Genomic DNA, 144,179 nt, shown 5'->3' on the forward strand with positions numbered 1-144,179 from the left:
TTGATGCAAAGCATTCACATCTGTGCCAGATTAAGAAGATTATTGCCTTACACAATATGGTATGACAACGGGAACATGTCACACGTAGCGTAGAGAATGGTGAAGCTGCATCACAACTTCTAAAAGTACTACAGACTATTGACAGTGCATGGCAGTAAATGAGGTGTGTATGTATGAGTCTCTTCCCTGTTTGCAAACAAGGTGGGGGTACTTACTCCTATGACTTTCTTGGCCCCAGCTTTAGCTGCGAACATGCAGAGGATGCCAGTTCCACTGCCCACGTCCAACACCACCTTGTCCTTGAACAGGTGCTTGTTGTGGAACATTGAGTTCCGGTAGGTCAGGGTGCGCACTTCATCTTTCAGCATCTCCTACAGAGCAGGACACGAGGGGGAGCATTTGACAATGTACCACTCAGACTCTATTATTAGCCCCATTGTATTTTGGCACAGATGTGCTGACCAAAATTCGGTTTATATCAGTGTGGCATGGGGTCTTTACACATTTTGGTTGTGGTATAAATTTTTTCGCCAAATAAACATTTAAATGTATGACAAATCAATCCCCTTTTTCCCCAAAGATACCTACCTCGTGGATACCGAAGTGGGCGTACGAGTCAAAGTAATAGTCCTTAGAAGTCATGTCTTCTGCTGCAGGCTTGGCAGAGTTCTCCCCCTGAGAAATCTCACCAAAAGAGATACCAGTCACAATCAGCCCCAGACTGGCAACAATGACCATTTGACATGTATGAAAGTTCTCTATCCAAATCAGTTGCAGCCAGGCAGAACGTGCTGATAAAAAAATAATCTTGAATAGATGTGAATAGTGTGTTAAGTAATTACTTTAAGTTGTTCAAAAACGTATAAACTGTTATGTTCATAGGACAATACTCCAACGACTTATTTACATTTCTGAGTACGGGTGTGTGGTGTTAAGTTCACGTAGTTGTAGCTAAACACAAGTTCAGTGTAGTGCATGAAGCCTTCTTTTCTCCGAGCACAAAGGGTGAGAGAGAAAGCACATGGTGATTTAGGCCTTCACTTACTTACATGTAACGTTGAGACAGCAAATAAACGTAGATACCATTATTTACTCGAATGGCGCGCAATGAACATAACGTTACTAGCGAGCTCCCCTAATTAAATGAGCCATGCTTTATTCAAGCAATTGGCTGGCCATAAACTACCTAAGTTGTGTAGTTAAGAAAGTGGTGAATAGCTCCTGCCGGGCTGCCGAATGGGTAACGTTAGCAGCACAGATTATAGCTAACACCAATGGCTAACAATTATTAATTGTATTTAGTTATCGGAACGAATTTGATGGATTAAAAACGGACCTTGGGCTACTTAAATAAAATGCTGGCAAAGTGTGCCAGATGTGCCTTGTGAAATGCTAGTTAGCATTGCTAACCTAGCACCCATGCGGTCTCTCCCCGAAGCGCGAGCTAGCGATGGCTTTCATAAAGATTATATCACACCACATATACTTGCCATTACTAATCAATTTCCCAAATCCATTCATAATTCAGTAACTACAATTACATGACAACCGCATATACACAGTAATAGTTTGCTGTGCTAGCAAACACGTGACGACAAATGAATGAGCCTTACAGTGTACGTTAGATGGTGCCTGGCTAAAATGGATGCTTTACTAGTAAAGTGCGTGTGTTCTCTGAACTAGCCAACTAGCAGGCTCTGCGGCCTACAATGATATTGGAAATATAGTTAATTTAGCTTAGTGAAAATACTTACATTTTAAGCTACAGAAACAAATTATATTTCGTTTAAATGTCTTAAACCACGACTCGACCACACCACTGCGCTTACCTCCATTCTGTCCGTAGCCTCCGCCATTTCAATTCCGTGTGGGCATGGACGCAGACGCACAGTGGTATTAAAACGCACACATTTGAGCCCCCACCCTTTGACGCAAAATACGCTTCGTGATTGGATCCGTGTTGCAGGCACCTCCCAAACGACAGCTCCCAGTTTTGCATAAAGATTCCCCATTTTTATTGATTTTTTACATTTACATCATTTAGCAGACGCTCTTTATTTAACCTTTATTTAACCAGGTAAGCCAGTTGAGAACAAGTTCTCATTTACAACTGCGACCTGGCCAAGATAAAGCAAAGCAGTGCGATAAAAACTACAACACAGAGTTACATATGGGGTAAAACAAAACATAAAGTCAAAAATACAACAGAAAATATATATACAGTGTGTTCAAATGTAGCAAGTTATGGAGGTAAGGCAATAAATAGGCCATAGTGCAAAATAATTACAATTAGTATTAACACTGGAATGATAGATGTGCAAGAGATGATGTGCAAATAGAGATACTAGGGTGCAAATGAGCAAAATAAATAACAATATGGGGATGAGGTAGTTGGGTGGGCTAATTTCAGATGGGCTGTGTACAGGTGCAGTGATCGGTAAGGTGCTCTGACAACTGATGCTTAAAGTTAGTGAGGGAGATAAGAGTCTCCAGCTTCAGATATTTTTGCAATTCGTTCCAGTCATTGGCAGCAGAGAACTGGAATGAATGGCGGCCAAAGGAGGTGTTGGCTTTGGGGATGACCGGTGAGATATACCTGTTTGAGCGCATACTACGGGTGGGTGTTGCTATGGTGACCAATGAGCTAAGATAAGGCAGGGATTTGCCTAGCAGTGATTTATAGATGGCCTGGAGCCAGCGGGTTTGGCGACGAATATGTAGTGAGGACCAGCCAACAAGAGCGTACAGGTCACAGTGGTGGGTAGTATATGGGGCTTTGGTGACAAAACGGATGGCACTGTGATAGACTACATCCAATTTGCTGAGTAGAGTGTTGGAGGCTATTTTGTAAATGACATCGCCGAAGTCAAGGATCGGTAGGATAGTCAGTTCAGTGAAGGAGGCTTTGTTGCGAAATAGGAAGCCGATTCTAGATTTAACTTTGGATTGGAGATGCTTAATGTGAGTCTGGAAGGAGAGTTTGCAGTCTAACCAGACACCTAGGTATTTGTAGTTGTCCACATACTCTAGGTCAGACCCGCCGAGAGTAGTGATTCTAGTCGGGTGGGCGGGTGCCAGCAGCGTACGATTGAAGAGCATGCATTTAGTTCTACTAGTGTTTAAGAGCAGTTGGAGGCTACTGAAGGAGTGTTGTATGGCATTGAAGCTCGTTTGGAGGTTTGTTAACACAGTGTCCAATGAAGGGCCAGATGTATACAAAATGGTGTCGTCTGCGTAGAGGTGGATCTGAGAGTCACCAGCAGCAAGAGCGACATCATTGATATACACAGAGAAAAGAGTCGGCCCAAGAATTGAACCCTGTGGTACCCCCATAGAGACTGCCATAGGTCCAGACAACATTTGAGAAATCAAGGCTATTTAGTCTGCCAATAAGAATGCGGTGGTTGACAGAGTCGAAAGCCTTGGCCAGGTCGATGAAGACGGCTGCACAGTACTGTCTATTATCGATCGCGGTTATAATATCGTTTAGGACCTTGAGCGTGGCTGAGGTGCACCCATGACCAGCTCGGAAACCGGATTGCATAGCGGAGAAGGTACAGTGGGATTCGAAATGGTCGGTGAGCTGTTTGTTAACTTGGCTTTCAAAAAAATTTGAAAGGCAGGGCAGGATGGATATAGGTCTGTAACAGTTTGGATCTAGAGTGTCACCCCCTTTGAAGAGGGGGATGACCGCGGCAGCTTTCCAATCTCTGGGGATCTCAGACGTTACGAAAGAGAGGTTGAACAGGCTAGTAATAGGGGTTGCGACAATTTCCGCGGCTAGTTTTAGAAAGAAAGGGTCCAGTTTGTCTAGCCCGATGATTTGTAGGGGTCCAGATTTTGCAGCTCTTTCAGAACATCAGCTGTCTGAATTTGTGTGAAGGAGAAGCGGGAGGGCATGGGAAAGTTGCAGCGGAGGGTGCAGAGCTGGTGGCCGGGGTAGTGGTAGCCAGGTGGAAAGCATGGCCAGCCGTAGCAAAATGCTTGTTGAAATTCTCGATTATTGTAGATTTATCGGTGGTGATAGTGTTTCCTAGCCTCAGTGCAGTGGGCAGCTGGGAGGAGGTGCTCTTATTCTCCATGGACTTTACAGTGTCCCAAACCTTTTTGGAGTTAGTGCTACAGGATGCACATTTCTGTTTGAAAGAGCTAGCCTTTACTTTCCTAACTGCTTGTGTAGTTAGGAAAGCTAACATTGGTTCATACTTACACCTAAAATCCAGCTATGATTGTGGTTGGCTAAAACTTCTGCACTTCTGACTAAAGAAAGGTTATTGGATTAAGATCTTTGCTCTATCTATCAAACAAACAACATTTAAGTAGTGCTCATCTATATCTAAGTATTTGACCAATTGTCATTGTAATATTCACTGCTGGGATAAAGCCGACAGCGTTGGTATATCCCACAAGCTCTTGCTGTTTTTGATTTCCAATTGTGTTTTTCTACACAGTACAAAATATTTATTACAATTTGCAGGCTATATCTTAAACATTTGGGCCCATGTCAGTCCTGTTTTTCAGTGAGTTTCCTGTCCTGCAGAAGGAAAAGCTAAATACAAAGGTTGTAGCATGACAGTCCTGCAATTAGAGAACATGCAATTGCAGATGTTCTTATGCACATTTATTTGAACAGGGAAGCGTTGCGGTGGAGCCAACAAGCTAGGGACACTGAAGCAAATATGGTATCAGGGGTGTCAAGGGCTTTTAAGTCCAGCAATGCTCTGGAAAACTGTCCCTAAAAGAGTCAGAACAGAACTTCAGTTGGAGGTCTCATCTGAAAGACCACCTTTCCCAGAGGACGATACCACTCACAAAAAGAGATAATTAACCTAACCATGATGCATCATCAAATCAATGTCTTTCACCTTACAATTGGTCATAAATAAGTTTTAGAAAACAGGGTTTCCTTGGTATGCTCAATATTAGGCTTTAGTTTCAATTTGGTTAAGCGCTTCATTTGTTTAGTATTTGCAGAAAGTGCAGAGCAGACATTATTGATGAGGCTTGGCAGTAGTACTAGCTAGTAACATTGAGCTTACTGCTATGACTAGAGAAAAGGTGAAAGGCAAAGGATGGCCACATTTGTTTGGAGGGAGGGGGGTGGCAAGAAACCAACTTACTTGAGTTACAAAGCCAGACTCCTTTTATAAAACAATTGTATTATCTCTCTCAAATCTTTGTAATAAAAATAATATGCCATGTAATAAATGCACTTCAACTGATTTAAATACGGCAGATTTTGTGCACCCAGCGTCCAACTTTGAGACGAGCAAATACTCAACATTTCACCAGTTATTGTATTTTGAGCTGAGGCCGAGATGTGTGTGTCGTGAACAACATTCCTGTGAGAAACAATAGTGAAATCGGCGGTTCGCATCAAAATAAAAGTCCCCCATTGAAACTGATTCAAACGGATAAAAATATTATAATCATGGCACAATTGGACTAGATAATGCAAAAAAAAAGGTTGAAATGTTGTTATATAAATAATATAAATAATTGCAATTCAGAATTGCATTGGGGGCATACTTATATACACTGTACAGCCTAACCTATGGATTGTGCACCTATGAAATGGGGTTTGAGCCTACTCAGTGACACTCACAGAACACAACTATGTAGAGTTTACACAAATATTAGCATCTTAGTTCTTATTGCAGGATTTTGATTGTGGAAAATCATATTTCCAGTCAGTCTATTGTGTGTATTGGACATTCATATTGAACTGTACAGCCAAACCTATGGATTGTGCACCCATTAAATGGGGTGTCAGCTTACTCAGTGACACTTACAGAACACAACTGTGAAAAGTTTACACAAATATTAGCGTCTTAGCTTTTATTGCAGGACTCTGAAACCACTAAAATTAGCAACATAAGCTCACCAGTCAACCTATGTCTATTGAACATTCATATTGCACTATACAGCCTAACCTATGGATTGCGCACCCATGAAATGGGGTATCAGTCTACTCGGTGACACCCATAGAACACAACTATGTAGAGTTTACACAAATATTGGCGTCTTAGATGACCGTTTAAAGCCATTTTTCCCAGTTGTCTTGATCGCTCGGAAGTCAGATATTTCCGAGTTCCCAGTTGTTTTGAACACGGCTGGTAACTAGGAACTGGGAAATATCAGACTTCCGAGTGTTCAAGACAACTGGGGAACTCGGGAAAAAATTATCTCCGATCATCATTCAACTCGGAATTCCAAGTCGGGAACTCTGGCCTTTTTCTAGAGCTCCGATTTTCCGACCTGAAGATCACTGACATCATGAATCGACCTTGTTTGTTTCCGAGTTCCCAGTTGAACCATAAATCTCAGCGGAGGGAGAGAGACATGGTCCCTGCTCTTTCCTTCCTTTCCTCATATGAGACTGACCAGAGAGAGGGGACACCGTTTTTCACCTGATGGCGAAACTCGAGTCGCTCTGGCTCTGCATCTGCCTCATGCATAAATTCATGTTGTTCCTACAACCAAAAAAAGTGAAATATTCTTCAATATTAAAATGGACATGACGAGCTGCTAATGATAATACAAATGCAGGGCTATCGATACACTTGGCTACTCATTCAATGCAGCTCCAGTGTGAGTGGAAGTAGGGAGATGCACGTTTTATGTTTTGTAATAGTGTTGAATAAAAACTTAAACATGAACTCACTCATAAAAACAGCAGCTCTTTGCTGTATTCTTTGACAGTCTACCTCTGGTCATTGTTATAAAAGGTATGAAATCTCATGTAGGCTAGTATCAAACTTTGCTGTGGCCGTGGGGTCGTGGAAGCTGTAGGCACTGTGATTAGCCACAGATCTCCCGGTCCTCCAGGCAGGCCGAGTTTGTCTTTTCAGACAAATGACATGGTTAAATAATGGGAACACTTAGCCTGCGCAGGGCTTCTGAATCACGATCGACCGGTTGGTGACCACTGGGTTAGGCTGTACAGTGCAATATGAATATCCAATACACACAATAGACTGACTGGAAAGGTGACTTCCCACATTCAAAGTCCTGCAATAAGAGCTAAGATGCTAATATTTGTATGAACTCTACACAGTTGTGTTCTGTGAGTGTCACTGAATAGGCTGATAGATTAGATTACATGAGTTTATTAGTCAGATGCACAGGGTCGCAGAGCTAGGAAGTCTGGGGGGCAGGAGGGGGAAAGGGGGAGCAGGTAGCTGCCTAGGGGTGACTATTCAGCAGCCTGATGGTCTGGGGGTAGAAGTTATTGGCCAGTCTCACAGTTTTTGCCATGATGCTCCTATACTGCCCACGTCTGAGTGATGGATCAGGCCGTGGCTCGGGTGTCTGAGGTCTTTGATGATCTTCTTTGCCTTCCTGCGACACCTGGTGTTGTAGGTGTCTTGGAGGGCAGGCAATGTGCACCCAATGGTGCATTCGGCTGAGCGTACCACACTCTGTACAGCCTTGCGGTCAGCAGCGGTGGAGTTGCCGTACCAGGCTGTGATGCAGCCCGACAATATGCTCTAGATGGTGCTCCTGTAGAACAGGGCCCTCTGGGACAGGCCGAACTTCTTCAGCCTCTTGAGGTTGAAGAGTCGCTGTCGCGCCTTCTTAACCATGGTGTCCGTTTGGTTTGACCATTTCAGCTCCTCTGAGATTTGTACGTCGAGGAACTTGACATTCTTTATCATCTCCAGGCGGCCTCATCGATGAGGATGGAGGTGTGCCCAGCCTGGTTCCTTCTGAAGACCACAATCAGCTCCTTTGTTTTGGTGACGTTGAGGGAGAGGTTGTTTGCCTGGCACCACGCCGTCAGAGCGCCTACCTCCTCTCTGTAGGCCACCTTGTTGCTGGTAGTATTCAGGCCTACTACTGTCGTGTCATCAGCGAACTTAATGATGGAGTTGGAACTGTGTGAGGCTACGCAGTCGTGGGTATACAGGGAGGACTGGAGGGGACTGAGGACGCACCCTTGTGGGGTCCCCGTGTTAAGGATCAGTGTGGTGGAGGTAATGTTGCCTACCTTCACCACCTGGGGACAGCCCGTCAGGAGGTCCAGGACCCAGTTGCATTGGGAGGAGTTCAGTCCCAGGGCCGTGAGCTTTGTGGTGAGCTTAGAGGGCACTATGGTGATACCCCATTTCATGGGTGTACAATCCATAGGTTAGGCTGCACATTTTACATTTACATTTTAGTCATTTAGCAGACGCTCTTATCCAGAGCGACTTACAGTTAGTGCATACATTATTTTTTATTTTTTTCATACCCCTGTGCACAGAGCAATATTAATTTTCAATATACAGGCTGATTGGTGAGCTTTATGTTGCTCATTTCAGTGGTTTCAGTCCCGCAATATGAGCTAAGACTCTCATAAATTATTTGTGTAAACATTTTTGGGTCAAATTAACTAATAATTGTCTTTTGTTTCATTTATATAACAACACTCCAACCTTGTTTAGCATTATCTAGTTCAATTGTGGCATGATTTCACAATTTGTATCTGTTTGCGTCAGTTTCAATGGTGGACTTTTACTTTGAAGGCGAACCGCTGATTCCACTATTGTTGCTCACGCTAATGTTGTTCACAACACACTGGTGAAGACGAGGCTTGGGGAAAAAGAAGCGCCAGAGTCTGCGCAAAACGAACGCGTCTAGTGGTCGCGCTGCTTGTGCTGTCACGAGCCTTGTCCAAGGCTACTGAGTAGCGAATTTACATAAATTATTGATGACATCGAATTGTCTTCGTTTAGCCATCGGACATACATTATTAGATAAGATACATTGTGGAAATACGATTGTATGCTAACAACTGGTGATGTTTCCAAACATTTGAAATAGCTAGCTAGCCAGCTAGCTGTTTAGCTAGCTTGCCGTGCGTGACTCACTGACAGAGTCAGATATCAGACCGAGTGGCTATTTTTTTGGCATTCTGCTTTTTCTCTGATATCTGGATATATAATATATTTATCGGGTAGATATAGTTAGTTACAACTGCGTGTACTTTCACCGTCATTTGGTCGTGGGCGAAGGGAAGGTTTGAATGAATTTGCTAGCCAGCGGAAACGTCGGCTAGTTAACGTGGATACACTTTAGGAACCATACCGCTAGCTTGCTGAATTGATCCACGGCACGGCCATCCAAACTAGCTAATGTGCTAGCAAGCTATTATAAACGTACTATTTTTGGTAAAACGCCAAGGAACAGAAACTGTTAAAGGTTCGCTAATTAGCTAGGAAACAAGCTAACACAACCTGTACTGTAACACCTAAACGCCAGCTGACGTTTGATAGCTGACCGTCGACGATTCATTTTTTACGGGAAAGGCCGGAGTGAGGAAAGAAACCAGCAAAAATGCCGGCTGTGTCGAAGGGAGATGGGATGCGGGGATTAGCGGTGTTCATTTCGGACATACGGAATTGTGAGTGTCTTTTTCCATCATTGATTAGCTTTTCAACGTGCCATGTTATTATAAACATTTGCATGGTGGACGATATTTGAGCAACAGACATTTGTTTGCAAGTGTGCCCTGAAATGTAGTGGTGTAAAGTGAAACAGATAGCTAACTAGCTAGATGTCAGATGGTAAGGAGAGAGTAGGGGGGTTATAGCTATGGAGAGGTAATCGCGGGCACAGTTGCTGTTGCACCGCATCCCTTTTCCATTTGCGCAGCCTACTGTGCTTGTGATGATACCCGGTCGACCGTGATGATGTGTTGTGTGACAGACTCGTAGTATACTACTAGGCCGCAACCCATTAGATGTTGTCACTGCTGTTCACGTCACCTGCACCAGAACAGAAGCAGGGAAGCTGACGGTTGATATCGCGACGGGCCACCAGGGTCAATTTTGCTCTGTTTTTTTGTGATAATACATTTATCAGGTAGTCGCCTAGGGCGAAATTAAGCAGGGCTGGATAGACAGTTACGTTGTATCGCTGTTCAAATAAACAGTAGCTAAACCAGCCAGTTGAAGGACTGGGTCGATTGGAATTGGTCACCACTAGCAGCATAGTAGTCGATCATGTGTTTGCCTACCTAGTTTAGTGACATTTAATGTATTGTTAATAGTTGGAATAATATACAAATGTTGCTAATCCAGTTTTTCTATTTATAGTCCTGGCCTATAGTGCATTGTCTGTCGTAAGGCACACATACACACACACGATCCATACATTATACAGATATTGTTGTTAGTCTATAAGAGTATCCAAATGCATGACACTGCCATTTTTCATAACCACTGTCATGACAGAGCAGAAGACTCTTTCTCACTCACTCAAAATACACAAACACAGCACACACACACCTTGTGCACATAAACCCTTACGAAAAAATATTGCAGTCAGAGTGCAGTACACTGCAGTATAACTGTAGTTAGTGCAGTATAACTGCAGTTATTCTGCAATTACAGCGTTAAAAATACCACAGTCAAGTGCAGTTACTGAACTTTTACTGCAGTTTGAAAACTGCAATCTTTTTTTTGTAAGGGAAAATGCATGTGTTTAGAATACTAGAGTGTCTCGCTTTCAGCCTCCAACTGTTTCATGTAAAGCTGGCCATTACAAAAAAAGTGCAGGAACAGCAGTCGACTGTGGTATTGTGGACGCAGAATAATTGCAGTGTACAGCAGTTATACAGCACTCTCACTGCAGTTACACTGCAAAATTATTGCAGTAATAAAAATGGTTATTTTGAATGCAGCATACTGCACTCTAACTGCAGTTATACTGTATTGTACTTCAGTTATACTGTGCTCTGACTGCAATCTTTTTTCGTAAGGAGGCACCGCATGGCATTTAGGGTACCATGCCCCTCCTCTTTCAAACATTTATCTATTCTTCATAAATACATAGCCTAATTCTCCCTCATTCACCCTATCTAAGCACTTTACACAGGCTAGGCCCTACCTCTTTCAAGTTTCCCCATTATGCTACTCTTTCACCCCTTCTCTCTTTCCCCCACATGGCCCTATTCCCACTACGAAAATATTTCTACTTTTCAATTCACATTCCTTCCTTGCCTTACCTTTCGTTGTGGCTGGCAACGTGACATTCTTGGTCCGCAGCTCAAATTGACCGTAAATATCACAGTAAGCCAGTAAAGCACTAACTATTCAACAATGACAAACTTTTCTTTTACATTTTTACATTTTAGTCATTTAGCAGACGCTCTTATCCAGAGCGTTAAGTGCCTTGCTCAAGGGCACATCGACAGATTTTTCACCTAGTTGGCTCGGGGATTAGAACCATTGACCTTTCGGTTACGGGCACAACGCTCTTAACCACTAAGCTACCTGCCGCCCCATATTACACTATTGAATAATGCAACCAAACCATATTACACTCTTGAATAATGCAACAATTCACAAGCATGTGCAGACAATTAAAATGTTTATTTTATCACCTGTAGTCTACTCACTACATTTTAGCTTCAAGACAAAAGCACAGTTGCTAACAGCATGTCTTCATCAAGTAAAGTTAGCCTTTAAAAAATTAACAATTAACCCTCTCATACGAATATAAAAGTACTGTAGGCCTACCTAACAACATTACAACAAACCTGGCATAATTTTTTATCAATAGCATGCAAATCATTACATGTGGTAAAAGCAAATTGTAACTGAAAACAGGGGTATAAGTGAATTCATTGTGGAGTTGCGATGAGCTGTTTTATATGGATGCCCATACCCGCCATCCCCAAAAATAAATTCTTAATGATTTGTGAAGATGCAAAATTAGTCTGTGCTTCATTCTGATAAACTGTAGCCTACTGATGACAACCACAGCTACATGTAGCCTAGAGAAGCCTATGCGCTCTGATCCCATCTGGGCCTGGCCAGGGGAAACGTAACATCATATTTTTATAGTCAAAGCTATGTATTTATAGCCTAAAATAGGCCCATTTTATTTGTGTTCTTAGACAATGTGATTGTGATCAAATTTGGTTTATATTCAAACTTCGGGTGGCTAGGCTACTTGGGCCTTTTGAATAAAAAATGGACTGGAATTAATCTACACAATAGTGATGACATACTGTATGAGTATCTTTTTAATTACAGATGCAAAGGCCTACACGATGCAACCCTGCATAAAGCTAGCTCGGCCCTGTTAGTTTTATTGTCCAATCGCAGTTGTTGTCTGTGTAAAGGGTTTTAATGTTTTCATCCTCCTAGGGCCAGGAGTTTGTCTAGTTTTAATTTTTCTATAAACCATATGACCTAATTAGAACAAATCTGGTGCCATCATAGCTCATACAAAACCACTTTTTACAGCTGATTTATTACTATGACATACGCTACAACTAGTGTCCGGAGTTGGTTAGGTTAGCCTACTACCACATCCGTAAAAACTGGGCCCCAGGAAAACAAATTCCCCCCAGCACTCTGGGACTAGTGGTACCACCTCTGAAATCATCACACTATGTTACACATGAAAAAACACATCCTATTTGTATGTTTTTGGTGGTGGGGATTGGCTTCCATAGTTTTATGTGGCTCAATGCAGCTGTCGGCTGCTGCAACTATTTCAAAATGTAACAGGCTGTTACTGCAATTTCAGGTAAAACTCAATAAAACATGTCTCATATTAGGAAAATGTCTATACATTTCAGCTGTTTCAAAAATATTGCTCTCCATTTATACTGTTTACAGTGCCCTGCTTCAAGGGGGCAACTGTCGGGTCGAGTGTTGTGCGCTACCTCTGGAGGTAGCGGTTGAGACGTAGCAAGAATGCAAGTTTACATTTGAGTAATATGTGTAGCCGATGGTATTTTCACAAACATTGTAGTCAGATTGAAGAGGCTCCAAGAGCCCCCCCCCCCCCCCCCACACTCCTCACTCTTGAAAACCGTCTCCTCTTGACCACACCCTTCACACAACTTTTCTCTTGTTATAACCATTCCTTAAATGTATGTCTCAAATTATGAAAAGTGTCATTTCCTCAAAACCTCATGGGTCATGCATCGAACCTGCATACTTGTGTCCGCTTGCTTATGTTCTATGCAGCATATTATTATTTCCAGACATTTTGTGCAAACTGAACAGATTATCTGAAATAAGTAAGTGTAAAGCTATTCTATTGAGGGCAGGTTTCAGACTCAGATTAGACCAATCCAGACAGTAGGCTTTTTTTTCTCTCCAGTTTTAGTCAAAGAATGTAGGCTAAACCTTTAGATTAACCTTGGATTATATAGGCCTACTTCTTAAACTGCAGATTCTGTGACTTGGATCTGTTAGCCAAAATGTAGCCACAGTTCAGTAGAATATTCAAATGCATCCATGAAACCATAGGGTAAATCCATTTGAATTCAATAATTTTTTGACAGCATCGCTTGTGATTTAAACAAAACTTTCCATACAAAACTTTCCATACACTTTCCAATTTTATTCCCATTTTAGTACATTTATCAGCCAAAACATGACACTCACCCTGTATTCAAGAGCATGTTGTCTCAACCGATGGCGGTCACAACACAATAACCTTAGATTATAGGGCTGCACGATTAATCAAATTCAGATTGTAATTGCGATATTGACGTGCAACAACCATATCGCAAGAGTCTGCGATTTTCTCTTTTATTTGTCACGCAGTTAATACAACAAAAACTAGACTACAGTACCTCCTCCAATGAGATCCGCTAGACTCCGTTCATTCACACTCTACATGCACAGAGGATGCTGACCAATCACAAGCGGACTCTCTGCATGGCATGCACATGCTGGCCAATCACAAGCGTCCCCACTTAAAGCACATGCTGGTGAGGAGAGAAAGGGCTTTACCAAAAAAGGGTGCATCTTCAGTGGTATGGCAGTATTTCGGCTACAGCAAAAAGTGCCTCAGAGTTGTGATGACAACAAGACGCGAAAACAAGAGGCAACACAACAAATGTATTAAATCATTTGAAGAATAACCATCCCCTACTTTACGACGATTGCATGGTAAGAAAACTCGCCCGACAGCAGCAAAGCCCTTCAGCCACAACCAGCCAGCTACGTTAAAGGGCAATTCCGCCACTTTTCAACCTCATATTCATCACCTCCAGCACCAAACAAGTGTCTACATACTGTATGTGAATACGTTTCTATGATCTGGGGTTAAAAATATAAGTAGAAAGGCCCTAAAAAAATGCTTCTGAGACATCACAGGGTAGGATTTTCAAAACTTGCAATGAGTTTCTAGACCAAGGGGGTATTTTCCTGCTCCCCAAGTCACCGCGTCTCATAATTTTTGAAAATCACTGTTTTTAAAATGTTGTAATGTTATTTTTATGTTTGATTTTTTTATCCTTTATTTATTTTAGTCATTTTTTTTTATTACCCCCTTTTTCTCCTTAATTTTGTAGTATCCAATTGGTAGTAGTTACAGTCTTGTCCCATCGCTGCAACTCCCGTACAGACTCTGGAGAGGCAAAGGTCGAGAGCCTCTCCCGAGTCCTCCGAAACACAACCCAGCCGAGCCGCGCTGCTTCTTGACATAATGCCCGCTTAACACAGAAGCACCAATGTGTCGGAGGAAACACCGTACACCTGGTGACTGTGTCAGCGTGCACTGCGCCCGGCCCGCCACAGGAGTCGCTAGTGCGCGATGGGACAAGAATACCCCTGCCGGCCAAACCCTCACCTAACCTGGACGACGCTAGGCCAATTGTGCGCCGCCCCATGGGTCTCCCGGTCGCGGCCGGCTGCGACAGAGCCTGGACTCGAACCAGGATACTAGACCACTGCGCCACTCGGGAGTACCTGTTTTAACTTTTGATGATGTCATCGGGTAGAACTTTTAAACTTTATATATACATATTTTTCTACAAAACTTAGAAATGCACCATTTTCACATATGTTGGCACTGGTATTGTGCTGGAGATACTGAAAATGAGGTTGAAAAGTGGTTGAGTTGCCCTTTTCTTGAACAGGCATTGATTGCTCGTGCGTTTTCAAGTGTAACGCCCTACGAAAAACATCCTGCAGACACATGGAAATCACAGAGGCTATCACATGGTTCCTATTTACACAGTCGGCAAAGACTGCTTCAAGAAGATGATAAACAAGCTGGCCAGGAGATACAAGATTCCATCTCGCACATATTTCTCCCAAGTCGCCATCCCAACGCTATAACAAAATTAAGGGAGAAGGTGAATCATGTTGCGTTGGATGACTGGACCAGACTCCAATGTTTTGAACAGGCTGCACCTTGCAATCGATAGGCTACGTGTCACATGATTTTAAGTTACTTTGACTTATAATTTCAATTATAATAATGATTGAGCCTACTTATAATTGCACAATCATAAGCTTCCCATTCCATCTTCAGCCAATGGCTGCCTGAATAAATAATTAACTTAGGTTATTTAAGAACTCATAATGGTAAAATAGGAAGTTGTGTAATTCATTAATTCATTAATAAGTGCTGTGCTTATAGCGCACTATATTTTGATGATCATGTTAAAAATGTATGTTTGTTAGTATGTAGGTGTAATAATCCTATCTATTGTCATATGTAGCCTATAAAAATGTTGGAAAATATTTATTTAATTTGGTTTTGTATTCAGTTAGCACAGTATGTATTCATTCATATGATCTCATTTTAGAAGTGATGTCTACCCTGACAGTTGTTTTAACCATGTCTGATGGAATTCACATTTCGTTATCACAATTAGATATTTTGTCCAAATCGTGCAGCCCTATTAGATTATGTAAAATAGGGTATAAAATACAACATATGCAAATGAATTTTTAGATCATTTACGTTAAAGGTTAAACACAGAAATTATAAAATAGTTGTAAGCTTTTAAATTATATCAGTCTCAACCCTTTATCTTTTTCCAATGATGAAGACATGGATGTCTCATCGTATGGTGTGGAATGCAAAATGGGTCAGCTTTGAGCACCTTTATCTCTTGAATGTTTTGGCATTCCGGTCCAAAAAGTCACTTTCTTAGCACTTCTACAATGGGCAAATATATATGGAAGGTTTTGTTCAAATCAAAAGGGGGGATGCCAAAAAGTGAATCAATTCAAATGGATTTACTCCATTATTATCTAGAGAGTAGGCTAGCCTGATCTAGACCTTTTTGAAAATACCACAATATAGATTGTATATTGAGTAGTCTAGATGTTACCACGCAGGACCATATTTATATTGCAGATGATGAACTTTCCTAACATATGTAATGTCTTGATTGTATGTAAAAGCTATGCAAATTAATGTATTCAGGGCTCGACATACAGGGCTGCCTGCTGGCCCGGGGATGTTTTGGAAACCCACCGGGCCAGTCGATCATCTCCGTCAGTGACCCGCTTGGGCCAGTGAAAAAAATATTGTAATAATGCTATTTTTAATCTAGGCTATATAATTGATTGTATTATATATGTTGATTTATTTATCACACGCGCTGCACACATACAGTACCTTCGGAAAGTATTCAGACCCATTTACCTTTTCCACATTTTGTTAAGTTACAGCCTTATTCTAAAATAGATTAAATAAATAAAAATCCTTAGCAATCTACACACAATACCCCAAAATGACAAAGTGAAAACAGGTTTTTAGAAATTTTTGCAAATTTATTAAAAATTAAAAACACAAATACCTTATTTACATAAGTATTCAGACCCTTTGCTATGAGACTCGAAATTGAGCTCTGGTGCATCCTGTTTCCATTGATCATCCTTGAGATGTTTCTACAACTTGATTGGAGTCCACCTGTGGTAAATTCAATTGATTGGACATGATTTGGAAAGGCACACACCTGTCTATATAAGGTCCCACAGTTGACAGTGCATGTCAGAGCAAAAAAAAACAAGCAACGAGGTCGAAGAATTTGTCTGTAGAGCTCCGAGACAGGATTGTGTCGAGGCACAGATCTGGGGAAGGGTACCAAAACATTTCTGCAGCATTGAAGGTCCACAAGAACACAGTGGCCTCCATCATTCTTAAATGGAAGAAGTTTGGAACCACCAAGACTCTTCCTAGAACTGGCCGCCCGGCCAAACTGAGCAATCGGGGGAGAAGGGCCTTGGTCAGGGAGGTGACCAAGAATCCGATAGTCACTCTGAAAGAGCTCCAGAGTTCCTCTGTGGAGATGGGAGAACCTTCCAGAAGGACAGCCTTTATGGTAGAGTGGACAGATGGAAGCCACTCCTCAGTAAAAGGCACATGGCAGCCTGCTTGGAGTTTGCCAAAAGGCACCTAAAGGACCCTCAAACCATGAGAAACAAGATTCTCTGGTCTGATGAAACCAAGATTGAACTCTTTGGCCTGAATGCCAAGCGTCACGTCTGGAGGAAACCTGGCACCATCCCTACGGTGAAGCATGGTGGTGGCAGCATTATGCTGTGGGGATGTTTTTCAGCGGCAGGGACTGTGAGACTAGTCAGGATCGAGGCAAAGATGAACGGAGCAAAGTACAGAGAGATCCTTGATGAAAACCTGCTCCAGAGCGCTCAGGATTTCAGACTGGGGCGAAGGTTCACCTTCCAACAGGACAACGACCCTAAGCACACAGCCAAAACAACGCAGGAGTGGCTTGGGGAAAAGTCTCTGAATGTTCTTGAGTGGCCCAGCCAGAGCCTGGAATTGAACCCGATCAAACATCTCTGGAGAGACCTGAAAATAGCTGTGCAGCGACGCTCCCCATCCAACCTGACAGAACTTGAGAGGATCTGCAGAGAAGAATGGGAGAAACTCCCCAAATACAGGTGTGCCAAGTTTACAGCGTCATACCCAAGAAGACTCGAGGCTGTAATCACTTCCAAAGGTGCTTCGGCAAAGTACTGAGTAAAGGGTCTGAATACTTATGTAAATGTGATATTTCAGTTCTTTATTTTTAACAAAGTAGCACACATTTCTAAAAACCAGTTTTTGCTTTGTCATTATTGGGTATTGTGTTTAGATTGATGAGGAATAAAAAAAAGTAATACAAAAAATTAGAATAAGGCTGTAACGTAACAAAATGTGGAAAAAGTCAAGGGGTCTGAATACTTTCCAAAGGCACGTGTAACTTTTTGTCAATTTTTTTAATGAGCTGCATTAAATATAATTCCTTACAACAGGGCTGCCCAACACTCTTCCTGGAGATCTACCGTCCTGTGGGTTTTCAGTCCAACCCTAATTTAACACACCTGATTCTACTTATTAGCTGCTCAACAAGACCTTAACTAGCTGAATCAGATATGCTAAATTAGGGTTGGACTGAAAACCTACAGGACAGTAAATCTCCAGGAAGAGGGTTGGGCAGCCCTGCTTTACAACTTTGGTTGGTATGGCAATAAAGTATTAAAACTTGAATCCAAACTAAAATGGCTGCCCCACTTCCTCCCCAGGTAAGAGCAAGGAGGCGGAGATCAAGCGGATCAATAAGGAGCTGGCCAACATCCGCTCCAAGTTCAAGGGGGACAAGGCCCTGGATGGCTATAGTAAGAAGAAGTATGTCTGCAAGCTGCTGTTCATCTTCCTGCTGGGACATGACATCGACTTTGGACACATGGAGGCTGTCAACCTGCTCAGCTCCAACAAGTACACAGAGAAACAGATCGTAAGTGAAATGTGCGCGTGTTTGCGTGTGTGAGAGCACCCAACTTGTATGAATGGGTGTGTGCTGTGTCCTTGCGGCTATGTTTGTCTGTCTGTGTGGGTTGTCTGTATATTTTCAGTTTGTGGCAATCCATTTCTCATTGTCTATGTCTGTCTGGATCTTGATATCCCAGTCTCTGTTTTGTCAGTTGGTTGTACTTGTTGCCTGTATTTTTTGTATTTTTTGGGTATTTATTAGGGATCCCAATTAGCTGTTTCCAAGGCAGCAGCTACTCTTCCTGGGGTCCAAACATATTAAAGCACTTACATTACATATAAAACAAAAGATAAAACAGTACATCATATAACATTACACCACTACATATCTACAATACAAAATGTTTAATACCACCATACAACAATATCACAATGTGTGCGTATGCATGTGTTTGTACCTTTGTGTGTGTATCTTCACAGTCCCCGTTGTTCCATAAGGTGTATTTTTATCTGTTTTTTAAATCTGATTCTAATGCTTGCATGATAATGCTTGCTTGTTACCTGATGTGGAATAGAGTTCCATGTAGTCATGGCTCTATGTAGTACTGTGCACCTCCCATGGTCTGTTCTGGACTTGGGGACTGTGAAGAGACCTCTGGTGGCATGTCTTGTGGTGTATGCATGGGTGTCCAAGCTGTGTGCTAGTATTTTAAACAGACAGCTCGGTACATTCAGCTTGTCAACACCTCTTACAAAAACAATGAGTGATGAATTCAATCTGTGGTCCTCTGTAGCTCAGCTGGTAGAGCACGGCGCTTGTAACGCCAAGGTAGTGGGTTCGATCCCCGGGACCACCCATACACAAAAAATGTATGCACGCATGACTGTAAGTCGCTTTGGATAAAAGCGTCTGCTAAATGGCATATTATTATATTATTAATCTCTCTTCCACTTTGAGCCATGAGAGATTGACATGCATGTCATTAATGTTAGCTCTCCGTGTACTTTTAAGGGACAGCCGTGCTGCCCTGTTCTGAGCCAACTGCAATATTCCCAAGTCCCTCTTTGTGGCACCTGACCACACTACTGAACTGTAGTCTAGGTGCGACAAAACTAGGGCCTGTAGGACCTGCCTTGTTCATAGTGTTGTTAAGAAGGCAGAGCAGCGCTTTATTATGGACAGACTTCTCCCCATTTTAGCGACTGTTGTATCAATATGTTTTGACCATGAGTTTACAATCCAGGGTTACTCCAAGCAGTTTAGTCACCTCAACTTGCTCAATTTCCACATTATTCATTACGAGATGTAGTTGAGGTTTAGGGTTTAGTGAATGATTTGTCCCAAATACAATGCTTTTAGTTTTGGAAATATTTAGGACTAACTTATTCCTTGCTACCCATTCCGAAACTATCTGCAACTCTTTAAGTGTTGCAGTTATTTCAGTTGCTGTAGTAGTTGACATGTATAGTGTTGAGTCATCCGCATACATAGACACACTAGCTTTACTCAAAGCCAGTGGCATGTTGTTAGTAAAGATGGAAAGAAAAGTAAGGGGCCTAAACAGTTACCCTGGGGAATTCCTGATTCTACCTGGATTATGTTTGAGAGGCTTTCATTAAAGAACACCCTCTGTGTTCTGTTAGACAAGTAACTCTTTATCCACATTATAGCAGGGGGTGTAAAGCCATAACACATACGTTTATCCAGCAGCAGGCTAAGATCGATAATGTCAAAAGCTGCACTAAAGTCTAACAAGACAACCCCCACAATCATTTTATCATCAATTTCTCTGTCAATCATCAGTCATTTGTGTAAGTTCTGTGCCTGTTGAGTGTCCTTCCCTAAAAGTGTGCTGAAAGTCTGTTATCAGTTTGTTTACTGTGAAATACAGTGGGGAGAACAAGTATTTGATACACTGCCGATTTTACAGGTTTTCCTACTTACAAAGCATGTAGAGGTCTGTAATTGTTATCATAGGTACACTTCAACTGTGAGAGACGGAATCTAAAACAAAAATCCAGAAAATCACATTGTATGATTTTTAAGTAATTAATTTGCATTTTTATTGCATGACATAAGTATTTGATCACCTACCAACCAGTAAGAATTCCGGCTCTCACAGACCTGTTAGTTTTTCTTTAAGAAGCCCTCCTATTCTCTACTCATTACGTGTATTAACTGCACCTGTTTGAACTCGTTACATGTATAAAAGACACCTGTCCACACACTGAATCAAACAGACTCCAACCTCTCCACAATGGCCAAGACCAGAGAGCTGTGTAAGGACATCAAGGATAAAATTGTAGACCTACACAAGGCTGGGATGGGCTACAGGACAATAGGCAAGCAGCTTGGTGAGAAGGCAACAACTGTTGGCGCAATTATTAGAAAATGGAAGAAGTTCAAGATGATGGTCAATCACCCTCGGTCTGGGGCTCCATGCAAGATCTCACCTCGTGGGGCATCAATGATCATGAGGAAGGTGAGGGATCAGCCCAGAACTACACGGCAGGACCTGGTCAATGACCTGAAGAGAGCTGGGACCACAGTCTCAGTAGCTCAGCTGGTAGAGCATGGCGCTTGTAACGCCAAGGTAGTGGGTTCGATCCCCGGGACCACCCATACACAAAAATGTATGCACGCACGACTGTAAGTCGCTTTGGATAAAAGCGTCTGCTAAATGGCTTATTATTATTATTATTATTATTAAAACAATTAGTAACACACTACGCCGTCATGGATTAAAATCCTGCAGCGCACGCAAGATCCCCGTGCTCAAGCCAGCGCATGTCCAGGCCCGTCTGAAGTTTGCCAATGACCATCTGGATGATCCAGAGGAGGAATGGGAGAAGGTCATGTGGTCTGATGAGACAAAAATAGAGATTTTTGGTCTAAACTCCACTCGCCGTGTTTGGAGGAAGAAGAAGGATGAGTACAATCCCAAGAACACCATCCCAACCGTGAAGCATGGAGGTGGAAACATCATTCTTTGGGGATGCTTTTCTGCAAAGGGGACAGGACGACTGCACCGTATTGAGGGGAGGATGGATGGGGCCATGTATCGCGAGATCTTGGCCAACAACCTCCTTCCCTCAGTAAGAGCATTGAAGATGGGTCATGGCTGGGTCTTCCAGCATGACAACGACCCGAAACACACAGCCAGGGAAACTAAGGAGTGGCTCAGTAAGAAGCATCTCAAGGTCCTGGAGTGGCCTAGCCAGTCTCCAGACTTGAAATAAAAGAAAATCTTTGGATGGAGCTGGAAGTCCATATTGCCCAGCGACAGCCCCGAAACCTGAAGGATCTGGAGAAGGTCTGTATGGAGGAGTGGGCCAAAATCCCTGCTGCAGTGTGTGCAAACCTGGTCAAGACCTACAGGAAACGTATGATCTCTGTAATTGCAAACAAAGGTTTCTGTACCAAATATTAAGTTCTGCTTTTCTGATGTATCAAATACTTATGTCATGCAATAAAATGCAAATTAATTACTTAAAAATCATACAATGTGATTTTCTGGATTTTTGTTTTAGATTCCGTCTCTCACAGTTGAAGTGTACCTATGATACAAATTACAGACCTCTACATGCTTTGTAAGTAGGAAAACCTGCAAAATCGGCAGTGTATCAAATACTTGTTCTCCCCACTGTAGCATTGTATCTGGTCAAACACCATTTTTCCCAGAAGTTTACCAAGGGTTGGTAACAGGCTGATTGGTCGTCTATTTGAGCCAGCAAAGGGGGCTTTACTATTCTTGGGTAGCGGAATGACTTTAGCTTCCCTCCAGGCCTGAGGGCACACACTTTCTAGTAGGCTTAAATTGAAGATGTGGCAAATAGGAGTGGCAATATCGTCCGCTATTATCCTCAGTAATTTTCCATGCAGATTGTCAGACCCCGGTGGCTTGTCATTGTTGATAGACAACAATAATTTTATCACATCTTCCAAACGGTCTTTACGGAATTCAATTTGGTCAGATATACTTGGATGTGTAGCGTCAGCATTTGTTGCTGGCATGTCATACCTACATTTGCTTATCTTGCCAATGAAGAAGTCATTAAAGTAGTTGGCAATATCAGTGGGTTTTGTGATGAATGAGCCATCTGATTCAATGAATGATGGAGCCGAGTTTGCTTTTTTTCCCAAAAGGTCATTTAAGGTGCTCCAAAGCTTTTTACTATCATTCTTTATATCATTTATTTTTGTTTCATAGTGTAGTTTATTTTGATTTAGTTTAGTCACATGATTTCTTAATTTGCTGTACGTTTGCCAATCAGTTGGGCTGCCAGACAATTTCCTCATCAATCCCAGGGGATTTAACAGTCTTTACAGTCATTTTCGTAATGGGTGCATGCTTATTAGTAACTGGAATAAGCAATTTCATAAATGTGTCAAGTGCAGCGTCTGGTTGCTCCTCATTACACACCACAGACCAGCAAATATTCTTTACATCATCAACATATGAATCACAACAAAACGTATTGTATGACCTCTGATACACTGTATTAGGCCCAGCCTTTGGAACTTTGGTTTTCCTAGATATGGCTACTGTATTGTGATCACTACATCTGATGGATTTGGATACTGCTTTAAAGCAAATTTCTGCAGCATTAGTAAAGATGTGATCAATACATGTTGATGATTTAATTCCTGTGCTGTTTGTAAATACCCTCTGCCACTGTATTTCTTTTTCTCTTAAACTGTTCTTTCAATACACTGGTATATTTACTTAACCCATTCTGGGGTCCTAGTCTTGTCTGTCTATATTTGCAGTACAACAGATCATTGAACTTAGTGTCATTCATTCAAATGTCAAGCTCTGCTTTGGTGTTCAGATATTCTGACCGGAACATTCAATTGCCAGAGCAAAGACTTTAAAACTTTTATAAGTAGTCTTATATATGTCACGGTATGTGTGACTGTATGACTATTGGGTTATACGATGTGTATATACAAATATTTAGGTCGAAGGTTGACCTGACAGGGCGTGTTTCAGTACAAATTCTTTCACAATGGTCGTTTTATTGCTTCTTTAATCAGCACAACAGTTTTCAGCTGTGCTAACATAATTGCAAAAGGGTTTTCTAATGATCAGTTAGCCTTTTAAAATGATAAACTTGGATTAGCAAACACAACGTAGCATTGAAACACAGGACTGATGGTTGCTGATAATGGGCCTCTGTACGCCTATGTAGATATTCCATTAAAAATCAGCCATTTACAACATTAACAATGTCTACACTGTATTTCTGATCAATTTGATGTTATTTTAATTGACCAAAAAATTGCTTTTCTTTCGAAAACAAGGACATTTCTAAGTGACCCCAAACTTTTGAACGGTAGTGTTTATCACCAGTAGTAGCCTACATTTACTGTTAATTCCTATGATTTCTAATCTACAATGTTTGTTTGGTTACAGTCATTTCTGTTAATGCATTCAATGTATTATTATTCCAGTCTTTTACTGTTCTCATTGTCAGAGTGGACACGTTGTTTGCAGAGCACCCAACCTATGCTACACTTGTGAGAAACAACTTCTGGTTCATTTCATTCCATTTACGAGTTTTGTCAATTTAATCATAATCTTTTGTTTGGAGCGCTACTGTCAATGTTAAGTAAGGACGTGCATTGATTATGCATAGATGTAGGCCTATAGGACCTGGATATTTCCTACCTGCAGGCTGCAATGTTTTTATTTGTTGGCTTTATTTAAGCTATTTCTACATAGTTGGCAATGACAATAGAAGTTGCTTTTTAGTTTTGTATCATTTAAATTTATATTTGGATAGAATTTTGATTAACCACATGACAATGATTATGAGATACGAAGACGTTATTATAAATTAAATTAAAATGTTCCACGATATGAAACCATAACTGGCACGCAGATCGGTAGAAATTGTAAGATAAGTTGGCATTCCACATGAGAAAGGTTGCCGACTTCTCGTGTAGCCTATTACCGGCAACTTCAGGAGAGTAATGGCCGAATCTGTAAAAGCCAGCAGGAGGAGGATGGTCAGGTTAAGGTTGTTCTCTTCTTGATCTCTGGCTCCCTCTTGAGTCATTTGTGTCTTATTTGATCAAACAGTGTGCTAAAGCATCAGACAAGCTCAATTCATATGTAATTGATTTTATTAAAACACATATATGGAAAACACTATATGTTACAAATTTAGACCAATCGATTGGTCGAAAGAACAGACAACTTTCAGTCGAGCAAGATTTTTTTTAGTCGGGGACAGCCCTAGGACGTTTACATGTTAAAACGTTTAAACAAAATGTAGATCCTGAATATTAAGAAAAATCCCTAACCGAAAAACAATGTTTTTTTCTTTCTTTAAAATCACAGTGCAGTTATCACAAAACTACCACTAACAGGTTCCGATCATCATCATTAAGGGAAAAATAAACAAATACCTAATGCAACAATGCTGTAACGTTAGTAGGAGGGAAAAAATGATATTTTATTAACCAGAGCTGTAATGCATGAGGGAGAGCAAGAGACTCAAAGCAGAGCAGCAGCTCAAATGTGCGTGACGAGGGGAGCAGGGAGGGGGAGAGCGACAGCAACCAAGTTGACTGGTACTGGTAAACTAACTTATTGCTAGTTTTTTAAAATCAATTTTACATTTGTTATTTAGCAGACGCTCTTATCCAGAGCGACTTACAGTAGTGCAGGGGGTTCTCAAACTTTTTTGGCCCACGACTCCATTTTGATATCTGAAAAATTTCAAAGCACTTCATGGCTACCGACGTGAGTGCTACGGGGCGGTAGTCATTTAGGCAGGTTACCTTCGCATTCTTGGGCACAGGGACTATGGTGGTCTGCTTGAAACGTGGGTATTACAGACTCGGTCAGGGAGAGGTTGAAAATGTCAGTGAAGATACTTGCCAGTTGGTCCGGGCATGCTCTGAGTAGGTCCGCGCATGCTCTGAGTACACGCCCTGGTAATCCGCCTGGCCCTGCGCCCTTGTGAATATTGATCTGTTTAAAGGTCTTGCTCACATTGGCAACGGAGAGCGTGATCACACAGTCGTCCGGAACAGCTGGTGCTCTGATGCATGCTTCAGTGTTGCTTGCCTCGAAGCGAGCATAAAAGGCATTTAGCTTGTCTGGTAGGCTCGCGTCACTGGGCAGCTCCCGGCTGGGTTTCCGTTTGTAGTCCGTAATAGTTTGCAAGCCCTGCCACATCCGCAGAGCGTCAGAGCCGGTGTAGTAGGATTCAATCTTAGTCCTGTATTGACGCTTTGCTTGTTTGATGGTTCGTCTGAGGGCATAGCGGGATTTCTTAAGCGTCCGGATTAGTTTCCCGCTCCCTGAAAGCGGCAGCTCTTTAGCTCGGTGCTGATGTTGCCTGTAATCCATGGCTTCTGGTTGGGATATGTACGTATGGTCACTGTGGGGACTACGTCGTCAATGCACTTATTGATGAAGCCCGTGACTGAGGTGGTATACTCCTCAATGCCATTGGATGAATCACAGAATCCCCGGCCACTAGGAGTGCCGCTTCTGGATGAGTATTTTCTTGTTTGCTTATGGCCTTTTACAGCTCGTTAAGTACGGTCTTAGTGCCAACATCGGTTTGTGGTGGTAAATAGATGGCTACGAATAATATAGATGAGAACTCTTGGTAGATGGTGTGGTTTACAGCTTATGAGGTACTCTACCTCAGGCGAGCAATACCTCAAGACTTCTTTAATATTAGACATCGCGCAGCAGCAGTTATTGACAAATAGACACACACCACCGCCCCTCGTCTTACCAGACGTAGCTACTCTGTCCTGCAGATGCACAGAAAACCCAGCCAGCTCTATATTATCCATGTCGTCGTTCAGCCACGACTCAGTGAAATATAAGATATTACAGTTTTTAATGTCCCGTTGGTAGGATAGTCTCGATCGTAGATCATCAAGTTTGTTTTCCAGTGATTGCACATTAGCCAATAGGACCGATGTTAATGGCGATTTACTCACTTGCCTTCGAACCCTAACAAGGCACCCCGACCTTCTCCCTCTGTATCTTCGCCTTTTCTTCACGCGAATGACGGGGATTTTGGCCTGTTCTCCTGAAAGCAGTATATCCTTCGTCGGACTCATTAAATAAAAAATCTTTGTCCAGTTCGAGATGAGTAATCGCTTTTCTGATGTCCAGAAGCTCTTTTCGGTCATAAGAGACGGTAGCAGCAACTTTATGTACAAAATAAGTGACCAACAAAAAACAAACAAAATAGCACTGTTGGTTAGGAGCCCGTAAAACGGCAGCCATTCCCTCCGGCGCCATTATTAACAATCTAAGTGAATAGCCTTGATAATGACGATTTGTGGTTGCAGACTCATAAAGCATATCTTATGAGGCATAATGAAGCATTGTAATGCCTTCAGATGCATCACATGTTGGGTCTATATCAATCCAGTGACGATATACGTAGGCCCCTAACACACTGTCATTCCAATGACCGTATTATGTAAGCCTGTGATGGCAATCACTACAAATAAAGTGTTATTGATCTTTCTCTCCCTCATCACAGTAGAACATACATTAAGTGGCAGCCAGTGGGAGGCTACTAGCCGACAGAGCCATGGAGAGTTCTGCCTACTTTAATAACGGACGCCATGTTTGCGCCTTTGAACATTTAAATGGATCAATTCATGACAAGTATTTCGGATTCTAATTCTCTAACTGTGTAAATATATGGCTCTGCTAGCCGTTATGGCGCTGGGATCGCCCAGCTTGACATCATTAGAAACATGAGCTAAGTCCCAATTCTCTTTCTCACATGGATTTGACAACGGTGGAAACTCCCTCCAGCCATTACTTACACCAATTCCATGCTTTTAAATCAATGACGGGGAGTGTGCAAGTGCACATTTCTGGAAAAGAGTGGAGAATCGGGACGTAGCCATAGTGACACAGGAGCGTTAGGCCGCTAACAGCATAGCAATGCACTCAGTCAGGACCATATTTAGCATTAGAGTACATTAGCCCATAGTCACAATACACTCAAACATTCTGGGTCCCGTCTTTCTATGCTGCTGCTCAACCAAATGAAACGCCTCTCCTCTCCTCGTCTCTGCTCTCATCTCTGCAGCTTATTCTGCAGTGTAATGGCTGAGAGTGTTTTCTGTCTGAGGAGAGGGTGTCTGGCTAATGAAGGGAGGGATGGGTGAATGGATAGATGGGTTAATAGATAGGTAGAAATACTTGATTCTATTACTAGTAACACATTTGGGAACAAATGATCTTTTATAAAACTGGTTAGTTTAAGTTTAAGGCTGTTTCCCTTGCCTTCGGAAAGTATTCAGACCCCTTGACTTTTTCCACATTTTGTTACGTTACAGCTTTATTCTAAAATGTATTACATTGTTTTTTCCCCTCATCAATCTACACACAATACCACATAATGTCAAAGCAAAAGACAGGTTTTTAGAAATTCTTGCTAATTTATAAAAAATAAACTGATATATAACATTTACATAAATATTCAGACCCTTTACTCAGTACTTTGTTGAAGCGCCTTTGGCAGCGATTACAGCATCGAGTCTTCTTGGGTATGACGCTACAAGCTTGGCACACCTGTATTTGGGGAGTGTCTCCCATTCTTCTCTGCAGATCCTCTCAAGCTCTGTCAGGTTGGATAGGGAGCGTCACTGCACAGCTATTTTCAGCTCTCTCTAGAGATGTTTGATCCGGTTCATGCCGGGCTCTGGCTGGGCCACTCGAGGACATTCAGAGACTTGTCCCGAAGCCACTCCTGCGTTGTCTTGGCTGTGTGATTAGGGTTGTTGTCCTGTTGGAAGGTGAACCTTTGCCCCAGTCTGAGGTCCTGAGTGCTCTGGAGCAGGTTTTCATCTTTCCCTCGATCCTGACTAGTCTCCCTGCAGCTGAAAAACATCCCCACAGCATGATGCTGCCACCACCATGCTTCACCTTAGGGATGGTGCCAGGTTCCTCTCCCATTCAGGCTAAAGAGTTCAATCTGCCTTTTACTGAGTGGCTTCCGTCTGGCCACTCTACCATAAAGGCCTGATTGGTGGAGTGCTGCAGAGATGGTTGTGCTTTTGGAAGGTTCTCCCATCTCCACAGAGGAACTCTAGAGCTCTGTCAGAGTGACCATCGGGTTCTTGGTCACCACCCTGACCAAGGCCCTTCTTCCCCGATTGCTCAGCCATTTCTAGGAAGAGTCTTGGTGGTTCAAAACTTCTTCCATTTAAGAATTAATGGAGGCCACTGTGTTCTTGGGGACTTTCAATGCTACAGACAGTTTGTGGTACCCTTACCCAGATCTGTGCCTCGAAACAATCCTGTCTCGGAGTTCTACGGACCATTCCTTTGACCTCATGGCTTGGGTTTTGCTCTGACATGCACTGTCAACCTTATATAGACAGGTGTGTGCCTTTCCAAATCATGTCCAATCAATTGAATTGATCACAGGTGTACTCCAATCAAGTTGTAGAAACATCTCAAGGATGATCAATGGAAACAGGATGCACCTGAGCTCAATTTCGAGTCTCATAGCAAAGGGTCTGAATACTTATGCAAATATGGTATTTCTGTTTTTCATGTTTAATACATTTGCCAAAATGTATAAAAACTTGTTTTTGCTTTGTCATTATGGTGTATTGTGTGTAGATTGCTGGAAAAAAAAGAGGCTGTAACAAAATGTGGAAAAAGTCAAGGGATCTGAATACTTTCCAACGGCACTGTATAAGGGAATGTGTTATGGAAGGAATATGATGTGAGGGTTAGTGGAAGGCAGCCACGGTTCAGGCTCTGGAGGTGATGATGGCCCACTCTGTCTCTCTGAGTCTCAGCCACATGAAAGTGTGTCTCAAATGCGTCCCTATATAGTGTACTACTTTTGACCAGGGCCCATAGGGTGCCATTTGGGAAGCAGACGAGGAAGCAACAGCAGGGAGGGATGAACCCTCCATAAGGCGTCTTGCCATCACTCCCTACAGCTCACTTTCTCTCTTCTTCTTTTTCTCCACCCTTCCCCTCCTTCCCTTCTTTCAGTCTCTGCTTCGCTCTTTCACTCCTCCGCCCGCCCCCCACTTTTCATCATATTTACCTCTCTTCCGATGACGCAACTCCCTCCTCTCCCTCCATCCTGCATCCTCTGTCCCCTACACTCCCTCCCTCCAATGTATCGCCTCACCCCCTCTCTCCCCCCTCCCTCCCCCCATCTGAGGCTGGTTCCTCTCAAGGTTTCTTCCTTTTAGGAATTAACAAATGTTTCCTTGCCACTGTGCTGCTGCTTGTCGGGTTACTGTGAACCACTTTGTGTCAAATGTTGTAAAAAGGGCTATACAAATAAAAAATGATTGACTGATCTCTCCCTCCCTCTTCCCTCCCTCCCTCTCTCCCCTCCCAGGGCTACCTGTTCATCTCGGTGCTGGTGAACAGCAACAGCGAGCTGATCCGCCTCATCAACAACGCCATCAAGAACGACCTGTCTAGCCGCAACCCCACCTTCATGTGCCTGTCTCTGCACTGCATCGCCAACGTAGGCAGCCGCGAGATGGCCGAGGCCTTCGCTGGAGAGATCCCACGCATTCTGGTGGCCGGGTAAGAATGGAGGGGATGGAGAGAGCAGGAGGAGAGGGAGGAGTAATGAGGGAGAGTCGGGGTAGAGGGAGAGAGCAGTCAGTCAGTCAAATTGTATTCTTAAATGCCTTTTTACAACAACATTTGTCAGAGGGAGGGGTTGGGAAGAGAGGGATGGAGGAAGGGAAGGGAGGGTGAGGAGACCGGAGAGGCAAATGGAGGAAGGGGGGAGGGGGACTGAGGACACGGAGAGGACTTGATTTTCTTTGTATTAATATGCTATAACAGCATGGTTAGACAAAATCTGCGGTCTTGTTGGAGACTGGTAGTCCTTTATAGCATTGTATTTGGGACAAATCATTCACTAAACCTTAACTAAATCTTGTAATAAATAATGTGGAAATTGAGCAAGTTGAGGTGACTAAACTGCTTGGAGTAACCCTGGATTGTAAACTGTCATGGTCAAAACATTGATACAACAGTAGCTAAGACGGGGAGAAGTCTGTCCATAATAAAGCGCTGCTCTTGGCTCAGAACAGGGCAGTACGGCTGGCCGTTGGATGTACACAGAGAGCAAACATTAATAATATGCATGTCAATCTCTCCTGGCTCAAAGTAGAGGAGAGATTGACTTAATCACCACTTTGTGAGAGGTATTGACATGTTGAAAGCACCGAGCTGTCTATTTTAAAACTACTAGCACACAGCTCAGACACCCATGCATACCCCACAAGACATGCAACCAGAGGTCTCTTCACAGTCCCCAAGTCCAGAACAGACTATGGGAGGCGCACAGTACTACATAGAGCCATGACTACATGGAACTCTATTCCTCATCAGGTAACCGATGCAAGCATTAGAATCAGATTTAAAAAACTGATAAAAATACTGTGAAGCAACACAACCATATGCACAGACACATGCATACACACACATCATAACATACGCACTATACACACACGTACACATGGATTTTGTGTTGTAGGTATGTGGTAGTGGAGTATGGGCCTGAGGGCACACACTTAGTGTGTTGTGAATTCTGTAAGGAATGTGTTGTAATGTTTTTAAAATGGTATAACTGCCTTGGCAGCAGCTAATGGGGATCCATAATAAATATAAATACAAATAGTGAGCATTGTGTTGTTTGTGATGTGATTGCCAGGGACACCATGGACAGTGTGAAGCAGTCTGCTGCCCTGTGTCTTCTGCGTCTGTACAAGGCCTCCCCAGACCTGGTTCTGATGGGGGAGTGGACCTCCCGGGTGGTGCACCTCCTCAACGACCAGCACATGGTGAGAGACAGGCCATACATTTCTGCTCCAGCCCAACACTAGCACACCTGGGGTTTATTCACTAGGAATCAAACAGTAAAACCGGGGAGTGACTAAACTGAATTTGTCTAATTAAAAACATTTGCTTTCGTTGCAAAACATTTTCCATTGCAAAGCGGTTTGCTACACTAAGGAATACGCCCCTGATTTAACAGGTTGAATCACGTGTGCTAGTGCATTTATCTTCCAGGCCAATAGGTGGCGCTAGCTGGCTCTGTTACAATGTCTACACTAGTCTAGAATGCTACTCTTAGGCTGTGTTTACACAGGCAGCCCAATTCAGATGTTTTCCCCCACTAATTAGTATTTTTACCAATCACATCAGATCTTTTTCAGAGCTGATCTGATTGGTCAAAAGACCAATTAGTGAAAAAAATGACAGAATTGAGCTGCCACTCTAAACGCAGCCAGAGTAACCTAACGTAGCAGACATAAAATAAATGCCTTTAAATAGATGCCTCAGATACTGGCAAAAAACTGTCATGGGAGGTTATCTTCTGCACTGTTCTAACAATGCAGTAAATGTGGAGGAGGAGTTAAGATGGAGTGTCGCCTTGTTAATGTCCAAAAGCGTAAGTCGCGTCACAGGCTCTCTCTTCCATTTCCACTGAAAATCGTATGCATCCGGTTGCTTACAACCCCGCCGAGGGTGGTATCTTAGTATGAAGCAATGCATTGGATACAGTGGCTTGCGAAAGTATTCACCCCCCTTGGCATTTTTCCTATTTTGTTGCCTTACAACCTGGAATTAAAATGGTTTGTATCCTTTGATTTACACAACATGCCTACCACTTTGAAGATGCAAAATATGTTTTATTGTGAAATAAATAAGAAATAAACTTGAGCGTGCATAACTATTTGCCCCCCAAAGTCAATACTTTGTAGAGCCACCTTTTGCAGCAATTACAACTGCAAGTCTCTTGGGGTATGTCTCTATAAGCTTGGCACATCTAGCCACTGGGATTGTTGCCCATTCTTAAAGTCAAAACTGCTCCAGCTCCTTCAAGTTGGATGGGTTCCGCCGGTGTACAGCAATCTTTAAGTCAGACCACAGATTCTCAATTGAATTGAGGTCTGGGCTTTGACTAGGCCATTCCAAGACATTTAAATGTTTCCCTTTGAACAACTTGAGTGTTGCTTTAGCAGTATGCTTAGGGTCATTGTCCTGCTGGAAGGTGAACCTCCGTCCCTGTCTCAAATCTCTGGAAGGCTGAAACAGGTTTCCGTCAAGATATTCCCTGTATTTAGTGCCATCCATCATTCCTTCAATTCTGACCAGTTTCCCAGTCCCTGCCGATGGAAAAACATCCCCAAAGCATGATGCTGCCACCACCATGCTTCACTGTGGGGATGGTGTTCTCGGGGTGATGAGAGGTGTTGGGTTTGCGCCAGACATAGCGTTTTCCTTGATGGCTAAAAAGCTCAATTTCTGTCTCATCTGACCAGAGTACCTTCTTCCATATGTTTGGGGAGTCTCCCACATGCTTTTTGGCTTATTTTTGTCTTTAAGCAATGGCTTTTTTCTGGCCACTCTTCCATAAAGCCCAGCTCTGTGGATTGTACGGCTTAAAGTGGTCCTATGGACAGATACTCCAATCTCCGCTGTGGAGCTATGCAGCTCCTTCAGGGTTATCTTTGGTCTCTTTGTTGCCTCTCTGATTAATGCCCTTGTTGCCTGGTCCGTGAGTTTTGGTGGGCGGCCCTCTCTTGGCAGGTTTGTTGTGGTGCCATATTCTTTCCATTTTTTAATAATGGATTTAATGGTGCTCCGTGGGATGTTCAAAGTTTCTGATCTTTTTTTATAACCCAACCCTGATCTGTACTTCTCCACAACTTTGTCCCTGAACTGTTTGAAGAGCTCCTTGGTCTTCCTGGTGCTGCTTGCTTGGTGGTGCCCCTTGCTTAGTGGTGTTGCAGACTCTGGGGCTTTTCAGAACAGGTGTATACAGTGGGGAAAAAGGATTTAGTCAGCCACCAATTGTGCAAGTTCTCCCACTTAAAAAGATGAGAGAGGCCTGTAATTTCCATCATAGGTACACGTCAACTATGTCAGACAAATTGAGGGAAAAAAAATCAGAAAATCACATTGTAGGATTTTTAATGAATTTATTTGCAAATTATGGTGGAAAATAAGTATTTGGTCACCTACAAACAAGCAAGATTTCTGGCTCTCACAGACCTGTAACTTCTTCTTTAAGAGGCTCCTCTGTCCTCCACTCGTTACCTGTATTAATGGCACCTGTTTGAACTTGTTATCAGTATAAAAGACACCTGTCCACAACCTCAAACAGTCACACTCCAAACTCCACTATGGCCAAGACCAAAGAGCTTTCAAAGGACACCAGAAACAAAATTGTAGACCTGCACCAGGCTGGGAAGACTGAATCTGCAATAGGTAAGCAGCTTGGTTTGAAGAAATCAACTGTGGGAGCAATTATTAGGAAATGGAAGACATACAAGACCACTGATAATCTCCCTCGATCTGGGGCTCCACGCAAGATCTCACCCCGTGGGGTGAAAATGATCACAAGAACTGTGAGCAAAAATCCCAGAACCACACGGGGGGACCTAGTGAATGATCTGCAGAGAGCTGGGACCAAAGTAACAAAGCCTACCATCAGTAACACACTACGCCGCCAGGGACTCAAATCCTGCAGTGCAAGACGTGTCCCCCTGCTTAAGCCAGTACATGTCCAGGCCCGTCTGAAGTTTGCTAGAGTGCATTTGGATGATCCAGAAGAGGATTGGGAGAATGTCATATGGTCAGATGAAACCAAAATAGAACTTTTTGGTAAAAACTCAACTCGTCGTGTTTGGAGGACAAAGAATGCTGAGTTGCATCCAAAGAACACCATACCTACTGTGAAGCATGGGGGTGGAAACATCATGCTTTGGGGCTGTTTTTCTGCAAAGGGACCAGGACGACTGATCCATGTAAAGGAAAGAATGAATGGGGCCATGTATCGTGAGATTTTGAGTGAAAACCTCCTTCCATCAGCAAGGGCATTGAAGATGAAACGTGGCTGGGTCTTTCAGCATGACAATGATCCCAAACACACCGCCCGGGCAACGAAGGAGTGGCTTCGTAAGAAGCATTTCAAGGTCCTGGAGTGGCCTAGCCAGTCTCCAGATCTCAACCCCATAGAAAATCTTTGGAGGGAGTTGAAAGTCTGTGTTGCCCAGCGACAGCCCCAAAACATCACTGCTCTAGAGGAGATCTGCATGGAGGAATGGGCCAAAATACCAGCAACAGTGTGTGAAAACCTTGTGAAGACTTACAGAAAACGTTTGACCTGTGTCATTGCCAACAAAGGGTATATAACAAAGTATTGAGAAACTTTTGTTATTGACCAAATACTTATTTTCCACCATCATTTGCAAATAAATTCATTAAAAATCCTATAATGTGATTTTCTGGATTTTTTTTCTTCTCATTTTGTCTGTCATAGTTGACGTGTACCTATGAAAATTACAGGCCTCTCTCATCTTTTTAAGTGGGAGAACTTGCACAATTGGTGGCTGACTAAATACTTTTCCCCCCCCACTGTATATACTGAGATCATGTGACACTTAGATTGCACACAGGTGGACTTTATTTAACTAATTATGTGACTTCTGAAGGTAATTGGTTACACCAGATCTTATTTAGGGGCTTCATAGCAAAGGGGGTGAATACATAGGCACGCACCACTTTTCCGTTATTTACTTTTTATTTTTAAAAAAAATTCATTTCACTTCACCAATTTGGACTATTTTGTGTATGTCCATTACATGAAATCCAAATAAAAATCAGGTTGTAATGCAACAAAATAGGAAAAACGCCAAGGGGGATGAATACTTTTGCAAGGCACTGTATGTATTATAAGTGGTACGCTGGTTTGGATGTTGCAACATAACTACTGACTTCATTGAGACTGTAAGGTTGAAGTTTATGCCGTTTAGGTGTTACTGTTGTTTCTGATGATGAACGTGTTTCTCTCTCTCGCAGGGTGTTGTCACGGCAGCCATCTCCCTCATCACCTGTCTCAGCTCGAAGAACCCAGATGAGTTCAAAACCTGTGTGTCCCTGGCCGTGTCTCGTCTGAGCAGGGTGTGTGTGTGTGTGTGTGTGTGTGTGTATGCATGTGTGCATGTGTACCTATAAAATCATGTATGTCAGTCCAGTGATCCATCCTCCCTTTGCCTCTGTCTCAATCACCAAGATTTCAACCAATCTCTCTTTCTCCTCCTTCCTTTCTTCTTCTCCAGATTGTGTCGTCAGCCTCCACTGACCTGCAGGACTACACCTACTACTTTGTCCCAGCCCCGTGGCTGTCCTGTAAACTGTTGCGCCTGCTGCAGTGCTACCCCCCGCCGGAGGATGGTGCCGTGAAGGGCCGCCTGGTGGAGTGTCTGGAGACCATCCTGAACAAGGCCCAGGAACCACCCAAGTCCAAAAAGGTGCAGCACTCCAACGCCAAGAACGCCATCTTGTTCGAGGCCATCTCGCTCATCATCCACTACGACAGGTGAGGGGGCTGTCTATTTCTTCTTCTTCTCGCTCTGTCTTTTTCTCTCCCTCTTTCAGTATCTCTTTCTCTGTATATTTCTCTTTATTTTTCTCTCTCTGTTTCTCTCTCTCTTTCTCACATATACACTGAACAAAAATATTAACGCAACGTGCAACAATTTCAACGATTTTACTGAGTTACAGTTCATTAGGCCCTAATCTATGGATTTCACATGACTAGGAATACAGATATGCATCTGTTGATCATAGATACCTTGAAAAAAAAGGTAAGGGCGTGGATCAGAAAACCAGTCCATATCTGGTGTGACCACCATTTGCCTCATGCAGCGCAACACATCTCCTTCGCATATGGTTGATCAGGCTGTTGATTGTGGCCTGTGGAATGTTGTCCCACTCCTCTTCAATGACTGTGCAAAGTTGTTGGATACTGGCGGGAACTGGAACACGCTGTCGTACAACTCGATCCAGAGCATCCCAAACATGCTCAATAGGTGACATGTCTGAGTATGCAGGCCATGGAAGAACTGGGACATTTTCAGCTTCCAGGAATTGTGTACAGATCCTTGCGACATGGGGCCGTGCATTATCATGCTGAAACATGAGGTGATGGCAGCGGATGAATGGCACGACAATGGGCCTCAGATTCTTGTCATGGTATCTCTGTGTATTCAAATTGCCATTGATAAAATGCAATTGTGTTCATTGTCCGTAGCTTATGCCTGCCCATACCACAACCCCACCGCCACCATGGGGCACTCTGTTCACAATGTTGACATCAGCAAACCGCTCGCCCATACGACGCCATACACGCTGTCTGCCATCTGCCCGGTACAGTTGAAACCGGGATTCGCCTGCGTGCTAGTGGCCATCAAAGGGGAGCATTTGCCCACTGATGTCGGTTACGACGCCAAACTGCAGTCAGGTCAAGACCCTGGTGAGGACGACGAGCGATGGGATACTGTTGAGCGTGAAAAACCCAGCAGCATTGCAGTTCTTGACACAAACCGGTGCTCCTGGCACCTACTACCATACCCAGTTCAAAGGCACTTAAATATTTTGTCTTGCCCGTTCACCCTCTGAATGGCACACATACACAATCCATGTCTCAATTGTCTCAAGTCTTAACCTGTCTCCTCCCCTTCATTTACACTGATTTGAAGTGGATTAAGCAAGTGACATCAATAAGGGATCATTGCTTTCACCTGGATTCACCTGATCAGTCTATGTCATGGAAAGAGCAGGTGTTGCTAATGTTTTGTGTACTCAGTGTACACCTTGTAGAATCCATGCCCCGACGAATTGAGGCTGTTCTGAGGGCAAAGGGGGGTGCAACTCCATATTAGGAAGGTGTTCCTAATGTTTGTACACTCAGTGTATACACAGTTGAAGTCGGAAGTTTACATACACCTTAGCCAAATACATTTAAACTCAGTTTTTCACAATTCCTGACATTTAATCCTAGTAAACATTCCCTGTCTTAGGTCAGTTAGGATCACCACTTTATTTTAAGAATGTCAAATGTCAGAATAATAGTAGAGAGAATTATTTATTTAAGCTTTTATTTCTTTCATCACATTCCCAGTGGGTCAGAAGTTTACATACACTCAATTAGTATTTGGTAGCATTGCCTATAAATTGTTTAACTTGTATCAAACGTTTCGGGTAGCCTTCCACAAGCTTCCCACAGTAAGTTGGGTGAATTTTGGCTCAGTGCCCCTGACAGAGCTGGTGTAACTGAGTCAGGTTTGTAGGCCTCCTTGCTCGCACACGCCTTTTCAATTCTGCCCACAAATGTTCTGTAGGTTTGAGGTCAGGGCTTTGTGATGGCAACACCAATACCTTGACTTTGTTGTCCATAAGCCATTTTGCCACAACTTTGGAAGTTTGCTTGAGGTCATTGTCCATTTGGAAGACCCATTTGCGACCAAGCTTTAACTTCCTGACTGATGTCTTGAGATGTTGCTTCAATATATCCACATAATTTTCCTTCCTCATGATGCCATCTATTTTGTGAAGTGCACCAGTCCCTCCTGCAGCAAAGCACCCCCACAGCATGATGCTGCCAACCCCGTGCTTCACGGTTGGGATGGTGTTCTTCGGCTTGCAAGCCGCCCCCTTTTTCCTCCAAATATAACGATGGTCATTATGGCCAAACAGTTCTATTTTTGTTTCATCAGACCAGAGGCCATTTCTCCAAAAAGTATGGTCTTTGTCCCCATGTGCAGTTGCAAACCGTAGTCTGTTTTTTTTATGGCTGTTTTGGAGCAGTGGCTTCTTCCTTGCTGAACCTTTCAGGTTATGTCGGTATAGGACTCGTTTTACTGTGGATATATATACTTTTGTACCTGTTTCCTCCAGCATCTTCAGAAGGTCCTTTGCTGCTCTTCTGGGATTGATTTGCACTTTTCGCACCAAAGTACGTTAATCTCTAGGAGACAGAACGCGTCTCCTTCCTGAGCGGTATGACAGCTGCGTGGTCCCATGGTGTTTATACTTGCATACTATTGTTTGTACAGATGAACGTGGTACCTTCAGGCGTTTTGGAAATTGCTCCCAAGGATGAACCAGACTTGTGGAGGTCTACACATTTTTTCTGAGGTCTTGGCTGATTTCATTTTCCCATGATGTCAAGCAAAGAGACACTGAGTTTGAAGGTAGGCCTTGAAATAAATCCACAGGTCCACCTCCAATTGACTCAAATGATGTCAATTAGCCTATCAGTAGCTTCTAAAGTCATGACATCATTTTCTGGAATTTTCCAAGCTGTTTAAAGGCACAGTCAACTTAGCGTATGTAAACTTCTGACCCACTGGAATTGTGATACAGTGAATTATAGTTACATAAATTACATAATCTGTCTGTAAACAATTGTTGGAAAAATTACTTGTCATTCACAAAGTAGATGTCCTAACCGATTTGCCAAAACTATAGTTTGTTAACAAGAAATTTGTGGAGTGGTTGAAAAACAAGTTTTAATGACTCCAACCTAAGTTTATGTAAACTTCCGACTTCAACTGTATACAGTGCTTTCAGAAAGGATTCACACCCCTTGACTTTTTCCACATTTTGTTGTTACAGCCTGAATTTAAAATGTATTGAATGTAGATACAGTGGGGAAAAAAAGTATTTAGTCAGCCACCAATTGTGCAAGTTCTCCCACTTAAAAAGATGAGAGAGGCCTGTAATTTTCATCATAGGTACACGTCAACTATGACAGACAAAATGAGAAAAAAAAATCCAGAAAATCACATTGTAGGATTTTTTATGAATTTATTGGCAAATGATGGTGGAAAATAAGTATTTGGTCAATAACAAAAGTTTCTCAATACTTTGTTATATACCCTTTGTTGGCAATGACACAGGTCAAACGTTTTCTGTAAGTCTTCACAAGGTTTTCACACACTGTTGCTTGTATTTTGGCCCATTCCTCCATGCAGATCTCCTCTAGAGCAGTGATGTTTTGGGGCTGTCGCTGGGCAACACAGACTTTCAACTCCCTCCAAAGATTTTCTATGGGATTGAGATCTGGAGACTGGCTAGGCCACTCCAGGACCTTGAAATGCTTCTTACGAAGCCACTCCTTCGTTGCCCGGGCGGTGTGTTTGGGATCATTGTCATGCTGAAAGACCCAGCCACGTTTCATCTTCAATGCCCTTGCTGATGGAAGGAGGTTTTCACTCAAAATCTCACGATACATGGCCCCATTCATTCTTTCCTTTACACGGATCAGTCGTCCTGGTCCCTTTGCAGAAAAACAGCCCAAAAGCATGATGTTTCCACCCCCATGCTTCACAGTAGGTATGGTGTTCTTTGGATGCAACTCAGCATTCTTTGTCCTCCAAACATGACGAGTTGAGTTTTTACCAAAAAGTTATATTTTGGTTTCATCTGACCATATGACATTCTCCCAATCCTCTTCTGGATCATCCAAATGCACTTCAGACGGGCCTGGACATGTACTGGCTTAAGCAGGGGGACACTTCTCGCACTGCAGGATTTGAGTCCCTGGCGGCGTAGTGTGTTACTGATGGTAGTCTTTGTTACTTTGGTCCCAGCTCTCTGCAGGTCATTCACTAAGTCCCCCCGTGTGGTTCTGGGATTTTTGCTCACCGTTCTTGTGATCATTTTGACCCCACGGGGTGAGATCTTGCGTGGAGCCCCAGATTGAGGGAGATTATCAGTGGTCTTGTATGTCTTCCATTTCCTAATAATTGCTCCCACAGTTGATTTCTTCAAACCAAGCTGCTTACCTATTGCAGATTCAGTCTTCCCAGCCTGGTGCAAGTCTACAATTTTGTTTCTGGTGTCCTTTGACAGCTCTTTGGTCTTGGCCATTGTGGAGTTTGGAGTGTGACTGTTTGAGGTTGTGGACAGGTGTCTTTTATACTGATAACAAGTTCAAACAGGTGCCATTAATACAGGTAACGAGTGGAGGACAGAGGAGCCTCTTAAAGAAGAAGTTACAGGTCTGTGAGAGCCAGAAATCTTGCTTGTTTGTAGGTGACCAAATACTTATTTTCCACCATAATTTGCAAATAAATTCATTAAAAATCCTACAATGGGATTTTCTGGAATTTTTTTTCTCAATTTGTCTGTCATAGTTGACGTGTACCTATGATAAAAATTACAGGCCTCTCTCATCTTTTTAAGTGGGAGAACTTGCACAATTGGTGGCTGACTAAATACTTTTTTTCCCCACTGTATTGTATCACTGGTCTACACACAATACTCCATAATGTCAAAGTGGAATTATGTTTTTACACATTTCTACAAATTAATAAAAAATGAAAAGCTGGAATGTCTTGAGTCAATAAGTATTCAACCCCAAGCCTAAACAAGTTCAGGAGTAAACATTTGCTTAACAAGTCACATAATAAGTTGCATGGACTCACTCTGTATGCAATAATAGTGTTTAACATGATATATATTTTTTAACCCCTTTTTCTCCTCAATTTCGTGATATCCAATTGGTAGTTATGGTCTTGTCCCATCGCGGCAACTCCCGTACGGACTCGGGAGAGGCGAAGGTCGAGAGCCATGCGTCCTCTGAAACACGACCCTGGAATCGAACCTGGATCTGTAGTGACGCCTCGAGCACTGCAATGCAGTGCCTTAGACCGCTGCGCCACTCGGGAGGCCCTTAACATGATTTTTTAATGACTACCTTATCTCTGTACCCCACACATACAATTATCTGTAAGATCCCTCAGTCGAGCTGTGAATTTCAAACACAGATTCAACCACAAAGACCAGGGAGGTTTTCCAATGCCTCGCAAAAAAAGGGCACCTATTGGTAGATGGGTAATCATTTAAAAAAAGCAGACATTGAATATCCCTTTGAGCATGGTGAAGTTATTGATTACACTTTGGACTCACAGCTGCAATCGATGCCAAAGGTGATTCTAACATGTATTGAATACTTTATTGAATACTGTATTTCATTTCAATAAATTTGCTAACATTTCTAAAAACGTGTTTTCACTTTGTCGTTATGGGGTATTGTGTGTAGATGGGTGAGAGAAAAATCAATTTGATCCATTTTGAATTCAGCCTGTAACAGAATAAAGTGGAATAAGTCAAGGGGTATGTATTTAATTTTTTACACACACACACACACACACAGTATATGCCCCTTTATACTCTCTCCCTCTCTCTGTGTATCTCTCTCTCTGTCTCTCTTTGTCATCCTAAACCTAAAGAATGGCAATGATGGTGTGGTGGTGGCTCACTCTATTATTTTCCCCATCTCCCTCCACCTACCTCCCCCTCTCCAGTGAGCCCAACCTGCTGGTGCGTGCCTGTAACCAGCTGGGTCAGTTCCTGCAGCACAGAGAGACCAACCTGCGCTACCTGGCTCTGGAGAGCATGTGTACCCTGGCCAGCTCTGAGTTCTCCCATGAGGCCGTCAAGACCCACATCGAGACGGTCATCAACGCACTCAAGGTCTGTCTCGGTCAAACGCACGCTACACACTCACTCACCCTGCTCAGACGAGACACTGCTTTTTTGATGAACACTTTGTTTTAAGCACGTTGATGGTTTTTGTAACATTTTATACCTTCTCTTTTTCTCTCCAGACTGAGAGGGATGTGAGTGTTCGCCAGAGGGCTGCTGACCTGCTCTACGCCATGTGTGACCGTAGCAACGCCAAGCAGATCGTTGCCGAGATGCTCAGCTACCTGGAGACAGCCGACTACTCAATCAGAGAGGAGATGGTACGCGTCTTCGCGTGTGTATGTTGTATGTTTTCCCCCTCTGAGTGCCTCTGGGTGTATGCCTGCATGTGTGTCTTTGTGTTTTTTTATTTATGTGTGTAACCCAGCGGTTCCCAAACTAGGGGTCGCCTGATATGAAAATGGTGGTGTCGCGGGAGAGTTTCCAAAATCCTGAGAAAAAAAAATCGAACAGAATTACATTTAAAAAACATATATATATCGTATCGTCTTTGTATCTCCAAATCATTGTAATGTGGTTAACCTTAAAAGTAAAAATAAAAATTATTTGAATATAAAAGATAATCTCACACTTCCGACATCTGTGCGTTCAAGACAACTGGGAACTCGGAAAGAAAATCAGCACCGACTAGGGAAAAATAGTTTTGAACGGTCATCCAACTCGGAATTCCAACTCGGGAATTCGGGCCTCTTTCTAGAGCTCTGACTTTCCGACCTAAAGATCACTGATGTCATAATCCGAGTTGTCTTGAAAGCACCATAACATTTATGGTAGGCTACCCTTCGCCAGCTCATATCTGTGTGAAGCTGGATTCCGTGCTCTCGTCTGCATTAAAACCAAATATCGATCCAGGTTGGATGTGACAGCAAAGATAAGATGCGCACTGTCGACCACGCCCCTTGACTTTGAGAAGCTCCGGCGTGACATGCAACAAGCACATCCATCTCATTAGTGGTGGTGAGATAAGATTATGTCAGACTAATTTGCAATTGACTGCTCCACATTAAAAGTATGTGATGGTGAGTTGAGAAGACAATCAGAAATACTGTTAGAATGTTTTTCAATTGACTGCCATAGCCCCAAATAAAAAAGGAAACATGGCTGTTAATTATTATTTTTTAATCACATGGGTGGGGTCGCAAGAATTTTCAGATGTCAAAATGGGGTTGTGGGCCAAACAAGTTTGGGAACCCCTGGTATAACCTCTGCTACCTCTCTCCCAGGTGTTGAAGGTGGCCATCCTGGCAGAGAAGTATGCGGTGGACTACTCATGGTATGTGGACACCATCCTTAACCTCATCCGCATTGCCGGGGACTACGTCAGCGAGGAGGTGTGGTACCGCGTCATCCAGATTGTCATCAACCGCGACGACGTGCAGGGCTACGCCGCCAAGACAGTCTTTGAGGTAGGGGTTCCCCAAGCCGGATACTTCTGGATCCAACCTGCTCTTTTTGTCTCAGCTTGGAAATTCCTCAATCATATTCCCTGGTTGAGTACATTAGGGTGAAAACGTTTTTTAAACTATTGCAAGGGAATCAAAAACCAGTGTATTTTTTTTATTAAGTCCTCCCTGTTTGAGTAATTTGTTTCTGTTTGGTGCCTAATGAACACTGCCCTGACCCATAGCATTTGGCTATCATAAAATTCAAATTCAAGTTCAAATTACTTACGTTTTTAACTGTCCCCCTCCGCCCCCTCTTCAGGCGCTACAGGCCCCAGCCTGTCATGAGAACATGGTGAAGGTGGGGGGGTACATCCTGGGAGAGTTTGGAAACCTCATCGCCGGGGACCCCCGCTCCAGGTGAGTGGTGGCCTCTCCCACACCAGTGACATCATCAACCTGAGACGCACACAAATATGCGGCTCCTCTTGTTTTCTGATGTATTAATCAGGTTTTTCTTCCCCCTCTTTCTCTCTTTTCTTTTTATGGTTCTACCTTTTTGTCATCCTCTCTCTCCATCTTCTTCTCCATTCACATCCTCTCTTCTCTCTCTTCCCGCTATCATTTTATCTCCGTACCGCTCCTCTTTCTCTCTCTCTCTCATCTCTCACTCTCCTCTTTCTCATCCCTGTCTCCAGCCCTCTGGTCCAGTTCAACCTGCTCCACTCTAAGTTCCACCTGTGTTCGGTGCCCACACGCGCCCTGCTGCTCTCCGCCTACATCAAGTTCATCAACCTGTTCCCAGAGACCAAGGCCACCATCCAGGAGGTGCTTCGCTCCGACAGCCAGATCAGGAACTCTGACGTGGAGCTGCAGCAGAGGGCCGTGGAGTACCTCAAGCTCTCCTCCATCGCCAGCACCGATGTCCTGGTGAGGATTTTGATCTGTAAAAAAATATATATTTGTAGGTGTTCTGACACTTTATTGAGACTGGTTGGAAGGGTGGGCACAGGGATCGAACCCTGGTCTCCAGTGGTGAGTGGTATATGTGACTGTGCCAGGGAGTGTTACCACTACACACGCAGCTCTTACCTGGCTACCCTTCCACATCGCTCTGACCAACTGATGTTTCTTTTCCGCCATGAATCTGGATTTGCCCCTCTCCCCGACGATTTCACGAATGTGAACACATTTTTACAGTTCTGATTGGTCCCAGAAACGGATGGGTTGGGCCAGAGCCGGTCTACAAGATGACGTTATCAACTTTGATAATCTGATTGGTTAGATTTCTTAGAATATCCAATCGCTGATTAATTTGTTTTGTACAACACCCCTCATTTTAAAGTCGTACAAACGACTTCTACGGTAGCCGTTTCAGACTCTCTGTGGCAAACAACAGAGCAGAGGAAGAATGTAGTGTGAGGCGTCAGGCTACCACAGCTCTGCATGTGTTTCTGTTATTTTACTGATCTTTCATTGCCTCTTGTTTTGTTTTTTTTCTTGTTTTTTTTTACTGCAAAGTATGTTGCCATTTTAAATGCACTTACAGTGCCTTCGGAAAGTATTAATACCTCTTCACTTATTCCACATTTTTGTTGTTACAGCCTGAATTAAAAATGGATTAAAAAATTATAGTAATCTCACCCATTTACACAAAATAAAGTAAAAACATGTTTTTAGAAATCTTTGCAAATGTATTGAAAATGAAATACAGAAATATCTAATTTACGTAAGTATTCACACCCCTGAGTCAATACATGTTAGAATCACCTTTGGCAGTGATTACAGCTATGAGCCTTTCTGGGTATGTCTCTAAGATATTTGCACTCCTGGAATGTACAATATTTGCCCATTATTCTTTTCAAAATTCTTCAAGCTCTGTCAAATTTGTTGTTGATCATTGCTAGACAGCCATTTTAAAGTATTGGCATAGATAGTCAAGCAGAGTTATGTCAAAACTGTAACTCAGCCACTCAGGAAACATTCACTGTCTTCTTGGTAAGCAACTCTAGAGTAGATTTGGCCTCGTTTTAGGTTATTGTCCTGCTGAAAGGTGAATTCATCTCCCAGTGTCTGGTGGAAAGCAGACTGAAACAAGTTTCCTCTTTGATTTTGCCTGTGCTTAGCTCCATTCCGTTTCTTTTTATCCTGAAAAACTCTACAGTCCTTAACGATTACAAGCATACCCATAACATGATGCAGCCACCACTATCCTTGAAAATATGGAGAGTGGTACTAAGTAATGTGTTGTATTGGATTTGCACCAAACATAACACTTTGTATTCAGTATAAAAAGTAAATAGTTTGACACATTTTTTGCAGTATTATTTTAGTGCCTTGTTGCAAACAGAATGCATGTATTTAATATCAGCTTCTTCTTTTTTTTACCCATCTACCAATAGCTGCCCTTCTTTGCGAGGCAATGGAAAACCTCCCTGGTCTTTGTGGTTGAATTTGTGTTTGAAATTCACTGCTTGACTGAGGGACCTTACAGATAATTGCATGTGTGGGGTACAGAGATGAGGTAGTTATTCAAAATCATGTTAAACACAATTATTGTCCATGTAACTTATTATGTGACTTGTTAAGCACAAATTTACGCCTGAACTTATTTAGGCTTGCCATAACAAAGGGTATGAATACTTATTGACTCAAGATATTTCAGCAATTCACTTTTAATACATTTTGTAAAAATGTTGCTGTAACACAACAACATTTGGAAAAAGTCAAGGGTTATGAATACTTTTCTGAAGGTACTGTAGAATACATTTTGATTTGACTGCAGGCCACAGAGCAGCAACAACAACCTTGCAGAGTTCAGCTGCGGTTCAGTGTTTCAAATGTGAACCTAAACAACGGTCATGGACGTTGCAATACGGTCACAGGCCTGACAGGATTTGTAAATAGTCATAACTGTAACCCCAGTGACTGGTTTAGTCACATTGCCATAACAGTAACCACATAACAACAGCTACCATGAGCCTTGTTTATTGACTTGCCTGGTCAAAGAATGGTGTCTCTCTGTCTCTCCTTCCCCCTCTCTCTCCCTTTCTCTCCTTTCCTCTCCCTCCCTTTCTCTCCTTTCCTCTCCCTCTACCTCCTTCCGCCTCTTCAGGCCACTGTGCTGGAGGAGATGCCTCCCTTCCCAGAGAGGGAGTCGTCCATCTTGGCCAAGCTGAAGAAGAAGAAGGGTCCAGGTGCTGTGTCGGTAGAGCTGGAGGACGGCAAGGAGAGAGGAGAGCTCAATGGTGGAGGGGACAGGGGGGGCGACGCTGCCATCGCAGCCTCTAACGCTGTGAGCATCCAATTCAATGTACTGTATCTGCATCCCAAATGGCACCTATTACCAACAAAATAAGTGCATTAACCCCCCAAGAGTCGATAAACAAATGTTTTTGCATGGGCTGTGTCTCAATCCACTGCATCCGTCAATGGCGGCCTTCTGCAGTGGAAGGTGGCCAAACTACAGCGGTGTTTGTCAGACCATGAGACATCCAGAAAATCGGTCTTCTCACGAAAACGTCAGTAGCGTCCGAACCACTCTATGGAAAGATGAGAATCAAGAACAGGATGGTGTTCTCCGTTTTGCTTTAAAGTCTGTTTTGCCGATCTGCCAACATCTGTCTGTAGTGCCCGAACAGTTTGGGACTACACACTAATATGAGACTCTCATGAATACGTACATGTTGGTTGTTTTGCTCTAGGATGCCCACAAGCCTCACAAGCCTCGGCTGAAGGTAGCCCGTTACCAGTTTAAAAAATGAATGGAAGTAAATATGGAAGTAGTTTAGTGCCAAAAGAAATTGGTTAAATAATTTCCTGATCTTTCATATACACTATATATACAAAAGTATGTTATTCTGAAGTCTAGGCGCAACAATGGCTCAGCCGCGAAGTGGTAGGCCACACAAGCTCACAGAACGGGACCGCTGAGTGCTGAAGCGCGTAACGCGTAAAAATCATCTGTCCTCGGTTGCAACACTCACTACCAAGTTCCAAACTGCCTCTGGAAGCAACGTCAGCACAAGAACTGTTAGTCGGGAGCTTCATGAAATGGGTTTCCATGGCCGAGCAGCCGCACACAAACCTAAGATCACCATGCGCAATGCCAAGCGTTGGCTGGAGTGGTGTAAATATCGGCTCCATTGGGCTCTGGAGCAGTGGAAACTGTAAAGTGCCAACTTTAAAGTTTGGTGGAGGAGGAATTATGGTCTGGGGCTGTTTTGCATGGTTCGGGCTAGGCCCCTTAGTTCCAGTGAAGATAATTCTTAAAGCTACAGCATACAATGACATTCTAGACGATTCTGTGCTTGAACTTGACTGGCCTGCACAGAGCCCTGACCTCAACCCCATCGAACACGATTAGCCAGGCCTAATCGCCCAACATCAGTGCCTGACCTCACTAAGTCCTCGCAGCAATGTTCCAACATCTAGTGGAAAGCCTTCCCAGAAGAGTGGAGGCTGTTTATAGCAGCAAAGGGGAGACCAACTCCATATTAATGCCCATGATTTTGGAATGAGATATTCGACAAGCTGGTGTCCACATACTTTTGGTCATGTAGTGTATCTCTCAGATATAGGACAGACACTTTAAAACAAACTTCCTTTTGATTTATTTTTTTCAATGTATGAATCTGTTATTCAATGTGTTTCTAGGTTCTAATAGCAGTAAGGCCACATTTTTATTTTTATTTTTTATGTATACCTAAAGGGGTCCTAAAATTAAAAATCAAATAGCTAAATGGTCCTTAGTATGACCATATTAATAGATAGCTTAGTAGACCCTCCCGCCCTTGTCATCTTTGTTGTTCTACGAAGGGGAAATTAGTTTGTAGCAATTACAAGACACAGCACAATGACATAAATCACTTGTATTCGAAAACTGGCGGCAGTTGAAAGAGATGGTGAACGCTTTGGAAAAAACCACAATCACTGTCTGTGTAATGGATTTAGTTTAATATTGAGCAATATATTCTCAAAGCACTGCTATTATTATACAATTTTTGTCTCTCTCTCTCCCTCTGTTCTCTCTCTCTCTGTTCTCTCTCTCTATCTCTCTCTCTCTATCTCTCTCTCTCTATCTCTCTCTCTCCCTTCCTCTCTCTCCCTTCCTCTGTTCTCTGTCCATCTTTTTCTGTCTTCCAGTCCACCCCCTCCCCTTCAGCGGATCTGCTTGGCCTTCGTTCGTCCGCTCCCGTTAGTGGGGCCGCTCCCAGTGCAGGCAGCCTATTGGTTGATGTGTTTTCAGAGGCGGGGCCTGCTGCCGCCTCTGCCGGCGTGAATGACGACGGCTTCCTGAGGTGAATGTTCACCCTGTGACTAGAAGACTCCCATAGACACAGATCTGGGATAACCTAAATTACCCCCCGCTCTCCAAGCTAACCCTTAGGGGGAGAAATTCAAAACCGACCTAAGATCAGTGTCTAGTAGCAACTTGATGTTGTTTGTGGTGTGGTTGTTATGTGTCTTAGTTGTCCAGATGCACTGTGGTAGAATATGAAGCTAGCTCTTGAAAATGAGCGTTGTTGTTTTATTCTTATGACGCTTGCTGTCTGTGATATGTGCTGGTCCTCTGTCTTTCTATCAGTCAGTCTTCTTGTTTCCTCTGCGTCTTCTATGTGTAATCTTATCTGTTCTCTTTTTATCTTGCTGTGTATGTGACTGTCTTTCTCTTTTCTTACCTTCTCTCCTTCCCCTTCTCTATTTCCCTTTCTCTGTGTTTTTGCGTGCTTGTGTGTCTCTTGTCCTCGATTGTGATTGGACATTGGCAGCGCTCTTCACGCTCCCGAGGCCTCTGACTCCCCATTGGTGGAGGGTCCTGGTGACTCGGAGTAAGGGGCCAGTAATAAGATGGCTGACTGTCATGTTGCACCCAAACACACATGAACACTGTTGTTCTTATCTAAACTAAAGCCATTTAGGAAGGCTGCATGGACATCTCAACCTTAGACTAGTCACATGGACACACGCACCCTCTATTGCATGTGGGTTGTTGGATTATGGAATTGTAGCCTACCTATGCTGTATATTTCTTCATATATACATGTACCACTCTTTTTCTTAACCAGCAAAATACTTCTCATTATTTTTGTTAATGCTGTCAGTTTTGGTGAATTGTATCTTAAGTGCTCATACTAACCCACCTCTGCTTTTTCTCTTGTTCTCCTTCCTCCATTTTATTTGTCATGCCTCACTGCTTTGGGTCTCCCTCAACACACTCATCCTCTCTCTCTCCCTCCCCCTCTCTCTCTCCCTTTTTCTATCTGTAATTCATTTGGTCCCCTTCAAACACATTTTACATTCTCTCACACCCCCCCGCCTTTTCTGTTGGTGCTGTCATCCACCTCTCCTTATCCATCCTTGCTTCATCCCTCCTTCCTTCTCTCAGCTCTGCTCCCCCTTCTGCGGCCTCTGAGGATCCTGCCCCTCCTCTGCCCGAGTCAGACGAGCTTCTCAACAAGTAAGAGCTTTCTCTCGCTCCTCCTCCCCTCTCCCTATCCATTTCTCTCTCTCCCAATCTCTCTCTTTCCGGCGGGGCTAGCTTGTTTTTGGTGCTATCACGAGCAAAGGTATCAAACAACCTACTGGATTGACACAAAACATAAACTGTGTTTATGTCAATGACATCTGTTATGTTAGGTCATTCACGTGTGGTAAGATACATCTACAGTGGGGAGAACAAGTATTTGATACACTGCCGATTTTGCAGGTTTTCCTACTTACAAAGCATGTAGAGGTCTGTAATTTTTTATCATAGGTACACTTCAACTGTGAGAGACGGAATCTAAAACAAAAATCCAGAAAATCACATTGTATGATTTTTAAGTAATTAATTTGCATTTTATTGCATGACATAAGTATTTGATCACCTACCAACCAGTAAGAATTCCGGCTCTCACAGACCTGTTAGTTTTTCTTTAAGAAGCCCTCCTGTTCTCCACTCATTACCTGTATTAACTGCACCTGTTTGAACTCGTTACCTGTATAAAAGACACCTGTCCACACACTCAATCAAACAGACTCCAACCTCTCCACAATGGCCAAGACCAGAGAGCTGTGTAAGGACATCAGGGATAAAATTGTAGACCTGCACAAGGCTGGGATGGGCTTCAGGACAATAGGCAAGCAGCTTGGTGAGAAGGCAACAACTGTTGGCGCAATTATTAGAAAATTGAAGAAGTTCAAGATGACGGTCAATCACCCTCGGTCTGGGGCTCCATGCAAGATCTCACCTCGTGGGGCATCAATGATCATGAGGAAGGTGAGGGAACAGCCCAGAACTACACAGCAGGACCTGGTCAATGACCTGAAGAGAGCTGGGACCACAGTCTCAAAGAAAACCATTAGTAACACACTACGCCGTCATGGATTAAAATCCTGCAGCACACGCAAGGTCCCCCTGCTCAAGCCAGCACATGTCCAGGCTCGTCTGAAGTTTGCCAATGACCATCTGGATGATCCAGAGGAGGAATGGGAGAAGGTCATGTGGTCTGATGAGACAAAAATAGAGATTTTTGGTCTAAACTCCACTCGCCTTGTTTGGAGGAAGAAGAAGGATGAGTACAACCCCAAGAACACCATTCCAACCGTGAAGCATGGAGGTGGAAACATCATTCTTTGGGGATGCTTTTCTGCAAAGGGGACAGGACGACTGCACCGTATTGAGGGGAGGATGGATGGGGCCATGTATCGTGAGATCTTGGCCAACAACCTCCATCCCTCAGTAAGAGCATTGAAGATGGGTCGTGGCTGGGTCTTCCAGCATGACAACGACCCGAAATACACAGCCAGGGCAACTAAGGAGTGGCTCCGTAAGAAGCATCTCAAGGTCCTGGAGTGGCCTAGCCAGTCTACAGACCTGAACCCAATAGAAAATCTTTGGAGGGAGCTGAAAGTCCGTATTGCCCAGCGACAGCCCCGAAACCTGAAGGATCTGGAGAAGGTCTGTATGGAGGAGTGGGCCAAAATCCCTGCTGCAGTGTGTGCAAACCTGGTCAAGACCTACAGGAAACGTATGATCTCTGTAATTGCAAATGAAGGTTTCTGTACCAAATATTAAGTTCTGCTTTTCTGATGTATCAAATACTTATGTCATGCAATAAAATGCAAATTAATTACTTAAAAATCATACAATGTGATTTTCTGGATTTTTGTTTTAGATTCCGTCTCTCACAGTTGAAGTGTACCTATGATAAAAATTACAGACCTCTACATGCTTTGTAAGTAGGAAAACCTGCAAAATCGTCAGTGTATCAAATACTTGTTCTCCCCACTGTATATGGTTGCTTGCAGAGTGAATTGATATTGGGATAGGATGGGATGACTGAAGAGTTACAGTAACTTATAGGTCATGTATGTACCACCGCATGATTGACATGTTATAAACAGTTAATGATAAATGATGATAAATCCTAACACTTTAATTCTCCCTCCCGCACTCCCTTTCTCCCTCTCTCTCTCCTGTCAGATTTGTGTGTAAGAACAACGGTGTGTTGTTTGAGAACCAGCTGCTTCAGATCGGCATCAAGTCTGAGTACCGCCAGAACCTGGGTGAGTTTGGGCTACTAGACAATGCTTGAATCCTAAGTCACATTTGTCACATTGATGTGAGTTCTGGGAGATTGCATTATGTGTGGGTCTCAAGTTAGGGTTCTTCCCTTGAAGTATTAACCCTTTTCATGCAGGTAAGTCCCATGTGAAATACATTAGCCTATATGCTGTAACCTTATTGAACTGATGTCTGTACTGTTCTATAGCTTTGGTAAGTACGTCTGAGCGTGCACAGAATGTAATAGATGGCGTCATTTTGTATTTGTGTTCACATCCTAGCTTTGTCATGTCCATTTTAGTATACAGAATGTTTTATTCAGTGGTTAGGTACGCTTCAGTTTCTATAATGCATTAGATGTTATGTGAGTGAGCATGATGCATAACTATATATATATATACACACACAGCTGTGGAAAAAATTAAGAGACCACCGCAAATCTTTCTTAAATCAGCATCTCTACATGTATGACAGCCATTCCATTCCAGTGTCTGTTGAATTCCAACACAGGCACACCTCATTCTACTGAATTAGGTACTGATTAGGTGATCACCTGACCCAAATCTTATTTAACGAGGAAAAGTATCCTCTTGCAATAGGACCAGCTGGATGGCAAAAACAGTGCTAATAGTACCTCAAAAGTAATATTAATCAAAAAATAACTATTGACCATGCCAGAAGAGTTGAAAAGGAAAGTTTTGACTGAGGAAAAGAAGGGTTCAATTCTGGCTTTACTGGCAGAGGGATACAGTGAGCGTCAGGTTGCTTCCATCCTTAAAATTTCAAAGACGGCGGTTCATAAGAACAAGGTCAAGCAGCAGACATTGGGGATAACAAAGCTACTGACCGGGATGACCGACCAACTCATTCGAATGTCACTCAACAACCGTAGGATGACATCAAGTGACCTACAAAAATAATGGCAAACGGCAGCTGGGGTGAAGTGCACAGCGAGGACGGTTCGAAACAGGCTCCTAGGGGCAGGGCTGAAGTTGAGCAAAGCTAGAAAAAAGCCCTTCATCATTGAGAAGCAAAGAAGAGCCAGGCTGAGGTTTGCAAAAGACCATAAGGATTGGACCGTAGAGGACTGGAGTAAGGTCATCTTCTCTGATGAGTCCAATTTTCAGCTTTGCCCAACACCTGGTTGTCTAATGGTTAGACGGAGACCTGGAGAGGCCTACAAGCCACAGTGTCTCACACCCACTGTGAAATTTGGTGGAGGATCGGTGATGATCTGGGGGTGCTTCAGCAAGGCTGGAATCGGGCAGATTTGTCTTTGTGAAGGACGCATGAATCAAGCCACGTACAAGGTTGTCCTGGAAGAAAACTTGCTTCCTTTTGCTCTGACATTGTTCCCAACGATTGGTTTTTCCAGCAGGACAATGCGCCATGCCACACAGCCAGGTCAATCAAGGTGTGGATGGAGGACCACCAGATCAAGACCCTGTCGTGGCCAGCCCAATCTCCAGACCTGAACCCCACTGAAAACTTCTGAAATGTGATCAAGTGGAAAATGGATGGTCACAAGCCATCAAACAAAGCCGAGCTGCTTGAATTTTTGCGCCAGGAGTGGCATAAAGTCACCCAACATCAATGTGAAAGACTGGTGGAGAGCATGTCAAGACGCATGAAAGCTGTGATTGAAAATCAGGGTTATTCCACCAAATATTGATTTCGGAACTCTTCCTAAGTTAAAACATTAGTATTGTGTTGTTTAAACCGACCTACATCCATCCTGCCCTGCCTTTCGAAAGTATTTGAAAGCCTAGTTAACAGATCACCGACCATTTCGAATCCCACCGTACCTTCTCCGTTATGCAATCTGGTTTCCGAGCTGGTCATGGGTGCACCTCAGCCACGCTCAAGGTCCTAAACAATATAATAACCGCGATCGATAAAAGACAGTACTGTGCAGCCGTCTTCATCGACCTGGCCAAGGCTTTTGACTGTCAATCACCGCATTCTTATTGGCAGACTAAATAACCTTGGTTTCTCAAATGACTGCCTCGCCTGGTTCACAAACTACTTCTCAGATAGAGTTCAATGTGTCAAATCGGAGGGCCTGTTGTCTGGACCTCTGGCAGTCTCTATGGGGGTGCCACAGGGTTCAATTCTCGGGCCGACTCCATTCTCTGTGTGTGTGTGTGTGTGTGTGTGTGTGTATATATATATATATATATATATATATACTGCTCAAAAAAATAAAGGGAACACTTAAACAACACAATGTAACTCCAAGTCAATCAAACTGTCCACTTAGGAAGCAACACTGATTGACAATACACTTCACATGCTGTTGTGCAAATGGAATAGACAACAGGTGAAAATTATAGGCAATTAGCAAGACACCCCCAATAAAGAAGTGGTTCTGCAGGTGGTGACCACAGACCACTTCTCAGTTCCTATGCTTCCTGGCTGATGTTTTGGTCACTTTTGAATGCTGGCGGTGCTTTCACTCTAGTGGTAGCATGAGACGGAGTCTACAACCCACACAAGTGGCTCAGGTAGTGCAGCTCATCCAGGATGGCACATCAATGCGAGATGTGGCAAGAAGGTTTGCTGTGTCTGTCAGCGTAGTGTCCAGAGCATGGAGGCGCTACCAGGAGACAGGTCAGTACATCAGGAGACGTGGAGGAGGCCGTAGGAGGGCAACAACCCAGCAGCAGGACCGCTACCTCCGCCTTTGTGCAAGGAGGAGCAGGAGGAGCACTGCCAGAGCCCTGCAAAATGACCTCCAGCAGACCACAAATGTGCATGTGTCTGCTCAAACGGTAAGAAACAGACTCCATGATGGTGGTATGAGGGCCCGACGTCCACAGGTGGGGGTTGTGCTTACAGCCCAACACCGTGCAGGACGTTTGGCATTCGCCAGAGAACACCAAGATTGGCAAATTCGCCACTGGCGCCCTGTGCTCTTCACAGATGAAAGCAGGTTCACACTGAGCACGTGACAGACGTGACAGAGTCTGGAGACGCCGTGGAGAACGTTCTGCTGCCTGCAACATCCTCCAGCATGACCGATTTGGCGGTGGGTCAGTCATGGTGTGGGGTGGCATTTCTTTGGGGGGCCGCACAGCCCTCCATGTGCTGAGATGAGATCCTCAGACCCCTTGTGAGACCATATGCTGGTGCGGTTGGCCCTGGGTTCCTCCTAATGCAAGACAATGCTAGACCTCATGTGGCTGGAGTGTGTCAGCAGTTCCTGCAAGAGGAAGGCATTGATGCTATGGACTGGCCCGCCCGTTCCCCAGACCTGAATCCAATTGAGCACATCTGAGACATCATGTCTCGCTCCATCCACCAACGCCACGTTGCACCACAGACTGTCCAGGAGTTGGCGGATGCTTTAGTCCAGGCCTGGGAGGAGATCCCTCAGGAGACCATCCGCCACCTCATCAGGAGCATGCCCAGGCGTTGTAGGGAGGTCATACAGGCACGTGGAGGCCACACACACTACTGAGCCTCATTTTGACTCGTTTTAAGGACATTACATCAAAGTTGGATCAGCCTGTAGTGTGGTTTTCCACTTTAATTTTGAGGGTGACTCCAAATCCAGACCTCCATGGGTTGAAAAAATTTGATTTCCATTGATAATTTGTGTGTGATTTTGTTGTCAGCACATTCAACTATGTAAAGAAAAAAGTATTTAATAAGATAATTTCATTCATTCAGATCTAGGATGTGTTTAAGTGTTCCCTTTATTTTTTTGAGCAGTGTATATATAAAAAATAAAAATAAATTGTCATTTAGCAGACGCTCTTATCCAGAGCAACTTACAGGAGCAATTAGAGTTAAGTGTCTTGCTCAAGGACACATCGACATATTTTTCACCTAGTCGGCTCAGGGATTAGAACCAGCGACCTTTAGATTACTGGCACAACGCTCTTAACCACTAAGCTACCTGCCGCCCTATTTATATATCAATGATGTCGCTCTTGCTGCTGGTGACTCTCAGATCCACCTCTATGCAGACGACACCATTTTGTATACATCTGGCCCTTCATTGGACACTGTGTTAACAAACCTCCAAACGAGCTTCCATGCCATACAACACTCCTTCCGTAGCCTTCAACTGCTCTTAAACACAAGTAAAACTAAATGCATGCTCTTCAATCGAACGCTGCTGGCACCCGCCCACCCAACTAGAATCACTACTCTCGACGGGTCTGACCTAGAGTATGTGGACAACTACAAATAGCTAGGTGTCTGGTTAGACTGTAAACTCTCCTTCCAGACTCACATTAAGCATCTCCAATCCAAAGTTACATCTAGAATCGGCTTCCTATTTCGCAACAAAGCCTCCTTCACTCATGCTGCTAAACATGCCCTCGTAAAACTGACTATCCTACCGATCCTTGACTTCGGCGATGTCATTTACAAAATAGCTTCCAACACTCTACTCAGCAAATTGGATGTAGTCTATCACAGTGCCATAACAGTACATAATGCATTATAACATGTATGTGTTCTTTTGGAAATGTCACCTAAATGTGTCCACTTGACATAATATCTTCTAACGTGTGTGTGTGTTTTTGTTTGTTTTTCTAGGGAGGATGTATCTGTTCTATGGCAATAAGACATCGGTGCAGTTTGTCAGCTTTAGCACCACAGTCAGCTGCCCAGGGGAGCTGCAGTCTCATATCCTTCAATGCATTCACTTACTGTTCACGCACGCACGCCCACACACATACAGGCACACACACACACCCCTATCTTGCACACTATGTGTTAGTGTTTTCACGATAGCAGAATTTTGACTTCGATACTTATACCAGGTTTAGTATCACAATACGCGATACCATCACGATACTCGATATCAAAACGATGCCAAAATGATACCACAGCAAAAAAAGAAGGCATATTAGCCAAAGTCACAAAATGGCAGTTGATCCAGACAGATAAACTCTGCTACTGCTCTGTTCAGTCTTTGGGCATCTTTTAAGGTCAATATTAATTTTTTTATGTCCATTTTTCTGAGAATGGAAACAATAGGCTTTAGAACACCAGCTAACTGTAACTGTAAATCACCATATTGGCATTTTGTTGCATCACTGGCAGGAATTCCTGAATTTACTCAGACTATGACCTCTGCGTGCATTAATAAGCATAATTTGCTGGTGTCAAACCATATATGAAAACTTGATACACATTTTTTAAGCTGAGAAACAGCCCTTTCAAATGTTATGACATACAATAGCACCACATTAATCAAATGGTAAGTCAAGGAAAAACACTGACGAAAATCAGTTTTTTCTCCAAACAACTGCCATATACACAACTTCCTCATGAAGATGGAGAAAAACGTATCTAAGTCTTCCTTATTTTGTAAGCTTTGAAAATCAGAATAGTAATTCATACCATTTACTATGAATGAGTTATAGCTGTTTTAGTGAACAGTGATATTTTTCTAGAATTCTATGGATGTTCTTATCTTATTTTTCCTATGTTGTTGCATTACAACCTGTAATTTAAATTGATTTTTATTTGGATTTCATGTAATGGACATACACAAAATAGTCTTGTTTCAAGAAATTATTATAAAAAATAAATAACGGAAAAGTGGAGCGTGCATATGTATTCACCCCCTTTGCTATGAAGCCCCTAAATAAGATCTGGTGCAACCAATTACCTTCAGAAGTCACATAATTAGTTAAATAAAGTCCACCTGTGTGCAATCTAAGTGTCACATGATATGTACACCTGTTCTGAAAGGCCCCAGAGTCTGCAACACCACTAAGCAAGGGACACCACCAAGCAAGCAGCACCATGAAGACCAAGGAGCTCTCCAAACAGGTCAGGGACAAAGTTGTGGAGAAGTACAGAACAGGGTTGGGTTATAAAAAAAATATCAGAAACTTTGAACATCCCACAGAGCACCATTAAATCCATTATAAAAAAATGGAAAGAATATGGCACCACAACAAACCTGGCAAGAGAGGGCCGTCCACCAGAACTCACGGACCAGGCAAGGAGGGAATTAATCAGAGAGGCAACAAAGCGACCAAAGATAACCCTGAATAAGCTGCAAAGCTCCACAGCGGAGATTGGAGTATCTGTCCATAGGACCACTTTAAGCCGTACACTCCACAGAGCTGGGCTTTACGGAAGAGTGGCCAGAAAAAAGCATTGCTTAAAGAAAAAAATAAGCAAACACGTTTGGTGTTTGCCAAAAGGCATGTGGGAGACTCCCCAAACATATGGAAGAAGGTACTCTGGTCAGATGAGACTAAAATTGAGCATTTTTGCCATCAAGGAAAATGCTACGTCTGGCACAAACCCAACACCTCTCATCACCCCGAGAACACCATCCCCACAGTGAAGCATGGTGGTGGCAGCATCATGTTGTGGGGATGTTTTTCATCGGCAGGGACTGGGAAACTGGTCAGAATTGAAGGAATGATGGATGGCGCTAAATACAGGAAAATTCTTGAGGGAAACCTGTTTCAGTCTTCCAGAGATATGATACTGGGACGGAGGTTCACCTTCCAGCAGGACAATGACCCTAAGCATACTGCTAAAGCAACACTCGAGTGGTTTAAGGGGAAACATTTAAATGTCTTGGAATGGCCTAGTCAAAGCCCAGACCTCAATCCAATTGAGAATCTGTGGTATGACTTAAAGATTGCTGTACACCAGCGGAACCCATCCAACTTGAAGGAGCTGGAGCAGTTTTGCCTTGAAGAATGGGCAAAAATCCCAGTGGCTAGATGTGCCAAGCTTATAGAGACATATCCCAAGAGACTTGCAGCTGTAATTGCTGCAAAAGGTGGCTCTACAAAGTATTGACTTTGGGGGGTGAATAGTTATGCACGCTCAAGTTTTCTGTTTTTTTGTCTTATTTCTGGTTTGATTCCCAATAAAAAATATTTTGCATCTTCAAAGTGGTAGGCATGTTGTGTAAATGAAATGATACAAACCCCCCCCCAAAAAAAATCAATTTTAATTCCAGGTTGTAAGGCAACAAAATAGGAAACATTCCAAGGGGGGTGAATAATTTCGCAAGCCACTGTAATGACAGTAATTGGCTCTTATAACTTCCATTTCTTCTTACATACATTGCATAAGGCCTATAGCCTAATACACGAAGAGTCAGAATAGGAACAAATTAAAAGCATGCAAGAAAGGTGCAATGACCAGTGACTTTAATAGTACCCATGTCCGCAATTAATCACACTGACTGGAGTGCCACAACCTAGCTAACGTTACCAGCCTGAGATTTCAAGAGTAAGTATCTAGTTAGCTAAGTTAGCTAGCTAGCTATCATCATAAGGGTTAGGCATCAGGCTTAGGCTACATTAATTCTTGCAATCAACAGCCAGCAGGCTTAGCTACTAATTTTAGGAATTATATCACAGATAAACAGACACCTAATGAGAACTGGCTATTTAGTTAATTAGCTAGCTAGCTAATAATTATAGCTATGGGGGTTGGGGATCATACCTAGCTAGCTACATCTTTACTGGTAAAAAACAATCCTGCAGCAGCCCTATCTGGCTGGCTGGCTACCTAGCTAGCTACTTATTGAATGACACTAGCCAGTTTGTTTTAGCTGAAAATACTAATATTGACAAATGTTCTTCAAATTGTCAATATTAACATTTTATTTTGTACAGCTATCAAAGAAAACATTAAAAGACAAGAGAAGAGCTAAATCCGTTTCTTACCTTAATGTGAGCAGTGGTGGGAAAAGTACCCAATTGTCATACTCAAGTGAATGTCACACAAAATACTACTTGAGTAAAAGTCAAAGAATTTGATTTTAAATATACTTAAGTATCAAAAGTAAATGTAATTGCTAAAGTATACTTAAGTATCATAAGTAAAGTATAAATGATTTTAAATTTCTTATATTAAGCAAACGGCACGACTTTCTTGTTGTTTTTCATTTACGAATAGCCAGGGGCACACTCCAACACTCAGACATAATTTACAAATGAAGCATTTGTCTTTAGTGAGTCCGCCAGATCAGAGACTTTTGAGAATGGTGTTTTCCTGCTAATGGAACATTTGCGCTTAAAGCCTACTGCTGTGTGCGCTTTGCTGTGCTTATAATGTGAAGAAATAGCCTAATAGTTTATGAACATTTTAAGCTAAACGTTCTCATCTGTTGCGTCAGGCTCATTGCTTAAAAAAGTATTTTTGATGCTCGTGGTTGTATTAATTTGGGCTCTATCGCATCCCACAACTGTCCCAGACTATGTATGGAATATTTATTTCTCGCACAGAATAGAATTTGTTAGGCTTACTCATCTTGTTGGCTGACGAAAGGTAAATGTTCTTCCAATATCTTCAATATGCCCCTCGGAATTGGATAAGGAGGCATGCAGTTGTGTCCCTGATGTGTCGGTCTTCACTTGTAGCCTGTGAGAAAGACCCGATCACGTGACAGAGAGCCATGTGAGTGAGAGGTGCTTCAGCACGCAGCCAGGAGAAGGGAATTATAATTATTAAATTCGGCCAGTTGTGATACATTTGTATCACAACTAAAGTTACATAAATAACTCTAAATTAAGCATATAGGAGTACCTGTTTCTTTGTTCACCGCTCAACACAGAATAACTGCATGTGCGCAGTCCCTCAAATCCTTTGGAGAAAATATATTTTCTATTTTATTCAGCTATGTTCAATTGTATTCTTCATACTATAAAATAATGCCACGGAATTCTAAGCAAATCTTGTCTGCCAATTAAATAGTGTAGCCCACAGCCATATGGCATAGCCAGATCAGGACCTAACATAAGGACAACCCAGAGTATGCTGTTATGTTCTTCTGAAATAGACTACATTTTCTTCATATCATGTTTCTTTAGACCTGTCAAAAATAAATAATGTCTTTGTTGTGATTGTGTAGGCTATATTAAATGGATTTATTATACTGTTTTAAATGTAGATGTTCCAAAGGTCTGCATCAGTGACTTGTAGGCTATGCGTGGAAGCCAGGAGATGCTAAATGTTTATGTTAATTAACGGTCAATTACTATGAGACCTGCAGTTATTTGCTTGACCAATCACCAGCTGACAAAATGTCATGACCGCCAAAGCCATAGGCCTACCCATACCTCTAATAAACGTTGTCCAAGATCCTAAAAATAGAGATGTTTCTATGTTAAATGCAGATGTTTAGTATTAGGGGATCTCTTCGATTAGTTTTACTAAGTGTTTTCATTCCCCTTTAATGAATCAATTACACAATCATACAATACATTTGACTTTGTTTTTACCAATCCAACTACATATCAACATAATGGTAATCATTTTTTTGAATGATAAATCTCTGTTGATCTCTGTTGGGTAAATGAAGATGTAGCCTAGGCCTATCCACAATACAGGTGAATGCATATTCAATATGAGTGTGTGCATGCATTGAGTTGTTGAGCTTGTTTTGGTTGATTTCATGGGGCTACAGATGATAAACAATCTGTTTCCTTTACATTTGGGACTTATTTTATTGTACTGATCAACAACATTTGCGTAGAAGTAGCGCACATTTCTATAAAAGAAGCTGTCTCTTTAATCAAAGTAACAAATTCTAGTACTGAACCATTTTTCATGTACTAGTATCAAAGTTTTGGTATACTGTGCAACACTACTATGCGTGTCCCTTGGGTTGTAGGCTATACTTGCATGTATTTAACACGCATAGCTACATTCAATATACAGTCCCCCCTGTGTGGTCTCTTGTCCCGGCTCTGTTCCTCTCCTTGACTGGCTTTCCCACAGCTCAACGTGCAGACCAAAACAGTGGAACCCCTAGTGGAGGGAGGAGCACAGGTGCAGCAGGTCATCAACATCGAGTGTCTGACCGACTTCATTGACGCTCCGCTGCTCAACATCAAGTTCAGGTACACGCGCGAGTACGCACACAGAATATTACACAGAACATACAATACAAACACCTCGCAATCACGCACGCAAGATCAGTAGTATCCCAAACATACACACACACACACACACACATTTTGTTTTGTCATCTTCAGTAAATAAAGGTGTGTGTGTTCCTCTCAGGTATGGGGGAGCCCTGCAGAACATCTCTCTCAAGCTGCCTGTCACCATCAACAAGTTCTTCCAACCCACAGAGATGGCTGCCGCAGACTTCTTCCAGCGCTGGAAACAACTTAGCCAGTGAGTGAGAGTGGGTGTAGGGGTGGGTGTGAGGGTGTGTGAGAGTGTGTGTAGGGTGGGAGCATGTAAGAGTCTGTATTTATGACTGTTTTCTTCTCTTTTCAGGCCCCAGCAAGAAGCACAAAAGATCTTCAAGGCCAGCCATGGCATGGACACAGAAGTGCTCAAGGCCAAGGTACACACACACACACTGTAGGCATATTCATTTCATTCCCTTGCCTTCTGAATGTCGTCCACATCCTACTCCCCCCTCCCTCTCTTGTCTCTAGTTGCTGGGCCTGGGGACAGCCCTGTTGGAGAATGTGGATCCTAACCCAGAGAACTATGTGTGTGCCGGAGTCATCCAGACCAAGGCCCAACAGGTCGGCTGCTTGCTGAGACTGGAACCCAATGCGCAGGCCCAGGTACACACACACAAATGTACATGCATATATACACACACACACACACGTACACGCATACGCATATATACACACACACAAATGTACATGCATATACACACACACACGTACACGCATACGCATATATACACACACAAATGTACATGCATATACACACACACACACGTATACGCATATATACACACACACACAAATGTACATGCATATACACACACACAAATGTACATGCATATGCACACACACACACACACACAAATGTACATGCATATACACACACAAACAAATGTACATGCATATACACACACACACACACAAATGTACATGCATATACACACACACACAAATGTTGATGCATATACACACACAAATGTACATGCATATATATACACACATGCATAAATACACACACACGCACGCACAAATGTACATGTATATACACACACACACACACACACACAAATGTACATGTATATACACACACACACATGTACATGCATATACACAAACATACACAAATGTACATGCATATACACACACACACAAATGTACATGCATATACACACACAAATGTACATGCATATATACACACACACACACACACACACACACAAATGTACATGCATATACACACACAAATGTACATGCATATATACACACACACAAATGTACATGCATATATATACACACACACAAATGTACATGCATATACACAGACACACACAAATGTACATGCATATACACACACACAAATGTACATGCATATACACACACACACACACAAATTACATGCATATACACACACACACACAAATGTACATGCATATACACACACACACACAAATGTACATGCATATACACACACACACACAAATGTACATGCATATACACACACACACAAATTACATGCATACACACACACACACACAAATGTACATGCATATACACACACACACATGTACATGCATATACACACACACACAAATGTACATGCATATACACACACACACACACACACACACACACACACACAAATGTACATGCATACACACACACACACACACGTACAAATGTACATGCATATACACACACACACAAACACACACACACACACAAATGTACATGCATATACACACACAGAGTCCGTCTGTCCTTCTCTGTGCTGCTCTCATTGCATCACTCACGGCTGTCTGTGTCTTTCTGTGTGCTGCTGCAAACCAAGCCTGGCGAGCAGGTAACACATCTGTCCCTGTTCTCTCTCTCTTTCTTTCTCCTCATCCCCCTCTTCTCTCTTTCACACCCTTTTTTTCCATTTTCTCATTCACTTTTCCCTCCACATTGATTCTTCCACACTTTCTTACTGACACCCCAAATTGAACACTTGAATCTCCACATTCTTTCTCTCGCTCTCGCTCTCGCTCTCTCTCTCTCTCTCTCTCTCTCTCTCGCTCTCTCTGTGCAGTGTTAGACTCCAGGTTGATAATGTGTCATCAGTGTAAATCCATTCTACCCTCGTCTCGTGTTAAACTTTTAGATGATCCAATATATACAGTGCCTTAAGAAAGTATTCATACCCCTTGACTTATTCAACATTTTATTGTTACAGCATGAATTCAAAATTGATTAAATATATATTTTTTTACCCATCTACACACAATACCCCATAATGACGAAGGGAATATATATTTTTAGAATTACAGAAATATCTAATTTAAATAAGTATTCACACCCCTGAGTCTATACGTTATAGAAGCACTTTTGGCGTTGATTTTAGCTTTGAGTCGTCTTGGGTATGTCTGTATCAGTTTTGCACATCAGGACTTTCACATTCTTGTTTTGAAGGCATTCAAGCGTTGCTTTTGCTGTATGCTTGGGGTCATTGTCCTGTTGGAACGTAAATCTTTGCCCCAATCTATGATCTTTTGCACTCTTGAAGCAGGTTCTCATCAAGGATTTGCCTATATTTGGCTCCATTCATTGTTCCATCTATCCTTACCAGTCTCCCAGTCCATGCCGCTGAAATGCATCCGCATAGCATAATGCTGCCACCACCATGCTTCAACGGTAGGGATGGTGTTAAGATGGGCGAGGAGCTGTGCCTGGTTTTCTCCAGACAAAACGCTTTCCATTCAGGCCAAGAGATACATTTTTGTCTCGTCAGAATCATCTTGGAGTGTCATATCAAAGGGGTGTGAATACTTACACTACCAGTCAAAGGTTTGGACACACCTACTCATTCAAGGGTTTCTTTATTTTTACTATTTTCTACATTGTAGAATAATAGTGAAGACATCAAAACTATGAAATAACACATATGGAATCATGTAGTAACCAAAAAAGTGTTAAACAAATCAAAATATATTTTATATTTGAGATTCTTCAAATAGCCACCCTTTGCCTTGATGACAGCTTTGCACACTCTTGGCATTCTCTCAACCAGGTTCATGAGATAGTCACCTGGAATGCATTTCAATTAACAGGTGTGCCTTCTTAAAGGTTATTATGTGGAATTTATTTCCTCCTTAATGCGTTTGAGCCAATCAGTTGTGTTGTGACAAGGTATGGGGGGGTATACAGAAGATCCATATTATGGCAAGAACAGCTCAAATAAGCAAAGAGAAACGACAGTCCATCATTACTTTAAGACATGAAGGTCAGTCAATACGGAACATTTGAAAGTTTATTCTAGTGCAGTCGCAAAAACCATCAAGCGCTATGATGAAACTGGCTTTAATGAGGACTGCCACAGGAATGGAAGACCCAGAGTTACCTCTGCTGCAGAGGATAAGTTCATTAGAGTTACCAGCCTCAGAAATTGCAGTCCAAATAAATGCTTCACATAGTTCAAGTAACAGACACATCTCAACATCAACTCTTCAGAGGAGACTGTGTGAATCCGGCCTTCATGGTCGAATTGCTGCAAAGAAACCACTACTAAAGGACACCAATAAGAAGAAGAGACTTGCTTGGGTCAAGAAACACAAGCAATGGACATTAGACCGGTGGAAATGTGTCCTTTGGTCTGGAGTCCAAATTTGAGATTTCTGGTTCCAACCGCTGTGTCTTTGTGAGACGCGGTGTGGGTGAACGGATGATCTCAGCATGTGTATTTCCCATCGTAAAGCATGGAGGAGGAGGTGTTATGGTGTCGGGGTGCTTTGCTAGTGACACTGTCTGTGATTGATTTAGAATTCAAGGCACACTTAACCAGCATGGCTACCACAGCATTCTGCAGCGATACACCATCCCATCTGGTTTGGGCTTAGTGGGACTATCATTTGTTTTTCAACAGGACAATGACCCAACACACCTCCAGGCTGTGAAAGGGCTATTTTACCAAGAAGGAGAGTGATGGAGTGCTGCGTCAGATGACCTGGCATCCACAATCCCCCAACCTCAACCCAATTGAGATGGTTTGGGATGAGTCGGACCGCAGAGGGAAGGAAAAGCAGCCAACAAGTGCTCAGCATATGTGGGAGCTCCTTCAAGACTGTTGGAAAAGCAATCCAGGGGAAGCTGGTTGAGAGAATGCCAAGAGTGTGCAAAGCTGTCATCAAGGCAAAGGGTGGCTATTTGAAGAATCTCAAATATAAAATATATTTTGATTTGTTTAACACTTTTTTTGGTTACTACGATTCCATATGTGTTATTCTACAATGTAGAAAATAGTAAAAATAAAGAAAAACCCTATAATGAGTAGGTGTGTCCAGACTGTTGACTGGTACTGTATGTGAATGAGATTTCTGTATATCATTTTAAATCAATTTGCTAAAATTTCTAAAAACCTTGTTTTCACTTCGTCATTATGGGGTATTGTGTGTAGATTGGGGAGAATGTAATCCATTTTGAATTGAGGCTGTAACACAACAAAATGTGGAGTAAGTCAAGGGGTATGAATGCTTTCTGAAGGCACTGTATATATATTATGTGTGTTTGAACTTTACTGACCACCCTGTATGTTAATTCATGTTTAAGGGTGTGTGTGTCGTCTGTGTGTAGTCTTGAGCACACGTGTGTGTGCGCATGTTAGTGTGTGTGTGTTTACCCATGTTAAACCTGTGTCCCCTCTCTCTGTCAGATGTACCGGCTGACTCTACGCAGCAGCAAGGACACCGTCTCCCAGCGCGTCTGTGACCTCCTGGCAGAACAGTTCTAAAACCCTGAGTCTAGAACCCACCCAACGCGCTCCAGGCCGCCATCATCATCACGCTGTAGACACCCAACACACCGAGACCAGCATTTCAACTCACCCCACCCATTTCATCCCTCCCTCCCACCCCACCCATTTCATTCCTCCCTCCCACCCCACCCATTTCATCCCCACCCATCGCACCTATTTCAGTCCCACCCATCCATCCCCCCGAACAAAGAATCAACGAGAAGAAGGAAAAATACCTACATAAGGGAAGAAGGAGAAATACCTACATAAGGGAAAAAAAAGCAGCCGTTGCCACTTACACGACTGCCCTATTATTGTCATGTATTATTATTGTCAAGATTATGATTCCGATTCTTATTATTATTACTGTTTATTATCATCGGCGCTACAATTCTTGTTTTGTTCTGTGTTTACCTGTGAACGTAAGTGTATGACTGTGTGTGTGTGTGTGTGTGTTGGGTGTGTGTTCTAGAATCATGCTGGTGTGTGTGTCCTGTTCTTCTCCGTCCTGTCTGTTTAAGCCCTTGAGTGCTCCTGTACTTGTGATGACAGCTGGTGTGTGTGTGTCCGTGCGTGTGTGATTCATGGGGGAGGGTGGGAGATTCTGTGCGTCGATTCCGCGACATTTCAACCTTAGACTATTCCTGGGAGTTGCATGGGAGGACCAGTTCTACATACACACACACATATACATGTATAATACACAGCCAGATACTCTCACATGTAGGCACATACATGCATATATTTGTACATGCTTAAGTGTCTGTGTAGGGAGGGAGGGGTAAAACGAAATCACACTAAAGAAATGGGACGCTTCTGTGTAAGAGTCCAAAAACTACACACTCTAAACCCCCACCTTCACCCCAACCCCATCTCTTCTCCACCCTCTGCTGTCCCAGATCCCCACCTGTTATACATAGATCCCAAGGGCCTCTATCAGTATAATCGCTGAGATATAGTAGTCCATAAAATAATTGGAAATGGCCAGTGCACTTTAGGTGGTTCCAAGAGACCTCAGTCCATCAATACCCCTCAAACGCATACACACACCACCCCACTCACACTTCCCCCATCTTTCTGGCGTGTAACCATACTTTATATATGAACTCAAATGATTCTGTACCTGTTCATGGAATATATATAAAACAAATAATGTAATTAATTACCCCTTTTTATCTTTTTTTTTTATTGTCTCATATTTCCTTTTCATTCCTTTTATTAGTAGTGGAGTTATTGAAGTGTTTGTATGTTTCTTTAATGGTGTAATGCTGTGTTGCTTCTGTTGTGTGTGTGTGTGAAGGTAGTGTGAGAGAGTAGGGCCAGCAGTGTGTACCCTGCAAATAGGGTAGAGGGGTCAGCTAGAAGGAGAGCGAGATGGAGAGAGTAGCAGGGTAGCTGGTCTTGTTTACAGTGTTAATCAGACAGAGGCGAGGTTGACACTTGACTTAAACCTATCATAAAGCCTACTTAAAGCCTACTTACCACCATCGTAAGCATGACATAACAGATAAGGAATTATAAGACGTTGTGAAAACTGATGTAAGTTTATTTCAGATTAGCAATGTTTTTGGACACTTGAGGCAGGGCTCATTGGTTGAGAGCTGACATGGGATGTTTTATGACAGCTTATGACATGTTTATGTCGTGCGTAAGTAAGCATTGAGCAGGCCCCATTGATGGGGAGTTCAGGTGGTAGTTGGGAGGAGTTAGAGGGCAGTGGGCCAGTCCGTGTTCACATGAAGAGTGAAGCGGCAGAGCAGAGGCCTAGTCTTCATTATTTTGATTTGTTATATTTTTGTGCTGAAAAGAGGGATGGGATTGGAGAGTAGAGTGCTGCTTGACACCGTGATTGACTGAACAAAGATGAGTACCTCAGAACTTGATCTCTAAACACGCACAGGCTTGTGCACGCACACACACGTCACAAATACTTACCGTATGGTATTAATTGGGAGAAGATTGCAATCTGCAGAAGATTGATTATAATCTTTGACAACACAACCAACCACAAAGACACTGGACAGCACTTATCTGTAAACTCACATTTCAGACACGCGCGCACCCACATGTCCATTCTTAGAGATGAGAGGAGAGAACTCAAAGACCAACTGTCAATCACAACTACCGGGATCGAGTCATCAGGGGTGAGCATCGCGCGTGTGTGTGTTTGAGTGTGTGTCGGTGTACCACGTGATACAAATATCCTAAATTATGTTTGAGATATGGTCATATTAGTTTCAACAGGAGTCACTTGTACGTCTAACCCATGCAGCATTGGTGGGACAGTCTGATCATTGTAGTGGAAACTGTAGAATAATTGTGTGTGTGTGTGCACGCTAGCTAATGCTCCCCAAGCAGTATCCGCTAGCTAATGCAGCCCCGTGTATCGGTGTTAAACCTGTCAGATACCTGTGTTAGATTTAAGATTTACTCTGTACTGAATAATGTGAAAGTAAAACTATGCCATATACGCTATCACTGGCTCTCTCTTTCTTAGTGGGAAAGTGTGTGTCTCTGTGTGTGATGATGATGTTCATTGTTCGTCAAGAGGAAGTTATTTCCAAAGCTCACCACAGTTCCACGTCCACAACAAGAAACTGATGTTATGTGTTAGTGCTGGGCTGGAACAAAAGCCTGTACACCCAGCAGCTCTCCAGAACTGTAGTTGGATGTCAGACCTATCAATAAGAACTCATCACATTGATTAAGTAGTAGATGTAATGTGATTTTGCTCATTGAATAAATATCCTGCTAAAGCAGGCAGTGTGGCATGTTACCAGTGTTGGGGAGTAGTGAACTACATGTAGTTCAACTAGTAATTTAGTTATATTTTCAAGTAGCTTGGTGGTAGTTGAACTAAATTCTAATCTAGGTAGTGTTTGAGCTTTTTTGCCATGTAGCGGTGTAGCTTACTACTGGAACTAGACACTACTGTTCTTGCACAAATAAAATAAAATGTGGGTGAAGTAGGTAATAAGTTCCTTTTATAGGCATCAGGTTTGCCAAACTCTCACTTGAAACTGTTTGTGTTTAATACGTTAAATTCCACATTATGTTAACATATGACCCCAAAGTGATCTGTTCTTGCGATTTGTAGTCTGACATATCAGATTTACATATGATGCTTTTTCATGAAGTAGTTTGGATGTAGTGAACTACTTCTTCAAAGTAACTTTAGTCAAGTAAACTATATTTTTCTTGAGGGTAGCATTAGTATAGCTTAACTTCCAGTGTGAAGTAATTGGTAGCTTGGTAAACTATATTTTCAGAGTAGCTTCCCAAACACTGCATGTTACCAACCTGTACCCAGTGGTGGGGAAAAAGTACCCAATTGTCATACTTGACTAAAAGTAAAGATACCTTAATAGAAAATGACTTAAGTAAAAGTGAAAGTCACCCAGTAAAATACTGCTTGAGTAAAAGTCTAATAGTATTTGGTTTTAAATATACTTAAGTATCAAAAGTAAATGTAATTGCTAAAATATACTTAAGTATCAAAAGTAAAAGTGTACATCTTTTGAAATTCCTTATATAAAGCAAACCAGGCAGCACCATTTTCTTTTCTTTTTAAATTTACCGATAGCCAGGGGCACGCTCCAACACTCAGACATAATTTACAAACGAAGCATGTGTTTAGTGAGTCCGCCAGATCAGAGGCAGTAGGGATGACCAGGGATGTTCTCTTGATAAATGTGTGAATTAGACAATTTTTCTGTCCTGCTAACCATTCAAAATGTATCGAGTACTTTTGAATGTCAGGGAAAATGTATGGAGTAAAAAGTACATAATCTTCTTTAGGAATGTAGTGACCAATTCAGAATTGGGCTGCCTGTGTAAACGCAGCTCAAGTGTGCAAAGATAACTCTGTAGCTCAACTGGTAGAGCACGGCGCTTGTAACGCCAAGGTAGTGGGTTCGATCCCCGGGACCACCCATACACAAAAATGTATGCACGCATGACTGTAAGTCGCTTTGGATAAAAGCGTCTGCTAAATGGCATATTATTATTATTATTATTATAACAGATTCCATCCTCACTGTCATCTCGACATAATAGAGCCTTTTTCCTGGACCCAGATTAATCCTAGTCCTTGACTAAAAAGCATGATCAATGGAGATGTGTTTGGGAAACCGACCCTCAATCCACAGATAAATTACATTTATGTATTCTGGTGTGAGATGATGTGATTTGTCCTGATTAATCAGAAAGGAACTCCTGATTTGGTATTACATCCTCCTCTATGAACAGGTCAGAGGGGGAGGGAAAGTGACCCACGCCCAAAGCATTATCCACCTGTTCCCGATGTCCTTTGTTGTGCTGATCACATCTATTACAAGCTTCCACCTGAAGAAAGCTGCGCCAGCATGCGTTTTTATCCCTCAATAATCAAAACGACAACAGACAAGTTTCTAGAGTCATATTTCAATTTTCCTAATTCAACACCAGGTTAGAATGGCCCTCAAGCACAGGTTTAGGATCAGCACATCTGCCCCCAGTCATAAACCTGAACTGTTAACATGGGTAAATGCAGAACTGGAATGAGATCAGATTAGATTCAGTCTTTCTTATTCTTAATTTGACCCGAATGGGAATATAGGGCTTCAGGGAGAGGAGTAACTAGTCATGATGCACCAATGGGACGAACTAGGCCGTCTCCTAGGCTACAGTGTATGTGCAAACGTGTGCCCCGTACAAAGCAAAGATCAGCCTTGATGCAGAAATAAAACATTAACTAAATATAAATTATCCATGTACTTCTCATGTTAACCCATTTATCTTGAGTTGTGCAATGTTATGTGAATTTTCTCCCCTCTTCCAGCTGTGGGTCACTACATATAGGCTGTGATTGAATGATTACATTATTTGTATTTGTATTTATTAGGATCCCCATTAGCTGCTACCAAGGCAGCAGATACTCTTCCTGGGGTCCAGCAACATTAAGGCAGTTACAGTGGGGAGAACAAGTATTTGATACACTGCCGATTTTGCAGGTTTTCCTACTTACAAAGCATGTAGAGGTCTGTAATTTTTATCATAGGTACACTTCAACTGTGAGAGACGGAATCTAAAACAAAAATCCAGAAAATCACATTGTATGATTTTTAAGTAATTAATTTGCATTTTATTGCATGACATAAGTATTTGATACATCAGAAAAGCAGAACTTAATATTTGGTACAGAAACCTTCGTTTGCAATTACAGAGATCATACGTTTCCTGTAGGTCTTGACCAGGTTTGCACACACTGCAGCAGGGATTTTGGCCCACTCCTCCATACAGACCTTCTCCAGATCCTTCAGGTTTCGGGGCTGTCGCTGGGCAATACGGACTTTCAGCTCCCTCCAAAGATGTTCTATTGGGTTCAGGTCTGGAGACTGGCTAGGCCACTCCAGGACCTTGAGATGCTTCTTACGGAGCCACTCCTTAGTTGCCCTGGCTGTGTGTTTCAGGTCGTTGTCATGCTGTAAGACCCAGCCACGACCCATCTTCAATGCTCTTACTGAGGGAAGGAGGTTGTTGGCCAAGATCTCGCGATACATAGCCCCATCCATCCTCCCCTCAATACGGTGCAGTCGTCCTGTCCCCTTTGCAGAAAAGCATCCCCAAAGAATGATGTTTCCACCACCATGCTTCACGGTTGGGATGGTGTTCTTGGGGTTGTACTCATTCTTCTTCTTCCTCCAAACACGGCGAGTGGAGTTTAGACCAAAAAGCTCTATTTTTGTCTCATCAGACCACATGACCTTCTCCCATTCCTCCTCTGGATCATCCAGATGGTCATTGGCAAACTTCAGACGGGCCTGGACATGCGCTGGCTTGAGCAGGGGGACCTTGCGTGCGCTGCAGGATTTTAATCCATGACGGCGTAGTGTGTTACTAATGGTTTTCTTTGTGACTGTGGTCCCAGCTCTCTTCAGGTCATTGACCAGGTCCTGCCGTGTAGTTCTGGGCTGATCCCTCACCTTCCTCATGATCATTGATGCCCCACGAGGTGAGATCTTGCATGGAGCCCCAGACCGAGGTTGATTGACCGTCATCTTGAACTTCTTCCATTTTCTTATAATTGCGCCAACAGTTGTTGCCTTCTCACCAAGCTGCTTGCCTATTGTCCTGTAGCCCATCCCAGCCTTGTGCAGGTCTACAATTGTATCCCTGATGTCCTTACACAGCTCTCTGGTCTTGGCCATTGTGGAGAGGTTGGAGTCTGTTTGATTGAGTGTGTGGACAGGTGTCTTGTGTACAGGTAACGAGTTCAAACAGGTGCAGTTAATACAGGTAATGAGTGGAGAACAGGAGGGCTTCTTAAAGAAAAATGAACAGGTCTGTGAGAGCCGGAATTCTTACTGGTTGGTAGGTGATCAAATACTTATGTCATGCAATAAAATGCAAATTAATTACTTAAAAATCATACAATGTGATTTTCTGGATTTTTGTTTTAGATTCCGTCTCTCACAGTTGAAGTGTACCTATGATAAAAATTACAGACCTCTACATGCTTTGTAAGTAGGAAAACCTGCAAAATCGGCAGTGTATCAAATACTTGTTCTCCCCACTGTATATACAATTTAAAATATTACATGACATTACATTTCATAACACTTTTCACAACACATTGTGTGCCCTCAGGCCACTACTCTATCACATACACTACCGGTCAAAAGTTTTAGAACACCTACTCATTCAAGGGTTTTTCTTTATTTTTTACATTGTAGAATAATAGTGAAGACATCAAAACTATGAAATAACACATGGAATCATGTAGTAACCAAAAAAGTGTTAAACAAATCAAAATATATTTTAGATTTTAGATTCTTCAAATAGCCACCCTTTGCCTTGACAGCTTTGCACACCCAGGTGTGACAAAACTAGGGCCTGTAGGACCTGCCTTATTGACAGTGTTAAGAAGGCAGAGCAGCGCTTTATTATGGACAGACTTCTCCCCATCTTAGCTACTGTTGCATCAACATGTTTTGACCAACATGCTCAATTTCCACATTATAAGATTTATTTGAGATTTAGGGTTTAGTAAATGATCTGTCCCAAATACAATGCTTTTAGTTTTAGAAATATTTAGGACTAACTTATTTCTTGCCACCCATTCTGAAACTGACTGCACCTCTGTTAAGTGTTGCAGTGATTCCACTCACTGTAGTAACTGACGTGTATAGTGTTGTCATCCGCATACATAGACATACAGTGCATTCGGAAAGTATTCAGACCCCTTGACTTTTTCCACAAAAGTTACAGCCTTATTCTAAAATGGATATTTAAAAAAAATCCCTAATCAATCTACACACAATACCCCATAATGACAAAGCAAAAACAGATTGTTTGAATATTTATAAAAAATTGAAAACTGAAATATTACATTTACATAAGTATTCAGACCCTTTACTCAGTACTTTGTTGAAGCACCTTTCGCAGCGATTACAGCCTCGAGTGTTCTTGGCACACCTGTATTTGGGGAGTTTCTCCCATTCTTCTCTGCAGATCCTCTCAAGCTCTGTCAGGTTGGATGGGGAGCGTCGCTGCACAGCTATTTTCAGGTCTCTCCAGAGATGTTTGATCGGGTTCAAGTCCGGGCTCTGGCTGGGCCACTCAAGGACATTCAGAGACTTGTCCCGAAGCCACTCCTGCGTTGTCTTGGCTGTGTGCCGTCGCCCCAGTCTGAGGTCCTGAGCACTCTGGAGCAGGTTTTCTTCAAGGATCTCTCTGTACTTTGCTCCGTTCATCTTTCCCTCGATCCTGCCTAGTCTCCCAGTCCCTGCCGCTGAAAAACATCCCCACAGCATGCTGCCACCACCATGCTTCATCGTAGGGATGGTGCCAGGTTTCCTCCAGACGTGACGCTTGGCATTCAGGCCAAAGAGTTCAATCTTAGTTTCATCAGACCAGAGAATCTTGTTTCTCATGGTCTGAGAGTCTTTAGGTGCCTTTTGGCAAACTCCAAGCGGGCTGTCGTGTGCCTTTTACTGAGGAGTGGCTTCAGTCTGGCCACTCTACCATAAAGGCCTGATTGGTGGAGTGCTGCAGAGAAGGTTGTCCTTCTGGAAGGTTCTCCGATCTCCACAGAGGAACTCTGGAGCTCTGTCAGAGTGACCATCGGGTTCTTGGTCACCTCCCTGACCAAGGCCCTTCTCCCCCGATTGCTCAGTTTGGCCGGGTGGCCAGCTCTAGGAAGAGTCTTGGTGGTTCCAAACTTCTTCCATTTAAGAATGATGGAGGCCACTGTGTTATTGGGGACCTTCAGTGCAGCAGAAATGTTTTGGTACCCTTCCCCAGATCTGTTCCTTGACACAATTCTGTCTCTGAGCTCTACAGACAATTCCATAGCTTGGATTTTGCTCTGACATGCACTGTCAACTGTGGGACCTTATATAGACAGGTGTGTGCCTTTCCAAATCATGTCCAATCAATTGAATTTACCACAGGTGGACTCCAGTCAAGTTGAAGAAACATCTCAAGGATGATTAATGGAAATGAAAGGAAAAGGATGCACCTGAGCTCAATTTCGAGTCTCATTTCAAAGGGTCTGAATACCTGTGGTAAATTCAATTGATTGGACATGATTTGGAAAGGCACACACCTGTCTATATAAGGTCCCCCAGTTGACAGTGCATGTCAGAGCAAAAACCAAGCCATGAGGCCGAAGGAATTGTCTGTAGAGCTCAGAGACAGGATTGTGTCGAGGCACAGATCTGGGGAAGGGTACCAAAAAATGTCTGCAGCATTGAAGGTCCCCAAGAACACAGTGGCCTCCATCACTCTTAAATGGAAGAAGTTTGGAACCACCAAGACTCTTCCTAGAGCTGGCCGCCCAGCCAAACTGAGCAATCGGGGGAGAAGGGCCTTGGTCAGGGAGGTGACCAAGAACCCGATGGGCGATTGGGCCTGGCTCGCAGTAGGTGTTCCATTTCATCCCAAAGATGTTTGATGGGGTTGAGGTCAGGGCTCTCTGCAGGCCAGTCAAGAGTTTCCACACTGATTTTGACAAACCACTTCTGTATGGACCTTGCTTTTTGCACGGGGGCATTGTCATGCTGAAACAGGAAAGGGCCTTCCCCAAACTGTTGCCACAAAGTTGGAAGCATAGAATCGTCTAGAATGTCATTGCATGCTGTAGCGTTAAGATTTTCCTTCACTGGAACTAAGGGGCCTAGCCCAAACCATGAAAAACAGCCCCAGACCATTATTCCTCCTCCACCTAGCTTTACAGTTGACACTATGCATTCGGGCAGGTAGCGTTCTCCTGGCATCCGCCCGTTCTGTGAACTTGAGCTTGTGTGGCCTATCACTTCGCGGCTGAGCCTTTGTTGCTCCTAGACGTTTCCACTTCACAATAACATCACTTACAGTTGACCGTGGCAGCTCTAGCAGTGTAGAAATTTGACGAACTGACTTGTTGGAAAGGTGGCATCCTATCACGGTGCCACGTTGAAAGTCACTGAGCTCTTCAGTAAGGCCATTCCACTGCCAATGTTTGTTTATGAAGATTGCATGGCTGTGTGCTCGATTTTATACACCTGTCAGCAACGGGTGTGGCTGAAATAGCCGAATCCATTAATTTTAAGGGGTGTCCACATACTTTTGTATATATAGTGTATTTTCCAGATACTGACTGTTAGCATTTGGTGGTCTATAGCAACTTCCCACCAGAATGGGCTTTAGGTGAGGCAGGTGAACCTTTAGCCATATTAATACAACAGTATTTAACATAAGCTCCTCTCTAAGCTTTACAGGAATGTGTCAATATATATAGGCCACAACAACGCCCCCATTGGCATTTCTGTATTTTCTGTAGATGTTATATATAATATATATACCAATGCAGACAACCCTTACAAAATAAGATTGCAGTTAGAGTGCAGTATAAGTGCAGTGTGCTGCAAATACTGCGTCCATTTATTGCAGTAGTTTTGCAGTGTAACTGCCGTTACAGTGCAGTATAGCTGCAGTTCAACTGCAGTACACTGCAGTTATTCTGAAATGAATGTGTCCAAAACACCACAATCGACTGCAGTACTGCACTTTTACTGCAGTTTCAAAACTAAAATCTATTTTTGTAACGGAATGTTTTAGATAACGTATCGTGTCAAGAGAAGAGATTATAGGGTTTTGCACAAATAAATGCTTTTCGCCACGGGGTGTTGCAGCTGAATGTTTTTTTTTTAACGGCTCTGCAACAATAGCGTCAGAAAAGGTACGATTCATCACAATAAAAAGCCAAGGTCTTCAGGCGAATTGATGATGATGAACAAATGGAGTGCGTGCGCGCGTCAGAGTCCGGCATGGGCGCTGATTGGTTGAAAATGACATCACATACAATTGTACTATTCTTAGCTTGTAGAAACAGCATTACCTCATCCTTTTCCCCTCGCGCAGGTATTGACATACAACAACAAATAATGTTACAGTCGCAGACAGGACGAGGAAGAGGAAGAGGGTAGAAGTCGAGAGAGAGAGAGCTCTATACTTTACTGATTATTAATTAATCATAACATATCCTTTTGGATTCTTCATCCATTTGCTTTGAGACCATTCGGTTGATTATATCGAGTTATTTGGTGTGCAAGTTGATTTGTGCGATATTTCCAGTATCTTCGTTTGGAGTGAAAATCGTCACTGTAAGTACAATGTAATATTTCTTGCTTGCATCATTTATGTCTGGTTTTATATTCTCTTGTGATCATCTAATGTATGTGAACTTGCTAAATCAATGACGTAATGCAAAGAGAACATCATTCTGCAGCAGCAATAGACCGAAGTAATGTTTTCTTAATTAACATTCATGGCAATAATAATGCAAAAATATTCCATGCAACTGTTAAATGTTAAAATGATTGTCAAAGTTCCATGCAGTATTTTTTCGATTCCTATGTATTGTAGCCTAATACATCATTGTAATCACCGGATATTGAAATGAACACAGTTTACTCTCATGTTTCGGTACCAGACACAAAGGACAGAGATGGTGTTCTACAGGGAGAGAGAGAACGGGACACGCGAGCGGCCACCGCTGTCTCTCATCCTACCGCATCTTTACCTAGGTGCAGAGACTGATGTTACGCAGGTAATAATGTTTTCATTCAGTAGGACAGTCTCTAGAATTGATAGCCTAGCTCTCGTCATTGGCCAAAGCGTTGTATTTTGACAATGCACCGAAAATGCAGCTCTTCCATAAGACTAGAACTTATTAATATTGCCTGTTCTCTGTCTCTCGTTTCCCGGTACTCTCCTACTCGGCTGCAGGATTGCCTCGGCGCCCGCGGGATCTCCTACGTGCTAAGCGTGAGCCGCTGCAGCCCGCAGCCTACTTTCCTTCCCCGTTCTCAGTACCTTCGCATCCCCATCGATGACTCTCTCCGAGACGACCTGCTGCCCCATATCCCGGAGGCACTGCGTTTTATTGGTGAGAATAATGATGAGATCGGGTTAGTTACGTGTCAAATGGATGGCACCCTATTCCCCATATAGTGCCACTGCACTATTTTCGACAAGACAAGAGAGTTAGTGCACTCTAAGGGGAATATAGGCGTCATTGGAGATTTGACCAGGGCAAATCCTGAAGGTTAGGTAATAGGACATTTCTGCATGTCATCGTTATGCTATAGTCTGCATCATCATGGATGCATAAACACTGGCGTCTGTCTGTCTGGAAGAAACACAGATGACTCAGTTCAAGTGATGAGCAGTTATTGATCAGGGTTTCATGCAGGCCAGTTATGCTCCTATGGTTTCAGAAATATTGAATGCTGTTACAGCCCGTTCAGTACCACAGACAATTGATTCAAGTCTACTGTTGCAGGAAGCCCATTCATGACACTTGGTATAAGCTGTGTGTCCTTTGCACAGTTTGCAGTCTGGCTCAAGTGATGTCATGCGATACAGTATGGATGATTTCAAATAAACAATTGACTTATCTATCTCTTCTCTCTGTCTCAGATGGGGCTATGTCATCAGGTGGATCTGTGTTAGTTCATTGTGCTGCAGGAATCTCTCGCTCCCCTGCCCTGGCTGTGGCCTACATTATGTACAACCTGGGGATGGACCTTGACCATGCCTACAGGTGTGTTTGTCTGTGCTGTGTGTGTGTGTGTGTGTGTGTATGTATTAATGCATTATAATGATTGTGTGTGTGTGTGTGTGTGTGTGTGTGTGGGCATATAAAGCATCCACATCTAATCTTGTCTGTTCCTCACTTTCAGGTTTGTGAAAGAGCGCAGGCCTTCAATCTCCCCAAACTTCAATTTTCTGGGGCAGCTACAACACTTCCAGGGAACCCTGGCTCAGAAGGCCTCTAATGGCAACCCCACTATCCAGCCAATCAGATCACTGGACACATGCCTGCAGTCAAGCAATGAAAACATTAGCCGCGGTTCCTCTGTCCCCCTGTCAGCCAATCAGATCATGAATATTCAGGACAATGGCTATGTTGCTAAGGACTTTTTAGAGGTTGCTAAAGTGCATAATATGTACAATGAGAATTCCACTTGTAACACAAAGAACATAGAGCAAAGGTGCTCGTATTCAGGTGAAACTCAGAGTCTATCAGAGAAGCCACAGCAAGACCAGAGGAGTGTGCCGTCACAACGGACGCTGTCTCTCTCCAGCAAACTCAGAACGCTCACTCTCAACCTGAACCATAACCACAACCAGAACCAGAGGGAGGCCCAGAGCCCGTGTGGAGCAATGACTCCAAGCCCCAACGAATCAGCGACACCAACACCAAAGCCCAACACACTACAAATCCCAACAGGTATTGCGTCTCTCTATGAGAAGCGCAAGAGCCTCACCCTCTCCCTGTCTCCCGTTGGTGCAATTCCCCCGACTCCCCACCAGAATGAGCCAGAAAGCACTAACGGGCACAGCATTAGCCATAAGCCAATATGCTCCAGCGCTTCCAACACCATCCACAAGAGGGAGTTAGAAGGCACCAGTGGTTCAAAAAGGCACGGTAGAACCCCTTCGAGGGTGGCCCTTTCCTCCTCACAGACAGATGTACAACAGAGAGAGAGGAGCACATCCTGCGTCAAAGCAGCAGGTCAGCCCAATCGCTGCTCCTCCCGAACCCAGGCGAAGGGTGCGAGAGAGGGAAGAGGCCAGGGTAAAAGAGAGCCCAGCCGCTGTCAGAGCGTGGAGAAGGGGAGGCCTAACTCGACTCCAAAGACAGGGAAGGACCACAGCAAGGGAAGAGCAGAGAGGGAGACACTAACTGGGAGCCTGAGCAGCAGTTCTGTTTTGAACCAGCACAGTATCGTAGTTGACCAGCAGGTGTCACCAGCAGCTAAGCTGTCTGCATCTGCAGTGGCGGCTGAGGAAGGTGTAGATGCTGAACAGGGCCTCCTGTCTCCTCTCAACCTGACTGTCAACAAGCTGCTGGGCTGGGGAGAGAAGATGTTGATGGGGGTGCTGCTCAGCCCCCGTTTCAAAGTGAGACAGGCTGTTCTGCCCTATAGGTGCTGATGCGGTATGAGATCACTGGCGAGGACAGAGAGAGGACTGATAAATGCCAGGAGATTGATTTGTGTGCGTGTGTGTGTGCGCGTGTGAGGAACTGAAGAACAGAGAACTGAACTGCATGTATAATATTTGTCTGCCCATACCATGTTCACAGAGCTCTGAGTGAATGCTTTGTCCTATAAATTCAAATGTATTGTTGAATTCCTTCAAAAGTACTATATATATTACATATAGGAGCAGTTTATGCCTCCAACACAATTCACATGGATTAAGGCTTGATTGTGTTGATTTATATTTATTGATTGACGTGAATCAAGTGATCACTTTATTGTTGTTATTTATAAAATGAATATTTTGAGGATGGTATTTTGGCACTGTTGTTTGTAATGGGATCACAGTGTTCATTAAAGATGACATATTTTACTCCTGTTCTCTCCTGGCTTTTCTATTCTGACTCATCTCCCATGTATTTCACCATAAATTTACAATCATTTAGGCCTATGAGGAAAAAATCTGATTCACAATTCAGACTGATATGGTTATTCACTTATTTTATAAAATATTACAAGAATGCAGTCTTGAAAATACAATTTGGATTATTTTCACTTTTAGAGGACAGTCTGCCCTTGAACATCAACAAATCAAATTGTTTGGGTTAAAAGGAAAGGTTGAGGGTGAATGTGGGTGTGGTAAAAATGAGCAACATGCCTATGTAAATGAGTCACATCCGGTTGAGGGGATGGGCAAATCAGGGAGGGAAAGGAAGACAAGAATGCTTTACCTGGCAAGAACTATTAATATAAAATACTGTATGCTAGGAGTTTTCCCTCCAATATCTCCTCATATTCTCAACAGGTAGGCTAAAGTCGTTTGAGGGTAATCATACAATACTCCCAAATGGATAGGCTGAAGTACTAAACGCGAAGAAATGAATGACTAGACCTACATACAACTGGGCTCAATGGCCAAATAAGGTAGTACACGTCATGTAGTACACATAATGTGTAAATACTATAGTTCACTCGTTTAAAATCTGGTTAAACCATATTGTTTCAGTTTCATGAATAAACGTGCAGTGTTGATTAAAGAAACATTGTAGAATGCATCTCATTCTAAAAGAGCCTTTGCTGATTCATGAAAAGAGGGAGAGGGGAAGCATACATATCATTGGGAGGTTGAAGCGTGAGAATGTATACAATGAGGAAACGGTGTCGTTAAAACACGCCCATTTTTACATGCGCATGAGATTTCGAGAACCTTGGTTGAGAAAAAAGAGTTGCCTTGGAGCGATGAAAAAATAAGTCAATGAAGACGAGGAAAAAATGAAGACATCGCCAAGAAAAACCCAGTAGACATCACAAAAGTTGTTATATAATGCGTCCGCAGAGATATGTAGATGGATCAATCTAGAGATAATCAAAGTTAGACAAGCGCGTTTAAGTTTGACGGGGTAGTTGATAATCAAGGTCATTTTTTTTTTCTTCTGGAGTCACAAAGTTGGCATCGATAGCCTAATTTACTTAAGGCGGGTGCGGAAGGCTTTTCACCCGACAAAAATTATGAGAGATAGGCCGATAAACCGTTAGATTTTAACAATAATACTTTATTTCTATTTTACCGGGTTATGTAGCGACCTATGATACGAAACTCTATTGGGGTTAGAGCAGTGATACGAAACTATTGGGGTTAGAGCCTACTTTTGTGGATAGTTTACAACACTGGGCCAGACTAAAACCGTAAGCTTTTCAATGTTATAAAAAATTATCAGAAAACGAACTATACATTTTTATATTTGAGATATTGATAACCTATCGTAGGTAATTCAAGTTAAATATATTGGCGTAATACCGAGGTAAAACCCCAACTCTGCTACCTTCTAGGATTTTTCTTTGAGCTACCTTGATAAAAGTAGTTTGCTCAATCGTTGGAGAAGTGGACTTTCATTTTTTCCCCTCATCAACCCTGCGGATTACTAAAGTGCACTTCATCAATAGATCCTATCAGCTAATCAGTTTTATCATTTCGTTTTTCAAAAGATAGACAACCGTTGATAGTATTTTACCGAACTAAACATGTCTGCTGCTGAGGAGGAGAGATTCAAACTGGTCGTCGTGGGCGGGGGCGGTGTGGGGAAAAGCGCCTTGACCATACAATTCATTCAGGTGAGAGAATCCCCCAATTGTTTGAACATTGTCAACTGTGTGTTGTTTGTCTTGTATTTGTCACATCTTCTGATATGATGAGTATGTTATAGTGGTAATTGAATATGTGCATATTAACCCATATAGGCTAAATAGTGTAGGCTATTCTGTCTGTCTGTCTGTGTAGGTTATTTGGTTAAAAACCTTGCTTTCCTCATAACCACCAAAGCAATAATCACCACTTTTACCAGACAACAAACACAGTCTTCACCCATGCTCTCCCATCTCTTTCGCAGTCATACTTTGTATCGGATTATGACCCCACCATCGAGGACTCCTACACCAAAATATGCACAGTGGATGGGAAAGAGACACGATTAGACAGTAAGTCATACTGTAGGTTTACTGACGTTCTTTACTCCAAACATAGAGGGAAAGCATAAACTACTTGAACCAGTGAGTGAGCAAGGCCAACTCCGTCTGTATGATTCACCCACATCTGCTCTGTTAGGACTTGCAGTTGGCAGATCTTAATGCTCTACCCCAAGGTGTAGTCTTTTCACTATACCATAACAAACGTGTTTCTGTCCATCTGTGTTCATATTCAAGGGATATAACAATATGTAAGTGTACTATGGCCTGTTGGCCTATGTCGAGTTGGTTCACCCTGGGCATTTACATCTAAAAGCACCCATGAGGACCAACGTGAAGTTCATAGGAGCATGTCAAATTGCATGTCAAATTAAAGCTAAGTCTATATAGAAGAAAACAAATTAAGACATATATACATTTTCAACCATTTTCCATCCTAAAAATGAGGAATAATCAAAGGCTTTGATTTCTGGTCGAACAGATGGAAAGGGGGTCTTAGACAATGTCTACCAGATGTTTGTTTTTTTAAGGTATTATAAATACAGCAAAACACAATAATGTTGAAGTAAAGACCCCTGCCAACTAATATCAACACTTATATTTAGTTCCAGATAAATTATTTGCCTTCTGTAAGTTTAAGAAACATTGCCTTGTCTTGTAATAAACAATAATATAATAATAATAATAATATGCCATTTAGCAGACACTTTTATCCAAAGCGACTTACAGTCATGCGTGCATAAAACATTTTTTGTGTATGGGTGGTCCCGGGGATCGAACCCACTACCTTGGCGTTACAAGCGCCGTGCTCTACCAGCTGAGCTACAGAGGACCACATGTCTTTAAGATATTTTCTAAGGAGGATAATGAAAGTTCACAGAAGTAACAAGCAAAGGTGGACATACTAATTAGTTATAGGGTTTTTACTGACATCAAGTTTGTTTATGAATTATTAAGTGATTAAAATATGTAATTCTGTTACCAAATCTGTAATGGAATTACTGAACAATCAGTAACGGAATTACTGCGATTGAATTGGCAAAAATGGGAAGTCATAGTAGTCACAAACCATTTAAATTTTGACATTTGAGTCATTTAGCAGATGCTCTTATCCAGAGCGACTTACAGTAGTGAGTGGATACATTTTTGTACTTTTTCCCCATACTGGTCCCCCGTGGGAATCAAACCCACAACCCTGGCATTGCAAGCGCCATGCTCTACCAACTGAGCCACATGGGACATTTGGGTCCACAGTTGGGTCACCTGCTAATGTCCTCCCTTCCACTGGCATACTGTTATGTTCAGCTCATAACTGTTTTCTTTCTCTTTCTGTTGTATGGTGGTCAAAGCAAGACTGTGAAAACAGTCTGGACAACCCCTCACTCTCCCTCTCTCTCTCTTCTTTCTCTCTCCAGTTAATGTCACCTCTCCCAACTCTTACTGACACCTACTACCCTCTTTCCATTTACTGTAACAAGCATCCTCAACCACTGAGCACCAACCGACACCGGACCTCCTTGGATGTTGAAAAGTAATAGAAATTTGGTCAGTCCGCCCTGGCCGGACCAAATCTGAACAAATAATAGACGTCTATGTTTCACAAGTTTGGACAGTACAGTAAAGAAAAGGCAGTACAGCAGAGCACACTAGAGTACAGTATATTGTACTGAACATATCTACTGTACTGAACTGTACTCTACTGTCCAATCGACAGTACTGTACTCTACTGTGCTCTTCAATCGAACGCTGCTGGCTCCCGGCCACCCGACTAGAATCACTACTCTCGACGGGTCTGACCTAGAGTATGTGGACAACTACAAATACCTAAGTGTCTGGTTAGACTGTAAACTCTCCTTCCAGACTCACATTAAGAATATCCAATCCAAAGTTAAATCCAGAATCGGCTTCCTATTTCGCAACAAAGCCTCCTTCAAACATGCCCTCGTAAAACTGACTATCCTACCGATCCTTGACTTCGGCGATGTCATTTACAAAATAGCCTCCAACACTCTACTCAGCAAATTGGATGTAGTCTATCACAGTGCCATCCGTTTTGTCTCCAAAGCCCCATACACTACCCACCACTGTGACCTGTACGCTCTTGTTGGCTGGTCCTCATTACATGTTCGTCATCAAACCCACTGGCTCCAGGCCATCTATAAATCACTGCTAGGCAAATCCCCGGCTTATCTTAGCTCATTGGTCACCATAGCAACACCCACCCGTAGTATGCGCTCCAGCAGGTATATCTCACTGGTCATCCCCAAAGCCAACACCTCCTTTGGCCGCCATTCCTTCCAGTTCTCTGCTGCCAATGACTGGAACGAATTGCAAAAATCTCTGAAGCTGGAGACTCTTATTTCCCTCACTAACTTTAAGCATCAGTTGTCAGAGCACCTTACCGATCACTGCACCTGTACACAGCCCATCTGAAATTACCCCTAATTTGCACCCCAGTATCTCTATTTGCACATAATCTCTTGCACATCTATCATTCCAGTGTTAATACTAATTGTAATTATTTAGCACTATAGCCTATTTATTGCCTTACCTCCATAACTTGCTACATTTGAACACACTGTATATATATTTTTTCTGTTGTATTTTTTTGACTTTATGTTTTGTTTTACCCCATATGTAACTCTGTGGTGTTGTTTTTATTGCACTGCTTTGCTTTATCTTGGCCAGGTCGCAGTTGTAAATGAGGACTTGTTCTCAACTGGCTTACCTGGTTAAATAAAGGTTAAATAAAAATAAACTGTAATGTCCAAACCTGAGAAACATAGACGTCTATGATTGGTTCAGATTTGGTCTGGTCCGGATCAACCAAATCTGGTCTTGTTTGGAGGCAGAGCTCATTAGAATAATAGCCAGTGTGTACGATAATACCCAAATATGAAAACGAAGGATATTGCATATTTCTACCTTTTTGTGTACTGTGATCGGTCCAGAGGGTTTCCGATCGATGCGGTAGCGAGGGGTGGTGTAAACAGAGGAGAAGTTGGCTTTTTAAGTTGCAAAAATCGAAATGATATATTTAATGTTCACCGAATGGCACTCGGCCGGTTCAAGAAAGAGGAAACAAAATCCATGCCCGGTTTAGAGCACTTCACTTACAAACCAAAGAGCCTTTTGATAATCACCTAATTAAATAGTCTATTTTGTGGCCAACTAACTTGGCTTTGGCGCGCGGCTACAGGAATCAGTCACGCAAGCGCTTCCTCTTTTAAGCCGTTCTATGTCTCTCAGTGTCCTCTTCTGTTGTTTTTATCCTGTCTTCGTTCTATATTTCTCCTTATTTCTTTGTCTGTTCCTTTGCATCTGCACAGTTCTTTCAGTAAATGTGTTTTTGTGAAATGTTCTGTGTAAATTGTGCATAGAGTTGTATGGTTTGAATTTTGAAATCAATGGTTTGTGTTTGGCATACATTTTAAATAGAAAATCTGAGTCAAAGCGTAATTTAGTTTCCGTGGAAATGCCCCCCTACTGGCACAAAGGGAGGGTGTTGCGCTTGTCAGGGAGCCTTCCCTGCACCCCTCCTGAATGTTTTTTTACTATGTTGCATCTACAGTGCATTTGGAAAGACCCCTTGACTTTTTCCACATTCTGTTACGTTAGTCTTATTCTAAAATGTATTAAATTATTTGGTTTCCTCATCAATCTACAGACAATACCCCATAATGACAAAGCAAAAACAGGTTTTAGAGATTTTTTCAAATGTATAAAAAAACAACAACAGATGCCTTATTTACATAAGTATTCAGACCCTTTGCTATGAGACTCGAAATTGAGCTCAGGTGCATCCTGTTTCCATTGATCATCCTTGATGTTTCTTCAACTTGATTGGAGTCCACCTGTGTTAAATTCAATTGATTGGACGTGATTTGGTAAGGCGCACTGTCTATATAAGGTCCCACAGTTGACAGTGCATGTCAGAGCAAAAAACCAAGCCATGAGGTCGAAGGAATTGTCTGTAGAGCTCCGAGACAGGATTGTGTCGAGGCACAGATCTGGGGAATGGTACCAAAAAATGTCTGCAGCATTGACGGTCCCCAAGAACCCAGTGGCCTCCATCATTCTTAAATGGAAGAAGTTTGGAACCACAAAACTCTTCCTAGAGCTGGCTGCCAGGCCAAACTGAGCAATTGGGGGAGAAGGGCCTTGGTCAGGAAGGTGACCAAGAACCCAATGGTCACTCTGACAGAGCTCCAGAGTTCCTCTGTGGAGATGGGAGACCCTTCCAGAAGGACAACCATCTCTGCAGCACTCCACCAATCAGGCCTTTATGGTAGAGTGGCCAGATGGAAGCCACTCCTCAGTAAAAGGCACATGACAACCCGCTTGGAGTTTGCCAAAAGGCACCTGAATGCCATGTGTCATGTCTGGAGGAAACCTGGCACCATCCCTACGGTGAAGCATGGTTGTGGCAGCATCATGCTGTGAGGATGTTTTTCAGCGGCAGGGACTGGGAGAATAGTCCGAATCGAGGGAAAGATGAACGGAGCAAAGTACAGAGAGATCCCAGACTGGGGCGAAGGTTCAACTTCCAACAGGACAACGAAAGACCTGTTTTTGCTTTGTCATTATGGGGTATTGTGTGTAGATTGAGGGAAAAAAACAATTAAATACATTTTTGAATAAGGCTGTAATGTAACAAAATGTGGAAAAAGTCAAGGGGTCTGAATACTTTCCGAATGCACTGTATGTCACTGTATCCATATATTTCTCTCTGTGGACATGCATCTGAATATTTGTGTGTGTCAGTCTTGGACACAGCAGGTCAAGAGGAGTTTGGGGCAATGAGGGAGCAGTACATGCGCTCAGGAGAAGGCTTCTTGCTTGTGTTCGCTCTGAATGACACTGGCAGGTAAGAATCGTGTGTGTATCTGTCTGTCTGTTTGGGTGGATGCATGTACACAGTCTATCTAGAGTCACAGGCAAACTGTAGATTCAAACCAGTGTTCCCAACTACACAACATACTCTGAAGTCCTCAGAGCTCAAGCATTTGTCAAGGCTACAGTACTCAAGGTTTCAGGAAGGAAACGTCACTGTTTACGATTAGGAATGCAAATTTCGGTCAATTTTGCTGCCAACTAACTGACCCTCATTAACCGTTAAACGAACTGTAAAAAAATAATTTAAAAAATCCAGCCAGTAAAATGATGTGACCCAACAGAAAATACTATCAGAGATCTGTATATAATGTTGAGATGCTTATGTTTTTGCTCTAACAATGGGAGTCATCCCAAGGCGGGAAGGCAGGCGACAAGCTTAGGCCCAAAATAAGCCCATAGAAATGCATTGGACAGTATTTTGGACAGATTTTGGCGCGTCGCCTCTTCCTCTCTGATATTATGCATGCACACAAGGACCAGACATTTTTCATTAAGCGCTTATGGCGAATGGGAGACGTGCTTTACGAGTTGAGATTGAGAAATAAAATAGCTCCTTTTTAACACAAGGTTGCATTTAGAATTGTTATTTGTTGCGCAATGACTGGGCTTACAAAAGCAGGTTTCACTCAAGTGCCTACAGGCTTTTTGAGGAGCTACTCTCGTGCTGTCTGGTAGGCTATTCCTCTCCTTAAACTAGGCTCTCTGTACGCTGTGCATGTGTGATAAATAAAATGTATGACGACTAATGAAAATACATATGCGGCAATTTAATGTAAAAAAAAATATACTAAGTAACCTATAGACCAGAGTTCCCCAACTGGTGTCCCAAATTTGGCCTGTGGGTGGTTTTATTTGTCCCCCCCCAAGTTTTCGGAGCGAAAATTAAATAAAGACATTTGAATTTTCATTGTTGGACATAAAAGACTGTAAAAATACCAGGAAATCAGCTCTAAGTTATTTTAATTTTGGAAATCTGTTCCCAAGTATTCCCACGCGTAATATAGAGACGTGATCGTAAACAAATAATAATAATTAATAATAGATTGGATTTATATAGCACTTTTCTACCAGCTGAGGTACTCAAAGTGCTTTACATAGTAGGGGGGAAACTCACCTCAACCACCTCAGTGATGCACGCGACCATGTTTGTGCCAGAACTCTCTCTACACATCAGGTGGAGAGGTGAGGAGTGATATATGCCAATAAGGAATGAGGGGGAGGATTAGGTGGCCATGATGGAATGTGGCGAGGTAGAACATTTTGCCATGACACCGGGGTGAACACCCCTACTCTTTGAATAACCGCAGAGTCAGGACACCCGTTTAACGTCCCATCCGAAAGACGGCACCCTACGCAGGGCAATGTTCCCAAATGTAATCAAGGTTTGAAATGATATATTTGATTATATACAAGAAATACATACTTGTATATACAAGAAACAACAAAAAAGTAGTTTGATTTATGCCAATGAATATGACTCTTCTTTGCTTTAGGGGGCATATACACTTGCAAAGAGCCTCTTCTGACAGTCCTCCACAAAGCTGCTTTTTTAACAGTAGATTGAACTAATGGATTGCACCTTTTAAGGACATAAAGCAATTATGATCAGTTCCTAATGTGTTCTCGTTTCGGTCACTTTCCTTCCCTTTTTTTTCAGTTACAATGAGATCCACAAGTTCCACACTCAGATACTGAGAGTGAAGGACCGGGATGACTTCCCCATGGTGCTGGTGGGGAACAAGGCTGACCTGGACCAGTCGAGAGTGGTACTGACCTTCACTGTCGCTCTCGTTGTCATGTTAAAGGAGATCTTCTGCTAGCTATAATAATGCCAATTTAGATCCTACTGGTTCAAAATCTCAGGCCTCGAAAAGACGTTTGAGTTGCCAACAGGAGGCGAGTGGCTACAAGTGTTTCTTTGGCTAGATCTAATACTACCACCTTATTCTTACTCAGTTTACCGGAATAAGGAAATGAAACTGCTGCTGGCCTGTCGGGTGCTTTTAACCTGAGTGTATGTACCTCTCTCTGTCCTGTCTGTAGATCTCCAGAGAGGAGGCCCAGGGCTTTGCTAGAGAGAACAGGATCCATTACATGGAGGCCTCTGCTAAAAACCGCTACAACGTAGACGAAGCCTTCCTGGAGGTGGTGCGAGCTATAAGGTAACGTCATAACGTTAACAGCTAGCTGCAAGGTAGGCTGTTTTTAAATATAGAATTATATTGCAGAAAGCTGTAAGGTACTTTATAATAAGTCATCATGTTTATAGCTAGATGATTAGAAGAGTTGGTGACCAGAGGCAGAGTTGAGGGACAGACATTGTGGTGTCCATTACAGCCTACTCCTGAGTCGGAAGTATCCAATGCTTTTTCCCTCACTCTCTCCCACTCCCTCCCTCCCTCTCTCTCTTTCTCTCTCTCTCTCATTCTCTTTTTAAAAAACACAGAAAGTTTCAGGAGACTGAGAGTCCCCCTCTACCTGCCAACCACACTGGAAAACGGAAGAGCGGTGGCTGCCCCTGCACCCTCCTTTAACCGCTCCCTCCCCTGGCATAGCACTGTTGTCACAGAGACCAAATCCCCCTCACCTCACCACTGATGCAAGTCTTGTCTGACTTACCTGGAGGGAAATGGGAAGATTGGGCAAGGGAGGGGAAAGATATACACTTGGAAATGCAAAAAAACTGTATGGTGAGGTTTGGGGAATGGGAGGGAAATGGGAAGATTGGGCAAGGGAGGGGAAAGATATACACTTGGAAATGCAAAAAAACTGTATGGTGGGGAATGGGGCAGGGATGTGTGTGGGAGAGGTTGCTTACGTCAATGGTGGGCAAAGTGGTGGAGTGTAACATTTCTTTAATGGTTTCATTCACACTTAGAAATTAGCATCTTTAAACTTTTTTTATAGACTTTTTTTGTATTTGCGGTTTTGTTATTTCATTATTGAGCTAGGATGTATAGGGAGAGGCCTTGCGCTAGATGAGGCCACAGACTGAAGAAAGAAAGAAAGAAAGAAAGAGAGAGAGGAGGGATGGTAAGGAGGGAGATCTCACAGAGACTGTTTTGGTTAGCTTCCTACGTTGGGTCAACCTGATGGAAGTCACTGGTTTGACATTGCTGGAAGGATCGGATAATTTAGAAACTAGAGGGCGCTGTAATTCATACCTACAACAGGAAAGGAAGGGAGCCCAGTTAAACGGAATAGACAATTCGATTTTTGAAAGACCGCATGGAAAAGAGTGAGAGATGAAGAAGAAGAAGCAGAATGAGAGTGAAAGGATGTATTTGAAACACTGGTACTTTTTCACAGTGTAGTGTACATGACCACAGAATATATCATATTTTTTGCACAACTTCAACTTATGGACTGGTAGGCAAAAGTAGTTTGACACTAAAGTGCTATTGTTTATTTTAAAATGACGGGGTGGACGTTTAGGCGTGTCCAGGTACTTTTGTCTATGCATACAGGTGTAGGCCTGCTTTTTAAGTCATTTTTATTGTAATGCTGTTTGCAAATGTTTTTTAGTGTCACACCGCTACGAACCATCAAGGAGTTCGTTTTTGAGTTGTATTAAATGAATGAGTCAAAGCTAATGAAGATCTGTTGAAAAGCTGCAGACAAGGCATCATTCCTATCGACCAAAATAATTGTGGGTCCAACAATGAGAACAAATGCAGTGTACTTATAATATTGGTGTAAAGTTCAATAGAGTACAGGCTTAACTGAATTAACAACAGAGAGAATGCAAAATGGAATTCTATTAAATAGTTTGGGGTATGGCCTCGTCTCCGGGGATTGCTCCTCAGAGCCAGATGCTGGTGACGGGTAGCTCTTTACTGGACAGCTGGCATCGGAAACCAAACCCCCTGCCGGTTATTATAGCTGGTGGTGGTGGGGAGGTGGATGGTTGTCGACAACTGTTGATGTAAAACAGAAAGTTTGAGAACATGGGTAAGTTGACATATAAATACGTCCCAAGATTTACGCCCATTGGTTTAGAGAGAGGATGATGATAATTGCAAGAGCGAGCCCATAGGTTGAACAGCAAGCATGAGGTATGTGCATTATTGTGCTTATAGGGTAAATAGGGGAATGACATTCCGCACGTGGCTAATAGGGAAGACGAGAAGACGCTATGCTGATGATAATAAGTTTGTATTAATTCCCACTGTTATGCTTACTTGAAGTTAACCGAGCATTCAGACTTCCTGATTGAACTTCCGTAAACTACATTTGTCTGGTATGAAATAACTTGTTTGTTTAGAGAGGATATGTAGCACTGGTCCTGCAAACCTTCCTATCGATGTAATTAACATCTGACTAACAGTAAGCCTACTTATCCCCTGGGCGATATTTCAAACAAAGCAAGATAGCCATATAACTTTCTGAAAGATTCTGAATCTGCACCATATTTGTGAGTTGAATCGGACTCGAAACCTTGACCTAATAATAGTTGTAATGTTTTGATAAATAATTGATGATTGGTTCTCAAAGCTGGCTATCTTATTTTCTTTGTGAAATATAACCCTGTTGATGATGTAGGATCCACATTTGTCCCCCATTGTTCTTCACCTAATTCTAAAATAATGCATCGACTCAGTGTTATTACTGCAGTGTAATAAGCCACGAAAAATAATTGTACTTAAGTCTGTTATATGTAATTATTTTTAACAGCAAAAAGCCGTTTGTCTTATACCAATGAATCTCAAAATATATCTAACTTGCACCCTGTAATCTGCCAGTATCCGCCAAGTGTATTTTGTACTGAAATAAACCAAATACTTTTTGTACACGTTACACTTTTTATACATTATTACTAAAATCTTGAGTTTTTGCACAGAATGTGTCCGAATGGAATAGGGCATCTGGTTTGTCTGGACACACCCAACATTATTTTCTACTTCACTATTTCTCTTCAACAGCATTGGTGAACGCTTGGTGACAGGAAAGATGTAGCGAGAGGAAAGCAGTTTGGCCGAAGTCAAATAAAATAAAAAATTAACTGATGAATGCAATGAGAGAAAAAAATAACCATGTAAATGTACAGATTAATAAAAAGGACTGTTTGAATTGGGATTGTGAAAATTCAATGTACTCAAGCATGCGTTTATCTGATGTTCATGCTCTAAAGTATTGTGTATGGTGGCCTGTGTGGTCCAGTGGTTACAGCCGGCATGGTTTCGAATCCGGCCCTTTGATTCGCCATCCCCTATCTTCCCCGTCTTCCCAACACTGTTCTATCGCTTCAATGAAAGCAAATATATATAAATGTATATATACAATCAAAAAAATACCTTTAAAAAATATTCTGTATAGAGGTCTACCTGGGGTTGGGGGAGCGCCACAAGATGGCAGCACAATACCAAATCAACTGCCATAAGGGTTATCTCGTTTATCATCATACCAATGAATGGATGATAAGGCTTCTGTTTCAGTGACAGAGCCCAGGGGTCACACATTCCTCACCTTAGCCCCCTCCCTGTGGCTACAGCATAGTATTGAATGTCGTTACAGTAGTAAACATAACGCATTTGTAACGTTTTAATTTAAAGAAAATTATAGTTTTATCATGGCAGTCACTTGGCTAAGTAAATTTGATAGCAACTGTTTGCCTATGGAAATTCAGTTTTTTTGCACGTGGGATATGTGTACCCAAGATCCTGGTGGATCTCTTTTCCTCCTTCCCTTTCACACACAGACACACACACAATTTCAGGAAACTCCCCCTTTCTGCCCTCACACCCCCATGAGCACAAGGTATGTTGTAAAACCGGTATCTCGTCTGACATTATAGGCAGGGTGTTTGTCTAACAGGTACTTTTGAGTAGATATTTTACCCTTTTTAGCAAAAAAAAACGTTATAATATCAACAATTGAATTAGCATATAATAGCTCATAGTAATGGTTTAAGTTATGCAAAACCTGGGTGAGCGAGTTGTAAATAGAGGATAAAATATTCAGTTTTTCACAAGTTTCGAGGCGAAAACACACCGAGGACACAGGGTAAGGATAATAGTTGATCGTTTTAATGAATTAGGCTAAAATATCAAATATTTTCCACCAAAATCATTGGGCAGGCATCACTGTTCATTAATTATCGTTAATTGTGCTTTCTCTTTTCCCAATACAACTGAATAAATATTTTGTTTAGATAGAAAAATAAAATTGTATTTCTTTATTTTCCTTATTATTTATAAGACAGTAGGCATACCTACGATAAGTAGGCCTACGATACGCTACAATGTAGGTGTATGTTCCTATGTGATTCGATTTTGTTACATGTCGAAACATTCTAAAAGTAGCTTTTGTTTCGTTTTAACCCCCGCCTCTAGATGGCGACATAGTCAAACATAATGGCTGATTTTCAGGATCACTTTTTTCTGTTTGTTTGTGTGCGTGTGTGTGTGTGTGTGTGTGTGTGTGTGTATGTGGGTTCCCTTTTTACATGAAGAAATCACTGAATAATGTGTTGAGTATGGCATATTTATTTAGAGCAATAATGAATAAATACATTTTGTTGCAGTTGTCTCTCCTGCTTGAGAAATGACAGGCTTGGCAGAGATATGTATTGGCATGCTGTCGCTGCTCCCCCTGGCTTGGGCCAGAGTTGTCTACAACCACAATGAAGGTAAACATACAACTGTTCAGTAGAGGTGTGTGGGTAAAATCACTGGGGAAGCCAAGCCAGAAAAAAATGCCATATTACAACCTATGTGTTGTGATACTTGTGTTGTTTGCTCTATAACCTGTTAGTTCATATCCATTATTCCAGCACCATTTCAACATCATCAAATCACCTATGCTTAGTCTAATACAGTGACAACTAAAATATACCAAAAACAATTTAGACCATTCACAGTTGAGCTCAACGCTGATTCGCTATTATTATTATTTTTTTTTAATTCAAGGGAGGCCAAGGGCTTCCCTTGCATGCTACGGGCGGCAACAATGTCATACTCTTTTTGACCAGACAGCATCAGAACGATGGGCATCACATACAGAGACAAAGGAGCGCTGTCTCGGATGCTTTCTCACTTGCGAATTGAAGGAAAATTATGAAACACAGATAGACTAAAGATAAATTATTTAATGTTATTTATTTATTTTGTCAAAAAAAATGTTTTGGGGGGGGAAGCCTCGTTTCCTTTGGCATCCATGAATACATGCCACTGCGTCTGTTTGTCCTTAACACTCTCAAGTGTGCGCACTGGCACTGAGAGGGAGAGAATGTGTCTGTCCAAATGTGCATTCACTTCAACCTGTTTTGGAGGCAAGTTTACCCCCTCCTCTTTCACCCTATTTATTGTAGGGTCATATTAGGCCAGTGGTTCCCAAACTGTGAGGCATTAAGGAACTCAGTTGGGCTTTCAACTTACTCTTGAAAGTTGTAATAGTAGAATGCACAATGTGCAATTTCGTGATTGGATAGTGAATCAGCAGTTTTCCTCTTGTCATGTCAGACATGGCAGACCTTTAGAGAGCTATTTATAACTCTTCAGAGATGTTTTTTAGCACATTGATTTTGTTGTAATGTTTGAGACACTCCGTTATCACATAAACACATATAAGACATGGCAAAATGTGTAGAATCGCATGAAATTAGCTTTAAAACTGCAAAAGGTTTTCTCCACCAAATGGCAAAATGTGTAGAATTGCAGAAAATGTGCTTTAAAATGTCCAAATATTCACCACCCAATGGCAAAAGTTATGGAATTGCAGGAAATAAGTGTGAAACCTGCAAAATGCTCTCCTCCAACAAGAGGGTTGTGACCAGTTTGTGTCATGGACAGTGTAGGGGTGTTCCCCAATGATGGAAGGGGGGCCCGAGTGAAAAGGTTTGGGAACCACTGTGTTAGGCAATTGTTATTTTGCTTCACTGTTTCTATCGCTATCTGATTGTGAGGTTATCCATTCAATACTGACTTTTCTCTTTTGTCTGTCGAGTTCAGACTTGTGATCAGTGATTGCTAGTGTGTGTGTGAGAAAGAGGCTCTGTCTCTATCTCTGACTCCAATGCAATTATATCACCCTCAATCTCATGCCCATGAATATCTTCTTTCTCTGTCTGTCTTATTCCCTCTCTGTCTCTCGCACACTGTCTGTCTCTCTGTTTCTCTCTCTTTCTGGGTCCAGTGTTCCTGGGACAACAGTCTGCGTCCTCATACCTTTCTCGCTCGCTGCTCTGGAACAAGTGGGACCTGGAGCTGGTGACGCCAGGTAACCTAGAGAGGGAGTGCGTGGAGGAGATTTGCACCTACGAGGAGGCCAGGGAGGTGTTTGAGGACACAACCCAAACGGTGAGGGAAGGGGGCAGTGAATGTGGTGGTACCTTTCATGAAAGTCTGTTGGAAATTATGTATTATTTACGCACATTAAGAATACTTTAACCTTGTTCAATTAATTGACTAATTGGATACTAGGAATTTACTTGGAATTCATTTTCTATTTTCCCCAGAATGTTTTTTGGAGCACATATACCACCAGTCACAGTAAGGCCTTTTTTAGGGGGGCTTTTAGTAAAACTATACTAAGGCAATGTTGACATTCACATTCTCACTACTGTCCTCATGTTTCTCTATGGATGATGCTAGCATTGATGATTACAATCGCACAGGCTGTCATCTTAATATAATGTACATTGCAAATGTATTCATTGTGTTGGTTCTTTAGACACAGCGCCCAGTGTGGATGTGTCGGGTCTAGTGGCAGGGATCTTGGCTATTCTAGTGTCTGCTGTCATAGCCACGGTGCTGGGCTGCTATTGTTACAAGAACAAGGCTGGTAGGACGGCAGGCAGGTAAGATTGAGTGTGTGTGTTGTGTCTATGTATGTTAGTGTGTCGATCTTAGAGTGTAAGGATGTACAGTATAGCCTACCTAACCTAAGGCATCTATTGCCTGGTTGCTCTACCTGTCAGCAAATGTCAAATGATAAAGTAGGCCTATGTAATCCCTGGTAGCCCTACATAGTAGCAACATATGATAAAGTACATTATCTTTTATTATTTTATTATTACAGTAGCCTACATACGGTAGTAGCAACATGATAAAATAGGCCTATGTAATCCCGGGTAGCCCTACATAGCAGCAACATTATTTCAGAAATAATCAATGGACCCTGAGTCTTCCCATATTTTGTCTTGTGTGTGTGTGTGTGGCCAACATTACTTGTGTGTAGCCTAACCTAGTATTACTTGTCATCTGTTTCAGTGCTCCAGTGAGGATGGATGTGGATGGCCAGCCTCCTCCAGAGACAGTGCCTCTCACTGGGATCATCGCCCCAGGACTGCCCTCCTACGGTGAAGCCCTGACCCGCAGTGGGCAGCATGACGCGCCCCCGCCACCTTACTCTGGGTAGGCCTGTGTGTGGGTATCACAGGAGGTTGGTGGCACCTTTATTGGGGAGGACGGGCTCGTGGTAATGGCTGGAGCGCTATTGGTGGAATGGTATCAAACACGTGGTTTCTATGTGTTTGATACCATTCCATTTACTCTATTCCAGACATTATTATGAGCCATCCTCCCCTCAGCAGCCTCCACTGGTGTGTATGTATGTTCCACCATAGTTTAAGAATGTGTACTGTGCGTGAATGTATTCCACCTTTGTGTAGTATGCATGTCTGTCCACTGTGTGTGTGTGTGTGTGTGTGCGCGCGCATCTTTCATTCATGTCCCAACCTATTTCTCTCATTATTTTTCTTTCACTCTCATTTTTCCACAGGGGAGCGCAATCAGAACCTCCTGACCCAGCTAACAATGCTGAGATTACTGCGAATACTGAGGACACTGAGTGAAAAGGAGGGAAGGACATTTTAAAAAGGGGCATTCATGAAGTGTGGGTGTATGTTACAAGCTTCAATTGGAGTTCTGGACTGTTATAAGTGAGCACAGCTGTAAACATTTCCATTTCAATTCCTGTGAGTTGTTGAAATAGGCATGGTATACAGTATCTCACAAAAGTGAGTACACCCCTCACATTTTGGTAAATATTTGACTATATCTTTTCATGTGACAACACTGAAGAAATGACACTTTGCTACAATGTAAAGTAGTGAGTGTACAGCTTGTACACTGCTCAAAAAATTAAAGGGAACACTTAAACAACACAATGTAACTCCAAGTCAATCACACTTCTGTGAAATCAAACTGTCCACTTAGGAAGCAACACTGATTGACAATAAATGTCACATGCTGTTGTGCAAATGGAATAGACAACAAGTGGAAATTATAGGCAATTAGCAAGACACCCCCAATAAAGAAGTGGTTCTGCAGGTGGTGACCACAGACCACTTCTCAGTTCCTATGCTTCCTGGCTGATGTTTTGGTCACTTTTGAATGCTGGTGGTGCTTTCACTCTAGTGGTAGCATGAGACGGAGTCTACAACCCACACAAGTGGCTCAGGTAGTGCAGCTCATCCAGGATGGCACATCAATGCGAGCTGTGGCAAGAAGGTTTGCTGTGTCTGTCAGCGTAGTGTCCAGAGCATGGAGGCGCTACCAGGAGACAGGCCAGTACATCAGGAGACGTGGAGGAGGCCGTAGGAGGGCAACAACCCAGCAGCAGGACCGCTACCTCCGCCTTTGTGCAAGGAGGAGCAGGAGGAGCACTGCCAGAGCCCTGGAAAATGACCTCCAGCAGGCCACAAATGTGCATGTGTCTGCTCAAACGGTCAGAAACACTCCATGAGGGTGGTATAAGGGCCCGACGTCCACAGGTGGGGGTTGTGCTTACAGCCCAACACTGTGCGGGACGTTTGGCATTTGCCAGAGAACATCAATATTGGCAAATTCGCCACTGGCGCCCTGTGCTCTTCACAGATGAAAGCAGGTTCACACTGAGCACATGTGACAGAGTCTGGAGACGCCATGGAGAACGTTCTGCTGCCTGCAACATCCTCCAGCATGACCGGTTTGGCGGTGGGTCAGTCATGGTGTGGGGTGGCATTTCTTTGGGGGGCCGCACAGCCCTCCATGTGCTCGCCAGAGGTAGCCTGACTGCCATTAGGTACCGAGATGAGATCCTCAGACCCCTTGTGAGACCATATGCTGGTGCGGTTGGCCCTGGGTTCCTCCTAATGCAAGAAAATGCTAGACCTCATGTGGCTGGAGTGTGTCAGCAGTTCCTGCAAGAGGAAGGCATTGATGCTATGGACTGGCCCGCCCGTTCCCCAGACCTGAATCCAATTGAGCACATCTGGGACATCATGTCTCGCTCCATCCACCAACGCCACATTGCACCACAGACTGTCCAGGAGTTGGCAGATGCTTTAGTCCAGGTCTGGGAGGAGATCCATTTACATTTTAGTCATTTAGCAGACGCTCTTATCCAGAGCGACTTACAGGAGCAATTAGGGTTAAGTGCCTTGCTTAAGGGCACATCGACAGATTTTTCACCTAGTCGGCTCGGGGATTAGAACCAGCGACCTTTCGGTTATTGGCACAACGCTCTTACCCACTAAGCTACCTGCCGCCCCAGATCCCTCAGGAGACCATCCGCCACCTCATCAGGAGCATGCCCAGGCGTTGTAGGGAGGTCATACAGGCACGTGGAGGCCACACACACTACTGTGCCTCATTTTGACTTAATGTTTTAAGGACATTACATCAAAGTTGGATCAGCCTGTAGTGTGGTTTTCCACTTTAATTTTGAGGGTGACTCCAAATCCAGACCTCCACGGGTTGATAAATTTGATTTCCATTGATAATTTTTGTGTGATTTTGTTGTCAGCACATTCAACTATGTAAAGAAAAAAGTATTTAATAAGATTATTTCATTCATTCAGATCTAGGATGTGTTGTTTAAGTGTTGCCTTTATTTTTTTGAGCAGTGTATTTGCTGTCCCCTCAAAATAACACAACACACAGCCATTAATGTCTAAACCGCTGGCAACAAAAGTGAGTACACCCCTAAGTGTAAATGTCCAAATTGGGCCCAAAGTGTCAATATTTTGTGTGGCCACCATCATTTTCCAGCACTGCCTTAACCCTCTTGGGCATGGAGTTCACCAGAGCTTCACAGGTTGCCACTGGAATCACGGAGCTGGTGGATGTTGGAGACCTTGCACTCCTCCACCTTCCTTTTGAGGATGCCCCACACATGCTCAATAGGGTTTAGGTCTGGAGACATGCTTGGCCAGTCCATCACCTTTACCCTCAGCTTCTTTAGCAAGGCAGTGGTCGTCTTGGAGGTGTGTTTGGGGTCGTTATCATGTTGGAATGCTGCCCTGCGGCCCAGTCTCCAAAGGGAGGGGATCATGCTCTGCTTCAGTATGTCACAGTACATGTTGGCATTCATAGTTCCCTCAATGAACTGTAGCTCCCCAGTGCCGGCAGCACTCATGCAGCCCCAGACCATGACACTCCCACCACCATGATTGACTGTAGGCAAGACACACTTGTCTTTGTACTCGTCACCTGGTTGCCGCCACACACGCTTGACACCAACTGAACCAAATAAGTTTATCTTGGTCTCATCATACCACAGGACATGGTTCCAGTAATCCATGTCCTTAGTCTGCTTGTCTTCAGCAAACTTTGCGGGCTTTCTTGTGCATCATCTTTAGAAGAGGCTTCCTTCTGGGACGACAGCCATGCAGACCAATTTGATGCAGTGTGCGGCGTATGGTCTGAGCACTGACAGGCTGACCCCCCATCCCTTCAACCTCTGCAGCAATGCTGGCAGCACTCATACGTCTATTTCCCAAAGACAACCTCTGGATATGACGCTGAGCACGTGCACTCAACTTCTTTGGTCGACCATGGCGAGGCCTGTTCTGAGTGGAACCTGTCCTGTTAAACCGCTGTAGCCCAGGCCATCTTTATGTAGAGCAACAATTCTTTTTTTCAGATCCTCAGAGAGTTCTTTGCCATGAGGTGCCATGTTGAACTTCCAGTGACCAGTATGAGGGAGTGTGAGAGCGATGATACCAAATTTAACATACCAGCTCACATGACACCGGGGAGGGAAAATTGTAGCAAAGTGTCATTTCTTCAGTGTTGTCACATGAAAACATATACTCAAATATTTACAAACATGTGAGGGGTGTACTCACTTTTGTGAGATACTGTATGTCCATATAATAGGAGAGCATTTCAATCCCTGTACTGATTGAAATTGGGATATAATTGACCCAGTTCTAGTTTTTATGACTTTTTTTTATTCGGGGGGAGTTCATAGGGGGGCAAGGCTGAAGGATGTTATAGATAGAGAAATTAAGGGAATGGGATGAAGACTTGTTAAGAGGTTTCCTGTGAGAAAGAGAAGCAATCCCTTGATTGCAAAATGCATAATATGGGGATGATTTGTGTATTTTGAAAGTTCCAGATATTGAACACTTGATTGCACTTCATTTTGGGACTATGTCAACAATGGACTAATGAAACAAGTAACAAAAGCTAGTTTTTGGGTGGAATGTTCCTTTATTATGTATAAACTAGCAACTGGTACTGTATTTAGGTAAACATGTTGGCTAATGTTTGTTTTATCTCGGTTGTTTGAATCGTTATTGGTACATGACAGACCGCTCTGAACATTCCTTATTCAAAACATTTTAATCCATTTTTTAACACCTGGCACTGGTCAATCAAACAGTCATCTAGACTCCATAGAGTTGCACGTTTTCAAAAACGTTTTAAAATATGCCTGGGTGTTAGAAGTGAAAGTCATCCAAAAGTAATCTGATTACGTTACTCATTTTGAGTAATCCAAAGGTTTACGTTACTGATTACTTTATTTTTCATATAACTATAATCAGTAACAGATTACATTTTTTAAGTAATCTGCCCAACCATGCATATATCTGCACTCTTTCAATCGAAATGTATCTTGCATTGCTCCCAAATGTACCCCTTTTCTCCCTGGTTGAGAATTGGCCTGTGCTACACTGTATTCTGTCTGAGAATGGTCTCTGTGTATATGACTAAAGGCTTTACATGGTCAATCTGCTTCTGAGGTGGCCGTATAGCATTTACTGCGATGCAGCCTCCGCAGACATCAGGGCTTTCATACTTCTTGTGCTTAGCTGAGTAGAGCTATTGTGAAGGAATTTGTCATGTAAGTGAGTTAGTATTTATACAGGACCTCCCGCCCCCACCTACCGTGAACCAATCATGTCAATGCAGAGCTATACAGAGCCCTCTGCTTCGTTACAACATTTGAGAGGCGCACGGCGATGTGGTACAGAGCTTGATTTGGCCTCTTCATTCCTCTGGTGGCTCCGCAATTGCGTCACACCCTCTATACGAAGCCTCCGACCACATTTCGGATAATAAATAAATTGTAATAATACATAAATTGGCTTTTTGCAAGAGTTGGAGTAGCAGACAGACTGCGTGTGTGTGCGCACTGGAGAGGGAGAGAAAGTGAGTGATTGGGGAGAGGGAGGGAGTGTGCTAACATGCGATCCAAACAGCCGCTCTCAAAAATGGCGTCTTCAGAAGAAAATGACGTGAAGCCCTCACATTAAGATTCTAGTACGGCCGCGAAACCTCTCTTCAATTCTCCCTGGTCTATTTATAATTGTTTTTACAAAAGAACGCGAGGACTACTACAATATGCGCGGTACGAATATTGTAGTCTTCACTAGTTACCACAGCCAGAGTCAGAAGGCCCGCCTACTTGACCAATCAGATGAGGGAGTGTGATGACGCGTATGTCGGTTTACGGTTCGTGGGAAAAGACCAATCAGATAAGGGAGTGTGATTACGCGTATGCTGACCGGTTTGCAGGGGCAGACGAGAGACATGCATTTATGCCGCGTTGAAATGGTAGTCGGAACTAGGAAACTGACATTTCCGAGTTGCTAAATGGTTGTAGTTATACACGTGTAAATGTAATGAAATTGTGCCGCGTTCACATGCTAGTCGGAACTAGAAAACTCTGAAATGTCCGACTCGTTTAACGCGGCACAATTTCATTACATTTACATTCACATCATTTAGCAGACGCTCTTATCCAGAGCGATTTACAAATTGGTGCATTTAACTTATGATAGTGGGACAACCACTTTTTTTTCTTCTTCTTTTTTTTTAGGGGGGGGGGGGGGGTAGAAGGATTACTTTATACTATTCCAGGTATTCCTTAAAGAGGTAGGGTTTCAAGTGTCTCCGGAAGGTGGTCAGTGACTCCGTTGTCGTGGGGGAGCTTGTTCCACCATTGGGGTGCCAGAGCAGCAAATAGCTTTGACTGGGCTGAGCGGTACTTCCGTAGAGGTAGGGGAGCTAGCAGGCCAGAGGTGGATGAACGTAGTGCCCTCGTTTGGGTGTAGGGTCTGATCAGATTTCATATATCCATTAATGATTTGTTTATTTATTAGCTATAATAAAACCGACCGTTCTAAATGCAAAGTGGTAATCGGATGTCTTTTTCAAATTCAGCTTGCAAGCTTAACCCAAAATAGGTTTACTCCAATATCTGCATTGTTTTTAAAATGGCATGTAGACAAACAAATTGACACATCTTGATTATTATTATTTTTCTTTCAAAATCCACAAGTAAAACGTACACAGTTTCAAATAAATGTTCACAGAATTGTTTTTATTTTAAATTGGTTTATTTTTGGCTTATTTAAGATCAACTTCAACCCTGTTACTTTATTTGCCACCTAGGAACTTACTATAGTCATTTATTTAACTTAACAGTACACCTTTTTGGTATTTTGTACCAATTTCCATCTCTGTACAAAGGAATGGTCTTCAAGTTATGGAAGATGGCAAAACACAAGTTGTAAATGAGAACTTGTTCTCAACTGGCTTACCTGGTTAAATAAAGGTGAAAAAAAAGATTGTTTTGTTTTTTTAAATAATAATAATGATTAATTGGACTTACATGTCACTTTTTTAGACACCCAAAGCTCTTTACAGTGTAAGGGGAAACTCACCACCCTAACCCCACTTACAGTGCCTTCTGAAAGTATTAATACCACTTGACTTATTCCACATTTTGTTGTGATTTTATTTTATTTTTACCCATCTACTATCAGGTGCCCTTCTTTGTGAGGCTTTGGAAAACCACCCTGGTCTTTGTGGTTGAATCTGTGTTTGAAATTCACTGCTCGACTGAGGGACCTTACAGATAATTGTATGTGTGGGGTACAGAGATGAGGTAGTAATTCAAAAATCATGTTAAACACTATTATTGCATACAGCGTGAGTCCATGCAACTTATGATGTGACTTGTTAGGCACATTTTTACTCCTGAACTTATTTAGGCTTGCCATAATAAAGGGGTTGAATACTTTCTAAAGGCACTGTACATACTGTTTATTTGTATTTATTTTATTCATCTACCCCCCTCTTTGGAGGACAAAAGTAACCTTGTTTTCCTTTTCTAATGGTATTTAAATTGTACTAATATTTTCTTCTATATACATTATTCATAAACTTTACAAACATGGTAATTTTATACACAGTATTACATGATAGGAATACAGTTTTATATACACATTACACATAAAATGGTACTCATCATTACATACTCTTGCAATAAGTGCCATGGGATCTTTAATGACCACAGAGTTAGGACACCCATTTAAAGCCCCATCTTACATTTTATTGAGGTACATTAACATTATTAAAATGAAATTAATGATGTAAAAGTGTATGGTATACATTACAGTGATTGGTCTTTGAACTTACTGCCTTCATGTTCATTTCAGCAGCATATTTATCTTTGGCTTTTGTTTGTCTGTCTTTCCCTTGGTGGCATTCATACGTCTTTGTGCCCACAACTTCAAGTTGGGAGACTTTTACTCTCCCAAATGAGTTTTTTTCCTGCCAAAGGCTGTGCATCTGTTGAAGGTCAAGAATATGATATATTACTATTAGAATGAAAGGCTTGTAGGGACAATGTTGCTCCATCAAATAGAATAACTTCTCTGCTTGGAATGGAATCCCCTATACTTGCTAGCTAGTTCATTTTAGATGAGAGTAACAAAAGTTAGCTACTAGTTATCTAAAAAATAAAAGACAAAAGACAATCCCAAAACTTTTGTCCTTTCTCAATGTTATGAATTTGAGTGACCTTGTGTATTTAGTTAGTTGGTCATCACACACCCTCATCTGATTGGTCGGGTAGGCGGGCCTTCTGAGCCGGCTAGAGATGATCCAATCGCTGATTATTTTGTTTTGTACAACACCCATGGCAGTCTCAGACTGAAGTATGTAGCGAACATAGAGCAGCCAAATAATTCAGTTTGATTCGTCAGGCAACTACGGGGGATAGGAGTGTATTAACGTCTGGGAACATCAATCTTAGACAATAGTGCAGATCTAGCGCCCACTATCGGCTGCCTAGGCTACCAATATTGGGTAGGGGGTGTGTGTGTAAATTAATTTTGGAGAGGGAACTGGCAAGCCAAAATATAAACAATAGACACTGTTGCTATAATAGAATCGCCCCATTTTATATATATATATTTCTAATATTTTAGACATGCAATACTTCAACAACGTAGGGGACAGGGGATGGTAAGAGATAGCGTGCTTCATTCTAGAGTGATAAATGGGCACCAAATATTTTGCTGTGCACAGACTGGTTAAGGCTACGCGCAAGCATGAGCTGAATCGCTGGTTGTGCCTAGGAGGACAATAGACATTTAAATATATAGCGGGCTGAAGAGGGGAGAGAAGGAAGAAACCGGATTTTTGTGGTGGTGGTTGGTGTGACCCCCCATCCACCCCCTCCTCCCCTCTCTGTATCCTCCATATCCCCCTCCTCCTTCCCTCCATTCCTCTCCCCCTCCGTGCTGGTCTCAGTCTTGAGGACTTGCTAGTGAATCGGGAGAAATAAACAGACACTGAACAGAGGGGGGAAAAAGGACACAGGGAGTGATAGCGTGCGATAATTTAAGACATCTCCTCCCTCCCCTACCCCCTCACTATCTCTCCATCTTCATCCCTAGTCTTTTCATTAATGGAAAGAAATTATCCTGGTACAGGGTTCGGTGATTTGGGCGCTGGTACGGGATGGAGTTACGAGAGATCGGCCAAGGCAAGGTAAGCATTTGTACCCGTACATGTGCGCCCTCATACATTGGATGCATAAATATGCTTAGCTTGCTGTAACAATGCCCATGCCAATAGAGGCAATGCAATCCGTGCTCCCTCTATTTCTCCGTTTATATATATATATAGATTACATTGTTTGCAAGCGCCAGGTAGGCTATAGCACGGCTCTCAGTATTGTCATTAGCAAGATTGGGGGTGGGGGGGTCTTCAAAATGCAAGGAATGCGATTGAGAGTTAATGCGTGATACGGAAGGTAGACCGAGACAGAAAAAAAGAGGGGGGAGAGGGGCGAAAAGAGGGGGGATGGGTTGGATTTGGGAGGATACAGCTAGCTTTAGCTGGCTAGTGTATAATCAGTAATGAAGAAAAAACAATTCCAGTAATGATATTTGCAGAGAACATTTGCATTTGTCACAATATTCCATAATTATATTAATTCATACTGGGTTGTCTTTACTAATGCATTGATTGCGTAATATATTTACAAAGCAATGGTTGGTGCTAATTAGCTATACAAACCAAATGTATTTGACGATGCAAAATGCTATGTTTGTAGCTAGGCTACTGTCGGTAGATTACTGTAGCTAGCACACTGTCTACAAATGAAATGGCCTTTATGCTAGAAATGGTGGTGCTGCAGGGTTGCATTCCCCGTCTCACAATTTTCGCTGTTACACTGTAGGATGAGTGTAGGCTAAATCAAATCAAGATATGCAGCTATCATCAAACAATTAAAGTAAACACTTTCCATAACTTAGCTAATAACAGTGATAATTTAGTGACAGCTATCTAGTCAATTGTAAGGTATTTTAATTAACTCACTCTGCAAGCACGAGTACATTAAATCCCATAATTAAAGCAGCAGCTGTTGCAGCATGGATGTTAGTGCAAATCATTTTCTATATTGGGATAATAACCCCAAGATAGCTTTAAGCCTAGCAATTGTATTGATGGAAACTTGGATAAATTGGTAACGGTACACCGTGTGTAATAACTGTCTAACTTCACTCGCAGGCTTACGTGATAGGCGTATTATTAACAGGTGCAATGATAGGTGTATTACTTTTTGGGGGGCACCAACTGCATTTTCATTCATGCGAGAAATACCTCTACTAGCTAGCCATTTTGGGGTAAAGCTAGCTAGCTTCAAGGTTTCAGTTAATTGTTGTCCTTGCTAGCTAGCTTACGTTAGTTGTTCCAAGTTAAATGATTCGGCATATTGACTCAATGCGGCAGGTCTGGCTACAAAGTAAAAACATAAGAATCGATCATAAACACCAATAAATGTAATTAGCTAAAACGATGGCTTGTGTGATGTTTGCTAGAACTCGCTACCCAGCTAACTAACTCATGTAATGCTGTATCGAGAGACAGTTGGCTAACTCTAACCACCTAGTTAGCTAGCTAGCTAACATTAACGCGTTAGCTAATCTTACGGGCGTACTGGTAAAATATCTCAATAATCTTTCATTTCCGTTAACGCATGAATTAAAACGGGAATTATAGACTGTAAGAACGATATTAATACAACCAAATGTTACAATGTTTCACATTTTGTGTCTTAAAATGCCTCGTCTCTGTGTTTTAATGAATTGGGGCCTACTTACATTTCAAAGGCTACCCGGCTACGCACATTACCAGTCGTCGCCGGGACAACCAAATCAATCTTGCTACAGAGCGTGCGTTACATGTAGCAACAGTGTTAATGGTAGTAAGGGACATAACTCTCAAGTATTAGTCCCACAGGCAAATGTTGCATTCTGACTGGGCGTGTGCATGGAGTAATTGCTCAATTGCTGCAAGTCATAAAGCCCTAAATCGTGCCCTCTATTACAGTGTCATTCACTGGTAGTGCCACTTATTATATTGTCCTTATAAAGTGTTACCATATTTTTTATTTTGGGCCTGAATACTCATTGGTTCAAAGATGCAAATGATAAAATCACTGCACAAACTAATTCAAATCTATAGTAATTGCTTATGCAGAATAGGCTACTGTATGTAACTGCTTATGCAGAATAGGCTACTGCAAGTAACCTTGGTAACTGACAGTGTTGAGATACATAAAATACAGTAGTAGGCTACATACAATGTTGTATCTTTGATGAACCAAGGATTATTTAGGCCCCACATTTTTATATATATATAACACTTTGTTATTTTGCCGGTCAGCTGATCTAGCCTAGCCAGCAGTTTTTTTGATGGCTGAATCCCAGAGTCAAGGGCATCTCCAAGCCCACAGACAGATTGATGTAGTCCTGGTGTTCTTATGATGACCTCATGCTCCCTAATGTGGGATTGGCTGGGTGCCTTTTTTGCAAAAGGTAAAGGAACAGAAACTACTACTACTTTACTGTTCTACTACTGTTCTAGGGTAATGAACCTAACCAACATTGGACGACAGTTACAAAACATTTTCTCTTCAGCCATATTGATTGAAGTGAATACATTTATAAAAACCTTTATTTTAATGTGCAATACATATTTGAATATGTTAATTATTTGTATGAGTATTTTAATCAGTTAATTGATTGTATGAGACTGTATAGTGGTTACACCTATTTTGGTATCATACCTGTACACGCTTGCAGGTAGCCTTGACAACATTTTGGTAGTCTGGCCCATTGGTAGTCTGAATCATATTGTATTGCAAATACAGCGAAGTTCAAAAAAATGCCCTCTGCTGCACTCAACTAACCATAGCAATAATACCAGTAGAATACATTTGTTTAGCTCAGAATCTCCATACCAAGCTCTTACCAGCTCTTACTAGTCCCAGGCATGTCTGTAGAAGACAAATGTCTAGTGTATTAAACTAGTGAGCCTATTATCATCATACACCTGCCCGGACGGAACGGCAGGGTGAAATGAACAGTGGTTGATTGCGAAAGCAGTCTTAATGAAGGATTAATAGCTCCCCCTCCTTTATTCATCCCCTCTTTCACAATCTTGAGGACTGCAGCTCACTCCATCATGGTTATACGGCAGAGAGTTGGAGAGGAGGGGAGGATGGGGGGGGGGGGGGAGAGATGTAGTGAGGGTAGAGAAGAGGAGAAAAGAAAGAAGGAATGGTTGAATTTGGAAGAGAGGAGAGGAGTAGGGAGGAGAGAAGATGACAGGTTGAAGAAGGAGGAGAGGAGATGATGGAGAGAGAAGAGTGATAAGGAGGGTGAGTGAGCAGTCATAAGAGAAGTCTGTAGAAGGGGAGAGAAAAGATTGGGATGAGATGTGGAGAGGTTGGGCGCTCATTTGAAAATTGCATCTGAGCAGTAGCAGAGATTAGCACTCAACTAAATACATCCTATTGATTAATTTGCTTAGCCCATTGAATTCTCAATTTACATATATTCTGGGAAAGTGGAAGTACTGAACCTGACTGCGTCTAGTATAGTGTCTAGTTCCAGAACCATTCATTTCAATGGAACCATTTTCTTAAACATAGAAATCCACATTTTAGAGATTAAGGTTCAGTTTGATATTTTAGCATTTAGCCATAAATATTTATATTGTTAACATATTATGAAGATTTTAATAGAATATATGGATGTGTCAAACTCAAGAATACTGAACACACTGATGGGTCATATTCAGAGAAAGAAAAACACACACACACACACACACACACACACACACACTGATTCCTGAGTCAGAGAGTGGCGTACGCTAACCGAGCCATGGCTAAACTTAGCTCCGCTGCTGCGGAGGAGGAGTCAGCGACCGAGACAGTCACCACGCTTTTATCAATGAAACCACTATGGGTCTCGCCTCACCACTTTGTTGTCCAGCCATAACCGCTCACCTCTGCTGCTATCTGTCTATAGTGGTTTCGCCTCACCACTTTGTTGTCCAGCCATAACCGCTCACCTCTGCTGCTATCTGTCTATGCATGACTGGGGAACAGCGTTTCCAATCAGCTATGGTGGCTAGCCACAGTCACACTATTGGTTGATTAGTGACAGAGTGGTGGCCAATCAACATCATATTACACCAAAGAGAACCAAAGGGTGATATGGCGGTTTTCTCGTTTGAGCAAAAGACTATCCTCCGCCCTCTCTCCTCCGTGACCCGGAGGAGTGTGTAAATTCGTTAGTAGGCAAACATAGGATAATTCTCCCCTCCTTGATGGCCTCCTTTTGGCGAGGAAGCACAAGTGTATCCTACCTGAGTCCTTCACGGAAGAGTTTTGAAATCTGCCCCACCCCCTTTGAATCAGCAATTTTTTATCGAAGGATAAAAGCATGCAAACATTTAAAAACAATATGCTACTTATCTTTTTATCTATAAAAGGTATTGCACTAGCTTAATTGTTTTTATCAGTTTATACATTTAATTTGGGATTCCACCCTGTAAACGTAATTTGCCTGATGACGCGCGATTGGAGAAGGAGAGTCTAATTTCATACAGCCATTTTCGTCCACTTTCCCTCTCCTCGCCGCCTCTCCTCAATTACCTTTGACCTTTTTCAAAAGGAGGCGAGAGAGGACAGAGGAGAGAGGACGCATGAGGTAAGCAAATCTAATTGATAAAAGGCCATGGTTATCGTTCAAAAATAGAACCACAGTAAACAGTTAATAATACCTTTCTTTATGCATAACACTGGTGACTTCATGTCCATGCCCAAACTTTGATTTATTGACTCTGTGATTTATTGACTCAAATTGAAATCTTGACCTCAGTCTGTTTTACGATTTTTTTTGTTCTTCTCCTAGTAATTAGGGACTGATTTAGACCTGACATCAGGTCAATGCAATCAGGTAGAACATAAAACCAGCAGTACTCTGGACTTCATAGAGTAAGATTTGAATACCCCTGGTATACAACATGAGTATCCCAATTCGGATGTATCAAGTCTGCAGCACTTCTGGTTTTCATGATTGATTGATTGAAGGGCTATTTGACGATTGAAAATAAATATAAAGTCAATGTTGCCTGAGACAACATTACATACATTCACCCTATAATCAGAGAAAGATTCAGACCTGAGACACTAAGTGAGTGGACTCTCTGGCCAATCAATTAGGCTACATTCATCAATCAATTATCTACCAAAGAGAAAAGAAAAACAGCTGTACTGCAGATCTCGATACCAGGATTTAGATAACCCCGATAGAAAAGTATAATGCAATTTCTAATTTCTTTCCTCAGCCTGGTGTATGGGAGTTCTAGGTCTTCCCATCCGGACTCAGAGCTGCTCCATCGCCAGGCTTATGGCACCCCCCACCCTCTGCAGGGCTACGCAACCAATCACCATCCTGGCAGCTCTGGACAGGGCGGGGCATGGGGGGCTGGGCGGAGTCTAGGTAAGGGGCCGGGCTAATATAAACTTTGATTCAAATGTAAAATTGAGGTCTCTGCATGATGCCAAAAGGTTGTCAATATAGAATTTTAGTATACCTGTTATTACAATACAATATTGTCCTATCCTATACACACAGTCAGGGAGCATTTTTCTCTCTATCGAAGTTTTTTTGTTTAGATTAGACTTTTGTTTATATGAGTCATTATAAACAGATAAATGTGCGTGGTTGAGTAAATGCTTTTGTGTCTATGTCCTCTAGGGTTATCTGGGCTGTTTGATACTGGGTTACACCATGCCAGTCCCTCTGGTCCAGACCCATCTGTCATGAACCTGATTTCAGCACTGGAGTCCCAGGGTCGGCAGCCGCCCCCCTCAGCCTCCTCCCTCCTCTCCCAGTTCCGAACACCCTCCTGGCAGACTGGTGAGTGCAGGAGCCAGTCATGAGTCATGTTCAAGTACAACTGATTGTGTTCATAATTTTCTGAGTGTTATGAAAGACAGCAGCACATTTCTAATAACCTCTGTTACTTGTCTTTCTCTCTATCTCCATTTCCCATAGCGATGCACACTCAGCCAGAGCTCTTCATCGGGTCTGGCTCCTTCCCCTCCTCCTCCCTCTCGGCCTACCAGCACCCAGCCTCCTTCTCTGGGCGGTCCTTCCCTGGCGCCTCGCTCTCCCTCCAGGACTCCCCCACCTTCAGCCCCACGTCCAACGGCCTCCTGTCCCCCCATGACCCCCTGCTGCACATCAAGACTCCCTCCCAGTCCAGCCTGGGCTTCGACCGCTTACTCTCCTCACAGGGTGCCGCCTACCGTGGGTCGCAGGACCCCACAGGGCCGCCGCAAACAACCTCCTCTTCGTCAGGCCGCCACCTACCCCCTCCCCAGTTTAACCTGCTGTCCTCCCAGCTCCAGGACCAGTCCTCCCAGTTGTACAACGCCTCTGTGTTCTCATCGGCACCCGCCCCGCCGCCGCCCCAGCCATCCCAGGAGAGGGCCATCCCCCGGCAGGACAGCGTGATCAAGCACTACCAGCGCTCCTCTCCGGCTCAGTCGCAGCTCTCCTCCTCAGCCCCCCACCCCCTGCAGCAATACCTTAGCTGTGGGGCATCGGGTTACCAGCAGATCTCCCACCACCGGCATGGAGGGGTGTCCTGCAGCCCGCTGGGGGAGCAGAGCCCTTCAGCAGACCCCAAACCCTCCCCCCGGTCAGATCAAGTGTACCGCCCCATCATCCAGACCCCGTATACCTCCTCAGCTGCCTCCTCGTCAGGTGGAGGTCTAGGGAAGGGGGCTAAGAACTCCAGCTCCAGTAGCGGCTACTCTTCCTCGGGCTCCTCGTCATCCCGAACCCCCCACACCCCGCCCTCAGCCTCCTCCACCTCCTCGTCCTCCTCAAACTCCAACCCTAACCCTTCCTCCAGCTCCTCGTCGGCCCCCTCCAGACAGCAGCCCCCAACTCAGTCTGCGCCCCCTCCCCCACCTCCCCCTCCAGTCTCCTCCGCCCCGGCCCAGCAGCCTCCTCCTAAACCCTGCCTGTCAGCATACGGCTCCCCTGTGGCCCCCGTCAAGCCCACCGCAGGCCTCCCTGGACAGACACCTCCCCAGCAGCAGTCCCAGTCCTACTCCCCCAGCCAGCCCCCTCCCTCACACCTTCCCTCCCACCAGCCCTATGGGGGCTTCAACTCCCCCCAGGCCCAGGATCTGACCTCTGGTCCTGGGGGTTCTGGGAAAGGGTATGGAGGACTAGGGCCAGGAGGCCGCTCCTTCTCTGCCGAGGTGGTCTACGGGACGGACTCAGGATACGGCTCGCTGCCTACCTCCCTTGGGGGAGCGGGCAGTCCCTCGTTGGGGTACGGTGGCCCAAGGCACTCCCCTGCCCTCCTGGGGTCTGGAGGGGGTGGAGGGTCAGCCGGCAGCGGGGCAGGGTCTGGGGCTGGTGGAGGTGGAGGTGGATCAGGAGGTGGGGGCGCAGGATCAGGTGGTAGCAGCTCATACCACCTCCCTGACTCCATCCCTTCTCCCTCCAGCAACTCTGGCATCATTCGACCTGGGCTGCACTCTCCTGCTCCCAGCCGCCCTGCCCAGTCCCCCGGGGGAGCCGGGGGGAACAAATACCTCTCCTCCGTCCTCTCCCCTGCCTTCCTCTCCTCTCCGCAGGGCTACCCCGACACCCGAGGCCCCCAGCCTCAGTCCTACCACCCCACCACCCCCAAGCCCAAGCCAGACACCGACATGCTGGGAGTGGAGCGCTCTCAAGACGAGGAGGATGACGATGACTTCCTGATCCAGCACTTGCTGCATGCCCAGAGCCCTGCGCCCCACCCGTCCCAGCACCACTCCCAGCAGCAGCCGCCCCAGTCCATCCCTCAAGCCAGGGATGCGGGCAAAGGTCTGGCCTACGACCTGAATAAGGCCTCTGAGGAGCGCTACCACCTCCAGAGCGTCATCCGCACCAACAGCGCCACCAACAGCACGGGCCCCGGTACTGCAGGTAACGTCAGCGGAGGTGGCCTGGAGAGCCAGTTGGAGATGTCTCTGAAGAAACAGCAGCAGCAGCAGGCCAAGAACGAACGAGGGCTGTCTGGAGCAGGGGCCAGTGGAGGAAGAGGGGGGGCAGACTCCCTCTCCCACGCCAACCCTCACGTCCCCTATCCGCACCAACACGACACCCTCGGCTCAGTGGTGCACTACGGCAGGGGCGACCCTTACGCCCAACACCCTCACTCCCAGCACCCCCACCATCCCTCGCAGGCCCCCTCACACACCCAGCACTCCCAACACGCCCACCCCCACTCCCACGGCCACCCTCATATGGAGCTCAAAAAGCCTCCCGACCCGTCCGAGCTGCCATACCTGCGGAAGACACCCGAACTGCAGCAGCAGCCCCGACAGTCCCAGTCCTCCCTTTCCCTCATGGACTCCCCCCCAAACCAGCCCCAGCAGCCTCCCTCTGCCCACATGCTCCAGTCTGTACTGTCCCACACTACCTGCAACAAGATGGACACCCAGCAAGCTGCTTCTCAGCAGCAGCAGCACTCCATGAGTCAGCAGGCCATGATGGGGGCAGGTGGAGAGGCAGAGCCTGGGGGACAAGCGAGGGTGGATCCCCAGCCCCATTCTCAATCCCAGCTGCAGCTCCAACTCCAGTCCCAGGCTATGGAGGCCCACTACGGCCAGAACCAAGCCAGCCAGAACTCGGTATCTCCGCTGGACATGCTGGAGCACACCCTGTCTCGGGCCAACAGCAGAGACAGTGGAGGGGCCGTGGAGAGAAGTGGGGTGGGGGGAGGAGATGGGGGCAGTAGTGACGGACACAGACAACAACAGCAGCAGCACAGGCTGCCATCTCATCACCACTCCCAACAAACTGCCTCCAAGCTTCACGACTTCCTCTCCGAGCCAGATCTGGGCATAACCACGCCCTCCCACCTGCACCACCTCAACCCACACCACCCCCACGTCCATCACCAACAGCAGACCCACCCGCACCACCCCCTCCCGCACACCCATGCCCACCCCCACTCCCACCACCTGGCGACCAACGCAGGGCCCCAGCAGCAGCCTCCGCCCCATCAGAGGGACCAGGAGCCCCAGCTCTGCCAATCCCAGTTGGACCAGCTCAAAGAGCACCAGTTTGACACGGTGAGCCCCGTGGGGAAAGCGGGACAGAACCAAGGCCAGCAGCAGCAGCAAAGGTTTGTGCCTCTGACCTCCATCTGTTTCCCAGACTCCCTCTTACAGGATGAGGATCGCTCCTTCTTCCCCGGTATGGAGGATATGTTCTGCTCTGACGACTACTCCAAGTCAAGCTGCGCCGGGGGTCCCGGGGCAGGCCAAGGGGTGCAAGAAGGTATGTCTGAGGCACGTGGACAGGGACCAGACAGCATGGAGGACGTCAAGACCAGTGATGGAGGAGGTGGCTATGACATGATGGGTCACCATGGCGACCATGGGTATGGGTATTGCCACGGCCTCACGGAAACAGAAAACAGCACCATGCATCTGGACCTGGACTCCCTGAAAACCCACGAGCTCCCCTCCACTGTGAACACAGAGCAGCTCGGCCTCATCCAGTCCCAGACCCCGGGCCTTGGCTTGGGGGGTCCAGGGGGAGTTCCTGGGGACGGCTCCGCCAACAAGATGATTGGGGGTACGGGCGTGGGCGGAGGTTCCAGTCTGGCCGGGCTGACGTCGCCCATCTTCTGCTCCTCCCGACCCAAGAAGCTGCTGAAGACCAGCTCCTTCCACCTGCTGAAGCAGCGCCGCGACCCGCAGCTGCAGGCCAAGAAGAACTACGCCCAGGAGTACGAGTTCGAGGACGACGAGGACAAGGCTGATGTTCCCGCTGACATCCGCCTGAACAGCCGGCGGCTCCCTGACCTCCTCCCCGACCTGGTGTCCAGCTGCAGGAAGGCGGGAGGAGGAGGGGCCTCTGGGGTGGGCTCCCTCAGCCCTCTGATGGGCGACCTGGACTTCTGCCACCCGTCCGGCTACCCCTCCCTTGGCCCCCCTCCCCAGCTCCTACCCCACGACGGGCCCAAGAAGAGGGGCAGGAAACCGACCAAACCCAAACGCGAGGGGCCGCCTCGGCCCAGAGGGCGCCCTCGCATTCGCCCGCTCCCGGAGCCGCCCTACTGTAGGGGGCTGATGGGAAATGTAGGCGGGGAGACCCGCAGGGGTCGTGGGCGGGGTAGGGGGCGTGGCAGGAAGGAGGAAGGGATGATAGAGCTGCACCGAGACAAAGTACCCGACCTCCAATATCAACAACAACAACAGCAGTTCCACCAACAACAGCACTTTCAACAACAGCAGCACCAACACCATCACCTCAAACAGCAGCAGAATCTACAGCCTCAACATCAACAGCAGCAACAGCAGCAGCACCTACAACATCTTCATCAACAACAACAACAACAACCACAGCACCAGAAACCTTTCAAGCCTATCAAGGTAAGGGAGACATGAGCAGAGTGATATCATGTTTTGATAGCGAGTTGTATGGACTCCGTAAAGATTACAGTGCCTTCAGAAAGTATTCATACCCCTTGACCTATTCCACATTTAGTTGTGTTAAAGCCTGAATTCAAAATGGATTAAATGTTATTTTTTTCTCACCGATCTCCACGCAATACCCCATAATGACAAAGTGAAAACCTGTTTTTAGAAATCTTAGCAAATGTATTGAAAATGAAATACAGACATATCTAATTTACATCAGTATTCACACCCCTGAGTCAATAAATGTTAAAATCACCTTTGGCAACGATTACAGCTGTGATTCTTTCTGGGAAAGTCTCTTAAGAGCTTTGCACACCTGGATTGTACAATATTTGCATATTATTATTTTTGCAATTCTTCAAGCTCTGTCAAGTTGGTTGTTGATCATTGCTAGACAGCCATTTTCAAGTCTTGCCATAGATTTTCAAGCCGGTTTAAGTCAAAACTGTAAGTAGCCACTCAGGAACATTCAATGTCGTCAAGGTGGTCCTCTGTAGCTCAGCTGGTAGAGCACGGCGCTTGTAACGCCAGGGTAGTGGGTTCGATCCCCGGGACCACCCATACACAAAAATTTATGCACGCATGACTGTAAGTCGCTTTGGATAAACAGCGTCTGCTAAATGGCATATTATTATTATTATTATTATTATTAAGGTAAGCAACTCCAGTGTATATTTGGCCTTTTGTTTTTGGTTATTGTCCTGCTGAAAGGTGAATTCATCTCCCAGTGTCTGGTGGAAAGCAGACTGAACCAGGTTTTCCTCTAGAATTTTGCCTGTGCTTAGCTCTATTCCGTTTATTTTGATCCCAAAAAAAACAAGAATCATACGCCGCAGTGGAGGAGCAGGTGCTTGTGTGTGTGTGTGTGTGTGTGTGTGTGTGTGTGTGTGTGCAGGGACAGGGATTGCCACTTTGGCCTCTAACCTTGGCGGAAGCACTACAGTGACCCCAAACCATTGCACTGCTCTCATTGACAAATGCTAGATTTGCTGTGTTTTGCACCATTTAGTACCAGGTATTTACGATTGTTTTATAACGGTAAGCTAGCTGTAAACTCAATGCCGCTAATAGAAAAATAATGTAAGTCACGAATTTGTCATGGAAACAATTGTGTATTCACAATTGAATCAGCTGGCATAGAGAATCTAAGCAAACCAAAATAATCACCAATGAATCACAAATGAAAATGCTAAATCGAGTTTTTGTTTTAGTCAAGCAAATGTCTTCGTCCTACAATTAAAGTACATGGTTAGTCCCAAAAGCAACAAATCCAAAATAATAAGCAAAAATCAGAATGATCCAACAGCAAGACAATGAAATAAGGATAGATCTTACCAGGGCCCGGTGTCCCAAAAGCAACTTAAGGCTAAGTTCATTGTTAGAACCTTCGTAGGCGCATTGTTAAATCTCTGAGCTTTTTCCCAAAACCATTGTTACTGCACTTGAAAACGCTTGTTATTTATCAGAACGGCTAAGTGCCTCGTTAGATGCTTTTTTGCCCTTCCTCGTCACTTTTTATACACAGAAGATCTCCGCTAAACATAGAATCAAGATGTTTACAGCCTTCAAAGTATTCATACCCGTTGACATATTACACATTTTGTTGTGTTACAGCCTGAATTCAAAATGGATCAAATGCCCCCAAAATGTAAAATTGAGAAGGAAAAAAATCAATTTTTTTTGCAAATGTATTGAAAATTAAATACAGAAATATCTCATTTACTTAAGTATTCACAATACATGTTACATACACCTCTGGCAGCGATTACAGCTGTGATTCTTTCTGGGTAAGTCACACCAGGACTGTACAATATTTGCTGATTATTCTTTTAAAAATTCTTCAAGCTCTGTCAAGTTGGTTGCTAGACAGCCATTTTCAAGTCTTGCCATATATTTTCAATGGTAAGCAACTCCAGTGTATATTTGGCCTTGTGTTTTAGGTTATTGTCCTGCTGAAAGGTGAATTTGTCTCCCAATGTCTGTTGGAAAGCAGACTGAACCAGGTTTTCCTCCGTGCTTAGCTCTAGTCCGTTTCTTTTTATCCCAAAAAAAGCTCCTAGTCCTTGCCGATGACAAACATACCCATAACATGATGCAGCCACCACCATGATTGAAAATATGAAGAGTGGTACTCTGTGATGTGTTGTGTCCATGCAACTTATTATGTGACTTGTTAAGCCCATTTTTACTCCTGAACTTATTTAGGCTTGCCATAACAAAGGGGTTGAATACTTATTGACTCAAGACATTTCAGCTTTTCATTTTTTATTAATATGTAAAAGTGTCTAAAAACATAATTCCACTTTGACATTATGGGGTATTGTGTGTAGGCCAGTGACACAACATTTCAATTTAATCCATTTTAAATTCAGCCTGTAACACAACAACATTTTCAAAAAGTCAAGGGGTGTGAATCCTTTCTGAATAATCAACATTATTTGGAAATAATCAGTTGTGTTATTTCGTCTCTTACCCCACTAACTCTCTTTCTCTCTGCATTTTCTCTTCCTCTATTCCTATACCCCTCACTTCAACTATCCCTTTCTTTTTCCCTCGCCATTCCTCATTCCTCCTTCTCTCCATCTGGCTCTTTCCCTCTTTTCCCTCCACCCCTCACTCTCCTCCATCCCCTCTTTACATCTCTCAGATCAAGCTGCCTATCCCCTCTATGTCTCCCTCGGACTCCTTGCTGAGGACAGACTCCCTGTCCAGCACCGACCCGGTTCTCTCTGACGGGTCAGTGGGCTCGGCCCCCTCCCTGGGCCTGAGTCCTGGACCCACCGCTGGGATGGACATGAACATGACCAGGAGCCAGGAGAAGATGAAGCAGAAAGCTCAAGCCCAGGAGGTGAGTGCATCTGCCTTTGCATTATTTGGATTATACCTGCTGTTTAGGGACATTTTTCCCATGAACCTCTTCTGACATCCGGACCTATTTAAAGGGAAAGGGCAGGGAGTTGCATGAATATCATTTACTCACCTTTGTATTTGGTAAATAGTACCTATTACGTTATTTTTGTTTGCGTTAGTGTTTACGTCACTCACCATCTGTAATTTTGACCAGTGTTCAGCTTTACCCCAACTTATTTACCACTACATGTACATCTCTGGTCAAGGGGGATATGTAGGCCTCTCTCCTATAGGACACTAAGGGATAGTTTCAGAGAATCAGTAGTGATGCATTACGAAAAAACAACAACCAAGATAACATTTTTGAATATTTAATCAGCAATTATGTTTTTTTTTTTCTTTGTTTTTTTTCTACTGAACTCACTGATCAGTCCTTCATTGTTGATTTGTTGTTATGCACTGTAGCTACAGTTTCTGAGGTTTAGGAAGAGATTCCTTCTCATTAGTGGGTGTACCTGATATATATTTTTAATTATTCATGTTCGGCAGAGCTTCTCACTTCAAAGTGGGGAATTTGGGCTTCGTCTCTGGGAACGACAAAGGTGTTTGAAGTGTAAATCCGTCTGTCATGCACATGGTGTAGGAATTGTCCTTTTATTTACCTTATAAAAAGGGTTGGGGTGGGGGGTGAATCACATCAAATCAGTAATACTTTTACTATGCTAAGTTTTGGGGATTGACGCTCCGTGGTGTGTGACCAAACCTGAGAGTTTTCTCCTCTTTCCTGTCACTTTATACACACCAGCCTGGGAGGGAGGGATCACTTGTCTCTCTTTCTGAGGGGAAATTAAAAACGGACAAACATTTTGCAAAGAAAACTGAAATATTTCTGCTACCAATAGGTGCCCTTCTTTGCGAGGCATTGGAAAACCTCCCTGGTCTTTGTGGTTGAATCTGTGTTTGAAATTCACTGCTCGACTGAGGGACCTTACAGATAATTGTATGTGTGGGGTACAGAGATGAGGTAGTAATTCCAACTCATGTTAAAAACTATTATTTCACACAGAGTGAGTACAAGCAACTTCTTATGTGACTTGTTAAGCAAATTTGTAGTCCTGGACTTGCAGTATTTAGGCTTGCCATAACAAAGGGGTTAAATACTTATTGACTCAAGACATTTCAGCTTTAGATTTTTTATTATTTTGCAAACATTTCTAAAAACATAATTCCACTTTGACATTATGGGTATTGTGTGTAGGCCAGTGACACAAAATCTCAATTGAATCAATTTAAAATTCAGGCTGTAACACAATAAAATATGGAAAAAGTCAAGGGGTGTGAATACTTTCTAAAGGCACTGTATATTTATATTCTGTATTTGTATGATAATGGTTGGAATCTCATAGGAAGTCATTAAGATGGTACATATAATGCCACATTTTCCTAACCTTTACATTGCCCTTTTCCAGGTGCTCAAAGCACTTAGTCACCTCATCCTCTATCAATATGTGATTGTAGTCTGAGCGTTACAGTGTAGCAGCAGCCATGTTTGAAATTAGGTGTGGGGGGTGGGTAGGGCTTTTGAATGGATTTCTTATGTTGGCCTAGAGATAGATAAGATGGAGTCTTTTTGTGTGAGTTTGATGTTCTGGATTCCCATCTGTTGATGTCTGCTGGTTGGTCATGGTAAAAGTAAGATGGCGGCTGTTGCCTCAGCAACAGGGAGAGTGTGGACACAGGAAAGTGGCCAATGAAATGAACAGTGTGGATTTCTGTGCGATTTGCAGGGGTAGGGGGGTGAGGAGCGGAATCCCCCATCTAATTCAATCCCTCCCTAACTCTCATCACTTGCCTTTTACTCATTGTAAAGCGGTTGTAATTGCAAAAATATACGGGTATCAATTGACTGTAATGCCTTTAGAACATAATGCAGTAAGTTTAATTGATGAGATGATACATTTTAACAGTGGTGCAACAAAGACTGTTGTTTTGTCTTAATCAAGTGTGTTCAGATGTCCATATTGATTGAAGCGTGTTGAACAGCCAAAACAGCGGTGACCGGTTTCCTCACGTCACTCTATAGAACATGGAATATAACTTCAACTAGACAACAATGCAAAGTCAATCAATCAATTCATTGACATTTGACATTTTGACATTTTAGTCATTTAGCAGACGCTCTTATCCAGAGCGACTTACAGGAGCAATTAGGGTTAAGTGCCTTGCTTAAGGGCACATCGACAGATTTTTCAATTTAATCATTCATTCAACCTCTCTTGTAGCAGACAGCAGTGCCGATATGCCAAATAAATGTACATGTAAATGTTACCCCATGAAACAAGTGGGCCGGACACTGCTTTTGATTGAATATGGGTTTAGCTTTTTTGAACATATGATTAATGTCTTTGCTTTGTGTCCACCACAGATGACGTGGGAGAGGGACATGGATGAGCAGCTCACCCCAGAGGCCTGGGCTGTCATGAAGAAGCTCTCCAACACGGTGAGAAACCTCAATCCGTCCCTAGCTACACCTCCTAATAACCCACAGTATCATCTATAATTCACTACTCAAGTCACATAACTCAGAGATCCCTTCAGCGCTGGGTAACTCGCCAGGCAAGAAGGCTGCAGGACAGGCCCTACCCCAGTCAGAACAGTGGTGGGCTAACGTCGACTGGAACACAAACATCCAAAGGAAAGTTTATATGTGTAGTTAGAGTTTGTGGGTAGGGGGGTACAGGGCTCCACAAGTTATATTTTAAGCTTCACAGTGAAGTCGGGGAAAGACAAAAGAGAACGCAATGGTGTGTGGGGCGCAGGTAGCTTAGTGGTTAAGAGCTTTGTGCCATTAACCGAAAGGTCACTGGTTCTAATCCCCGAGCCGACTAGGTGAAAAATCTGTCGATGTGCCCTTGAGCAAGGCACTTAACCCTAATTGCTCCTGTAAGTCGCTCTGGATAAGAGCGTCTGCTAAATGACTAAAAATAAGACTCCAGCCATAGACTGTTCTCTCTGCTACCGCACAGCAAGTGGTACCGGAGCGCCAAGTCTAGGTCCAAGAGGCTTCTAAACAGCTTCTACCCCCAAGCCATAAGATTCCTGAACAGCTAATCAAATGGCTACCCAGACTATTTGCATTGCCCCCCACCCCACCCCCCCATTTAAAGTTTGATTTGATTTAGTCCTATTCTATAACTTAGATTTTTGGTTGAGGTGGAGACGTGAATCCAACATATAAATTATTAATTTGTAGACAAACAGGAATTAAAGCCAGTCCAAGCAGAAGATCAAAATCTTCTTCAAATGTTGATATTTGGTTGCATTGACAACCAAACACAATTCAATATCACTTTCGAAATACAATAATATGAGTAACACATCCATGGTCACATTTTGATGTTACTGTAACTTAACATTTCTACTGTAATCATATAAAGCGTGCATGTTCAAGATAGCATGCATAGGTCATCGCAGGTCTGTGGAGATCTTCACAACTGCTGTAATAATCTCTGCAGAATCTCGAGCGGCATTAATCACTTGCACCTTGTACTTTTAATGTAATCTCAACTGCAATCCAGGTCATTTGGTTCTGCTATTAGATGAAGCACAGGGATATCACATTAATAATCTATTGTATAAATGAACAAAATATCTGACTTTGTATTCCCATTTGAACTTTGCTGTGCATTTATATGGTTGAAAGCGCAGTGATAGACATTTGGATGACAACTAAACCAAAAATCGGACATTGTTTTGGTTAATTTGGTTGTGCTTTTAGGTGGTTGAAAGCATAGTGATAACACATTGGAAAACTTTTGGCTTTTTTTTGAGTGGGTGAATATAGGTTGTAATCTCATTGATCAACGTCTCAACCAAATATTTGCCAATTATCCACGTTGAAATGACGCAGTGTGCCCAGAGAGATACCACTTACATCTGAAAAATGTGCCAAAGTGATTGAGAAAAAAAAACTGTCAGGACAGCCAAAACAGATGACTTCACCATTTGGCTGTGCTTTGAAGATGCATTAGAGGTGTGTGAATGTGTGTGTGTGTATCTACATAGAGCTGTGTGTGTGAGGTTGTGTGTAAGGCTCTGTGTGTGTGTGTGCATATCGGCAGCCTATAGAGGGCGATGTGGAGACGTGAGTCTGAGGTGATTGACAGCCAGCCTCTCTGACTGACAATAAAACAGAGAGAAAGGGAGAGGAAAGAGAAGGCTGTTGCCAGGGTAGCCGTTGCCACAGTTACCCAATTATATTTTCTTACCACCCTCAGATCCCCCCTGCTGTTGGTAAGATGAACTACCTCTATTCAGAGGAAGAGAAAGGTTTCTAAACCCCAACACGAAGCATGGAAAAATACAGTTATATACCATTTAGGGAGATATTACCATTGGTTTCTGTCCAAGCTTTATTATAATAATATTTAAAAATCTCTCACCTATATACCCCTTTTTTTTTTCTCTCTCTTTTCCCATTCACACCTTTTCCTCATTATTTCTCCTGCCATTCCTTTTCTTGTTATTTCTTTCCTCCCCTGTCTTATCTGCACCTCACCTTTCCTCCCCTGTCTTATCTGCACCTCACCTTTCCTCCCCTGTCTTATCTGCACCTCACCTTTCCTCCCCTGTCTTATCTGCACCTCACCTTTCCTCCCCTGTCTTATCTGCACCTCACCTTTCCTCCCCTGTCTTATCTGCACCTCACCTTTCCTCCCCTGTCTTATCTGCACCTCACCTTTCCTCCCCTGTCTTATCTGCACCTCACCTTTGCTTTCCCCTCTCTTTTCTCCTCTCCTCATCTCCTCTCTCCCCTCCTCTTAGACGGAGGACAAGCCCCCGGAGCTGAAGTCTAATTTCATGGCCTCCTTCCTGGACTTCCTCAAGACGGGGAAGAAGCAGCCTGAATCTGGACCTGGTGGACCACAAGACCTCGGAGGGCCGGTGGAAGGAGCTGAAACCACAGACTCTTCCTCCCTGAAGGGTAGGATCCTGCCCCTGTCCCCAACTCCCCCTCCACCGCCCCCTCCTCCACCCCCTCCGTTTGGGGACAGTAGCGAGGGCGAGGATGGGCTGAGCCCCTGCAAGCGTCTGGAGGACGAGCTGAAGAGGAACCTGGAGACGCTGCCGTCCTTCTCCTCCGACGAGGAGGAGGACTCTGTCAGTAAGAACCAGGACCTGCAGAAGAGCATATCCTCTGCAATATCTGCCCTTTACGACACGCCCCATTCGCTGGCTGCAGCCGTGGCCCCACCCCCACCCAGCCCATCTCCGCCCCAGAGCCCATCGCTGCCACCAACGCCGCCACTCGTGGCCCAAACGCAGGAGGACTTGGCCGATCTGGAGGAGCAGGACGATGCCGTGGCGACACACATGCAACTTCACAACACGCAGGCCAACGCACAGCCAAATACACCGTCCCCAGAACAGGTTGGACTGAATGGAATGGACGGAGAGGACGAACAACAAGTGGAGATGGAGGAAGAGGAGGAGATGGAGAAGGAGGAGAGGGTAAAGGAAGATGAGAATGTAGAGCGCGGGGGTGTGGAGGAAGAGGTAGAGGAGAGGGAAGAGGAGGAGGAAGGGGAGGAGAGAGAGCCTGAGTTTGAGATGCTGGATGCTCCTAAAGTGGAAGGTGAGTAGCCTACAATCTCAGATATTCTGAAATGGTCTGACAAACAGTAGTTCATTTCCAAAGATGTAATATACTCTGAACCCCTCCCCAGATTCTCCATCCGGGCCGCCCCTCGCCCCCGCACCCCCCTCTCCCCCATCCCTCTCCCCGTCCCCTCTCACTTCTTCCTCCCCGTCCCCCCTACCTCCCCCACCCCTCTCCCCACCCTCCCCTCTGCCCTTCCAGCATGTGGATGATGAAGAGGAGCAACAGCAGCCGTCCCCCCACCACAACCCCTCCGCCTCTCCTCCCCCCAGCTCCTCTCCCCCGAATCTTCCCTCTCCACCCTCCCCTTCCCCTGCAATGCCCCCCTCCACTACCCCCCCTCCCTCCTCCTCCTCCCCTCCCCTTTCGGATGCTCCAGAGCTGGCCCAGCCTTCCTCCTCGCCCTCCTCTTCCCCACCCTCACCCCCGACCCCTGAGGATGCGCCAGCCCCCAAGATCACCTCTCTGCACCTGGCCAAAAAGCAGGACAATGCGGCCATCGCTGGAGAGAGCGAGGAGGAGGACAGCGAGAGTGGCGGCGAGGGCATCTTCCGGGAGAGGGACGAGTTTGTGGTGCGGACTGAGGACATTGGAACGCTTAAGGTGAGGGCTTCTGGCATTCACTGTGGGGGGTGGTATGTCTTGTCTTCTCACACACACTTACAATGCCTTCAGAAAGTATTCACATTCCTTGACTTTTTCCACATTTTGTTGTGTTACAGCCTGCATTTAAAATGTATTACATTTAGATTTTGGGTCACTGGCCTACACACAATACCCCATAATATCAAAGTGGGATCATGTTTTTAGAATTTTTTACAAACTAATAAAAAATGAAAAGCTGAAATGTCTTGAGTCAATAAGTATTCAACCCCTTTGTTATGGCAAGCCTACAAATGTGCTTAACAAGTCACATAATAAGTTGCATGGACTGTGTACAATAATAGTGTTTAACATGATTTTGAATAACTACCTCATCTCTGTACCCCGCACATACAATTATCTGTAAAGTCCCTCAGTTTAACAGTGAATTTCAAACACAGATTCAACCACAAAGACCAGGGAGATTTTCCAATGCCTCGCAAAGAAGGGCACCTATTGGTAGATGGGTAAAAAAACTACAACATTGAATATCCCTTTGAGCATGGTGAAGTTATTAGTCCTTAAGAGACGCACCCGTGCGTCAATCTAAGTAACATAATAAAAAAATCCCCATCAAAATCCTTCAGTTTAAGCTAGAGAAATCAGTCCACCGCGTCCGACTATGTCGGCCTTCCGCATCTGCGGTGGAAGGTGGCCGAGCTACAGCGGTGTTTGTCAGACCAAGAGACATCCCGAAAATCGGTCTTCTCACGAAAACGTCTGTAGCGTCCGAGCCGCTCTTGTCTGAAGTCGGTAACGCTGATGTGACAACTTCTGTCTGTAGCGTCCAACCGTTTGGGCAACAAACTAATATCAGTTTTGCTCTACGACCCCCACAAGTGTCACAGGACTCATCTGAAGGTAAATGAATGGAAGTATGGAGGTAGTTTTGTGCCAATAAAAATAAGGGGTTAAATATGTGTAAAAAATTAATAAAACTTATGTATTTCCTGAGCTTATATCTCATAGATATAGGACAGACACTTCAAAACGTTATTCTTTATTCTTTATTTTTTGACTATTTATTTGCCATTTATGAACGTGATTTTCAATGCGTTTCTATGGGCTATAGTAGTAAAGGCCAAGTTCAATATTTTATCAAATAATACAAAAGGGGTCTTAAAATTCAAAATCAAATAGCTAAATGATCCATGGCATGACCATGTTAAAACAATCCCGCCCCTCCCCAGAGGATAATTACACTTTGGATGGTGTATCAATACACCCAGTCACTACAAAGATACAGGTGTTCTTCCTAACTCAGTTGCCGGAGAGGAAGGAAACTGCTCAGGGATTTCACCATGAGGACAATGGTGACTTTAAAACAGTTACAGAGTTTAATGGCTGTGCTAGGAGAAAACTGAGGATGGATCAACAACATTGTAGTTACTCCACAATACTAACCTAAATGACAGAGTGAAAAGAAGGAAGCCTGTACATAATACAAATATTCCAAAACATGCATCCTGTTTGCAATAAGGCACTAAAGTAAAACTACAAAAAATGTGGCAAAGAAATGAATACTAAGCGTTATGTTTGGGTGGTGGTGACTGCATCATGTTATGGGTATGGTTGTCATTGGCAAGGGAGTTTTTTTGGGGATAAAATAAACGGAATAGAGCTAAGCACAGGGAAAATTCTAGAGGAAAACCTGGTTCAGTCTGCTTTCCACCAGACACTGGGAGACAAATTCACCTTTCAGCAGGACAATCACCTAAAACACAAGGCCAAATATACACTGGAGTTACTTACCAAGACGACATTGAATGTTCCTGAGGGGCTAGTTACAGTTTTGACTTAAATCGGCTTGACAATCTATGGCAAGACTTGAAAATGGCAGTCTAGCAATGATCAACAACCAACTTGACAGAGCTTGAATAAGTTAAAAAATAATAATGTGCAAATATTGTACAATCCAGGTGTGCAAAGCTCTTAGAGGCTCACAGCTGTAATAGCTGCCAAAGGTGATTCTAACGTGTATTGACTCAGGGGTAGCACTCACCTCTGTCATCATGGAGTGCTTTGAGAGACTAGTCAAGGATCATATCACCTCTATCTTACCTGTCACCCTAGACCCACTTCAATTTACTTACCGCCGATGCAATTGCCATCACACTGCCCTATCCCATCTGGACAAGAGGAATACCTATGTAAGAATGCTGTTCATTGACTATAGCTCAGCATTCAACACCATAGTACCCTCCAAGCTCATCATTAAGCTCGAGGCCCTGGGTCTGAACCCCGCCCTGTGCAACTGGGTCCTGGACTTCCTGACTGGCCGCCCCCAGGTGGTGAATGTAGGAAACAACATCTCCACTTCGCTGATCCTCAACACTGGGGCCCCACAAGGGTGCGTGCTCAGCCCCCTCCTGTACTCCCTGTTCACCCATGACTGCGTGGCCAAGCACGCCTCCATCTCAATCATCAAGTTTGCAGACGACACAGCAATAGTAGGCTTGATTACCAACAATGACGAGACCGCCTACAGGGAGGAGGTGAGGGCTCTGGGAGTGTGTTGCCAGGAAAATAACAGCTCACTCAACGTCAACAAAACAAAGGAGATGATTGTGGACTTCAGGAAACAGCAGAGGGTGCACCCCCCCTATCCACATCGACGGGACCGCAGTGGAGAAGGTGGAAAGTTTCATTGGCGTACACATCACTGACAAACTGAAATGGTCCACCCACGCAGACAGTGTGGTGAAGAAGGCGTAACAGAGCCTCTTCAAACTCAGGAGGCTGAAGAAATTTGGCTTGGCACCTAAAACTCTCACAAACCTTTACAGATGCACAATTGAGAGCATCCTGTCGGGTTGTATCACCGCTTAGTACGGCAACTGCACCGCCCGCAACCGCAGGGCTCTCCAGAGGGTGGTGCGGTCTGCCCAACTCATCACATAGGACACCTAGAGCACCCGATGTCACAGGAAGGCCAAAAAGATCATCAAGGACATCAACCACCCGAGCCACTGCCTGTTCACCCCGCTATCATCCAGAAGGCGAGGTCAGTACAGGTGCATCAAAGCTGGGACTGAGAGAATGAAAAACAGCTTCTATCTCAAGGCCATCAGACTGTTAAATAGCCATCACTAGCACATTAGAGGCTGCTGCTGCCTATTGAAATCACTGGCCACTTTAAGAAATGGAACACTAGTCACTTTAATAATGTTTACGTATCTTGCATTACTCATCTCATATGTATATACTGCATTATATTCTATAATATTCTACTGTATCTTAGTCCATGCCGCTCTGTCATTGCTTGTCCGTATATGTATATATTCTTAATTCCATTCCTTACTTAGATTTGTGTGTATTGGGCATATGTTGTGAAATTGTTCGATATTACTTGTTAGATATTACTGCACTGTCAGAGCTAGAAGCACAAGCATTTTGCTACACCCGCAATAACATCTGCTAAACACGTGTATGTGACAAATAAAATGTGATTTGATTTGATTTGATTTGGGTGTGAATACTTATGTAAATGAGAAATTCCTGTATTTCATTTTCAATACATTTGCAAACATTTCTAAAAACATGTTTCCACTTTGTCATTATGGGGTATTGCGTGTAGATGGGTGAGAAGAAAGATCTATTTAAGCTATATTGAATTCAGTCTGTAACACAACAAAATGTATAATAGGTCAAAGGGTATGAATACTTTCTGTAGGCACTGTACACACTCTCTTTGTCTCTGCAGATGGCCCTGCAGACCGGCCGTGAGCCACCGCCCATCTGGAGAGTGCAGAAAGCCCTGCTGCAGAAGTTCAGCCCCGAGATCAAAGACGGACAGAGGCAGTTCTGTGCCACTAGCAACGTGAGTTACTCACATCCCCTTTAAGACAGGAGACTCTCTCATGCTCTTTAATCTTAAAGTACAATCCAGCGATGGATGCAAGGATTTACAATCCAGCATGAGATTGTCATGTTAGCTGTACATATATTTTGAAGCTACACATTGTTTGTTTATAATGACTCAAATGATTATCTCTCTATACATATTTCTCTCCCTTTCTCTCTCTCTCTCTCTCAGTATCTGGGCTACTTTGGCGATGCCAAGATGCGGTACCAACGTCTCTATGTCAAGTTCCTGGAGAATTTCAATAAAAAGGATTATGTCCGTGTGTGCTCACGGAAACCCTGGCACAGACCTGGACTCATGTTGAGGTAGGTTTGTGCTGTTTGTCCCTGCGTGTTTGCCGTACTCCTCTGGGTCTTGATTCATACGTGCCCAACCCCATGTAGAACCGTAGCCCTACCCCCATTCACTTGTGTAGATCTGAAATTATTAGATAGGTGTAACTGTAAGCAATATCCTGCAAAATTACTCATTTCTGTGTACCTTGACAGGCGTCAATCACTCCCATCGCTCCCCAAGCCACCTCCCCCTGCCCTCAGTCAAACTCCACCCCGATTGGAGCGCGATGAGAGGGAGCGGAAGGAGAAAGAGAAGGAGCAGAAAGAGAGGGAGCAGAAAGAGAAGGAGCAGAAAGAGAGGGAGCAAAAAGAGAGGAAGCAGAAAGAGAGAGAGCAGAAAGAGAGAGAGCAGAAAGAGAGAGAGCAGAAAGAGAGAGAGCAGAAAGAGAGGGAGCAAAAAGAGAGGGAGCAGAAAGAGAAGGAGCAGCAAGAGAAGGAGCAGAAAGAGAAGGAGCAGAAAGAGAAGGAGCAGAAAGAGAAGGAGCAGAAAGAGAAGGAGCAAAAAGAGAGGAAGCAGAAAGAGAGGAAGCAGAAAGAGAGAGAGCAGAAAGAGAGGGAGAGGAGGGAAAAAGAAAAGGAGCGAGAGAGGGAAAAGGAGAGACAGCGAGAGAAGGAGAAGAAGGAGAGAGAAGAAAAAGAGAAGAGGCCACCTCAGGAGAAGGTGGAGAGAAGGAGCAGTGAAGAGGACCGAAAGAGAGTGAGGGAGGAGAAGAGGGGAGGAGGAGAGAAGAAGACAGAGCGCCCGTCGAGGGCGAGGCCCGTGAAGGCAGAGCCTCCACCCAAGAAGAGGAAGAAGTGGCTGAAGGAAGTCCCCTCTGACTCAGACTCCTCCCCCGATGGGCCCAGTGAGGACCAAGGTGAGGGACTGTGTATGTTTGTGTGTGTAACTGTGTGTTAATGCAATTTTGGTATGTATATTTATATATAATGCCATGGCTATAATTCAGAGAGTTAAGTCTTGTGACGCACTGGAGCCCCAGGTTCAAACCCACTCAGTGACATATTCTCTCTCTCGCTCGCTCTCTCTGTCTCTCTCTGTGTCTCTCTCTCTCTGTGTCTCTCTGTCTCTCCCCTGTAGCCCCAGTGAGAGGGGGGGTGAACAGTCGAGCCATGAGGGAGATGTTCAGGAGTTACATAGAGATGCTGGTCAGTACAGCACTTGACCCCGACATGATTCAAGCCCTGGAGGACACAGACGGTGAGAGGGATGGGGTCGTGGTGTGAGCAGACGAGTGGGTGATGATGTGATCAGGTTTGGGGTCAAATCAATTTCAATTCAGTCAATTCAAGAAGTAAACTGAAATTACATTTTTCTCAATGCTTCTCTATGATAATTTGGAATTAGAATTTCAGTTTACTTTGTGAATTGACTGAATTCAAAGGGAATTTACCCCAACCCTGGGTGTGAGAGAAAGAGTATTGATCAAAAAGAAGTGAATGAGAGTAGGATTAAGGAAGAACGATGTCATGAGATAAGTCATAAGGACTCTATGTCCCTCCCTCTCTGGCCCCCAGACGAGTTGTACCTCCCACCCATGAGGAAGATTGACAGCCTCCTCAACGAACAAAAGAGGAGACTGTTAAGGAGAGTCAACATGAGTGGCCAACACCAGGTACGTCTGTCTGTTTAGTTGTAGAAATGCTGATACCTGATGTGATACCTAACTATGAAAAGTACCTGTTGTGTTTCGAGTTTTACCATATCTCCATTCAACTTTCTCACTATCATATTGACAAGTGAAAGCTTTAAAACAGTTGAAATTACTACTTCTCCCTCACCCCTTCGCTCCCTCCGTCTTTATATTTTTCCTCTTTAGGAGACTCTGCATATGTTCCCCAAAATGACGGCGGACCCCCTGGACTCTGGAGCGGTCAAAGTGCACCTCGGCGGTGAGTGCTACAACCGTAAAACCCTCAACCGCGTCAAGAAGAGCACCACGCCCAAACAGCAGGTGCGTGAACCACATCCGGTCATGAACTCCTTGACTTTAGTATCCCACCGCTGACACCAATGTATCCAATCTGCTGCACTGTGGCTAACCCTAGCCTCGAAAAATTGTGCCTGTGTGTTGTGGAAGCCGAGTAGAAGAGACAATTCTGTCTCACAAGAACTGGATTAATAAAGTCTGGTTAGTCACTTTGTTTTGTACATTAACTTGTATCTCAGTGGTTTTAACTCGATCCCGATGGTGCAAACAAAGCCAAACCATGCCGCCGTCCTTCTTTACACTTGCGTCGTCTCGTTTCTTCTAGTCTCGCGTAGCCAGACCTCCAAAAATCTTGTTGTCACGTCCTTTGGAGGTCTGGAGAATTTTGTATAAGCCGAAACGGTTTGAATGGTCCGCCGGCTTCCAGCGGCTACATCTTTAGGGATTTGACATTTCAAGAACCCTCCCTCCACATGGCCGTTGAAGGAGTGCTGCGTGTTAAGCCCCGCCCAAGCAAAGCATTTGATTGATTTGATGTGTTTGTTTGTGTTTGATTGGTGCTGGTGCGTGCTAAGCGCCGCCCAAGCAATGCATTTGATCGGTTTGACGTTTTGCATGGCGTCACTGATTTACACCGGGTCTCCACCCCTTTTTTAGCCACTTTCGGCCATAGACTTCACCAGGCTTCCCGATCAGGGAAACCTGGTTCTCGACGAGGCTGTTTCTTCTTTTAGCGTTGTTCAAGTGTACTTGTATTTTTAGTGGTCCTCTGAAAGTATGTGAAGGGTGAATACATAGTAGACTTTTCCCTATTCTACCTCAGTCCAAGAGAACCCGGGGAGATTCCCTAATAAATGATTTCCTCCATCCCTTTTTCCCCTCAGGACCTCAAGCTGTCCACAGAGACGTGTCGTGTCTATCGCCTGTATCATTCCCTCCACCACTACAAGTATCACACCTTCCTGAACTGCAAGAAGGAGGTAAGCAGCACAATCGCTTTTCACAACACTGACCTTCCCAACACCCTTCTCTTTCCTCTACGGCGTTGTTGTTCTTCTCTACTGTCTTCCCGTCTCTCTCTCGCTCTCGGTTTCCGTGGTGGTAAGAATCATTCAAATGGAGCATTTATGTATTTAGTCCTTTTGTTGTGAAAGGTTGGCTGTCGTTTGTGGGTGGCTGTGTTGTGCTTGTGTACAAATAATTACATTTACATTTACATCATTTAGCAGACGCTCTTATCCAGAGCGACTTACAAATTGGTGCATTCAACTTATGATAGCAAGTAGGACAACCACTTATTATTATTATTATTTGTATATTTTTTTTTATGTGGGGTGGGGGAAGAAGGATTACTTTTATACTATTCCAGGTATTCCTTAAAGAGGTAGGGTTTCAAGTGTCTCCGGAAGGTGGTCAGTGACTCCGCTGTCCTGGCGTCGTGGGGGAGCTTGTTCCACCATTGGGGTGCCAGAGCAGCAAATAGCTTTGACTGGGCTGAGCGGGAACTGTGCTTCCGTAGAGGTAGGGGAGCTAGCAGGCCAGAGGTGGATAAATGTAGTGCCCTCGTTTGGTCTGATCAGAGCCTGAAGGTAAGGAGGTGCCGTTCCCCTCACAGCTCTGTAGGCAAGCACAATGGTCTTGTAGTAGATGCAAGCCTCAACTGGAAGCCAGTGGAGTGTGCGGAGGAGCGGGGTGACGTGGGAAGAATCACTCTATTATCCATCCTAGAGTGGATATTTGACTTGCATAACATCAATTCATGTTAGATGTATATTCAACATGTCTATACTCTGGCCTTGAAGACTGAATAAAGTGGTAAATAGATTGAATTGAGAATAAAGGTTTTGAAGTACGGTAAAATACACTATATGACCAAAAGTATGTGGACACCTGCTCGTCTAACATCTCATTCCAAAATCATGGGCCTCCACTCTTCTGGGAAGGCTTTCTACTAGATGTTGGAACATTGCTGCGGGGACTTGCTTCCATTCAGCCACAAGAGCATTTGTGCGGTCGGGCACTGATGTTGGGCAGTCGGCGTTCCAATTCAATTCAAAGGTGTTCGATGTTGTCAGGGCTCTGTGCAGGCCAGTCAAGTTCTTCCAAACCGATCTCAATAAACAATTTCGGTATAAATCTCGCTTTGTGCATGGCAGCATTGTCATGCTGAAACAGGAAAGGGCCTTCCCCAAACTGTTGCCACAAAGTTTGAAGCACAGAATCGTCTAGAATGTCATTGTATGCTGAGCGTTAAGATTTCCCTTCACTGGAACCTAGCCCAAACAATGAAAAACAGCCCCAGACCATTATTCCTCCTCCACCAAACATTACAATTGGCGCTATGCATTGGGGCAGGTAGCGTTCTACTGGCATCTGCCAAACCCAGATTTGTCAGTCGGACTGCCATATGGTGAAGCGTGATTCACTCCATGAATCACTCCAGAAAACGCGTTTCCACTGCTCCAGAGGCCAATGGCGGCGAGCTTTACACCACTCCAGCCGACACTTGGCATTGCGCATGGTGATCCTAGGCTTTTGTGCGGCTGCTCGAACAGTTCTTGTGCTGACTTTGCTTCCAGAGGCAGTTTGGAACGCTTCAGTAAGGCCATTCTACTGCCAATGTTTGTCTATGGAGATTGCCTGGCTGTGTGCTCGATTTTATACACCTGTCAGCAACGGGTGTGGCTGAAATAGCCGAATCCACTAATTTGAAGAGCCACATACTTTTGTATATATACTGTAAATAAGCAAGTGAATTTCAATAGCAAAATAATCGAATGTCTTTCTTGGAGGATAATAAACTATTCTATTCTCTTTCTCTATCCCCCCCCCCCCCCCCCCCAGACGGACAGTATAGAGCAGGCAGCGGAGGACCCTGGGCAGGAGGAGGTGGTGCAGCAGTGTATGGCCAACCAGGACTGGCTGGAGACCCTCTTCAACTCCTTCATCGACCTGCTGACCCTCAGCACCAAAGCCTGATGAGGGAGGAGGGGGCCGCGTCCAAAATATTACCCTATTCCCTACATAGAGCACTACAATTCCCCAGGGCCTATATGGAGAATTGGGTGTCATTTGGAAAGCAGAATGTGGGTTGGAGAAGGGAAGGGAGGGAGGAGGTATACAGTATTTGGGAGACAAAGCAAGAGAGTTGGAGTGGAGAACACTGGACTGTACCAAGATGGAGAGAGAGGGGGGTTTCAGATCCTACCACTCTAGTTCTTGCCCAGCGAGAAAGAGAGAACAGGCAATGTTCGGTCTGTGAGTACGGTTGAGTTTTAACTTAAAATGGATGCTACAATGAACTGTTTTTAGCGCTTTTGTTGACTTTTTCTCTCACAAAGTATCTCTTGACTAAAGAAAAGAGAAGGACTGAGGAGTGCGGAGGAGGCGGAGTGAAAATAGTGAATGTGTGAAAGGGTACGACGTCTGCCACTTGACCTGAACAGGGAAAGCAGGGGACCACCGTGAATCAGTCAGCACTACAGGAAAGATTGCGATCTACATCCAAACATGCACGGGCACACACACCAACATACAAACACTATATATATATATATACGTATATGTATTAATAATTATGATTTGTATTATTTATACAAGGAAATTACCCTCCCTAGCTGGGATTGTTTGCTGTTGTTATTTTAAATAATGTTTTATTAGGGTATACATGAAATGGCCTACCCAAAATCCTTTGCTCAGTCCCCCTATACTGCTGAAGGAAACAACGAGTGGAGGAGGGGAAAGGGATGGTTAGTGGAGTGTGTGATGTTCCCTTTTTTCTGTCTGCTTAAATAAATTGTGAGGGGGAAAAATGTATTTAAAAACTAAGCAAATTGTGTTCTTTATGTTTGTTCTTCAAAAGACAATGAGAGAAGAGTTTACACCTGAAGTTAAATTAAAATAAATATCTGTTCGCTTTCTAAAAGAAAGCACTGTGGTTTTAGGGAGGTGTAACGGTTAAAAAGCGTATAAAATCTGTGTTGACTGTTTTTATTTGATCTTTGTTGTTTATGATAATTATTATTTTGGAGGTTTACCTATTTGTTCAAGCTCTTTTTTCTCTGTAAATATTGTACAGTTACTTCAGTCTCTAAAGCCCAGTTCCTCTTCTGTACATGATATTCCTGTATTTGACAAAAGCAAATAAAAATTTGAAAATGACGGGGGAAAACAACTTTAGCTGTAATTTTGTTTTTCCTCCTAAAGCTTTATAAGAGAATGCAGTATAGTAAGTGTGTGGTTGACCACATATCAGGGTTGGGGTCAAATCCATTTAAATTCCAGTCAATTAAAATTGTACACTAAAATTGCAATTCCAATGAGGAACATTTTGAAATTGGAATTTGGTGTACTTTCTGATTTGGCTGGAAATAGGATTTCCCCAACCCTGAACCACATGTACTATTGTTAGTAAAGTACACTATATATACAAAAGTATGTGGACAACCCTTCAACTGAGTGGATTCGGCTATTTCAGCCCCACCCGTTGCTGACAGGTGTATAAAATCGAGCACACAGCAATGCAATCTCCATAGACAAATATTGGCAGTAGAATGGCCTTACTGAAGAGCTCAGTGACTTTCAACGTGGCACCGTCATAGGATGCCACCTTTCCAACAAGTCAGTTCGTCAAATTTCTTCCCTGCTAGAGGTGTCCCGGTCAACTGTAAGTGCTGTTATTGTGAAGTGGAAACGTCTAAGAGCAACAACGGCAAAGCCATGAAGTGGTAGGCCACATAAGCTCACAGAACTGGACCGGCGAGTGCTGAAGCACGTAGCGCGTACAAAATGTCCTCAGTTGCAACACTCACTACCGAGTTCCAAACTGCCTCTGGAAGCAATGTCAGCACAAGAACTGTTCGAGCAGCCGCACAAAAGCCTAAGATCACCATGCGCAATGCCAAGTGTCGGCTGGAGTGGTGTGAAGCTCGCCGCCATTGGCCTCTGGAGCAGTGGAAACGCGTTTTCTGGAGTGATGAATCACGCTTCACCATATGGCAGTCCGACGGACAAATCTGGGTTTGGCAGATGCCAGTAGAACGCTACCTGCCCCAATGCATAGTGCCAACTGTAATGTTTGGTGGAGAAGGAATAATGGTCTGGGGCTGTTTTTCATTGTTCGGACTAGGCCCCTTGGTTCCAGTGAAGGGAAATCTTAACGCTCAGCATACAATGACATTCTAGACGATTCTGTGCTTCCAACTTTGTGGCAACAGTTTGGGGTAGCCCCTTTCCTGTTTCAGCATGACAATGCCGCCGTGCACAAAGCGAGATCCATACAGAAATGGTTTATTGAGATTGGTTTGGAAGAACTTGACTGGCCTGCACAGAGCCCTGACCTCAACCCCAACCTTTGAGATGAATTGGAACACCGACTGCGAGCCAGGCCTAATCGCCCAACATCAGTGCCCAACCTCACTAATGCTCTTGTGGCTTAATGGAAGCAAGTCCCCGCAGCAATGTTCCAACATCTAGTGGAAAGCCTTCCCAGAAGAGTGGAGGATGTTATAGCAGCGAAGGGGGGACCAACTCCATATTAATGCCCATGATTTTGGAATGAGATGTTGGACAAGCAGTTGTCCACATACTTTTGGTCATGTAGTGTATGTTGAAATGAAATTGTCTGAAAAAATACAGAGGAATGAAACAGCTCAGATTGGGGACGAGGGGATATAACAAAGGTGGGTAGGGTTTCAGAGGTACAGACTGATCCAAGAGAGGGGAATATAAAGACAGAAAATAAATCAAATCAGTGAAAGGAGATGCTGTGTATGAGTGAGTCCCCAGCAAACCAAAATTGGTTATTTGAAAATTCCCAGAACATTCGTCAGGCTGAGGCAAATGTTCTCATATCAGAAACTGTCCAGTTGTGCGGATGATTATACAATGTATGTATAAAACATAGGCCTGATGTTGCAAGAATGTTCCCTTTCACATTTAGTTGCTCTAAAAATATTACTGGTACATTGTGTTGTTACATTAACTGGAAACCTAATGAGAACGTTTGGGGAATGTTCGGTGGTGGTTATTACAGATTGGTGTGCACAACATTTTAGTGAATGAGAACATTCCAAGGATATTTAATTTAAAATATTTTCTGGAACTAAAAAAAAAATTGTTATCAAAACATTGTCATCCTAATGTTAGAGAAAATCTTAACTAGAATCTTATTACGCCAGTTAAAAGTCTGCGTCTGTGAAGTTTCTGATCCAATCAATTTAATCATTTCTTCAGTGTGAAAATGCTGACTAAACATATTTTCTGTGACAGCCCCAGAAGAGTTTCAGAGGATTTGACCCCTATTGATAATTGTTCCTATCCAAGGCAGACACTGTGACAGTACAGTACAGCAGGAATGGTTTATTTATATTTAAACATGAGAAACCATATGCATTTTACACTACAGCAAATGTTGGAGGGGAAAGGAAGTCTATACGCAGAAGAATGAATGACAACACGTTGGAAGAGGAAAATGTATGTTACTCAAAAGTACTGATACCCTTTCCCTTCACATGACAGGGACAGACACCTGCACAATAACTGCTCCCACATCATTGATTACAATCATCATGGACCTGTTATTCCTTCTCCAGTCCAATTGTGATATATGTTCCACATTGGGATAATGTCCTCAGAGTGGAGTGTCTCCTTGGTTGGGTGGAGTGAACAATTACAGGTACAGAAACACACCACACACTCAACCAGATCTTTCCCCCTGTTACAGTGGGGGGAAAAAGTATTTAGTCAGCCACCAATTGTGCAAGTTCTCCCACTTAAAAAGATGAGAGAGGCCTGTAATTTTCATCATAGGTACATGTCAACTATGACAGACAAAATGAGAAAAATAAAATCCAGAAAATCACATTGTAAGATTTTTAATGAATTTATTTGCAAAGTATGGTGGAAAATAAGTATTTGCTCAATAACAAAAGTTTCTCAATACTTTGTTATATACCCTTTGTTGGCAATGACACAGGTCAAACGTTTTCTGTAAGTCTTCACAAGGTTTTCACACACTGTTGCTGGTATTTTGGCCCATTCCTCCATGCAGATCTCCTCTAGAGCAGTGATGTTTTGGGGCTGTCGCTGGGCAACACGGACTTTCAACTCCCTCCAAAGATTTTCTATGGGGTTGAGATCTGGAGACTGGCTAGGCCACTCCAGGACCTTGAAATGCTTCTTACGAAGCCACTCCTTCGTTGCCCGGGCGGTGTGTTTGGGATCATTGTCATGCTGAAAGACCCAGCCACGTTTCATCTTCAATGCCCTTGCTGATGGAAGGAGGTTTTCACTCAAAATCTCACGATAGATGGCCCCATTCCTTCTTTCCTTTACACGGAGCAGTTGTCCTGGTCCCTTTGCAGAAAAACAGCCCCAAAGCATGATGTTTCCACCCCCATGCTTCACAGTAGGTATGGTGTTCTTTGGATGCAACTCAGCATTCTTTGTCCTCCAAACACGACGAGTTGAGTTTTCACCAAAAAGTTATATTTTGGTTTCATCTGACCATATGACATTCTCCCAATCCTCTTCTGGATCATCCAAATGCACTCTAGCAAACTTCAGACGGGCCTGGACATGTACTGGCTTAAGCAGGGGGACATGTCTTGCACTGCAGGATTTGAGTCCCTGGCGGCGTAGTGTGTTACTGATGGTAGGCTTTGTTACTTTGGTCCCAGCTCTCTGCAGGTCATTTACTAGGTCCCCCCGTGTGGTTCTGGGATTTTTGCTCACCGTTCTTGTGATCATTTTGACCCCACGGGGTGAGATCTTGCGTGGAGCCCCAGATCGAGGGAGATTATCAGTGGTCTTGTATGTCTTCCATTTCCTAATAATTGCTCCCACAGTTGATTTCTTCAAACCAAGCTGCTTACCTATTGCAGATTCAGTCTTCCCAGCCTGGTGCAGGTCTACAATTTTGTTTCTGGTGTCCTTTGACAGCTCTTTGGTCTTGGCCATAGTGGAGTTTGGAGTGTGACTGTTTGAGGTTGTGGACAGGTGTCTTTTATACTGATAACAAGTTCAAACAGGTGCCATTAATACAGGTAACGAGTGGAGGACAGAGGAGCCTCTTAAAGAAGAAGTTACAGGTCTGTGAGAGCCAGAAATCTTGCTTGTTTGTAGGTGACCACATACTTATTTTCCACCATAATTTGCTAATAAATTCATTAAAAATCCTACAATGTGATTTTCTGGATTTTTTATCTTCTCAATTTCTCTGTCATAGTTGACGTGTACCTATGATGAAAATTACAGGCCTCTCTCATCTTTTTAAGTGGGAGAACTTGCACAATTGGTGGCTGACTAAATACTTTTTTTCCCCACTGTACAAGCAAATGGCATTGCACACTTTAACATAAGTGGGGGTATCTCCAGGAGAGGAACCAGAGTGGAAAATAGAGGATATGGAAGGTAAACAACGATTGCCAAGGAATCTGAGGACTCTATTCTCTGCTCCTTGTCCTTTCTCTAGCGTTTTTTCTTTTCTTGATGAATGTACCTGGCTAAACAGTGATTCTAAGAGTGGTGTTTTGGTGGGTGATGCTACTGTATACAGTACATTCAGACTAGTGCTACACATAGTGACAGATGAGGTGGGGTACAGACACACGCTTCAAAGTAAAGTGCTTTCAGGTAAATGGATGAAAGGCGCTATATCAGTGGTGTAAAGTAACTAAGTAAAAATACTTTGAAGTACTACTTAAGTATTTTGGGGGGGTATCTGTATTTTATTATTTATATTTTGTACAACTTTTACTTTTACTCCACTAAATTCCTAAAGAAAATATGTCGTTTTTACTCCCATACATAACTTGTTACATTTCGAGTGTGCCCCTGGCTAACCATACATTTTCAAAAATCTAATAAATTGTTCCATCTGGTTTGCTTATTATAAGGAATTTGAAAGGATTTATAGCATTTACTTTTAATTATTTTGATACTTAAGTACAGTACCAGTCAAAAGTTTGGGCACACCTACTCATTCCAGGGGATTTCTTTATTTTTTACTGTTTTCTACATTGTAGAATAATCGTGAAGACATCAAACTATGAAATAACACATATGGAATCATGTAGTAACCAAAAAAGTGTTAAACAAATCAAAATATATTTCATATTTGAGATTCTTCAAAGTAGCCACCCTTTGCCTTGATGACAGCTTTGCACACTCTTGGCATTCTCTCAACCAGCTTCATGAGGTAGTCACCTGGAATGCATTTCAATTAACAGGTGTGCCTTCTTAAAAGTTAATTTATGGAATTTCTTTCCTTCTTAATGCGTTTGAGCCATTCAGTTGTGTTGTAACAAGGTAGGGGTGGTATACAGAAGATAGCCCTATTTGGTAAAATACTAAGTCCATATTATGGCAAGAACAGCTCAAATAAGCAAAGAGAAACAACAGTCAATCATTACTTTAAGACATGAAGGTCAGTCAATCCGGAAAATTTCAAGAACTTTGAAAGTTTCTTCAAGTGCAGTCGCAAAAACCATCAAGCGCTATGATGAAACTGGCTCTCATGAGGACCGCCACAGGAAAGGAAGACCCAGAGTTACCTCTGCTGCAGAGGATAAGTTCATTAGAGTTAACGGCACCTCAGATTGCAGGCCAAATAAATGCTTCACAGAGTTCAAGTAACAGACACATCTCAACATCAACTGTTCAGAGGAGACTGCGTGAATCAGGCTTTCATGGTCGAATTGCTGCAAAGAAACCACTACTAAAGGACACCAATAAGAAGAAGAGACTTGCTTCGGCCAAGAAATACGAGCAATGGACATTGTCCTCTGAGATTTTTGGTTCCAACCGCCATGTCTTTGTGAGACGCAGAGTAGGTGAACGGATGATCGCCGCATGTGTGGTTCCCACCGTGAAGCATGGAGGAGGAGGTGTAATGGTGTGGGGGTGCTTTGCTGGTGACACTGTCTGTGATTTATTTAGAATTCAAGGCGCACTTAACCAGCATGGCTGCCACAGCATTCTGCAGCGATACGCCATCCCATCTGGGTTGGGCTTAGTGGGACTATCATTTGTTTTTCAACAGGACAATGACCCAAAACACACCTCCAGGCTGTGTAAGGGCTATTTGACCAAGAAGGAGAGTGATGGAGTGCTGCATCAGATGACCTGGCCTCCACAATCACCCGACCTCAACCCAATTGAGATGATTTGGGATGAGTTGGACCGCAGAGTGAAGGAAAAGCAGCCAACAAGTGCTCAGCATATGTGGTAACTCCTTCAAGACTGTTGGAAAAGCATTCCAGGTGAAGCTGGTTGAGAGAATGCCAAGAGTGTCATCAAGGCAAAAGGTGACTACTTAGATTTTGATTTGTTTCACACCTTTTTGGTTACTACATGATTCCATATGTGTTATTTCATAGTTTTGATGTCTTCACTATTATTCTACAATTTAGTGGCTTTCACTTGAGTCATTTTCTGTTAATGTATCTTTACTTTTACTGAAGTATGACAATTGGGTACTTTTTCCACCACTGTGCTATATAAATACAGTGGGGAAAAAAAGTATTTAGTCAGCCACCAATTGTGCAAGTTCTCCCACTTAAAAAGATGAGAGAGGCCTGTAATTTTCATCATAGGTACACGTCAACTATGACAGACAAATTGAGATTTTTTTTTCCAGAAAATCACATTGTAGGATTTTTAATGAATTTATTAGCAAATTATGGTGGAGAATAAGTATTTGGTCAATAACAAAAGTTTCTCAATATTTTGTTATATACCCTTTGTTGGCAATGACACAGGTCAAACGTTTTCTGTAAGTCTTCACAAGGTTTTCACACACTGTTGCTGGTATTTTGGCCCATTCCTCCATGCAGATCTCCTCTAGAGCAGTGATGTTTTGGGGCCGTCGCTGGGCAACACGGACTTTCAACTCCCTCCAAAGATTTTCTATGGGGTTGAGATCTGGAGACTGGCTAGGCCACTCCAGGACCTTGAAATGCTTCTTACGAAGCCACTCCTTCGTTGCCCGGGCGGTGTGTTTGGGATCATTGTCATGCTGAAAGACCCAGCCACGTTTCATCTTCAATGCCCTTGCTGATGGAAGGAGGTTTTCACTCAAAATCTCACGATACATGGCCCCATTCATTCTTTCCTTTACACGGATCAGTCGTCCTGGTCCCTTTGCAGAAAACAGCCCCAAAGCATGATGTTTCCACCCCCATGCTTCACAGTAGGTATGGTGTTCTTTGGATGCAACTCAGCATTCTTTGTCCTCCAAACACGACGAGTTGAGTTTTTACCAAAAAGTTATATTTTGGTTTCATCTGACCATATGACATTCTCCCAATCCTCTTCTGGATCATCCAAATGCACTCTAGCAAACTTCAGACGGGCCTGGACATGTACTGGCTTAAGCAGGGGGACATGTCTTGCACTGCAGGATTTGAGTCCCTGGCGGCGTAGTGTGTTACTGATGGTAGGCTTTGTTACTTTGGTCCCAGCGCTCTGCAGGTCATTCACTAGGTCCCCCCGTGTGGTTCTGGGATTTTTGCTCACCGTTCTTGTGATCATTTTGACCCCACGGGGTGAGATCTTGCGTGGAGCCCCAGATCGAGGGAGATTATCAGTGGTCTTGTATGTCTTCCATTTCCTAATAATTGCTCCCACAGTTGATTTCTTCAAACCTAGCTGCTTACCTATTGCAGATTCAGTCTTCCCAGCCTGGTGCAGGTCTACAATTTTGTTTCTGGTGTCCTTTGACAGCTCTTTGGTCTTGGCCATAGTGGAGTTTGGAGTGTGACTGTTTGAGGTTGTGGACAGGTGTCTTTTATACTGATAACAAGTTCAAACAGGTGCCATTAATACAGGTAATGAGTGGAGGACAGAGGAGCCTCTTAGAGAAGAAGTTACAGGTCTGTGAGAGCCAGAAATCTTGCTTGTTTGTAGGTGACCAAATACTTATTTTCCACCATAATTTGCAAATAAATTCATAAAAAATCCTACAATGTGATTTTCTGGATTTCTTTTCCTCAATTTGTCTGTCATAGTTGACGTGTACCTATGATGAAAATTACAGGCCTCTCTCATCTTTTTAAGTGGGAGAACTTGCACAATTGGTGGCTGACTAAATACTTTTTCTCCCCACTGTACAAACCAACCTCTATCTCTCTTCCTCTCTCTCTCTTCACCCTCCTATGCTGTAACTTCATCCTATGCAGTAACTTCTTGTAATCTTCTTACTCCACCCTCCTATCTCTCACTTTTCTTTCCTGACTACTTTTCCCTCTCTTCCTCACTCTCTCCCTCTGATTCCTCCTCTTCCACAGTGCTCCCCCTCATCTGACCACACAGGGGCTCCAGTCTCCCCCCTGTCGTCACTCCCACTGGTTGGATGATCTTGTCCCTGAGAGAGACAGAGGGAGAGAGAGAGGGAGAGAGAGAGAGAGAGAGAGAGAGAGAGAGAGAGAGAGAGAGAGAGAGAGAGAGAGAGAGAGAGAGAGAGAGAGAGAAAATGGCAACATCCATCTATTTCACACACTTGGATAGTCACTAGCTAGAACAGGTATGTACTCACACACAACACGCACACACATGCTCACAAGCACACACACACACCGTGAGAGCCTGTTGAACAGGCCGATGAGTCTTTGTGCCTCCTGCTCTTTCTCCTGCTCCGTCATTCCCTCCATGGGGTCTGGCTGCTCGTCCTCCACCCTCCCCGTCACTGGGTTGATGCGCCCCTTAGCTTCCCTGTGGAACACAGTTACAAACACCTCCCTTGTAAATACTGTCCACTCCTAACAAGTGCACTTCATAGGATTCTGCTAAACACTGTCCCAGTCTCAATTCAATGACCTTTTTCGAAAATTGCTCCTGTTGCTTGTTCCAAGTCCAATCTGTCAGTCCCTAACGATGCATTGTGTCCCTATACAGTATTACAAAGTGTTGTGTTTGTGACATTATCAATGGTTGTTTTACACACCTGTATTCCTCTGTGTCAGAGTCTGAGTCGCTAGAGTACTGGGCGTGGGTCACCTGACCTCCACTCAGCATGCCCCGGGCTGCCAGCAAACCTGCTGCGTTACCATAGCCTGTGTACTTCACAAAACGACTCACTGAGAGACAGACAAAGAGATATATTTACATTTTAGTCATTTAGCAGACACTCTTATCCAGAGCGACTTACAGGAGCAAGTAGGGTTAAGTGCCTTGCTCAAGGGCACATCGACAGATTTTTCACCTAGTCGGCTCGGGGATTAGAACCAGAGACCTTTCGGTTACTGGCACAACGCTCTTAACCACTAAGCTACCTGCCGCTGTGATACGAGCGGGTTCTTCTAACTAAGAG

The 144,179-nt window shown here is 43.5% G+C and overlaps 7 protein-coding genes across 14 annotated transcripts in view; 5 read left to right on the top strand and 2 right to left on the bottom strand.

The window, feature by feature from the left end:
* Positions 1–1,873, bottom strand: part of LOC311104286 (protein arginine N-methyltransferase 1-like) — a 6,099-nt gene extending 4,226 nt beyond the window's left edge. For 2 of the 4 annotated variants that reach the window (XM_084146085.1, XM_084146083.1), the window contains exons 1-3: positions 1,830–1,873; positions 589–675; positions 216–371 (exon numbers count right to left, since the gene is read on the bottom strand). In XM_084146085.1, the coding sequence (XP_084002211.1) occupies positions 216–371; positions 589–675; positions 1,830–1,856 (270 nt within the window). In that variant the 5' untranslated portion in view covers positions 1,857–1,873. Of the gene's footprint in view, positions 1–215; positions 372–588; positions 685–1,829 lie in introns of all 4 variants that reach the window. The other 2 variants (XM_084146084.1, XM_084146082.1) reach the window with 2 other exon arrangements.
* Positions 1,874–8,599: 6,726 nt separating this feature from the next.
* LOC311103295 (AP-2 complex subunit alpha-1-like) lies at positions 8,600–68,891 on the top strand. 2 transcript variants are annotated; one of them, XM_084144829.1, is made up of 21 exons: positions 8,600–9,385; positions 18,282–18,493; positions 29,839–30,032; positions 31,174–31,303; positions 35,331–35,432; positions 35,591–35,850; positions 41,627–41,795; positions 41,930–42,067; positions 43,031–43,213; positions 43,512–43,609; positions 43,888–44,119; positions 46,305–46,484; positions 48,335–48,489; positions 49,578–49,649; positions 51,657–51,739; positions 56,286–56,377; positions 61,458–61,579; positions 61,743–61,859; positions 61,965–62,034; positions 62,129–62,263; positions 66,336–68,891. In XM_084144829.1, exons 1-21 carry the CDS (start codon positions 9,319–9,321, stop codon positions 66,411–66,413), a joined length of 2,889 nt encoding a protein of 962 aa, XP_084000955.1. In that variant the 5' UTR covers positions 8,600–9,318; the 3' UTR covers positions 66,414–68,891. The 2 variants fall into 2 exon arrangements, with proteins under 2 accessions (XP_084000955.1, XP_084000954.1); XM_084144828.1 differs by lacking the exons at positions 49,578–49,649; positions 61,458–61,579; positions 61,743–61,859; ... (1 more) ...; positions 62,129–62,263; positions 66,336–68,891 and having other exon boundaries at positions 56,286–56,534.
* Positions 68,892–76,835: 7,944 nt separating this feature from the next.
* LOC311103560 (uncharacterized protein) lies at positions 76,836–80,300 on the top strand. The gene is made up of 5 exons (XM_084145149.1): positions 76,836–77,041; positions 77,371–77,487; positions 77,667–77,826; positions 78,360–78,483; positions 78,623–80,300. The coding sequence occupies exons 2-5, from the start codon at positions 77,386–77,388 to the stop codon at positions 79,878–79,880; spliced, it is 1,644 nt and encodes a 547-aa protein (XP_084001275.1). The 5' UTR covers positions 76,836–77,041; positions 77,371–77,385; the 3' UTR covers positions 79,881–80,300.
* Positions 80,301–81,161: 861 nt separating this feature from the next.
* On the top strand, positions 81,162–92,076 carry LOC311104287 (ras-related protein R-Ras-like). 2 transcript variants are annotated; one of them, XM_084146086.1, is made up of 7 exons: positions 81,162–81,613; positions 81,914–82,039; positions 82,315–82,402; positions 87,155–87,257; positions 88,944–89,052; positions 89,330–89,448; positions 89,733–92,076. In XM_084146086.1, the coding sequence occupies exons 2-7, from the start codon at positions 81,950–81,952 to the stop codon at positions 89,818–89,820; spliced, it is 597 nt and encodes a 198-aa protein (XP_084002212.1). In that variant the 5' UTR covers positions 81,162–81,613; positions 81,914–81,949; the 3' UTR covers positions 89,821–92,076. The 2 variants fall into 2 exon arrangements, with proteins under 2 accessions (XP_084002212.1, XP_084002213.1); XM_084146087.1 differs by having other exon boundaries at positions 81,572–81,613; positions 81,918–82,039.
* A 974-nt stretch (positions 92,077–93,050) lies between these two features.
* Positions 93,051–101,223, top strand: prrg2 (proline rich Gla (G-carboxyglutamic acid) 2). Of its 3 annotated transcripts, none has more exons than XR_014610156.1 (8): positions 93,051–93,289; positions 93,810–93,914; positions 95,420–95,583; positions 95,742–95,775; positions 95,957–96,083; positions 96,496–96,639; positions 97,007–97,231; positions 100,326–101,223. XR_014610156.1 is itself a non-coding variant. In XM_084146164.1 (7 exons), exons 2-7 carry the CDS (start codon positions 93,830–93,832, stop codon positions 97,077–97,079), a joined length of 627 nt encoding a protein of 208 aa, XP_084002290.1. In that variant the 5' UTR covers positions 93,051–93,289; positions 93,810–93,829; the 3' UTR covers positions 97,080–101,217. The 3 variants fall into 3 exon arrangements, 1 of the variants encoding a protein (XP_084002290.1); XR_014610157.1 differs by having other exon boundaries at positions 97,007–97,149; XM_084146164.1 differs by having other exon boundaries at positions 97,007–101,217.
* A 3,973-nt stretch (positions 101,224–105,196) lies between these two features.
* On the top strand, positions 105,197–133,849 carry prr12b (proline rich 12b; the record flags this gene model as incomplete). The annotated part of the gene is made up of 18 exons (XM_084145464.1): positions 105,197–105,279; positions 110,437–110,591; positions 110,850–111,011; positions 111,150–115,543; positions 118,239–118,439; positions 120,867–120,941; positions 123,266–123,952; positions 124,025–124,076; positions 124,168–124,703; positions 128,446–128,562; positions 128,779–128,912; positions 129,096–129,245; positions 129,348–129,799; positions 130,021–130,140; positions 130,458–130,555; positions 130,760–130,894; positions 131,755–131,850; positions 133,715–133,849. The coding sequence occupies 18 exons, from the start codon at positions 105,197–105,199 to the stop codon at positions 133,847–133,849; spliced, it is 7,782 nt and encodes a 2,593-aa protein (XP_084001590.1).
* Positions 133,850–143,104: 9,255 nt separating this feature from the next.
* LOC311103828 (chaperone Ric-8A) overlaps positions 143,105–144,179 on the bottom strand; it is a gene marked incomplete at both ends in the record, with an annotated part of 5,105 nt that continues 4,030 nt past the window's right edge. Inside the window, 3 exons of the mRNA XM_084145465.1 lie at positions 143,105–143,234; positions 143,447–143,581; positions 143,814–143,946. Coding sequence (XP_084001591.1) covers positions 143,105–143,234; positions 143,447–143,581; positions 143,814–143,946 — 398 coding nt within the window. The remainder of the gene's footprint in view (positions 143,235–143,446; positions 143,582–143,813; positions 143,947–144,179) is intronic.

This window comes from Coregonus lavaretus, assembly GCF_964263955.1.
Source record: "Coregonus lavaretus genome assembly, chromosome: 28".
Taxonomy (NCBI): Eukaryota; Metazoa; Chordata; class Actinopteri; order Salmoniformes; family Salmonidae; genus Coregonus; species Coregonus lavaretus.

Bases quoted from the DNA above. Each gene is read 5' to 3' on its own strand.
- LOC311103295 (XM_084144829.1), top strand. From the start codon at position 9,319: ATGCCGGCTGTGTCGAAGGGAGATGGGATGCGGGGATTAGCGGTGTTC. The intron at 43,214-43,511 runs GTAGGGGTTCCC...CCCCCTCTTCAG, and splicing joins CCGCCAAGACAGTCTTTGAG to GCGCTACAGGCCCCAGCCTG. The intron at 56,378-61,457 runs ATCCTTCAATGC...GCTTTCCCACAG, and splicing joins CAGGGGAGCTGCAGTCTCAT to CTCAACGTGCAGACCAAAAC.
- LOC311103560 (XM_084145149.1), top strand. From the start codon at position 77,386: ATGGTGTTCTACAGGGAGAGAGAGAACGGGACACGCGAGCGGCCACCG. The intron at 77,827-78,359 runs GTGAGAATAATG...TCTCTGTCTCAG, and splicing joins GGAGGCACTGCGTTTTATTG to ATGGGGCTATGTCATCAGGT. The intron at 78,484-78,622 runs GTGTGTTTGTCT...CCTCACTTTCAG, and splicing joins GACCTTGACCATGCCTACAG to GTTTGTGAAAGAGCGCAGGC.
- LOC311104287 (XM_084146086.1), top strand. From the start codon at position 81,950: ATGTCTGCTGCTGAGGAGGAGAGATTCAAACTGGTCGTCGTGGGCGGG. The intron at 82,040-82,314 runs GTGAGAGAATCC...TCTCTTTCGCAG, and splicing joins TGACCATACAATTCATTCAG to TCATACTTTGTATCGGATTA. The intron at 82,403-87,154 runs GTAAGTCATACT...TGTGTGTGTCAG, and splicing joins GAAAGAGACACGATTAGACA to TCTTGGACACAGCAGGTCAA.
- prrg2 (XM_084146164.1), top strand. From the start codon at position 93,830: ATGACAGGCTTGGCAGAGATATGTATTGGCATGCTGTCGCTGCTCCCC. The intron at 93,915-95,419 runs GTAAACATACAA...TTCTGGGTCCAG, and splicing joins TGTCTACAACCACAATGAAG to TGTTCCTGGGACAACAGTCT. The intron at 95,584-95,741 runs GTGAGGGAAGGG...TATTTTCCCCAG, and splicing joins TTGAGGACACAACCCAAACG to AATGTTTTTTGGAGCACATA.